Source organism: Erythrolamprus reginae, chromosome 3, assembly GCF_031021105.1.
Source record: "Erythrolamprus reginae isolate rEryReg1 chromosome 3, rEryReg1.hap1, whole genome shotgun sequence".
Classification (NCBI taxonomy): Eukaryota; Metazoa; Chordata; class Lepidosauria; order Squamata; family Dipsadidae; genus Erythrolamprus; species Erythrolamprus reginae.
Window position 1 is genome coordinate 219392692 of NC_091952.1, and position 144179 is coordinate 219536870.

General features: G+C 38.0%; 1 protein-coding gene and 1 long non-coding RNA gene across 6 annotated transcripts; one reads left to right on the top strand and one right to left on the bottom strand.

Moving 5' to 3' along the window:
- Window positions 1-2563: 2563 nt before the first annotated feature.
- Window positions 2564-19751, bottom strand: PEX2 (peroxisomal biogenesis factor 2). Of its 5 annotated transcripts, XM_070749201.1 has the most exons (4): window positions 19343-19460; window positions 12188-12397; window positions 7907-8019; window positions 2564-3684 (listed from the first exon to the last, which is right to left on the bottom strand). In XM_070749201.1, the coding sequence occupies exon 4, from the start codon at window positions 3664-3666 to the stop codon at window positions 2758-2760; it is 909 nt and encodes a 302-aa protein (XP_070605302.1). In that variant the 5' UTR covers window positions 3667-3684; window positions 7907-8019; window positions 12188-12397; window positions 19343-19460; the 3' UTR covers window positions 2564-2757. The 5 variants fall into 5 exon arrangements, with proteins under 5 accessions (XP_070605302.1, XP_070605303.1, XP_070605301.1 ...); XM_070749202.1 differs by lacking the exon at window positions 12188-12397 and having other exon boundaries at window positions 7895-8019; window positions 19343-19414; XM_070749200.1 differs by lacking the exons at window positions 7907-8019; window positions 12188-12397 and having other exon boundaries at window positions 19343-19751.
- A 1002-nt stretch (window positions 19752-20753) lies between these two features.
- On the top strand, window positions 20754-55025 carry LOC139165954 (uncharacterized). Its single transcript, XR_011558852.1, has 6 exons — window positions 20754-20847; window positions 25735-25854; window positions 26187-26370; window positions 36261-36438; window positions 39048-39307; window positions 54590-55025. It is a non-coding gene; the product is annotated as an uncharacterized lncRNA (long non-coding RNA).
- Window positions 55026-144179: the final 89154 nt, after the last annotated feature.

Sequence of the window (144179 nt, forward strand, 5' to 3'; positions counted from 1 at the left end):
GATCTTTTCAATCAATAAATTTGAATTAAATTTTATTTTCTATCCTTTACTGCACATATTCTCCCACTCATCCAATATTATATTCCAATCACAACGCTTCACTCATTTAATCCTACAACATTGGACATGTTCACCTTCAGTATTCATTTTCAACATCACATTGTACACTTTACAAGTCACATGTTCATAATTAGTACATACTTATCTCCAACCCAGTTAATTTTCTCATTGGTAAACATATAACTTCTTAATCCAGTTTAAATCTTCTATTAACTGGACATAAGTCAGACATTAGCAAACATGGCCAAGGCAGACCATTCTCTTTAAAGGTGTTCATGCTGTTAAAAGTTAATGTAGTGCAATCATTTTTCCAGATTCACTGACCCTTCAGAAATGGTTTTCTCCATTATTACGCCTATCCTACTGGTAAAAAAGGCTAGGATCACTACAGGTACAGCAGAAAAAAGTAGCTCTAATGTATGCCATTGGGGTTACTTGATGAGGGTCAGTAACATTTCTATCTGTCTCTATTTCTGCAACAAAACCAGGGCAGTTAATAACTAAATTAAACCAATTTCTGTCTCACAAGCTGTGACTAAGATCCTGGTTACACAGAATTGTGAGATGCCACATATTGAAAATCAAATTATGATCTATATAAAAAAGAGGTATTTTTAGAAAATAAGGTAGATTATTTGCTTCCTGGGAGTTCTTCAATCTTATAGGAGCAAAACCAAATAATAAACTCATAAAAACTTCCTTTTGAATTGGGCTATGGTGAAGTAGAAATGGACTAAAGAAACAAGCCAACCAGAATGAACAGGCCATTGACACTCCTTCTGTGCCAATTGTCCATATTTTATCAAAAAAGAGCACTTAAAGTAGCATTAATTGTGAAAATCAATCCAGAATATTCACACATTTTCATGTCAATTTATAATCTGTCAACTGAAATTTAATTGCAAGCTAAATTTAAATATAGAGATAAAATCTTCTTTTAGTTGCCACATTCTTGATGACTTTACAAATATGCCTATGAAATCTGCAATAGTAATACAGTGGGATTAACATTATCAACAGGTGTTGCCAATATCTTTAGGAAAGACACTGAACAGGTGACTTTATAATCCAGCCACATAGGGATAAAATGTTTTAATGTTTCTACTTTTGTTGCCTGGCTGAAAGGAAAAACCTGATGAAATTTCTCAACCAACTAAGGGACAACACCAAATCCTAATATTTACAAGAGAAATTGGGGAACAATAGTAGTTTGCTATTTTGGAAAGTTCTAATGAAAAGAAATATTATGAGCTTCTTAGACTCTGGGGAAAGGGTTAGCAGTTTTCAAAATTATATTAGCTCAAAACATTTATACATTATGTCAGGCAAATGGTTAACCAAGCAGCCTATCCATTGCATGGGTACTAGCAAAAGAATTAAGAAATCCAAACCCCAGTGAACTTAACAAATAAATTGGGTGCTAAAATGGAAGTAGCCAGTTGTTGATATTTGTGTAATCTAATCCCTTTTCTCTTTCAATAAATCTACTTAAAGAAGATTTTGTGAGGATCCTGCTTTCTGTTTCCAAGAGCTTGCCAAGAGATAATGATATAAATCTAAACTACAAAGACTATAGAAAAAGAGACATAGACCATTAGCTCAATACTGCAAAATACCAGGACCCCAAATAAAAGACCAGTTAATAGGTCACTGATAAGGAGGGCTGACAAAATAAGTGATGCCACTAGCAAACCAAAGGAAATTCAAAGCTCTTCTAAATAATGGGTTCACTATACCAGCTAAAACTAAAGCAAGAAAAATATCAAAATAAACCCCAAACAGGATTATGAACAGCATGCAAGGAAGTGCCAGATAAAAGAGATAAAAGATCAGTAATGATAGAACTGTTACCCTTCAATAAAGATGAATTCCCCAAAGTAAAAAACAGGAAAGTGTAAAAAATTAATAGCTATACAAAGACAGTTACATTGGATAAACAAGATATTTTACAGTTAAAGGACATGAAAAGAACATTTAGCTTAAAAACATAGGACAGTTAATATTCTCTAAAACCAGTCCGAATGACCAAAAAATAGGTTTAGAAATGTCAGTTTCCTGGCACAATGTAACATATATTTCCTCTTAATAATTATAGAAGAAATAGAAATGTATATTCATCCAAAAGGATGCTCTATTGTAATCTAAATGGAAGGTAGTATTTGGTGTAGGCATTTTGTTTTATGATACAATGAAACATGAAACATATACATGAAAACAACAGATAATGATTTTATTTAACTTAATTTTAATAGTACTAGGAACCTCAGATTTAATATTTCCACTTTTTACACGTTTCTTTAAAAAAAATCCTGAATTGAAAAGTTGCAAATGAAAATACAGTACTGTATTGTCATTTTTCCACAACTCTTCAGATTAGTCCATGGTTTTTCTCTTCCACTGATCTAGAATAGGATATGTATAAAAAAGTTAGTTTTCAGATCTTCTGAATCTTATCTATGTTTTGAGAAAAAATGCAAAAAAAAGTAAAAAGCATCAAATATAATTTCATCTTTCAGAAAGCAGTTTATTGGTTTCAAGTACATGGAAGTATTAGAGAACTTGTTTATCATAAATAAAACATATATAGGAATGAATTATAGAAAGACAATTGTATGTGGGGGGTAGGAAACCAACTAAAATGTACAGTATTTCTGTCAGTCTTACGGATTATATTCTATTATAGGTTATCATCGTCAGTTATATCTCTTTCATTTCTACCTTATATTTTAATGGCTGAAGATCTTGCACCTCAGTGCCACATTTAGGACAGGTAAAATATATATCTGATAAGAAGGAACTTTTAATACAATAGTAACAAAAAACATGTGAGCAACCGATAATATGAGGCATAGTAGGCCATTCCCCGCACACAGAACACACCTTGTGATTTATTTCTGACATATTTTCATTACTGAAGTTTTTCTTAACAGGTGAAGACCAAGAAGAAATCTTGAGTTTGAGTTTCTGCATGTTAATAAGTGGCAAAAGGAACACCAGAAACTCAGCAAATCCATACCACAAGAGTTCTCGGTTCATGTATTCAAATGCAATTGGACGGACACCCTGTGGCTGGCAGAATACTGATCTGATTCCTAAAATACGTTCAGTAAGTGTAGCAAATTTTCCCTTCTGAAGAAAAGTTAGGAAGTTTAGCAACTCACAGAGTCTGAGAAGCCTGACTATTAAGTTAATAAAATATTTTGTCCTTTGGAATGACTCCAATGGACGTTTGCTAAATAAATCATAACACCTTTCTTCCAGCCATTTCCCGCCAACAGTACAAATAAGATACCATAATTTCTGTTGCTTGCTCAATGTCTGGTATTTCTGTATCTGTGATAAATCATTTGTGTATTGAATGTTCAGTAGAGCCTGTCCCACTGTTGCATTCCTGGAGCAGATGGTGAATCTCCACAAAAAAAGCCACAGAGATGCTTTAATTTCTGGTTCAAAGCGAGTCAAGAGTCCAGGTTTAAATCCATGAAAACAGCAAGTGAACTGGGACCAAACTAGTTGCTCCAAGGCTTTGTTCAGTTCAAGGGCATCCAGCTGACTAATTCTGAGGACAGGAATCACTTTGTTGACTTTGTTGTCCTTCGATGCCATGGTCAACACAGAAGCCCTCTATAACAAAAATAAAATAAAATAAATTCATCAACGTATTTTCATTTGTTCATTTACATTTTGTAGTCCTTCAGAATAGATATTCTTTTCATTTTGATAACAGTTTCACCAGCTAGACCAGTCAAGAGCAATTTGGGCATAAAATGTGACTATCTCAATTGCACTGAATGGAAAGAAAATATTTTAAATCTAGATCTTCAATTGTCATGTTAGACCAGTGTTTTTCAACCAGTGTGCCGTGGCACACTAGTGTGCCGCGAGACATGGTCAGGTGTGCCGCGAAGCTCATAGAGAAAGAAAGCAAGAGAGAAAGAAAGCAAGAAAGAAAAAAGCAAGAGAGAGAGAGAGAGAAAGAGAGAAAGAAAGCAAGAGAGAGAAAGAGTGAGAGAAAGAAAGAGAGAAAGAGAGAAAGAAAGCAAGAGAGAAAGAGAACAAGAGAAAGCAAGAGAGAGAGAGAGAGAGAGAGAAAGAAAGCAAGAGATAGAGAGATGGAGGGAAGGAGAGAGAGAGAAAGACATGGAGGGAGGGAGGGAGAGAGAAAGAGAGCAAAAAAGAGAGGAAGGAAGGAAGAGAAAGAAAAAGGGATGGAGAGAAAAAGGGGAAGGGAGAGAAAGAGGGAGGGAGAAAGAAATAGAGCAAAGGGGAGGAAGAGAGAGAGAATTTTTTTGTCCAACCTTTTTTTTAGCCCCCCCACCCTCCACTCAATGTGCCCCAGGGTTTCATAAATGTAAAAAATGTGCCGCGGCTCAAAAAAGGTTGAAAATCACTGTGTTAGACATTAAAATAGAAATACTGTAGTCCACAAATGTCCACTCAGGTTATTTCCTCTGTTGCTAGTTTTTCACCAGCACATACAGTGTATGTTCAACTGCACACATGTTGATTTTCACATGAACCGGGTCCTGGTGGCACATGTTACTTACACAGTACATACACTGGCTTCTACTTCATAATATAAATGTTCAGATTAAAACAAATTTACTAATCAGGGCAAGCTTCCCTTAGGGATAACATGCTCTTAATTACTATTCCTCCATCCCAGGTATTTGAGGTCAGAGGTCCATAACATTTGTTAAGGCCAAAGGCCGAGTGTGGCCTTTGAAAAATATGCTGAAGGCTATACTCCAAAAAAAGGTAACACGATAAAATTAAATTTTATTTCATTCCATTTGTACCTAGATTTAAATAAAATTAAATATAGTTAATATATTTGCCCTCTAGACAGGCATTTAATCATTTCTCCCTTCTATAAATTAATTACAACTTTCAAAAATCATTTGGTCCTAAAATCTGTACTTTAGGTGCACCTTTAATTCATGTGATTAAAGAGTTAATATCCAACCATGTTTGGTACTACATCAACTATTTTTATACTTAATTTTAAAATATATTTTGAGACTTATGTTCACCTGTCATTATATTAACATAGTTAAACCAGAAGGTGTTACTTATCATTTTTATTCATTCCCCTCCATTTATTTGAGTCTAGGTTTCTAATATTTTGTTATCAGGCTGAAGGGACGACAATGTACAAAAGTGAATTATAAATCTAATAAATAGCCATTTTGTTAAGATACAGCTAATAGAGAGCTTTGAATCTCACCCTTCTTCTCACATTCCATTCCCATGGGCTGCCCCAAAATTTCCACCAAAATGTCAATGTCAAGGACTGCAACATTAGTGAACTAATAATTGTCCAAATTTTCTCTTCCTCTCTTTGCCCTTGTGTCTGACTATCTGAGTACAGGAAGTGCCATTTTTTAATTGACATGCAATTTATTCCAGATAAGAATTCTCATTTTTAAAATTTCTTTACATTTAAGAGACTTTAGCTTGTTTATATCCCTTTTTAAATGCTAGGTTTTTATGCTTTAGACTTTCATGATATTGAAGTTCAGAATCTTTATGAAGTATTTTCTTTTGATTTAGTGTGAAAATCTAGCATTCTAGAGCTACCTCTGGGCTCCGGTGGCCAGATAGATCTCATTAATATTGTACCTACTACACCATATTTATATAGGCTTTCCTTGTTTGGTGATTGTTTGGAGATAGGACAGTGATTAAAATGTATCTTTTTGATCAATCTTTGTATTTACAACCTTCATAGCTGTAAAAATAAGAGAAGCTTTGAAATAAGATACAGTAATAGATTTTCTCTTAGTGGCCATTCTGCTTAACAACCAAGTTGCCGGTCCTAACTGTAGTCGCTAAACGAGAGAATACTAGTACTACTACTTGTATCTTCTATGATCCTTCCTGTTTCCCATATTGTAAGATACATTTACATGATCAACACTGTTTCTGAGTAGATTTTCTCACTTCCAGTTTTGAACAGATGGCTATCATCTTAAATGCCTCCAATGCGGCATCAGCAGGGACTTTCACTCAAATTTGCATTTCTATGTTCTGTGAAATGTTGTCATATTAACTGCCAGACAGTTGAGGTTATACAGTGATATTCCTCTTCAGAATATATTAGATATATAACTAGAGAGTTTCTAGGCTATGCAGTCCTACTGAGGTCATAACTTTATACAAGTTGTGCCTGACATCTTCACTGCTCTATTAATTACCAGGTACTTTGTACTTAATTTGTTTAAAAATGTTATTATTACTAGTATTTTAATTTTTATTAAACTAAACGTTTCTATTAACTAATAACACATTCTAAGACAAAAAATTGTTGAGTGTTATTAATTAAATAGGTATATTTTTCTGATATGTGTTAACATTGCTTACTGTGTATTATACAAATTATGAATGAACGTATTTTATTTAGAAATGCATTATTGACAGAAATCTATCAATACTAAAGTGAGTATTGTCAAGGGCCTGTCGATATTAATGTAATTATGATTAAGGGGATAACATGGATTTTAGCTTTAATACCAAATAACATCTCCTACATTGCTGCTATCAATATAAGCATTATTATTGACCTGTTCTGAGGCACAGAACTAGATGTATTTCCATTAAGCATATCTGTCAATGCATCCTGCCTACAAAAATTCTACATTTAAATTTACAGGCCTGTAAACTTTGGCAGCAAAAATGTATGAGTTTAAGCAATCTCCAGTGTCATTCCTCCCACCCCTCCCAGTAATTCTGCTGTAATCAACTAATTTATGCCAATCCAATGACATTGCTATCTCACGCCTACTCTTTAAAGGATAATTAGCAGAAAACAAACAGCGTTTTCATACCAGAGGGGCAATGCCTACGTAGGCAAGCCTTAAAGATTTTTGGAATGTAAAACTTAAACAACATACCAAGCTGTCCATTTTAGTGTTCTAAATTTGACTGAAATATTCTAATTGTATTTGTGATGCACAGAGCAATTTATAAGTTAATGTTCTAGAAATAATACACCAGTGAATTCAAATATATTTTCCAAGAGTTTTAGTTCCAAGGATCACTTATATCAATAAGGTAGTATTGGAATATGCTGCCAATAATAATCACAGAGTAAAATGTGTCTTCAGCTGCCAATCAATGTCACATCTCATTGATAGTACTGTCTTACAAAAATGTACCATAAGGTATGGGTCCCAAAACCTGGAAGTGTTAGGAATACTGTTTTCATTTACATATATCACGATCTATTCCCAGGTCACCTTAGATTATGAGAGCGTGACAGCAATTGCAGGTTTTTTTAAAGCTTTTTCTAGTGTAATTAATGTATTAGATACGGAATTTCAAAAGGAAACTCAGCCCGTGTGATCCATTCATCTGGATGTCATCTAGTTCCCATCCTTACCCCAATAAAATGGGAAGAAAGAGTTAAAAGAATTCCTATTAAATGAAGCTGCACACACACTGGAGTGGAGAACCAGAGGCTGCTGTGCTATAACTTTCAATATCCCTCATGCTGGGACTGCTGGGCATTTTAGTCTAACAATATCTGCATAGTGAGAGTTTCTTATCCCTAACATAATGAATGCGTGGGGACAAAGGGAATATATATGTAATAATTGCTATTTATAAATATATTTTCTTAGAGAATGAGCTGTTAATTCTTAAATATATTTGCTTCATTTCAAAAAAAATCCAAGGAATTCAGAATATTCTTTTCAAATTCAGATGCTAGTTAAGAATGATCAAAGCTACACAAACAAATGTACCCTTATCTGTCTATCTATTGCACACTGTATGAGTTGGTTGTAGGCTATCTCAGATCTATGGATTTTCAAGCCAATTCATCATAAACAACCTTCTTAAAGACCTGTGAGAGCTGAAGCTAGGAAAGTGGAAAGCTAGAAGGCTCAGACATAATAAGCATCACGGCAGGAGCCGTTGACTTCCCAGTCTGGAAGCAGAGCAGCAAAAGGTCCATTTCTAGGAAAAAGCAGGAGAAACAAACTGACACTGAGGCTCATACGTATTGCACATACGGTGACATACAGACAGGCGCACACACACAAGCCTGCACCATGCATTCATACATATATTCACATGGCTGGATTCCTGGTTTCCATAGCAGCTGATATTCTGCATAAATATGGTTTCCTCCATTTTCAATAAAAGTTTATATTTAATGCTTAATTAAACCACATAGGGTTTTGCTGTTAAGCTAACTACTGAATGCAGGGAACTGAATAGTGGAGTGAAGAATCCTGTGCCTGCATGTAGCCTGACAAGACTGTCCTTTGTATGTACTTTTATACATTCAAGAAAGACAGGTAGTAGTATCCCTCCACAAAAGCTTCACCAGAATTACATATTACCTTAGTAGTTTGTCATTACTATGCCATCGCTTAAATAACCTTCAAAAAGATAAATTTCATGTTTTATTTTGAATTTCTGTATGTTTCAATGAAATGCCTTGTATCATTTGGAAGTATACTAGACTTAGATTTGCTAAGCGATCTGTACAGAAAATACCTAACATTTATAAGCTTAACTTGAACATTACTCAGATGTTAATAATAATAATAATAATATTAATAATAATATTAATAATAATAATAATAATAATATATTAGACTTGTATGCCGCCCCTCTCCAAAGACTTGGGGCAGCTCACAACAATAAAATGAGTCTTCGGAGAGGGGCGGCATTCAAATCCAATAAATAAATAAATAAAATAAATAAATAAATATAGGTACAAAGCTAATAATTAAAACTATGACTAAAACCCATTATCTTAAAAAACAATCAATATTATACAATCATAACCACACATAACTTTTAATAGTCGGGAAGGGGCATGTACTAGTTGCCCCATGCCTGGCAACATAGATAGGTCTTAAGGCTCTTGCAGAAGGCGAGAAGGGTGGGGGCAGTTTGAATCTCTGGAGGGAGCTGATTCCAGAGGGCTGGGGCCGCCACAGGCTCTTCCCCTAGGGCCCACCAGACGACACTGTCTGGTCGACAAGACCTGGAGAAGGCCAACTATATGGGACCTGATCGACCGCTTGGAGTTATGTTATGTTATGTTGTGATGTTATGTAAATTTCTGGAAAAAAGTTGTATGATTATTTTTATATGTGGCCCATGTAGCCTTTTTACTATAACTAAAGGGAAAAAACAATGATTTATACCAGTGATGGCGAACCTATGGCACAGGTGCCACAGGGGACACGCGGAGCCATATCTGCAGACATGCGAGCTGTTGCTCTAGCTCAGCTCCAACGTGAATGTGTGTGCCGGCCAGCTGATTTCTGACTCACACAGAGGCTTCCAGAGAGCCTCCAGGGGGATGGGAGAGGGCCTTTTTACCCTCCCCCAGCTCCAGGGAAGCCTTTGGAGCCTGGGGAGGGTGAAGCATGAGCCTACTGGGCCCACCAGAAGTTGGGAAACAGGCCATTTCTGGCCTCCAGAGGCGTTGAATATGGGTGTGGGCACTCGCGCATGTGCGATAGCGTGCACATGCACTCTTTCGGCACCCGACAAAAAAAAAGGTTTGCCATCACTGCTTTTATATTTTGGGGGTCGAATGACCGTTTCATAGAGGTTGCCTAAGATCATGGGAAAAGACAAAGCCCTCCCTTCCATATGGACAGCCTGGAATCAAGGGAGCGTTTTGCGTTCTCTGGGCGCTGGGGGAAGGGATAAGCCTGTCCCAGCGCCCAGACAAATGGGAGGAACAGACTCATGGAGTTCAAGAGATGGGGAAAATTAGCACAGTGGGGTGGACAGAAACGGGAGGCAGGGACTCATGGAGCTCAAGAGAGGAGAAAGGTGTAGGGCAAATGAGCACAGTGGGGTAGACGGAAATGGGAGGCAGGGACTCATGGAGCTCAAGAGAGGAGAAAGGTGTGGGGGAAATGAGCACAGTGGAGTGGACACAAATGGGAGGCAAAGACTCATGGAGCTCAAGAGAGACTCTTTTCACCTTGCTTCGTTGGGACTGCCACCTCTTGCTGTCCCTCCCCCCACTCCGTTCGCCTCAGCTTCGTCCACCTGCCCGTTTTTTGTTTTTTTTAAAAGAAGCCTTAATGTTTTGGATTTTCCTAATGGGCTGGCAAGCATTATTCGCTTTTACATTGATTCCTATGGGAAACATTGTTTCATCTTACGAACTTTTCGTCATGGAATGAATTAAGTTCGTAAGACGAGGTACCACTGTATATCTACCACAATATGTAAGGAGGTTCTCGTATACGTCACTGTGACATTTAGCATTGCATGTTGATTTATGAACATATAGTGGTTTCACATACTTCACTGAATCTCCAGCAGCACTACCTATTATAGACACATTACATTTCTCTATAAATATTCTCAGTTTAGAATTTCAGGCATTAAAAGTTAATTTTTAGCCTTCTACTAATAAAATGCACATAATTTCTGTAACATTTAATAAGAATCGACCCCACTTTTGATGAATTTATAAAAATGAATCACTTATCAAAACCTCGTCCCTTTTAATATTTGACATAAACAATTTCATAAAACTGTTTTCTGTAGCAGCAGAATATCTAAATGTTTTAACAATTTTTACTTATACATAGAGAAATGCAGAAAAGAATTTATATGACATTTTGGATAAGGATGATGACATAAAGCAACTCACAATGTCTTCTAAAAGCTCATTTACATTTTTTATCTTAAAATCTTATTTTAAGGGAAGTATCATGGACTTTGAAAGGAAATTAAATGTGCTTCCTAATATAGCATTAATATCCTTATAGCAATTTCTCTTGAATCAAGGTTGAGCATTATTCATTGGCCATACCTTGAATATGTGATTTTAAACTAGAATCTGCTTTCTTGCATATGTCATCAATTTAAGAAGTTTAAGATATTTCTGGCATATAATGAATGAAATGGGTAGAAACACACATATATAAAGAATGACTCTGGATTTAACAAAATAAATTTTAGTGGACATACTAAGTGAAATGTCATGGGAACTTGAACAAACCCTTCTGTATAGATACTAGGATCCCTTCCTTTTCACTTATCAGCAAAAAAATGTAACCATGTATTACATGGTCTGCATGATCTGAAGTTTCCGAACACTATAATTTTACATGGCATGTAAAATTATAGTGTTCGGAAACTTCAGATCATGCAGAATGCAGCTGCGAGAGCAATCATGGGCTTCCCCAGGTATGCCCATGTTACATCAACACTCCAGTGTTTGCATTGGTTGCCAATCAGTTTCTGGTCACAATTCAAAGTGTTGGTTATGACCTGTAAAGCCCTTCATGGCATTGGACCAGAATATCTTCGGGACCGCTTTCTGCCGCACAAATCCCAGCGACCGGTTAGGTCCGAGAGAGTTAGCCTTCTCCGGGTCCCGTCGATGAAACAATGTCGTCTGGCAGGACCCAGGGGAAGAACCTTCTCTGTGGCAGCCCCGACCCTCTGGAATCAACTCCCCCTGGAGATTAGGATTGCCCCCACCTTCCTTCCCTTTCGTAAACTTCTTAAAACCCACCTCTGTTGTCAGGTAGGGGGAAACTGATTCCCCTGGGCCATTTCTGTTTTATGTATGGTTTGTATGAGATGTATGATTTTTATATATTAAGGGTTTTAAACTGTTTTAATTATTGGATTTGTACTGTTTTTGTTGTTGTGAACCTCCCCCAGTCTTCGGAAAGGGCGGCATACGAATCTAATAAATAATAATAATAATAAATAATAATAATAGTTGTTTACTATAAAAAAATTATCTGCCTTCGAATGGCCCCTGCGTGGGGACTAGAGGTAAAAGGAAAACAAAGTTGCTTCCTCCCACATTTGGGAATACCAAGGAGATTTCGACAGAAATCAGCCTTAAGCTACTATATTAAAGCTACTGCCTTACAGGCAGACTGCCAAGTTCAAATCCCAGTAGGGGTATGGCTAGCTGATGAGAGCAAAATAGCTTGAAATAGATCTATAGTAGTCTCCCTTTCTTTTCATTATCAGCAAAAATATGTTACATGCACACACACCCATACACACACACACAAACACATTTGGTAAAGTTGTGTAACATTGTGAAACTCTATCTGAAAGCCTCACTTCAAAAAGATAAAAGAGACCGTTCTTTGGTTCAGAAAATAAAAAACACCTTGCATCAACTAAAAGCACTGAGAGGGTCAACTTGATTTAGCCAGTAACTTCATTCTAGTAGGAAGGGCTTTTGTGTATGAGCAGCAGCTCTTTATAATGGCGAGACTGAAGCAGTATAGCCTTTCTGATGTAGTAGTTCGGAGGGAACCTCTGCTTCAAGTTGTGGCATCCCTTTCAAGTTGCACACAGCCTTAGTAATCAGCAAACCCTGTGCAGAATGATAGGACTGTATCATATTAAAAAAACCAGGAACCTAAGAATCCTTTAAAAATATATTTTAATTACTCACCACAGTTCTAAATCACCCTAACCCAGGGGTCGACAAAGTTGTTCAGAATCTAGGAGCCAGCCAAAAAAATTTAGGAGCCAGAATTTTTTTTAAGCAAACTTGGTTTTTTGCCGAGTCTCCACCTGACATCGCTTTCACCCCCTCCCCCCCGGCGCAGGCCTGGCTCCGCCGAGCCGGCTCTGCTGTACTCCCGTCGGGATCAGAAACCGAAACAGAGAAGAAGGAAAGGGAGACCGGGCCGGGTACGCGGGGGAGGGGGGGAGGGGGGAGGAGGGGTTACTGGTCGGAAGTCACCGCACACGCGGCCGGAGGAGGAATGAACAAAACCTCACGCCGGGAGGGGAGGGGCTTCCGCTTCTCTCCGAAGGCGGGTGAGCGGCCAAGATCAGAGCGTCTGTGTGCGGTGGGGGGAGTGAAGGGGTTCGAGTAGGAGGCGGAATGGAGGCAAGGGGGGGAGGGAGAGACGCACGCAAGCGCAGGGGACGCTGGGAAAGCAGCTCGCTCCGAGGTTGATGGGCGGAGCTACGGAAGCCAAGATGTACCATTTCTGGGCGTAAACACAAGGCGGGAAAAATATACTGTATACCAGTGATTTTCAACCTTTTTTGAGCCGCGGCACATTTTTTACATTTACAAAATCCTGGGGCACACCACCAACCAAAATGACACAAATCTAATAAATAAATAAATAAATAATAAATAAATACATACATACATACATACATACATACATACATACATACATACATACATACATAAATAACCCCCTCATATATACAATCCCATGTAACATCCCCTTATAAATACAGTCAATCATCAATCATCCCTCCTGAAATTTATACCACTGTCTCATTTCTGGGTACTTCTCCTGTCTTTCCCCCTTTTCTCTCTCGTGTTTCTCATTTCTCTCTCTTCCTCCCTTTTTCCCTCATTCCTTCTCCCTCTCACTTCTCCTCTTTTTCCATCCCTGTCTCTCTCCCCCCCTTATGTGTGTGTATGTATACACACTCCAACCATTTCCAAAACCAGTTGAGGGCTGGGGTTTTTTTCTCTTTTATCCTTTTCAAAAACAGGTGTGGGCTGGGGGGGTTTTCTTATTATTTGGGTGCTTTTTACCATATGCTTCAAGAATCACCTCTCTCTCTCTTTTGTTTCACTCTCCTCTCATTCTCTGCCTCAATCATTTTCTCATTTCTCCTTTTTTCTCCCCTTTTTGTTCTCATTTCTCTCACTCTCCTTTCCTCTCCCTATCTGTCTTGCTTTCTCTCTCTCTTGCTATCTTTTTCTCTCTCTTGTTCTCTTATTTTCTCTCTCTCTCTTGTTCTTTCTCTCTCTCATGCTTTCTCTCTCTTGTTCTTTCTCTCTCTGTTGCTCTCTCTCTCTTATTTTCTCTCTCTCTCTCTCTTTCCTTTCTCTCATTCCCTCTTTCTCTCTATCCTTTCTATCTCTCACTCTTTCCTTCTCTCCCTCCCTTTCTCTCTCTTTCCATTCCCTCTTTCTCTCTATCCTTTCTATCTCTCACTCTTTCCTTCTCCCCCTCTCTTTCTCTCTCTTTCCTTTCTCTCATTCCCTTTCTCTCTATCCTTTCTATCTCTCACTTTTTCTTTCTCTCCCTCCCTTTCTCTCTCTTTCCTTTCTCTCATTCCATCTTTGTCTCCTGGGGCTGACTGCGCCTGCCCTGCACCCCCCACCGCGGAGGGAAAGCATTTGGCATCGGCACCGCCAACCCCCCCCCCCCTCCACAAGCAGCAAAAGCCTCTGCGACTGAGCCGGAAGGCAAACGGCGCACCCCACCGCTTAGGCTTTTGCTGCTCCTGGGGGGGGGAGGATTTTCTCCTCCCCGCCCCCCCGGCAGCCAAACGTCGCTGGTGCAGGAAAGCAGCGTGTTAAAAGGCGCGCTGCTTTCACGGAAAACAAACCCGGCTTTCCTGGCAACGGAGGATGACAAGCAGGATGAAGCGGGGTGGAGCAACGCGAGGCTCAAGCAGGCAGCTTCCGCGCGTTTCTTTCAGCGGAAGAGGAGGAGAGGGAGCGGATCGGGCGGGCGGGGGCTGCGCCTTCTACTGCCGGCGCCTCCCCGCCCCGCCCCCCCCCCCCCCAGGCAGGCAGGGGAATGGGGACTGCGCGCCCATGGAAAAGGGCACGCAGGGGGGGTATTTTGGGGTGCGCGGGTAGCGGCGGCGGCGGGCAATAGCCGGGGGGCGGCTTCTGCAAGTGGGAGCTCCAGGGCTGAAGCCTCAGCCCTGGAGCTCCCACTTGCAGGAGCCACCTCGCGGCACACCTGGCCATGTCTCGCGGCACACCGGTTGAAAAACACTGCTGTATACATACAGTACAGCAGGCAACATTTTCTAGGCGCCAGACAACATTTTCTAGGCGCCACTGGCGACCAGGCGCCTGGGTTTGTCGATCCTTGCCCTAACCAATTAGACACATCACAATTAGGCACTATAAACAATGAAAAACCATTATTGTTGTTGTTGCTGTTGCTGTTGCTGTTGCTGTTGCTGTTGTTGTTATTATTATTATTATTATTATTATTATTATTATTATTATTATTATTATTATTATTATTAGGATTTGTATGCCGCCCCTTTCCAAGGACTCAACAGCTAAATGGCAACAGCTACAACACTTATCACTGGCATATGCCTCTGCTGGAATTTGAGGAGTGGGGGCTGCTCAATAGGTGCTTTTGCTATTCACAGCAGCCAGGCTGATTCTATCTTGGAAAAGGCATTTCCTGATATTTTACTTTCTATTTTATTTTACTCTCCTAATCAAGGTTTTCAAGCTTAAGAGTGGTTTAGCTTTAAGGAACTAGGACTCCTTTCCCATGAACAATAATCCATTCATATGTTCTCCCATTTTAGGGGTTGCTGTTTGAAGAAGATAGGCTGAGCAGGCACTTCTCAGTCTTGGGGATAGTTTTTGAGATATCCTCAAGCTTGGCTTGACCTAACAAGTAGTCTTTACACACGGATTATTTCCTATGATCAAATTCAAATGTAGAGCCAAGAACACTGGAGAGCTGATTATGTGGGCTGTGAAATTCTAAATAGCCCTGAGCAAGGCCACCAATAACATTTTATAATCATGGGGAATTAACATCTTTAGCACATCTTTAGCACCATAGCACAATCCTATATAGGATTTGAGGGAGATGGGCAGTTAAGTGTGAAAATAAATAGTTCAACAGTATGCCAACATTGGCAACTTTTAAAATGTGCGGACTCCAACTCCCTTCCCCTCCCAACATTTTGTGAACTAAAGCCGGCACATCTTAAAATTTCCAGCACTGAGAAACAATGCTTTTTCAATGACTATTGGAAGTGAAGACAACATTGAAAAAGGACATTTACAACTGATCTTTGAACTTGCAGCTGTCCAGCATCCCCGCATAAACATGACTGTAATTCATGTTTGGCAACCAGATCACATTTATGATGACCACAGCATCCTCACCCATATGATCACCATTTGCAAACTTCATAGCTGGCTTCCAACAAGCTAAGTCAATGGGAAGCTGGCAGGAAATAGCAAGTTGCAATTACTTGATGTTGTATTTAACAAATGGGGGTGATCTGCTTAAAGACCACAGTGACAGTTGACCTAATTCAAGCATGGTCATGTAAAGTTTCCTTTTATGACAGCATTGCTTAGGGCTGGAATGGCTAACTCCAATTGCTGTCAGTAAGTGAAGACTACCTGTACAAGTATGCTGAGAAGTAACTACCCTAAAATCATTTCTTGCTAAGGAAGAAGGAACTGTATAAGATTGCTATCTAAATGGAAAGTTTTCAACTACTTTATAAATTTTTTGAACCAGCAATGTGAAGCACTATAATTTTCAAGCATTTTTAATTACAGTAGTTAAGGCAATAACACAAGTAATAAAGCACGATAAAGTAGACTTTAGGAGAAATCCTCCCATCCTTCCACCTGTCACAATACTAGACAACACAGTATCAACAGTAGAGACCTTCAAATTTCTAGGTTATACTGTATTATATCTCAAGACGTAAAATGGTCACCTAGCATCAAAAACATCATAAAAAAAGCACAACAAAGAATGTTCTTTCTGCGCCAACTCAGGAAACTCAAACTGCCCAAGGAACTGCTGATACAGTTCTACAGAGGAATCATTGAGTCTGTCATCTGCACCTCTATAACTGTCTGGTTTGGTTCTACAACCCAACAAGACCGACACAGACTTCAGAAGATAATCAGAACTGCAGAAAAAAAACATTACTGCCAATCTGCCTTCTATTGAGGGCCTGTATATTGCAGAAAGAGTCAAAAAGAGGGCAGTGAAAATATTTACTGACCCCTTGCATCCTGGACATAAACTATTTCAACTCCTACCCTCAAAATGTCGCTACAGAGCACTGCACACCAAGACAATTAGAAACAAGAACAGTTTTCCTCCGAACGCCATCACTCTTCTAAACTATCTATCTATTTTATTGGGCTTATATGCCGTCCCTCTGTGGACTCGGGGCGGCTCACAACAATTCAATAAAAATACAATATATAAAATATTTCTTAATCCAATTAACAGAATACTCAATTTAAAATATTTTAAAAACTAAACATTTAAAAATCAAACATTCAAAACACACCATAACATTCTATACATTACCATTCTGTCAACACTGTCAAACTATTTACTAAGCATACATACTATTACTAGGTTTTTTTTCTCATTCCTATCATCCATTTCCTCCCACTTATGACTGTTAGACTGTAACTTGTTGCTTGTATCCTAAGATTTTTATTAATATTGTTTCTTCATTGCTTATTTGATCCCCATGACAATCATTAAGTGTTGTACCACATGATTCTTGACAAATGTATCTTTTATTTTATGTACACTGAGAGCATATGCACCAAAGACAAATTCTTTGTGTGCCCAATCACCCTTGGCCAATAAAATTCTATTCTATTCTAAAGCTAATGAACCAAGGAGTTTGGTGGGTTGCTGTTGTTGTCATTTTGCCAATCAAAGTAAAGTTCCAGTTTAAGAACAACCATGGAGGCGGCCCTCCCAATGTTTCTAACACATGTAACGCACTGGGCAGAACATGCTCTCATCCCTAATTCTGTTTTTTTGTTTAGATGATGATGATATGATTTTGTCTTTTATTCATTAAACATGAAACTCAGTCAACTGAACATTTACAAATGTGTCACAAATACCACTAATTGGTGCTAATGGTTGATATGGGTTGCTGCCAGCCTCCTAGGTATGAACCAAGTATCTTCTTAAAATATATGATGCTCCCTATAGCACAGGTTTTTTGCAGTTCTGCTGCTGTTATTGCAGGAAGCTGCAATTTCTTGATGTGTTTTGTGAAATTCTTGGACGTGGTACCAAGTGACCGGATGACCATGGGTATCCTTGTTACATGTTTCATCCATAGTTGTGTTAATGAAACATCATCATCATTATTATTTTCACAAAAAACAGTAATACACAGCAAACAAGATTTATATATACTGGATTTCTTATCCAAGTGTCTAGGACTGTGTGATGTATACTGCTCCAAAAAATAAAGGGAACACTCAAAGAACACGTCCTAGATCTGAATGAATGAAATATTCTCATTGAATACTTTGTTCTGTACAAAGTTGAATGTGCACAACAGCATGTGAAATTGATTGTCAATCAGTGTTGGTTTCTAAGTGGACAGTTTGATTTCACAGAAGTTTGATTTACTTCGAGTTATATTGTGTTGTTTAAGTGTTCTCTCTATTTTAGTTTTTGAGCAGGGTGTTTTCATATGATGCATGCAGATCCAGGTACGGCGTCCTTTTGCAAATTATATTATTATTATTACTATTATTATTATTATCATTACTACTACTACTATTATTATTACTATTACAGTGTTCCCTCGATTTGCGTTCTGAGACCGCCCGCGAAAGTCGAATTTCCACGAAGTAGAGATGCGGAAGTAAATACACTATTTTTGTCTATGAACACTATCACAAGCCTTCCCTTAACACTTTAAACCCTAAATTACAATTTCCCATTCCCTTAGCAACCATTTAGATTATTACTCACCATGTTTATTTATTAAAATTTATTAAAAAAATATTTATTAAAGGTGGACGAAAGTTTGGCGATGACATATGACGTAATCGGGCAGGAAAAACTGTAGTATAGGGAAAAAACCAGCGAATTATTTTTTAATGAATATTTTTGAAAAAAACCATGGTATAGACTTTTCGCGAAGTTCGAAACCGCAAAAATCGAGGGAACACTGTACTATTATTAAAAACAGTAATAACACAGCATGAGATTTAAATGCTGGATTTTGTATCATCATCATCAATAATAATAATATTAATAATATTAATAATAATAATAATAATAATAGGAAGGGACCTTGGAGGTCTTCTAGTCCAACCCCCCTGCTTAGGCAGGAAATCCTACACTCCTAGATAGATGGTTATCCAACATCTTTAAAACTTCCAGTGTTTGCTATTGTCCCTCTCCCGGTTTCTCTCTCCACCCCTCCCAACGACGAAGGCCTTATCTGGATTTCGGGTCAAACATTCGCAGGGCTGTCCAAGGATAACACTGACCATAGCCAGTTCACCCGGAAAAGAAAAATGTTCTCCGACAAGCAGAAATCCAACTGGGTTTGGCTCTTCGGCGCCGGAAAAGGGGAGGGGGGGGGGCAGAGAAAGCCGTTTGTTGTGTTTATGCTTTGGGGGGAGGGGGGGTATACGACGGACTAATGTCCCTCACGCTTCTGCGCCGATCTGCCCGGTGGAAGCAATTCCCCCCTCCCCCCGCTCTCCCTCCAGCCTCATCAGCCCCGGCTGGCTCGCTCTCTCCCTCCCTCCCTGACTGACCTCCGCTTTCCTCCTGAGGGAGGGGCTTCTGAGGGAAGCGCCACCGCCGCCTCGGCCTCCGCTGCCGGCGGCTCCAGGGGAGGGGGGAGGGGGGAAGAGAATGACCCGGATTTCACACACCGAGCAACGAGGCCCTTCAGCTTAGGGTGCCTAGAGCGGCCGCCGCAGTCCTTCTTTCTTTCCCTTTCTTTCCGCTTTCGTCATCTCCACGGCCCTCGGCGGCGGCGCTCTCTCCAGCGCAGCTCCGGATGGGAGCCGACAATTGGGGGTGGGGAAAAAAAGAAACAGGAAACTCGTTCCCATCTCCTAGAGGGGTTGCTTCCTGGCCGCTTTGTCAGTCGCGAGCCTCCATTTTGTTCATAGAGATAGGGAAAAAAAGGCAAAACAAAACTTCTCCATTCTCGCCGTCGAGAAAGACGCTTCATTTTTTTCTTTTAAGGGAAGCGGCGCCGATAATTTGTTTTTAAAAGAGGCGGGCTGGAGCTCGCGGTCTGCCTTCATTGGGAGTCATTTATTTATTCATTTATTTATTGCTGGCTGGATAATCTGAGATCTTGGAATTGCGGACCATCGAAGGCTTTCGTTTTGCTCTTGAGGGGAATCATCTTTAGAAAACAGTTATTATTGGGTGGGAGAATGGAAATGTTGAATCTCTCCTAAGCAAGTCACTCTGTTTGGGGGTGGGTCTACAAGCGCTGAATCGTTCTATAACCCAACCTGCGATAATGAAAATAATAATAATGCAGCATTGACGTTCGTTCTGCAAGACCCTCACAACATTTGAGGACTCTTGTAAATCACTCGCCCCATCCTACACACGCCCACAGACACCCTCAAAACGAGTTAATTGGTCGGTTATTGTAACCAAGCTCTTTTAAAATCAGCTAAAGTAAGATCTGACTATGAAAGATAATCCAGGCTTCATGCTCTGGGGAATTCAGAGCATGATACCATGGTCTTTCCAGACTGAAGGATGCCAGGGCAAATGAAAGAGCGTAAGCTTTATTTGTTGCGGGATGGTAGTGGTGGTGGGCTACGGCGATAACAATATTTCACCGGCTTTTTTTTTTTTTTTGCAACTCTCGTTTCCGCCCGGGGCGGGGAAGGGGAGAATGAAACATGTTTTACTAAAAGGGACCCGGAACCTCGCTTATCCATATCGGGAACTCAACTCTATATAAGCTCACGATCTTTCCAAAGGCTGTTAATAGGGGGGGAGGGGGGGGAGAACTGAGATCCGAAGCCGCTAGACGGGAATCGGCTATTTGAGGAGCAGTATCCACGCCCAATCACAGCTGAAGGGCAGCACTAAATGGTAACCAATGAGCTACCGCTTAAGGAAAAAAAATAAAACTCGGAACGACGGAAGGGCGGGACGATTCCAAATACGTCACCAGGAAAAGACCCTTTGGATCCCAGTGGAGGTTGATACAGCTGGGCTGCTGCATTTTCGGCTGGGTCGTAGAAGCTCCCTGAAGACTTCCGGGAGGAGAAAACACTCACGTGTTGAGTTTTTATTTATCCAGCAGCAAATCTTTCATCTTTTTAAAATTTCTTTTATCAAACCTCTTTTATTATTACTTTATGTTATGTTATGTTAGGCAGCCTAGCTACTACTACTATCCTATGCATGTTTGACAAATAAATAAAATTAAAAAATCATATTTGAAGGTCGACTGCCAGTGAACCCTGAGGCTCCTTTTAGTTATACAGTAATTAGTTATAATTTAGTTATAATTAGTTATAATTATTAATACTGTAATTATAATCCGTTTCCAGAATAGGATAGGATTCTTTATTGGCCAAGTGTGATTGGATACACAAGGAATTTGTCTTTGGTGCATATGATTTCTGTACATAAAAACATTTGTCAAGAATCATGAGGTACAACACAATGATCGTCATAGGGTACAAATAAGCAATCAGAAAACAATCAATATAAATTGTATAGATACAAGCAACAAGTTACGGGTTATACAGTCATTTTATTTTTCCCAAAGTTTTTTTTTTTTACAATGCCTCATTTTTTTCTTTTTAAAGGCTTGAGAATTGCTTAGCAATGACAATAGTGCAAAATGTTTGGGAGTTGAGCAGGATGTAAGTTTAATATTTTTATTAAAATTTTGAATATATACTGTATTTGAGTAAACAATAATTCAGAGACTAACTCCTCCCATCCCCAGTGTAAGAAATTTGGAGTTCAGATCCTTTCCGGAGTTTGAAAGAGTTTATTACATGATTTATCTTTGGTGTTTTAAAAAATTAGTTCATGTATACAAATAGTCCTTGGTTAATTATAGTAATTGGGATTGCTATGGCAAAGTGATACAGTTAGGTGGTTTGTGCTTTACAGCATCACAAGCAGAGGTGGGTTCTAACTTACCTTCCCGCCGTTTCACTTGCTCCTGTGCCACATGGCTGCATGCACATTGCGCACTGCATGTCCATGCCTTGCACATACTTTGTGTGTGTATGCACACATGCAGTACTTAAAATTCGGCTGCTGTGCATGCGCAGAAGCAAAAACAGCTTCTGCCCATATGCAGAAGGAAAAAACAAGATGGAGGCGCCTATGGCGCTGCTGAGAGAGCCGTTTTGGAGGCATGGCCAGCCAGCAATCACTCCTGATTCAATGTGCAGGGGAAAATTCCCACTACTGGTTCTATAGAACTGGTCTGAACCGGGAGCAACCCATCTCTGATCACAAGTTATGCTGCATCACTTGGCAATAATATCCTGATACTCCCCATTGCTGTAATTAAATGACCATTGCAGGTTAAATCTCTAGTGGCTTGCAAGCAAAGTGGCAGGCAGCTAAGGCTACATGAGTGTAGCAGGTCCAGGAATATTTGGCAGTTAGGGACGGTGTGTGTGTGGCCCATGAGATGCAGCTTTAGTGGGGCTAGGGGTGACCACTGTCAGGTGGGAAAGTTTTGTAAGTATTTCCTGCAGTGCAAGAATAGCTGGAGGTGATTGCTGCTAGGAATGGAAAAGTGCACTGGTGACAAGCAATAACCAGGCAGGTGTATGAATGATTAGTGTATTAGTGATTTTAAATTATTAGATTTGTTATACATTGTTTCATTGTTGTTGTGAGCCGCCCCAAGTCTACGGAGAGGGGCGGCATACAAATCTAATTAATAATAATAATAATAATAATAATAATAATAATAATAATAATGAATGCAATAGAGGTCAGGTGAGTGCTGCAGGCACATACATGCTATAAAATATGAGATCGCTGGGATCTTATACTCCATAACTGGGTTTTCTTTAGGATAAAATGCTGTGGGACTAGGCATGAGTTGCTGGAGCAGCTTGTGACTTCCCTTTCTAGCTTTCCCTTTGATTTTGCTTCTGGGAAGCATGCAAGGAAAGATACAAATGGTGGCTATGGGACACCACTGTGTAAATACAAGCCAAAGATTCACCTTGCAGTCACATGACCATGGGAGTGCTAGACTAGCCAAAATTTAAGACTCCATCGTCCCAAAGACGTTTCGCTTCTTATCCAAGAAACTGAAGAAGCTTCTTGGATGAGAAGGGAAACAACTTCAAAGAAAAACGACAAAGTCCAGTTGCCTCTTGAAAAAGCATCTTTGGGACAACCATGACCAGGATAACTGAGAATCTCCATACACATTAAGACTCCGTCGTAAATATCACTCACTTAGAATAATTTTGAACCACAACAGAATAATGAGTAGTCATTAATGGAAGACTACTTATCCTGTTTTCCCCAAAATAAGTCACCCCTGATAGTAAGACATAGGAGAAGTTTCATAGAATTGCCTAATATAAGACATCCCCCGAATGTAAGACGTAGGAGATGTTTCATTTCGCAGCATTCCCGAACAGAACACATATAACACTGCTGTTCACAAATTGCATCCCCAAACGCTGCATCAATCAGATTTAAAACACTTCCAACATGCATCCAACATGCGGCTGCATGTTTGGATGCGTTTTTGCTGCAGCAGGATCGCACCCTTCTGTATACCATAGTTTTAAATACGGTAGGGGGTCTGCTGTGTCTTTCGGATCAGGAATTGACATGTCAGTTCTTGGAACGGATCAGAAAGATGTATATGGTATAAAACACACATCGCCTACACTGTTTCCTCTAAGCTGCATTTTTTGTTCATTGAAAAAAAATAAGACATCCCCTGAAAATAAGATGTAGCACATCTTTGGGAGCAAAAATTAATATAAGACACTGTCTTGTTTTCAGGGTATGTATAGCATCTTGTCAACAGTTGCTTCTCTTTCAAATGCCTTGCATTTTTTCTTACCATGGAATATACAGTACAGCATGGACTTACGTACCTGGATGTTTACTACAGTGAACCTCAACATACCTTTCAGGTTAAAATAATATACCTTTGTAACCATTGCATTAATAGCAACAGGAATTGAACAGTCAATTTTTGAATTATGTTCTGTGGTAGCATAGAATTCATATTCCTATGCATGTTTTGAAATAACCTTGAATATGACTTTCATGATGGGTTCAATACCTTGTACTAACTCTAATTGGCCCATTTTCTTCTTGATATGTGCACATGATTCTCATTAAAACTAATGGAGCTATATGGATTCCTAAAGGTAAAGAAACAACTTTGAAGGTTCTGTTATATTATGGATATTAATGATCTCATAATTGCAGACATGCTGCAATTTTAAAATGGGGCAAGAAGGAATTAAAAATTGTATGTATTTAGCAATTTATTTACAATAAACATCTGTGCAGTTGAAGTTATTGTTGAAAGTTCATGGAAGAAGTATTTTCTAATGACCCTAGATGACTCCACTTTAAATTAATTTTTCCTAATGAATTAGACAAATGAAGTTTGCAGCAATAATGTTATATCAAATCTGAATTCTAAGGGCTGTACATTCTGTTGGTGGGTCAAGGCGCCAAAGCAGATCCTAATGGGTACTCTTTTTGGTTTTTGTTTTAATCCAAAGGGAGAGGAGAAATATTTCACCATAGATATAACATATTTGTTATTGACTACAGCTTATATAGACAGTGGAATGTTAAAACAAAGAAGCATTCAAAATTTGTTTTGGATTTTTTTACATGTCAGCGTATTGTTTTAATTTGTAAGTTAAACGGAATTTTCAAGGGTTTTTTAAACATTTAATTTGAAATAGGTGTTCCTTCAATATTTGCTCCTTCAACATTTGCTTTCCCCTAGTCTGTTGGTCATAGCTTTGTATCATCCTCTACAAGAATTTCAGTGGGAAAAGAGCCTTTGTCTGTATTTTACATTGGAGATGGCAATTGTATTAGAGATATATGTTTTCTCTGCTTATTGGACTTTACTAATCAGGAATCCAGGTACTTATCTTCTAATTAAAAAAAAAAATAACATGTGAGTATTGTATTATGATTACACAAAATCCTATACCCAGATTTGAAAATAACAATTCAGTGGCCTGGGGCCCAATGGGGACATTCTACACTGGAGAAGGTTGGAGGACGTTGGGGGGGGGGGGGCGTTTGCCCAGGTTTGCCTGGTGCACCAGTTGCGGCCCTATCTGGACGTGGACTCACTGCTCACAGTCACTCATGCCCTCATCACCTCGAGGTTCGACTACTGTAATGCTCTCTACATGGGGCTACCTTTGAAAAGTGTTCGGAAACTCCAGATCGTGCACAATGCAGCTGCGTGAGCAGTCATGGGCTTACCTAGGTATGCCCATGTTTCACCAACACTCCGCAGTCTGCATTGGTTGCCGATCAATTTCCGGTCACAATTCAAAGTGTTGGTTATGACCTTTAAAGCCCTTCATGGCACTAGAGCAGAATATCTCCGAGACCGCCTGCTGCCGCACGAATTCCAGCGACCGATTAGGTCCCACAGAGTGGGCCTTCTCCGGGTCCCGCCAACTAAACAATGTCGGTTGGCGGGCCCCAGGGGAAGAGCCTTCTCTGTGGCGGCCCCGGCCCTCTGGAACCAACTCCCCCCGGAGATTAGAACTGCCCCTACTCTCCTTGCCTTTCGTAAGCTCCTTAAGACCCACCTTTGTCGTCAGGCATGGGGGAACTGAGACATCTCCCCCGGGCATATACAATTTATGAATGGTATGTCTGTATGTATGTTTGTTTAGAAAATGGGGTTTTTAAAATATTTTTAAACAGTAATTTAGATTTGTTGTAAATTGTTTTCACTTTGTTGTGAGCCGCCCCGAGTCTGCGGAGAGGGGTGGCATACAAATCTAAATAATAAATAAATAAATAAATAAGGACTAAAAAAGAAGATTCCACCTCTGTAGTATCCGTGTATCTTGTTCCTAGTTTTGTCCAAATCTTATTTATGTTTCTAATGCCATTTACATTTCAAATATTTAATGTTCTTGTTTTTATTGTGTTTTAATATGTTCAGAATCACTTTGATAGTGAGATGGATGTCATATCAATTTAACAACAACAACAACAACAACAAAAATGAGGTCACTCCCCACGTCTGTTCTTCAGTTCCAACGTCTGATAATCCAATAGCTATGTACGGTATATATGTGTGTGTGTGTTTGTGTGTGTGTGTGTACTAAACAAAAAATCACACATAACCCCTGGTGCAATCTATTTGCTAAGGTTGACCCAGGTTCAAATCCTAGTAAGGGTGTGGCTACCTGATAAAGGCAAATAAGCCAAAAGAGACCTATAGTAGTCTCCCTTCCTTTTCATTATCAGCAAAATATGTTACATATATATATACCGAAAGAGATCTATCCTAGTCACCCTTAATTTTCAAATTCAGCAAAAACGTGTGACATATTATGTGTGTGTGTGTGTGTGTGTGTGATGGTATTTATTTTTCTATTTTATCTGATACAGGCTCAAGACAGTAGTTGTGATGAAGAAAATTGGAAAATTGGAGTCAAAATATACCATATTTTTCACACTATAAGTCACGTTGGAGTATAAGATGCACCTTAGTTTTTGAGGAAGAAAATAAGAAAAAAGCTAATTGGCAGGTGGATCAACCTTCCGGAATACCCCCAATCAGCTATTCCCAGAGGTGAATTTTATCAACAGATTCATTGATTGTGAGTTCTGTGCCTTGCTTTTTTTTCTGCCTCAACCTCCATTTCAGAGGCGTTATTTCTGAAAGTCTGTTTCAGAGGATTTTTTTTCTGAAACTTTGTTTCAGAGGATTTTTTCAGCCTCTGAAATCTCCATTTGTGAGGCTGGGCGGGGCTACATTCACAGCATAAGAATCATCCGGATTTTGACTCCCTTTTGCTGTTTTATACCATACTGTATATCCATATGGCATATTATTATGTTGCTCCAATGCTGTGACTCAGGTGCACGGGACAGTGGGGCAGCATTTGCTGGCTGGGCGGCCACCCGCCCATCTGCTGCTCTTATCATTGTGAGACGAAGGGGCGGCGACAGTTCTCATGCTGCTGCTTCTGGCTGGGATGCTGGAGCACCCAGGATGAAAAGTAGGAGGAGCCACTGTAGGGGAGGCGAGCTACCCCGGAGGGGGGGAGCAGAGGAGAGTGCAGCTCCTCACATATGTAAATGCCACCAAGGGGGTTGAGACATGTAGGCTGGAAAGTGGGGGTTGTTTTGGCTTGTTCTCAGGGGCAGACTGAGGGGCCACTTCATCCCAGCCAGAGTTGGGGCAAAGCTTTTCCACCAGTTGACCCTCCCAACCCAAGCCCCGGAAACATCGATGCCCCATACCTCTGAGGCCGGGAAGGGACTCCAGCTTTCCATGGAGGGAGAAAGCATTTCCCACCCAACTCTCTCCCTTATTGGGGCTGCAGAACTGGGTCATTGGTGTAGATGTCCTGCCCACCTGACAGGGACCAGGGGGTCAGGTAAGGGGTCAGGGAGAGAGGCACTAACCCCCCCGAAGGCCAGGCCGAGCTGGTGCATGTGTACTGGACAGCTGGTTATGCCTGCATGCACCCCCAAAATTGGAAGACCAAGTGGCCGGCAAAAATATTCACCAAACAGTGCTCTATATGGTAAGCCAAAACCAAGCCAACCTTATTTTGCTTAATGCCTCCAATCATATTGCGACCACCTAGGAAAATTTTGGATCTCCTTAGGTATTACTTATAAGATGTTTTACATTATCGTATACTTATTATACCCCTGTGTACTATTCTCGTCTACTAAGATGCTGCTCTGTGAAGGTTTCATGGTTTTTCTGGACAACAAAAGACTTGGATAATAACTGATCAATTTTAAAAAGTAGTAGAAACAAGTATGCATTTTATAGAGCTTTCTGGTCATTTACCATTTGCAGGCAAACATAGGTAGTTATCAGATAAGCTCAGCTTCCTCTCCACCTTCTTTGAGCTAAACTCTGCTTCCATTATCCATCATTTTTGGCTAGTGGGAGAGCTTTGAAGCCTATCTCTTTTTTTCGAACTTCTATGTAAAAAAATTACTCTTGTCTTTGTGCAGTTCAAATCCTTTTGTTAATTATACTGAACCCAGGTTTCCACTGAAACTCCAACTGTAGTGTTATCAGCATGTGCTCTATCAAGGCCCCATGATTTCTTCTTCAATGGCTTTTGTAAGTTTAGTGCTTTTTCTGTAGACTTCGTTATACAAAGGCGTGCTACTGTGCGCTGTTTTGATCAAAGTTATAGTCATATGAGTGTTATTTTTAAATTTTAATCTAGTTTCTAGTTGTTGTTTTAATTTTAGCAAGTTGGCTTCCATCTTTGCCCTTGCATCCCAATCTGCACTGGATATTAGAATTCCATGTTAATCAGAAATTAAAATGTTAATCAGTTTTGTTTAATGTAACACATATTAAGTGATACAGATGCTTAATAGTGCCCATTAAATGGCTATCTTAAAGTATGATTATACTGAACATTAGAATAAAACAGGCAGATGTTGGAGAAAAACCAACAACACAAACTTAAACTGAGAAATTGGCAGTTAAAAACTGCTACAAACTGCATGACATATCCTTTTCAGAAGGCTAGCAGAAAATAGTCTGCTAAGGATGGATGCTGGCCAGAGAGATTGACTCATTCATATTTTGTCTTTTGTTCATTTTCAACACTTGAAAGAACATCAACCCGTAGTAATGGTTGATGTTCCTTGTCTTTCCATCTGTATGCCCCTACTTTTAATTTAAACCATACTTTGGCCAAGGTGACTTTAAGCTTAATTGTTGTTTAATTAATATATTAATTAATGGAGTGAAAGCAAAATAAATGTTTTATGGCCAACCAAGAGGAGGGAGGAAAAAAAGAAAAAGTATAGTTTACCAATGATGATTCACATTCATCAAATATCTGTATTTATATTGGGTTTTGTCATTTTACTTTGATTCTGTAAATTTTATTGGGCTAGGGGTGGGTTATAAAGTCTGTAGTCCTTTTTCTTTTTGTTATGCAAAGATCAGTGCAGACCACTACATTTGGAGACCTTCAGCTTGGGATATTTTCTAGCTGATATTTTCTAGCTTTCAACTCAAAGCTGAAAGCCAACAGATGCCCTAGCCCCATGATGGTGAATCTATGGCAAAGCCAATGGGGAAACTGGAAGGGAAGGTTGCAAGTTGTTCTGGTAAGTACTGCCTGCAATAAACATCCTTGCCCACCTGCAGTGGCCCTTCTATGCTCTCCTCTGGCCTTTCATGACTCATAGCGTGTGCTGGCCTCCTCTCCAGGCTCCTGGCATCCCTGGGTCATTCCCAGTGGCATCCCTAGACTCCTTACTTGGGACTTCTGCCTCTTCTTGCTTAACAATCCATATTCCTTGCGCTTGGGGTCATGCATGATGGCAGGATTGCCATCCCTAAATAATGAAATAGAAGAGAAGAGAAGAGAATTATTTATTGGCCAAGTATGATTGGACACACAAGGAATTTGTCTTGGTGCATATGTTCTCAGTGTACATAAAAGAAAATATAGATTTGTCAAGAATCATGTGGTACAATACTTAATGATTGTCATGGGGTCAAATAAGCAATGAAGAAACAAGCAATATTAATAAAAAAATCTTAGGATACAAACAACAAGTTACAGTCATACAGTCCTAAGTGGGAATGATGTTATGATGTTTAACTTTACAGATGTGAATCTTGGCCCCAATCTTCATAACCTGAGGACTACCTGTCCACTTATTCCTCATTAATTGTGGACTTTGGGGATGGGCTTTTTTTTCTTTGCTGATGTTAATAATTAATAACCTCTTTCTTCTTTTAATTGCTGTTTTGAATAGTGACCCAATTATCTTCAAATGACATAGGACATTTCTGATAATTAATTATTTAATCTGATTATTTTGGCACATGGAATTGAATACTGATAAATGGTTGGGGATATATAGAGTATATGTGAGGAGAAGCTCTCTTTTTTTGGTTCTTTTTGACTTTAGTCCCATCTTGGATCGGATTGTTCTGATGCAGAACCAATGTTTTATAGCCTGTCACAATTTAATAATTGAATTTGATGTCAGATCTGTGCAGAAACAATGTGATTGACAGAAAATGCTGTTATGTATGAATAGGAGGCTCTGCTCTGTTATAACAACATCTTTGAATGGCAGCTTAACAATGGTACAATTGCCACTGTACATGCAGTAAATGATTCTGATTGTGGTACCAGCAGTACTGCATCATCTGTATTTGGTGTAGAATATTCTTAAGGTGCGCTTTAAAAATAACTTCATAGGTTGTGACAATCATACATTGTGAAGCAATGCAAAATATCACTGCTTTGGAAAACAATACCAAAGTTCAAAGTTGTGGCGTACAGTATTGAAATATGTTGGCCTCTAAATCTAATATTCCAGAGCAACTGTTTTCAGTTTGCATTCATTAATATTAACTTTAGTCTGTTTTTAATATGAGAAAAATGAGATTCCAAATCTGATTTTGATGTATCTTCAGGTGTTTGCAATGAGCATCTTTTCAGGCTGCTAGCAAGGAACAGGATATCTTGCAAGAAATTAAAAATATGAGCTGGAAAAGAATTGCTGGCTTCCTCATTCGCTTTATATTTTCCCTACTGAATGGAATGAACGAGTACTGGTCTACTGTTAAATGAGACAAAAAAGGCTGCAGGGGAAAAAAAAGAGTATAAACAATTTCCCTGTGGATGATCTACAGGCCATTGCATCTCTCTCCCTCCCACCACCACTTTTTGCCTCTGTAATATCAAGGACAAGACTGCTTAATATAATAGAGCTGCCTTAATTAATGAAATTCAGTAGAAGAAAATCAGGAGCTTTAGGGGATAAAATAAAAGAGAAGATCCCATTTACCATGCATACAACCTAGAGAGGATGCCCCTATTAAATGTGGTCGGTAATTCCCCAGTGTTTATTGTAATGGAGTGACAGTGATTCAATATATTCAATAGGTGAAAATAAAAATTTACAGGAACAAAAACTGAGGGCATTGATGAGGAACTGATTTTCCTTGGGCTTACCTGCTCTTTCCAATTATCCAAGCAACGACAAAAGTGGGCAGATAAGTATTCCTCACACTGCCTTGAACTCTTTCTTTTGTGTGATTGCGCAAACTAGAAGAAGAGAGAAATGTCAAGGAGGAGCCTGGGATGTAACTAAATAAAACTTTTACTGAATGTTTAATACTTCAAAGGTGATTATTACAGTGAAAATCTGACCCAGTTTTTATACATGGAATATAGTTTAACATAGAAGGAAAATAATTTTCCTTGAATACTCTTGGTTAGAAAATTTGAATGCCTTATTAGAAAACCATTTCATTTATTTATAGACGTTGCCTCCCCACCTCCATATTTTTCAGTGCCTTGAGTAGCTTACAAAATGTCTACACAGAAATGCCAAGCAAATTTTGAAGAATATGAAAACTAAATCAGAGGCTGGGTAACTAATAGAAATTGGCTCTGAGGGACATGCTTTAACTTTACCATATTAAAAAGGACAAGTAGCGTTAACTGAATGTTCTTGATGGGGACATGCTAAAAGCAGAACCAAAATGTTCTTCTCAGCACTTTGGAATAAGACATCAGTTCAGCTTCTTCAAACCTTCAATATGTTACTCATGGAAAAGCAAACAATAGATAAGCCTTGTGCTTTTTCAGACTGGTTTTTTAGAACACAATTTTTCAACCTCATCAATTTTAACATGCCTTCACACATCTTAAAATTGCAGAGGTTGAGAAACACTGTTCTAGGACAAAGGCAGGGATTCTCCAGATGTTTGGGAAGAAATGTTTATTTCAAGGTGAAACTTACAATATCTGAAAGGAGCCACATTTTCTATTCTAACTTACACTGGGAAAGCGCAGACTAATTTATTGACATTTAATAATTAATAATAATAATTTATTGGATTTGTATGCCGCCCCTCTCCGTAGACTCGGGGCGGCTAACAACAATAATAAAAACAACATGTACAATCCAATAATAAAAAACAACTTTAACCCCTATTATAAAACCAAACATACACACAAACATACCATGCATAACTTGTAATGGCCTGGGGGAAGGGCTATCTCAACTCCCCCATGCCTGGCGGTATAAATGAGTCTTGAGTAGTTTACGAAAGACAGGGAGGGTGGGGCAGTTCTAATCTCCGGGGGGAGTTGGTTCTAGAGGGCCGGGGCCACCACAGAGAAGGCTCTTCCCCTGGGGCCCACCAAATGACATTGTTTAGTCGACGGGACCCGGAGAAGGCCAACTCTGTGAGACCTTATCGGTCGCTGGGATTCATGCGGTAGCAGGCGGTTCTGGAGGTAATCTGGTCCAATGCCATTTAAATACCTAGAGTTCATAGCTATGTATTTTTTTTTTAAAAGCAAATTACATTGTTGCGGTTTGTAGATGTTTAGTTACAATACTGTGCAGTACATGTAATACATGTTTAGTTTAATTCTGACACCTAATCTTCACAATTTATTTAGCAGGGCAGCATATTGTTGGGCACCAAACCTTTCAGGCAACAAATTATTTTCCCCTTGTATTGCTAATAAAAATGCTGTTAAATGTTAAACATACTATGCAAAGTAGTCAGTGACCCATATTACAAAAGAACTCAACATGATCAATCACATGCATCCTTTAAAAATATTGAATATCATCACAGTCATTTGTTCTCATAGTAGACTTTGCTTTCTTGCTCCAGTCATCATTAACAATGTTGATTCCACCCAAAAGCCAAAAGTTCTGTTTTGGATAGATTTGGAGGATTATTTTTAAAATATTTATTGTGATATTTATATATGGCTCACCACATTCAAATATAATGAAACAAATACTTAAAACAACAAAAATATCCATCAACCCTTGTTTAGCACCTGGAAAACAGCATCTAAACAACATTTACAGATTAAAAGATTCTATAACACCCATAGTTCCCTCTAAGCTGAGCAGTGAGCAATTGCTCACTTAAAAATCATCATCAACTCAGAGTTTTCCAAACCTGCCCAGAAGCCGAGAGGGAAAGAGTGAGAGGGAAGGAGAGAGAGAGGAAGAGTGGAAGAGAGATAAACAGATAGAAAAAAGAGAGGAAGGAAAAGAGAAAGAAAAAGAATGGGAGTAAGGAAGAGAGAAAGAAAATCAAAATCTAGTTTGAAACTAGCTCAACTATTTAAGTGGCATTTTGATATTGATAGAGTTGCCCTATTATGAGCTCACTGTTATAGACACACAGTACAGTATTTTATTTTGAAATTCTTTGAGGCAAAACAGGGTGGGTTTTTTGTTTGTTTGTTTGTTTGTTTGTTTATTATTTCTGTGCCGCCCAGTCCTGAAGGGACTGCCACTCAGACACTATACTTTTCCGCCCCCCCAAAAAAAAATTAGAGGGAACACTGATAACACCTCTTTCCCTCCATTTTTTGCTTTGGAGGCACAACCGAGTTATCCAGGCTGTTCCAAATAGATGGTGATGATGGAAACAGATGAAACAATCAATCACATACTCAGCTGCTGCAAAAAGATCGCACAGACTGACTACAAGCATAGACATGTTGCTGTGGCACAGATGATCCACTGGAGGTTGTGCCGGAACTACCATTTACCAGTGCCAAAGAACTGGTGGGATCATAAGCCCGAAAAAGTGGTCGAAAAATGAGCAAGCAAAACTACTGTGGGACTTCCGACTTCCGACTGACTGAATTCTGAAGCATAACACACTAGACATCCTGATTGTGGAGAAAAAGAAAGTATGGATCATCGACATCACAATCCCAGGGGACAGCAGAATTGAGGAGAAGCAGCTAGAGAAATTAGTGAAATACAAAGATCTAAAAATTGGGCTGCAACGACTCTGGCATAAGCCAGTGAAAGTGGTCCCAGTGGTACTTGGCACGCTGGGCGCAGTGCCAAAGGATCTCTGGACATTTGAAAACCATTGGAATTGACAAAATCTCCATCTGTCAATTGCAAAAGGCCGCTTTACTGGGATCGGCAAACATAATTCGCCACTACATCATGCAGTCCTAGGTGTTTGGGAAGCACCCGACTGGTGATGAAATACGAAATCCAGCATAGTGATCTCGTTTGCTGAATTGTATTGAAATAATAATAATAATAATAATAATAATAATAATAATAATAATAATAATAATAATAATAAAAAATCACCACCAATGCCCTTTATGCCCTAGCAAGGAGAACTTTCAGGAGTTGCAGTGTTCATTTAAAAATCTGCTTCCAAAGAAGGAAGTTACTGGATACATAGTGTTTCTATTCAATAAATCCAATTTACTGCAGACATAGGAAACTTCTAACTTTCTTGAATGAGAACTCTATTCGGCGTTTGGTCAGTTTGCCAAGTGTTGTAAAAAAGTAGGACAGAATCTGAATTGTATTTAATTTAAATGTAATAATAATTAAGTGTGATTATTTTTCAGTCATTTATTTTACTAATTTTTCTTTGTATCACATTACAAATTAGCAGCAGCTGTTGAAATTCTCTAAGTTAGGTATTAAAAACTAGGACCTTGTATTCTTCAACTCTGATTTAAATTGCAAATATAAGTTCAGGGCTCACTGTATTAACATATGCCAACTTCCTGTTTCTGTTTCACATAGGAATCCTGCAGCTAATTCCATCCCTTCCCTATAGCATTCCAATTTTATTTGCTTTTCAGGCCTTCGTTGAAACATATCACCCAACCATTACTATCAGCTTTCATTCATCAAGAAGCCTCACTAATTTTATGGCTCTACTCAAATAATATACTCAAGAATTACAGACGGGGAAAGACTTGTCTCTACCAGCTTTCTAAAATAATCAATGATTTGTCTAAGATTGCATTCATGGCTGAAAACAGAAATGTTTCAAGTTCTCTTAAATTTAAGATAGTCACTTGTAGAGTGCAGACTATTTTTGTTTGCTTGTTTGCTTGTTTGTGTTTGTTTGTTTGATTTCTATGCTACCCAATCCCGAAGGACTCAGGGCAGCTTACAATAATAATATGAATACAAATAAATACAGAAACAATACAAAGTTGAATATAATATCTAAAACTATAAAACCCACAATAAAAGAACACATTAATTAAAACAGTCATGATCACATACATACCCTTCCTACAATTTTGCCATGTCAGTTGTTAGTTTGTGGTCCCCAAGGCCTGCCGACAAAGCCTGCTCTTTGAGATTCGAGGCCAGTAGGGTGGAAGCAGTATGGACATCAGGGGGTAGTTGGTTTCATAGAGCCGTTACGGCTACAGAGAAGGCCCTCCCCTGAGATCCCACCAACCTGCATTACTTAGTCAACAGGACCTGGAGTAGGCCAACTCTGTGTGCTCTTATTAGTCTCTGGGAGGTATGTGGCAAGAGGTGGTCCCGTAAATAGTCTGGCCCTGAGCCATGTAGGGTTTTATAGGTAATAACCAACACCTTGAATTGTGCCCAGAGACTAAGAGGAAGGCAGTGCAGCTCACAGAGCATAGGTGGTATATGGGTAAACTGAGGTATACCCATGACAGCTCTTGTGGCTGCATTCTGAACTATTTGCAGTCTCCGAACACTCTTCAAGGGTAACCCAATGAAGAATGTGTTGCAATAATCAAGACAGGAGGTGATGGGAGCCGGAGTGACTGCATAGAGCCTCCTGGTCCAGATAGGGCCACAACTGGTAAACCAGGCAAACCTGGGCAAAGGTCCCCCTGGCCACAGCTGAGAGATGGTGGTCAATGCTCAGTTGTGGATCCAGGAGGACAACCAAGTTGCGGACCCTATCTGAGTGAGTCAGTGTCCCTCACTCCCCAGAGCAATGGACAGGCAGATCGAAGAGTCCTTGGGAGGACATGCCCACAGCAACTTGGTCTTGTCTGGGTTGAGCTTGAGCCTGTTGGCCTCCATCCAGATCCTTACAGCTTCTTTTTGATACTAGGAGGAAAGGATTTATTTAAAAAAACAAATTCCATCAGTCAAGCTTATAAATTCCCCTTCTTTCCAGAAAATTCTGGATTTTTTATAAGTGTAGCAAATAATTACATAGATGATATATACAATTTATACCACAGGTGTCAAACTCATGGCCCGTGGGCTGGATGTGTCATGTGCAGGCCATGCCCAACCCACTTTAGCAAAGAGAAAAAAGTCACAATATGTCATATGCGAGTTTGATACCCCTGATTTATACTATGGGAACGGATATTCCAAGCCAGTCCTTAATAAGATATTTAAACAATTTTCCTTATGGCTTGTGTCATACTCCCAGCATCTTTGTCTCTAATGATAGAATTCTGTGGCATCTTCTAATTGTTTATTTGGATGTTGCTTTCAGCCTGCCTTCAATAATGCATTCCTTTGATTATTATTTCCCGATTTTTTAAAATCACAGAATACTGGTGGCAAAAAGCTTATACTCTTGGAAATTTTAGAAAGTATTAATATTATTTTTAAATATATAGAGTTAACAATTTTGGAACTTCATTAGACTTTGTTACATGAATCTTTTTCTTGCTCTTCTATCTGTAGACTGGAATTGGTATGAAAACACAAGACCACCTTCATATTGTGTATATTTGATTTCTGTGAGAATTGCAACTCTTCTCCATGCTATGGAATCTGAAGACAAAAAACATACTTCATCAGTGTGAGAAGTTTAATGGAGTTTAATGGTGGGAATGAGATGGAGCTTTTCATCTTACTCAAGGTGGCGAAGGAATACAACAACATTACTGCAGATAATTATTAATGGCTTTAAACTGTTGTTTAAAGCCATTATTGTTGTTTTATCATTAGTTTTACCAGCTAATTCTTTTATTGTAGAATGGATGATTTCTTTTTGTCCCTTTATGTTTCACTGCAGCATTTCTCATTGTTACCTTGTTCTTTGTTTAGGGACATGGATAGTTAATTTGTTCTAATTTCTGTTTTATTTTCAATATTTGGTTGCTTTTAAGCTGCAAAGTTTTCTATTGATTTTAAGGCGTATGTACAATGAATATTGGAACAATAACTTTAGAAATGTGACTATGGTTTCTCACTAAACCAAGAAACAAATCCTCAAGGATACAAAAGCTAAAGAGAATATTAAACATATATATTAAAACAACTCACAATAACTGTAAATATTTAAAGCTTTCAAAATACACGAACAAGACTCAGAATGGAAGTGTGAAATTAACATCTGAAAACTATGCACAGAAGCCAAGCTCCTTCCTTTAAAAGATTGGTTATGAAACCGTGCAAGTTGCTTGTTCTGAATCACCCGCCATAAATTACTATTATAGATGACTAGTTTATTGATTAGGCCCCCAGTTATTGTTACACATTAAAATGTGTGGCAGGGGAAAGATCACGTCGCAGCTCTATTAGTATAGATGACCAAGCACCATATGTAGAAAAAAACCCTACAACTTGGTAAATTGGCTATTTGCATTTGATTCCGATGTCCAGTCACTCGAATTGATTGTTCTTCAGTTTTGAGCTGCCTCATGTTTATTCTTGGACTAAAGATGCTGATCATGTATTCAGTGATATAATTATATTTATATTTTCCTTAATGGTGGTTCTTTTAATATTCATTTTTCATAGAAGTGTTAAGTACTAGTCCATAATTAATTCTGGAGGCAGTTGATTTGGCCCTACTAAAACATTTCCCCGTCTTGTTTGCAGTGTGCAGTTTGTAGAGGTGTTTTGGAACTGCAGTGCCTAGAAAAGTGTGGCATTATTATTATTATTATTATTATTATTATTATTATTATTATTTAGATTTGTATGCCACTTCTCTACGAAGACTAACCCATAATAACTAGTCAGCATAGTATGAACACAGGTGGACCTTATTTAACAACTGCTATTTACTGTAGCTACTGTTATCAAAGTCATGTTGGTCCTGAAAAGTAACTTTACAACCCAACCCCACATTTATGACTATTGTGGTCAAGTTTGACACCCATGTTATAGAGTTTCTGGTTCCAATTGCAAGCAGTAAATGACACCTACCTGTAATATTGGGTCTGGGAATCAATTGGAATTCAGAACGATCAAGAATCTTGATGGATTCCTAGTTGCCATTTTCCATAAAGTTTCCAATCTAACATTGTCCAGGATCCTGTGGGAAATTAGAGATTCCCTTATGGAATTGTCCTTTGTTATCCCAAGATTGAGAGCTGTGATAGCCATTAGAGTGAAATTCATTAGACAGCATTTTGATATATCAAGAGCTATTTTCACACTCTGGCCATGCATAGCAAATCAATCCTTGATGAGCTCTTTGTCAGATGAGATCTTGGAGATACAGATGAGATTTAGAAGACAGTCTTGCATTTCAAAATATTTGGTGAAGAGCATTCCTTTAAAAAAGAGTAAAGAGTAACAGAGAAAATTGAAGACTATATTATATTAATATTATATTATAATTATATTTATTTGTAAAAGGGGAAGATAATTTAAGCTTTTCCTTTTCTTTTAGTATCCAGGCAGGGTGGATCCTACATGTTAAATATTACATTTAATTTATCACTTTTCCTCTTTTTTGTACACTTTTTTTTTTAAAAAAAAATTGTTGTTAGGGAGTGTATGCTTTTATTTTGTTTAATTTTGTTTTACTGTTTATATTTATTTTCTGTAATAAAACAATATATAATACAGTAATACCTTGTCTTACAAACTTAATTGGTTCTGGGACGAGGTTCTGAAGGTGAAAACTTTGTAAGACGAAACAATGTTTCCCATAGCAATCAATGGAAAAGCAATTAATGCGTGCAAGCCCAAAATTCACCCCTTTTGCCAGCCAAAGTGCCCATTTTTGTGCTGCTGGGATTCCCCTGAGGCTCCCCTCCATGGGAAACCCCGCCTCTGGACTTCTGTGTTTTTGCAATGCTGCAGGGGAATCCCAGCATCGCAAAAACACTGAAGTCCTCGAAACCCCACCTCTGGACCTGTGTTTTTGCGATGCTGGGATTCCTGAGGCTCCCCTCACTGGGAAACCCCCCACCTCCGGACTTCTGTTGCAGCATCACAAAAACACGGAACACGGAAGTCCCAAGGTGGGGTTTCCCATGGAGGAGAGCCTCAGGAGAATCCCAGCAGCGCAAAAACAGGTGCTTCGTTGGCAACGGGAGTCCAGAGGCAGGACATCCCAGCTGCGGCGGTGGGTTTGTAAGATGAAAATAGTTTGTAAGAGGAGGCAAAAAAATCTTAAACCCCGGGTTTGTATCTCGAAAAGTTTGTATGACGAGGCGTTTGTAAGACGAAGTATCACTGTATTTTAAAATAGAGTAAAGTCAACATTAATTACAACTATTGTTATTTCAGAATTGTTCTTTGAATATACCGGTGTCCACTGTGCTCATATAGTTGGGCTGCTGAGTCAGAAGGCCATTAAGAGATCAACAGCTTGATAGTTCAAAACACGGGAGTACAAGCCATGTGATGGAATGAGCTGTCAATTTTTACCAGTTCCTGCAAATCTAGCAGTTCCAAAGCAAGTAGATAAATAGGAACCACTTCAATGGGAAAATACGCCCTTGGGTATATCCTGCACAATGATGATGTCACTGGGTAATCATTTCAAGGTAATCCTTTCTCTTACCTCCTTGGTAGGTGCTTCCGACATGAATGTAGTTGAATATATGTAATATTAATAACATAGTGCATATTATCCAGAACTAACTATGTAGTCCAATAAATTACAGTATATTATAAGTAAGATACATTATATTCTATGTAAGTCCCCTACAATCTTTTGGTTGCATCAGGATAGAAGCATGTTTAATAAATAAAGTAAGTGACACACACCCTGTTTTTTTTCTTATTCATCTTGTCTAAGTTATCATTGTTACTTTGCTCAGTGCTGATTTCAAGTCATTCTTGATGCACAAAATGATACATGCTTTTAAAAAGCAATATATAATCTTTGGTCTCTTGTTTTTCTGTTCATAAATGGTAATAAGAACAAAAGTAAATTCAGTCAAATCCTGGGAAATTTACAATATATTCATTAATAGTTCAAATGATGTTTCATAAATGCTACTTCTATTTTGCATTTTAATAGAGTATGACTTTTTTCATATTATGAAAGCTTTGTAAAACTATGCGATGGGCATTTTCCTGTAAGAGAAGCTAGACTTTTGTTTAATATATTTTTTATTTCAACAAGACTATACTGGAAAATATATTCCTCACATTACTTTGTGTGTTCATAATAAACCACTTTCTAAGCTAACTTAAGACCCAGTGTTGTGCTTAAGGTGTACTTTCTTACTGTTTCATACGTTTCACTAAGCAGAGAAAGCAGGGCTAATTCAGCTTTTGTGGACAATGTAACACTCAAAATAGATAGTGTCAATGTATAAGTCTGTTTACAAATCTCTAGGTCAAGGAGGTATTAAAGTTTTATCAAAAAGCAAAAGGGATACCTTTTCTAAAGCAAGCTCATTTCAGACACTTCTGAACAATTCTTAACAAGTAAAAGCCAAGGGGTTCACATGGGAAATCTTTATGGTCAGATAAATACACATATGTTTGCAGCTCCGAAGGAGATACCATACTCTCCAGGTATATGACTAGCGACTAAATTGGTTGAAGGATTTCTATTAAAAGATAGTTTGCAATTCCTTATACTATGCACTAAAATTTGAAAACTATAGCAAACTTCTTTCCAAAATAAGGCAGCCTATTTTCTGCATTCTGCTTTTTCCACTGATATAACTACATTAGTCAAAAACCAATACTGTGTACAAAAAGATGAAATATTAAAACTGCATACATATTGTGGTGGCGCAGTAGTTAGAATTCAGTACTGCAGGCTACTTCTGCTGACTACCGGCTGCCTGCCATTTGACAGTTCAAATCTCACCAGGTTCAAGGTTGACTTGGCTTTCCATCCTTCTAAGGTAGGTAAAAAAAACCCCCAAATTGTTGGGGGCAATATGCTGACTTTAAACTGCTTAGCGGGCTGTAAAGCATCACAAAGCAGTATATAAGTCTAAGTGCTATTGCTATTCATTCTAATACGTTTACACATCACAATAAACCATAGTTTGATCAAGTCAAAAAGAAGCTACGTTCTGCAGATAATAGTCTGTTACTAAAGTCTGGTTACAACGTTTAAATTTAAATCATTCTTGAGAGAACAATTGAACAGTTACTTTATTTTTCTAAATCTGCTATGAAATAAGAGTACCCGAGTAAGTTCAGGTGGTACTGCAGATTTTATGTCAAACTAGAATCATGATAAAACAGAATTACAAAATGGAACTACAGCATTATTTGACTTACAACCGTAATTGAACCTAGAATTTTGGTTGTGTCGTTGCATTATAAGAGGAGTCACCAAATGATCGGACTTGATTTTACAATTATTTTTATGACAGTCTCTAAGTGAACCAGGTGGCTGTAAATCTGACTCCAGCTTACTGAATGGGACACCCCCCCCCCCCCGGGCAGAAAATAGCAAAAAGCATCACAAATGAAATCATGTGACTGACTGTTGGACAATAAAATCTGTCATAAATGCAAGCTGGTTCCCAAGGGTCTTGAAATGCAATCACATGACTGCAAAGATAGTATGGTAGTCATAATTTTGTGGACATATTTATTTATTTATTTATTAGATTTGTATGCCGTCCCTTTCCGTAAACTGTTATTGTAAGTAACCTTTTTGTCATAATTTCAAATGGTTAACAGTCATAAATTAAGTACTGCCTCTATGTCCTGCTTGGTATAAAGAAATAGGAGTAGAACAAACACTATTCTATTGCATATTTTGGGATTCCTTGCAAATGACCTTTATCTTCAATTTTCTAATCTTGATAGACACTTCCCTAGCAGCAAGATGGACGGAGGCACTCTGAAAAGTGCCAAGCTACCTTTCCACAATAGCAACAGCAGTAGAAATTGCACTTATATTTAGATACCTTTACAGCACACTCTGGGCAGCTTACAATGTCAGCATGTTGCCCTAACAATCTGGGTCCTTCTTTACTGACCTTGGAAAGATGGAAGGCTGAATCAATCTTGAGTCCCATCAGTACTGAACTCTAAACTGTTGGCAGAGTTCGCCCACAGTGGAACATTCTAGCCACTGTGCCACCAGGGCTCTAGAGCTAAACAATTTAATTAGCTGGATCACTTCTCTAAAGTTTCAGAGCAATGATACGCTAGGACATTGGGGAAAATTAAAACACTTGTTAAACACAGCTATTGGGATTGTTAAACTAGAACCAAAGGGTAAACCCAAGGCAAAAATTATAGTAGGCATAATAATAGTATGCTTTTAGGGATCCAGGAATCTGGCACATATGCCAGAACTTGCTGATACTTATTATGTAGAGTCATATTTAGTCTGCTGCTTTTCTTCTGCAATTAATTCTGAAATTTCTGCTTTAAAAACTTGTTTTATGTAAAAAAAAACGTATACATATGAAATATAAAAACTGTACATGTGAAATTGCATTCGTTAAGGAGAAGATAGTGGCATGTCTTTCTGCAGGAGGAGATGAGGGCAAAATGTTTACAACAGTGACATAAGAAAATCTTTAATGAGAGGTTTACTTTAAGAATCTCATTAACAGAGTATGCTAAAGGAATGCATCAATAAATGCTGAAGAAGAAAAAGCTAAAAAGAAATAGATAGTCTTGGGATATTTTTAGTAATGCAAAACAAACAACATTCATATTTCTCACACTATATAAACCAATTAATTAAAGTGCTCTTTCCAGCTTTCTAGATTTTTTTAAAATGAGTAGTGTTAGTATTGAGATTAATAAAAATGAAATAGAAATTGTTAGTTTCAAAATTTTCTACAAAAGTTAGAAATGAAAAATATATAGAAGAGGAAGTTTTGAAGTTATTTATTTAGGAAATTTATATTGAAATCTATATGGGAATTTGTTATAGACAACAACTTATAATTAAATACACGGTAGTTTTTTGATAGCACCCAGAAGTTTAAAGTAATTCTGTTGTTATTCATAAAAATAAAAATGTCTAACGTTACAATGCGATTATACTTTTCATATTTAAAAAGGTTTGTGTAATTTTGAGTACTTGCAATCAATACTATCTTATCAGCTGAAAAAAGATGTGTATTGGAAAATGTTTCCATTTTGCTTTTTATGTTTTGGATTTATCTTTATATTCATATCATTTTTTTGAGAAAAAGTGACATTTATATTGAGTTAATGTGTTCTGAGCTCTTTTAAGCTTTGTATTTTTAACATTTGATAGTAGAAATACATCTGTTTTGACTTGCATGTGAATAAAATAGACCAGGACAGTGAAAGGCAGCCACATATATCAAGGACTCTTGTGGCTCTGAGATTTTAGACATCTGTTTTCCTTGTGTGAAACAGGTTGAACAAGCCTACACAAGTCTCATCAAGCTGGAAAAGATGATTGAAGTTGCCTTGATAAGCATTTTTATACCATCTCAAACCCTAGGCGCAAGGAATGGTAGATAGTGTTACTTTATGAAACACTTTCATGTTGTATTCTGCTACAGGAGAGGCAATTTTGTAAAGGTTTACTCAACCTTTGGATTGAGAGCCATTCCTTTAGATCTGTTCTGGTGTGAAAAATCTTTCCTGTAATGGCAGTTTTGGTGAAAACAAATTTACTGTCCTAAAAATGAAACAAATTATGTAAAATGGCATTATTGATAGAGAAAGAAAATTAGATCCTTTAGAGCCTGAATGGCATAACCTACAGTATTGCAATAATGATGATAGGCACGATTAGCAATTTAAATTTACAACGGAGGATAGCCTCAATCACATACGATGCTGCAAGCATAGTCTCATTTGATGACTAGTAAAAGGGAAGTTGTTCTGCTCTGGGCAAAGTGCCACATTAATGCTTGTTAGTTCCTCATTATCTCCCTGCTGCTATGAGACATTCTCTAGTTACTCATAACTCCTAATGAAGTGCTGAAATATTTGCAATGGAGAAATTGTGAAATTGCTGAGCTTCTGAGCATTGGCACAATCTGTGACTCCTCAGAAAGCTAAAAGGGAATGTAGTGCCAAGATTTAGGTTTCCTTATGGAGGACTTACATATATAGCTATGTTAATTTATGTTAATTTTATGCATTTTTTTGCTCCAAAATTTAATTTGCAAGAATACACTCTGGAAAAGAGATAGGGGAACCTGGTACATTCTCAGTGTTTAAGTTTCATGCATGTAGCATATATGAATTATGGGAATTAGCCCAAAACGTCTACAACAGTAGGTAGTCTGTTTGGCCTAGAAGTGCATTTATAAATGGAATAATTATTTTTGGATAATTCAGGGAAAATAAGGTATGTATGCTTCCATTCCCTACATTTTTTTGGATTTTGTGATTTGGGATTTGGACTCATTTCATTAACAGATTAGATTAATGATTAACTTATCCTTTCCACTATTTTGTTACTATAAGAATAGGGATTCTATATAATTAAAAAAAAAAGTTCATTACTGAAGTTGGGGTATAATCCTATGTTTTAGTTAGGATTTGGGAGAAGTAGGGTGAAGATAGCTTCCGATTGGCTCATTCCCGTTTTCTCATTAAGGCAGTGAAAAGCAGAAGAGCAGAATTTAATAAGGAAAAGATGAACGTAGATATCCATAGCAAATAATCTCAGTGCTAAAGCACTCACCGTACAAATGAAGACAGAATGGAGGTGGAAGATAATAGAAAATGTTAGACAAACCCCACCATGGTTTTGTAAGCAGCAAGGTCACAGCATAGGAGAAGGAATATTCAATGGAGGCGCCTGTTTTTTTGTTTCTTTGTTTCTTTGTACATGCCACTAAGAATCAGCACTAAGAACAAGACTTGCATATTTCAGTATAAATGCCCAATCTGCCAAAGATAATGCACTTTGAAAAATAATGGACAGAAAGGATGCATAGTATTGCTGGACTCCCTTTTTTTTTAACGTATCCTTTTAAGGTCATAACAAAGATATATGGAAAACTTCACACAGAAACAAAAATTTTCCATCCTTTATTTTCTGTAAGAATTATTTTAATGCATGGTCCAGGAATCAGTGACTTAATCATTAGATTTATATGTCCTCTCTGTAAAGTGTTAAGAGGTCAGTGAAATCAGAAAACAATGCCTTTGGCCATCCATTATGAGTAAGAGACTTGGCCTACTTTGTTGAAAGCGATTATTGAGCTAACTAAGAGGGATTTCTTTAAAAACTAGGTTCTTACTTTATTTCTCTCATGGTCTATGAAAGAAAATCTCACAAGAAATTGAAGCTTCTTAGCGATTTGCTGAAACAGCAAGTGATCTGACTGTTCTTGCACTATTTTACCAACTTTTTTGAAGAAAATCTCCCCCCCCCCATTCAAACAATGAACAAAATCTTGACTCGTTTTGCTATTGTTTCAGTTTAATAGATGGCAATTATTATTTTTCCATCAGAAGGAATTAATAATTATGTTGGCCAGGAGCTTATTTTATAATACATATCAATGTATGAATTAAATGCTTGTAAAAAGAAAATTAAGCAATTGGGTTACAAGGGACAAATCTTGATGCTGCATTTCCTTAGTTGCATCCTGAAAAGAGTTGCATGTATAGCAGACCTGGGCAAGATGCAGCCGGAGGGCCGGATGCGGCCCACCCGCTGTCTGTGACCGGACCGCGGAGGTCGGTCCAACTTTTCCAGATAAGCACCGGGTGTTTAAGATATAATATATCTTGAATATATAATAATTCAGCCTTCCATCCTTCCGAGGTGGGTAAAATGAGGACCCGGATTGTGGGGGCAATATGCTGGCTCCGTTAAAAAGTGCTATTGCTAACATGTTGTAAGCCGCCCTGAGTCTAAGGAGAAGGGCGGCATAAAAATCGAATAAATAAATACATAAATAAATATAATATATAATATATAATATATAATATATAATATATAATGTATAATGTATAATGTATAATGTATAATGTATAATGTATAATGTATAATGTATAATGTATAATGTATAATGTATAATGTATAATGTATAATGTATAATGTATAATGTATAATGTATAATATATAATATATAATATATAATATATAATATAATTATAATTTATAATTTATAATTATAATATAATTAACTCAGTTCTACCCAATAATATACAGTATTGGATAGAACTGAGTTAATTATATGTCCGGCCCTCTAAAACCATCCCAATTTCTCATGCGGCCGTATGGCGAAATTAATTGCCCATCCCTGCTGTATAGTCTACTATGTCTGTTATGTATGTATGTGTGTGTGTGTGTGTGTGTGTATGTGTATGTGTGTGTGTGTGTGAGAGAGAGAGTGTGTGCGCGTGTGTGTGTGTGTGTGTGTGTGTGTGTGTGTGTGAGAGAGAGGGAGAGTTCAACCATCTACTTCATGTTTTAAATTTCAAATCAAATACAAAGTAAAAGCTGTGTCATATTATTTTTTTTGTATGTGGCCCAGAGTCACTTCTGTGAGGTGGGCAGCCATATAAATTATCTAAAAGAATAAGTTAAACAAATAAATATTTTGCAAACGTTCCTGTTTATTTATTATTTATTAAATATGTTTTTCTTGTATACTTAGCAATTGCATTCGTATTCTATAAATATGTGGTTCTTTGACTAAGAAACCAGGCAATTGCCAGACAATCATGTAAATTTGCTATAGGAAGCTTATTGTCAGTTTAGGACAGTGGTGCCCAATGGGGGGCAACTTGATTCTTAATGGAACCTGTTTTAAACCAAATTAATGGCCTGTTAGGCTTCCTCCACGTGAGTAAGAGTTCACTTTTTGAATTATATGTCACAGGGGTAAGCATAGGGATTTTAGAGATATTTAGGCAAAAAAAAGAAGGGAACCACTGATCTAGGCACAAGTAGGTAAGGTATAAAAATGAAACAGAAAAAAGTGAGGAAGAACAGGAATAGTGTAATTTTGCTGCAAAAAAATCCTATTTTAAATCCATATAATATATAGAATGGAGTGGAGTGAAGTGGAGTGGAGTAGAGTAGAATAGAATAGAATAGAATAGAATAGAATTTTATTGGCCAAGTGTTATTGGACACACAAGGAATTTGTCTTGGTGCAATGCTCTCAGTGTACATAAAAGAAAAGATAAGTTCCTCAACAAACATAATGATAGTCCGGGCACAAATAACTCTTAATGATAATCCAGGTACAAATAACCAATCAAATCATATTCGGAATCAGTCCATATAAATTATAAGGATACAAACAACAAAGTTACAGTCATACAGTCATTTGTGGGAGGAGATGGGTGATGGGAATGATGAGAAGATTAATAGTAGTGCAGACTTAGTAAAAAGTCTGACAGTGTTGAGGAAATTATTTGTTTAGCATAGTGATGGCATTCGGGGAAAAACTCTTCTTGTGTCTAGTTGTTCTGGTGTGCAGTGCTCTATAGCGTTATTTTGAGGATAAGAGTTGAAGCAGTTGGGGCCAGGATGTGAGGTGTCTGTAAATATTTTCACGGCCTTCTTTGACTCGTGCAGTATACAGGTCCTCAATGAAAAGCAGGTGGATAGCAATTGTTTTTTCTGCAGTTCTGATTATCCTCTGAAGTCTGTGTCGGTCTTGTTGGGTTGAAGAACCAAACCAGACAGTTAGAGACAGTTATTGAGTCTGCAGATGACAGACTCGATAATGCCTCTGTAGAACTGAATCATTCATTTTGATGAATCTTGAGCAATTCAGCTTACTTTCACTTGGCCAGATGTTGGTGTATTAGTTATTCTGGTTGTTCTAACAGTAATTACCGTAATGGAACAACCACATTTGGGAAGAGGAATTTTGGAGATATTTTTTCCTTAATTTTTTTCCCTTTGATCTTTTTCTTACTTTCCAAACCTTGGACCTGCGTACATTTTCGTGCTTGTGGGTAATTCTTCTGCTTTTTTGGCAGCAGAAGAACTGGCACGATGGGACTAGCAGTGGTTTTTATTTTAAGGCTTTTGTAATTTAAAAATTCTTTTCAGAGGTTTGAGAATATGTATAAACAAATGACTTTAGAAGACCATTTATTTAGTGCTCTCTCTCTCTCAAACAGACAGACAAACAAACACACACACACACCATAACCCTAACCCTAACCCTAACCACAACCCTTGTCCTTATGGATGGCATATGTTTTCCTCTCTCTCATGTTGTCTATTAGAGATCTGGGAGTTTGAGGGTTCTCCACTTTAACTTAGCTGTCCCTAGGACTGCACTCTTGGATGGAGAGCTCTGATGTTCCTTGGATCTGTTGAAGTCACTCTCTCATCTTAGGAATTAGAGGAGACCAGTGATGGGCTTCTACGGGTACGTTCAGGTACGCAGAACCGTTAGAAAAATGTTGGTCAGGTATGTAGAACTGGTTGAAAAGTTTTGAATTTTTTCTTTTTTCCCCCCTTCTGGGCTCTGGGTATGTTTTCCTATTGCAGCAAATGAGGTCAAACGTGTATAATTTTAGAAGAGCTGTGCGTGCATATGTGTGTGTGTGTGTACATATACATACATATGTGTATGTGTGTGTGTATACACATACAGTTTATATAGTAGATAATGCATATTTCTGTGTGCCTGTGTGTAATATGTATGCACACATATGGCATATATACATAGAATTAATTAGTATATTTTGGATGTTCAGTAATAGTAGATAGGGAAATTGTATCTCTTTAAGGCAAGGAGAGGCCAGGCACCCTAACCCTAACCCAAACCCTTGACATAAATGATGTCAAGTTGGCCATCTTTAAGCCAGTCACATGACCTTTAAGCCACTCCCCCAGTCACATGATCATCAAGCCACTCCCACCTGGTCACATTGCTGCCAAGCCACAGCCACAAAACAAGCCACGCCCGCAGTGTGGTAGTAAAAAAATTTGCAGCCCTTCACTGGAGGAGACCCAAGAGTGTGTACATTTCTGTGTATGCATGTACATATAGAAGCATATATGCATGCATGCTCTGAATCTCAAATGTATAGCATAGGTCACATGTACTTTGTAGGCATTGTAGATACTGTCGAACAAGGCCAAGCTCTGAAGACTATGTAAACATATAGTCTGAATCAGGGGTAGGCAAAGTTGGCTCTTCTATGACTTGTGGATTTCAACTCCCAGAATTCCTATGCTAGCTCAGGAATTCTGGGAGTTGAAGTCCACATGTCATACAAGAACTAAATTTGCCTACCCTGGTGCTCAGAAATACTCCCTGGTGATGGCCTTGGCCCTATCTCAACAACTTACCCTGGTCAGCATTTCTATTCTTTGGAAAGCCACTTTACTTTTGTGATCACTTCCATCACAGGTTCTGCTCCTGAGGTCACACTAGAATCTGAAGCAGGGATCTAACAAAGACATGAGGCTGGACCTGGAAACTAGAAATGCAAAAGGTCAGGAAGGAGGAAGCACCTTAAGAGAAGAAAGGCAAGCTTAATTAACTTGCCAGAAAGGTTTTTAAACAAACACAAACAAGGGAAAAGAATACAAACAATGTTGGAAGGAGAAATCAGAAGGAAGAGGAGGAAAAGAAGAAGAAGGAGAAGAAGGAAGAAGAAAGAAAAAAAGACAGAAAGAAGGTAGAAGGAAAGAAAGAAAGAAAGAAGGAAGGACGGAAGGAAGGAAAGAGAGAGAGAGAGAGAAAGAAAGAAAGAAAGAGAGAGAGAGAGAGAATTGGGCAGCATTGTGTGAAACAATTGGAAGGAGGAAAAAAGGTGTTTTTGGCCCGTATTGAAGTCAAATTCAACAGTGTTCTGTTTAATGAAAAATGCTGCTAAGTGGCCAAAATGAAATTGCTATTTCACAGATGTTTCACTGTATATTTTCATTTAATGGATTTATATTCCAAGACATACCATTTCAATCCAATAGAGATTTTTGACTGCAGTGTTGTGGCTATTGAGCTATTGAGCAGCACTTCTGACTAAATGAATTAGAGCCATTTCCAAAAGTGTCAGAAGGGCTGCAAGAGATACCCTGATTTACATATGGCTAAGCATAACAAGTGGTGCCCAAGGAATTTCAAGGGGTCAAAACTCTCTTAACTAAAAAGCCTTCTCATTTTCCTTGGTCTTCTGTTTCCCCCCCCTGCTCATTGCTTTAAAGAACCTGAAGATTGGGCTGCCTTTTGTTGTTGTGTGTTCCCCTCCCCACCAATCTCTGCTTTTAATATGTGTATTTAAACCTCTGGATTACAGGCAGTGCCACAGGGTTTAAATCCAGGGTTTAACAGCTTTCTTTTTAAATTGGATAATTTTAATGAGTATTAAAGAGAGGGTAGATCTCGGAATAAAATGATCAGGATGTAAAATTAGTATGCTTATGCAAATGGCCAAGCCATGGCTTCATAATTTGCACTGGCATTAGGCTTGGCAGTGTTTACACTTGTTAATGAGTTCTTTTATGAATGATAATTGATCCAACTCATTATCATATGAAACCCTTGATCATATGCCATTAGTTTGGAAGGTAATGAATGGTCTATTTGATTTTTGGTGTAATGAACTAATTAGACTAATTAAAATCAATATGTGTGCCAATATTAGATTTCGCATCCAAACACCAGTGATGTCTGTGCAAGTTAAAAATCAGCAACTCGGTAAAAAAAGGGTCTACTGTTGATTTATGGCCACTTGATGAATGTGAGGTAGAATAAATTGTTTGCAGTAGAGGAGACATTAGAGAGGAACAAGATAGTAAGTGCTTTGTAAGGTCAACAGTAAGGTCATACTTACATATGTAGTTGTGTGGTGCTTTGAACCTTTCTTAATAGATCAGGCTCTTTGGAAGATTTATTTAGATTAAGCCTAAAATTATTATATTTCAAAGTGTACATGCAAATTATTCTGAAAATATCAAATATTTAGCATTTAAAATATGTGACTTTATATCATTTTACAAATTTCCAGCATCTTTTTGTTGCAAATATAACTTGTATAGATACGTACTTTGTCAAATATGCTCATCTATGAAGATGCCAGACTAATCATCTTGGCAATGTGATAGTAATGCCCATCTCATTGAATTGGAATGGGGCCAAGGAGCAAGTGCTTGTTTATATCTCTACGGCTTTCATTCTTTCGCAGATGGCCATAAATGGATGCCAAGTGAATTCTGTTTTAAGACAGTAGTCACTGTAAGGTTTCAACCTTGTTTCTTTGCTTGATTTTAGAACAGAAAGTACAAACCTCAGATTTTGAGGAAATTTAACTCTCCTGAATGAAGTCTGAACCAAAGACCTTTGCTCAATTCAATTACTCTTCAGTTATTCAAAGTTTAGGTGGCTCACCCTAATAAGAAGGGGATTATGATAAATTAAAACCAATGGAATCTTCAAATTTTGTGGATTTTTTATTTCATTTATTTATTTTATTTGTCAAGTACGTATTTTTAATATAAATAGATATAACATTGTTTATATAAATAAGATCGGAACAATTGGACTGGTGCACTTATTTTGTCCCGTCTTAAAAATGTTTTGTATTTGTATAGTCTGTCTTCAGCTTCATTATAATTTTACTGCATGCTTTGTAACCTTTCTTATTTATTCTTGTTTTCAAACTGCTTATTCATCATTTCAGAAATTACTGCAGCAGCTTTCTTGAATTGTTTAACACTTATTTTCCCCATGTTGCTGGAGAAGGAATTGGAGTTGAATTAGAGCTTTCAGTTACTTTGAGAATTTTCACAACAAGTGACTGTTCTAGTTGTACCTTTTATCCAACCTTTAAAAAGTTTTTCCCCCCATAAATAGTTGTTCTCATTATCTATAAATGTGTTACTCTTTGCTACTGAGTCAAACTTTGGTTACTGCATTCAAGTAAAATCATTGGTTTTGAGTGAGTGCACAATTAACTACTTAGTCATGATAATTAATAAGTTACAATTATGAACATGCACATATATTATATTTACAAGGAGTAATTAATTGGGATGGCATGCTTAGTTTTCTGAATGTTGCTGCTAGGAGAATTGCACCATATCTGAATCAGTTTTTGACAGTGCACTAGCTTCTGTATTTGTATATAGCAACCTGTGCTCCCACTGCAAAGTGTGTGCTTTGATCAATGTTCCCTTTTAGAGTCACAGAGACAACTTAGATATAGTGAACATGAATTGCAAAACCAGACTATTCCTCAGAGAGTTTATGTAGATTGACTACTGTCCCAGAGAAAATATTTTTGTGTGTGCCTGAAGCTGTATGCCCTGACAACATAAATGAGGATTTTTTCTCTCTTAGATATATTCAGCATGCGTATAATAAAGTCTGCAATCTAAGGCATATAACCAATGTCCTTGATTCATTTAAATGTATTGAATACCCTAAGGATTAATATGAGTTTGAACAACTACAGTTGTTTGTGAGATGTCATCAGTTCAAGTATCTTAGTTCAGGAGAGGGAAATTATACCTCTTTTCAAAATAAGGAGGAAAAAAGCAGTTTGAAAGCAAATGTTACCTATTTTTTGCTGTGTTTCACTGCTTTCCTCTTAATGATTTGAGTTGGATTTTACAAAGCCGCTGCATGCCTGGAGAAAGATAAAATCTGTTAGATTGCAAGATTTATATACATATTTCAACGTACTTCTTTATGAATGGATCAAATTTTATTACATATAGGAAGCCACAGTGGGTTTTGAGCAGATTGTGTTCTTCAGATGCATAGAATATTGAAGATATGTGTCTTTGACTTAACTTACAAAATGAACCAATCACTTTGCTGTTAAAGGGATGGGGGAAAGGTTGAGAAGAAAAACCATCAGTTGCTCAGCAGTTTTATCAAGTCCATTTAAAGCAGAGGTTCCCAAGGTGAGGCCCACGCACCCCAGGGGGGCAATTTGATTTTTAATAGGGGCAATTAGAAAATGAGCTGTTAACTGAATTTTTGAAAAGCCACTAATTGTTTCTATATATTTGTGAAGAAGCAGCTGTGTTTCATTTATCTATTGTTGTCATTGTTAAAGTGCATTTCCTACCCCCTGGTCTAAAAAGGATATCCCAACTGGGGGAAGAAGGGAGCAACTGCCAGCCAATCAGAAGTGTTCCCACTAAGGATCATGGTACTGGCAGAGTCTTTCTCTTTCTTTCCTGTAGCCTTTGCTGCTGGGTATTGCAGAGAGACAGAGTAGACGGCAGCTGGGGGAAGCCCAGGTACAGTTATTTTTAGTCTGTGTTTCCCCAGGTCATGGTTTGGAGTAGTGTATTCACACTTGGAATACTGTGTTCAGTTCAGTTCTGGAGACCTCACCTACAAAAAGATATTGACAAAATTGAATGAGTCCAAAGACGGGCTACAAAAATGGTGGAAAGTCTTAAGCATAAATCTTATCAGGAAAGACTTAATGAACTCCATCTGTATAGTCTGGAGGACAGAAGGGAAAGGGGGGACATGATTGAAACATTTAAATATGTTAAAGGGTTGAATAAGGTTCAGGAGGGAAGTGTTTTTAATATGAAAGTGAACACAAGAACAAGGGGGCACAATCTGAGGTTAGTTGGGGGAAAGATCAGAAGCAACATGAGAAAATATTATTTTACTGAAAGAGGAGTAGATGCTTGGAACAAACTTCCAGCAGTATCTGAATTTAAACATGCCTGGGATAAACATATATCCATCCTAAGATAAAATACAGGAAATAGTATCAGGGCAGACTAGATGGACCATGGGGTCTTTTTCTGCCGTCAATCTTCTATGTTTCTATGGTTTACAAGACTTTTCCTCTCAGAGGAAACTTCAGATCGTGCAGAATGCAGCTGCGAGAGCAATCATGGGCTTCCCTAGGTATGCCCTTGTTACACCAACACTCTGCAATCTGCATTGGTTGCCGATTAGTTTCCAGTCACAATTCAAAGTGTTGGTTATGACCTATAAAGACCTTCATGGCATCGAATATCTCCGGGACCGCCTTCTGCCACACGAATCCCAGCGACCAGTTAGGTCCCACAGAGTTGGCCTTCTCCGGGTCCCATCAGTTAAACAATGTCGTTTGTCGGGACCCAGAGGAAGAGCCTTCTCTGTGGTGGCCCCAACCCTCTGGAACCAGCTCCCCCCAGAGATCAGAATTGCCCCCACCCTCCTTGCCTTTCATAAGCTTCTTAAAACCCACCTCTGTCATCAGGCATGGGGGAATTGAGATATTTCTTCCCCCCAGGCCTATACAATTTATACATGGTATATTTGTGTGTATGTTTGGTTTTTAATAAGGGTTTTTAGTTATTTTTTGAATATTAGATTTGTTATATGTTGTTTTATTATTGTTGTTAGCCGCCCCGAGTCTATGGAGAAGGGTGGCATACAAATCTAATGAATGAATGAATGAATGAATGAATAAATAAATAAATAAATAAACATAAATAAACATAAATAAACATAAATAAATAAATAAATAAATAAAAGATTACAAACCATTACTGTCAGTCATATTTTTGAGGCTAGTTATGAAATTTCTTTACTCATTACTAAACCTGGAAAAAAATCATACTATAGGAGAGAATTTAATTAAAACATCATTATCAGCATTTCTTAATACAGTTTTTAGAAAAATATGACAAAGATGTGAAAACCATTCCACTCAGTATCAATTTTATTAGCATAAGAATAGATGAAATGAGTGACGATATTGAAACATTACTTGTCGAAAAACTGAAATCAAGAAAATTCTCAGTACAAATGGATGAATCAACTCTGAGAGAGAATGAGGCCACATTGCTAACCTATGCAAGATATATTGATAAAGGTGAATTTACTGAAGACATGTTCTGTAAATTATTAAAAACTATCTCAACCACTACTGATATATATAATAAGCTAAAAGTTACTTAGATGTCAATAATATATCAATGGAAAACCTAACATCTTGTGTTGCAGATGATGCTCCTATTATGATGGGCAAGATCAATGGCTGCTTAAAATTGATGGTGAGAATCCAGAAATACTTCTTGTGCACTGTGTGCATTCATAGAGAGAACTTACTGTCCAAAAATATTTCTCCTGTTCTTGATGAGGTACTAAAATCAGTTATAAAATGTATCAATGCTATCAAGCCTATTGCCAAATGTGAATGTCTGTTCAAGCAATTTTGTGAAGGTAAAAATACAGACTATGCGAGTCTTGTACTTCACATTGAGGGTAAGGTGGCTCTCAAAGGGAAATTATTTGAAAAGATTCATGGAACTATTTAATGTTCTTAGTAACTTTTAAAGTGATAAACCTGAAATGAAGCACCTGCTAACCATTGATGGGAAAGTATTTGTGAGTTATTTAGCAGATATCTTTGAAAAACTGAATATGTTGAATAAACAACTTTAAGGAACAAATAAAATTCTTATGATGTAAAGGCAAAGATATTTCATTTCATTACATTTATAGAGTTATGTCAAAAACTCTATGTCAATTTTCTGACAAAAATTTTGACAGGTTTCATTGGCTAAAAAATGTGAGCTGACTGATGCTGCTGTACTTGTTGTTGTGGATCATTTGAAAATATTAGCCTCTGATTTGAAAGAAAGATTTAAAACAAATTGACTTTCCAATTGGGTAGTGAAGACATTGCTGGTGGGTCTATCTGATGTTTCAATGCAGTACCAGAGAAACTCTTGGAAATGCAAAATGATGCATATTTTCAATATAAAAAGAGCAATGTCATGGCTTTGTAATGAGACAGAAACTAAATACCCAAATTCAACCTGCTTTGCAAGAAAGCTGCTGTTACTGTTCTCAAGTTCATATTTAGCTAAATGTGGCTTTAAATGATTTGCTACTGAAGAAAAGAAATTGACTGTCTTTCACTGAAGGAGGAGACTTGAGAATGAAGCTGACTACATTGGAGCCTAATATAAAATCTCTCTGCAACAGGCATCAACACAAGGATCTCACTAACTTGAGTAGACTAAAACTGAGAGTAAGCCCCATTGAAGACAATGGGGTACTTACTTTGGAGTAGACATGCATAGGATTGCATTGTAAATATGATCTCGAGGTGAGCTCAAATTGTTCTTTAAATTTGTTCGGTACCTTTATTTTAATATGTTTGTAATTAATATCAAAGTATTACAGAAAAAGCTTTTATTAAAATTATTTTATGTTTATGCATTTCAGTTCTCTATTATGTTTTGAAACTTTATTTGCTGTTTTTTTCATATCCCTTCATACTGTTATTTTTTAAGTTTTTTAACTGTCTTTCATTCTTTTATTTTTCCCTTTCGTGGATGCCATGTTCTTTGGAACCTTGTTTAAACCAAGTTAATGGCCTTTTAGGCTTCCTCTGCTTGAGTGACAGTTCACTTTTTAAATAGTAAGAATTATATGTCATGGGTAAAGAGGGCATCAGGATTTTACAGCTTAAGAGGGGCATAGCCAAAAAGAGGATTGGAACCACTGATTTAAAGACAAGAGCGAAATCAATTCTATTTCTGCTCTGCCCTATGCAATATAAATGGAGGAGTTGGAAGGTTGCATGACAAACTACATTTCACCAAAATGATCCTGGTTTAGAAATGCAAACGGAATGTCTTCTGTCCTAAAGGAGTTTAGGTTCAGCGTCTTGTTCCATTGGATATTATTATCACTAGCATGGACCAAATCTCTTCCAGTCTAGAAAGAGGCAACTTATACGTCTCCATGATTTCAACCTGGGTCTAAACTTTGTATTATTTTACATTTTTTTAAAAGGTGGGCTGAACTGAAACTATTATAATTAGATGGGGAGGTTCAAATCTTTGCCATCTTGCCATTATTTTTTATTACAGAATTGGAAGAAGGAAGACAGTTCCTTTTGGTGCCCTTAGAAATGGGATGGCTCCCCTGATTGTAACTTGTATTTGATCAGGGAAATTTTAAGAATAAAGTGGCATATCCTGTTCACGGAAAATAAATAGCAAAGATACAGCTCTATTAGTCTTCTGCAGCAAAAATAAGAGTTGTGGTAATGAAATGATTAAGTTATTGTTGTATAACCTTTTGTGTATCATATATAATGCAGTATGTTTTAAGACGATTGTTGATATACATGAACAGCTTTTATTGAGGTAAAAAGCTAGTGGCCATGCTTGTAAGGAAAGGGCAACAATGAAGTGAGAGATAATAAGGTTAGCAGTACATACTGTGGTAATTAATATTATGTGTACATTGACCCTAGCAGTCTTATTGTCATGCAAATGTTAAAATATTGCATTTCTTCGCCAATTCAACATTCAGAGTTATGAGTTAGATTCTTACAGTCCTATATTCTTTCCTCAATTGTGTCCTGAGAAGTTTTGAATTATGAACCATGTCCTAGAAATGTCATTCATGTTCATTTATTGAGGTCACTTCCAGCCATTAATCTTGTCATGTCAGACATTTCTTGGGAATTTCTGCTGGCATAACAGGTAACCAGATGTTGTTGTGGATGATTATTTTTGCTTGGCTACAAGATGGCTGCAAAGGAATATTGGTATTTTAACACAATTTTGTCTACCAAAGTTTGATATTTTGAAAGTCACATTAATGATAATTTTGTCACAAAATTCTGTATATTTTAGCCCTTCCTACACAATAGTACTGGTATGGAGTCATGAAACAGTGTTTCTGTGTGTGGCATATTGATTTGCTATTTTAGAAGAGAACCTTAAAATAACTTTGCTTGATAAGATGGCTTTTAAAAACCCTGTTGTTTTAATTCTTACCAGCAAGTAACAATACAGTATTTCTTTTTACTTTGAGCAACAATTCTGTTTAGTTTCACAAAAGATTATCGATCTGCCCTTGAGCTTTCTTTTTCAGTAGTCTAAAATTTGATTATTGAATTTTTATGATTCTCTGTGTTACATTTAGACAGCGATGACATATTTTAACTATTCTGATATATCTTGCTAATCTATTTAAGGTAGAACATAATCATTAAAATAATAGTTGCAAACTGAATAGTTTCAAAACTTAGAATAGGAACATCGTATATATTTTTTCTCTCTCCATTTAGAAGGCACTTAACACAATGGGCTTATACTTTATAGAATAGAATAGACAGAATTCTTTATTGGCCAAGTGTGATTGGACACACAAGGAATTTGTTTTTGTTGCATATCCTGTCAGTGTACATAAAAGAAAATATACAAATTTGAAGCCAACAGTCTTTCAATATGAAGAAACAATCGTATTTTTGACCCAAAAATGTATTAATTACTATTGCTTCTTTGGAGACCAACTCAGCTATTTTACAAATTGAAACAATGAGATAATTATTTTTATATCAAAAAGTGTTTAGTTATAAATAAACAGAGAAATGATTCTAGGGCTAGAACAAGATGTTCTTCATGGTCTCAACTTCAGGCTACTCTGATGAACAGAATGAAGCATGGATGTTTGGGCTCTTCGATTTGGTGTTTTTGGAATGGCATGGAATGTAGTTCTACAGCATGTCTAATGGCGAACATAGAGCTGCTTGTTGGCTACAACAAACAATGCTGTAAAAATACACACTAAACTTTAACTAGCAATTCTATGTATATTTACACCAAAGAAATTCTACTTCATTACTCTCAAAGTACTTACAAGATTGCACATTTATCTAATAAATGGAAAAAAGTTTGATTACTTGTTGAACTTGAAATTTTTTCTTTGCAAATGTTGCAGAATTATATGAAAATGTATCATATTGATTATTAGCAATGCTACTAGACTTTAATAGTTTGTATTATACATAGTTTAGAATAGTGATGGTGAAACTTTTTCCCCCCGGGTGCTGAAAGAGCGTGGGCGTGCACTATTGTGCATGCGCAAGAGCCCACACCCATAACTCAATGCCTGGGGAGGGCGAAAACAGCTTCCCTCACCCCCCGGAGGCCCTCTGGAAGCCGGAAATAGCATGTTTCCCAACTTCTAGTGGGCCCAGTAGGCTCGTGTTTCACTCTCCCAAGGCTCCAAAGGCTTTCCTGGAGCCAGAAGAAGGTAAAAATGCCCTCCCCCATCCCCCCAGAGACTTTCTGGAAGCCAAAAACACCCTCCCAGTGCCTCTGTGTGAGCCAAAAATCATCTGGCCGGCATATGCATGCATGTTGGAGCTGAGCTAGAGCAATGGCTTGCGTGCCAGCAGATATGGCTCCCTGTGCCATAGGTTTGCATCACTGGCTTAGAACAATAAAAATATAATGTATATGCACCAGTGAAATGCCATAAATGCTGTTGATTTGGTTGCTTAATCTAAACAATATTTGTTTTCTGGCTTAAATCCAATCTCTATCACCTTGATCTTTGTTTGTATCTGTACATATATAGGATTCACCAGATTCTGCTATATAATTTAGAGAATGTTTGGAAGTCTGTACTCATCTTTGACGGCACGCCTGGGGCCGTTGACCACTGGTGCTTTGCTCCGGCCATACATATATGAATGTAAATGGAATGAATGTGAGTGATTGTTTTTTTAATAATCGGGGTTCTTAGTTAAAATTTAGATTAGTTTTACTAAATTGGGTTTCTCATATGTCTTTTGCATTGCTCCCATTTTGTAAACTGCCCTGAGTCTACGGAGAAGGGCGGCATAGAAATACAAATAATAAACAAACAAACAGGGGAATACACTCCAAGACCAGGGAAGTCTTAATACCACTCTACTATGCCCTGGTCCGACCACACCTGGAGTACTGTATTCAGTTCTGGTCACCACACTTCAAATGAGACATTGAAACTCTGGAGAAGGTGCAAAAAAGAGCAACCAAGTTGATTAAGGGATTGGAAACCAAGACTTACGAAGAGAGACTGAGGGAACTGGGCATGGATAGTCTAGAGAAAAGGAGGGCCAGAGCGGACATAATAGCAGTCTACAAGTATACGAGGGGATGTCACAGAGAGGAGGGGATCACTTTATTCTTCAGGGCACCAGAGGGCCGGACAAGGAACAACGGCTGGAAGCTGACCAAGGAGAGATTCAACATGGAGATAAGGATGGAACAACCTATCAGCGGACGTTGTGAACTCCAACACTCTGGACATTTTAAAGAGAAGATTGAACTGCCACTTGACTGGTGTACTATAGGGTTCCTGCTTGGGCAGGGGGTTGAACTCGATGGCTTTCATGGTCCCTTTCAACTCTAACAATAAATAAAAAATAAATAAACAAACAAACAAATAACAGATTCACAAAAGGACAAGAAATTCCTTTCAAAAATACTGCATGTAAAACTACCAATATTTTTTTTTAGTTCTGTCTTAAAATGTTATTCCAAAATAAAGTTGCTAGAACAATATGAGATTGGGCATATTAGGTCTTTAATTTATATTTAGCTTCATGTTCCTGTAATATTGCTTTTGCGGAATGTTTACTTTCAGCTCTGACGATTAGTGTCATCCTTTTTTTTTTCTTTTTTAATTTGCATCATGCTACTTGTTAAACCTCTGCTTGACTGATACAGTATGACAACAGGTAACAAAAAACAGTGATGATAAAACCATAATAATCACTGCTGGGATTCAGACATTCCCTTTTCTTCTTTCTGCCTCTGTTTTCCACCCCCAACCGCCCACTCACCACCCCCCTTGAAAGCTTTCCTCAGCTGGAAAGTTCTGACATCTGCTGGTTTGGGACATGGCTGAGCAGCTGTCAGCAGTAGGGTAGCTGCTTTAGCAGCAGTTGGCGGGATGGCAGGGTGCCAGCTTGTACCATCTGTGCGCCTGACATTTCATTCTAATTAACAGTAGGGTTAATTGTTCTGGCAGGCTCAAATGTAGTGTCTAACATTACCCAAGGGAAACATGTACAACTGCAGGAGTGGCAGGGAGCTGGAGAGCACTGCGAACAAACCTATTGAGAGAGAATGGTTAACAACAACTAATGATTTTACTAGCTAGCCTTATGCAAGGAAGGCGGAGGTATTCTCCCCCCTACCCCCCCATGCATTTTGCCAAGCCTGTAATGATGTTGAAGGAATCAGGCACAGAAAAGCTGAGACGGCTGCCTTGGGGCAATTGTGAAGGAACAATCTGCATGTTATTACTGCATATTCATACCTAATTGTGTTAGGCTTTGCTAATAGAGTAGAATGGCAGTATGAAAAATCGAGCAGCAGCTTTATAGCCAACAAAGCCGGTGGCTTCTCCCACCCCCTATCCCTTTGTGCTAGGATTGCTGACTGATCATTTAGACATTTAGTTGCTCAATATGACAAGCCTACCATTTGTTAGCTTGACATATTGTAATTTATAAAGATGTGTTCTAATTTTACTTTTAGTTTATTTTCAATTTTTATACAATATTCATGATGGCAAAAGAGGGGGGGGCATTCATGGCCATTGTTAAGAATTATGATTCAAATGAGAGTATTTCAGTCTGAAGCATGGCTATTGTTTTATGATGCATTCATTTTAATGCAGAAATAATTTTCTCATGTGTTAATCCAGAACAAACGAGTTGATGAGAAGTTTTCTTAAAGTGAGACTTGTATGACATTCTTTACTTAATGTTTCTCCTCCTTCATAATACAATTTTAAAAAGCAACAAGAAGTTAGTTGAGCAACTAAGAGGGATAGTCAACAGGAGTTTGCCAGGTAGGTTCAAAAGAGAGCAAGAGTTAGAGAAACTTTATTGTGACTGATTGTGCGCTTAGCTCTGAGGGGTAAAAAGCTAATTTCTGGACAAGCTGCTGATTGCAAGACTATGATGTCTTAAGAACTGGTGATGCCCTGTGCGAGTGATTGCTTCCTACTGCGTAAGCAGAGACTAAAAGCAGCCAAATTTCGTGGAGTAAAGTCACTGGATGAATGAACAGGTACAACTAATAAGAGTTTGTCAAGATAGTTGAATAGAGTTGGGAGAAACTGTCCGCAGAGATTGTAGGGTGCACTATGAGAAAACACCTAACAGGTATTTGTTAGGGAAATACAATAGAAATGTTTAAATCCCTGATCAATCTTCATTAAAGTTAAGCATTTGTGTTTGACTGACAAAAGCAAACAACAGAGTGAAAGAGAAATACAGTGTTCCCTCGATTTTCGCAGGGGTTGCGTTCCAAGACCGCCCGCGAAAGTCGAATTTTCGCGAAAAAGCGGTGCGGAAGTAAAAACACCATTTTTGGCTATGGACAGCCAAAAACTACCCCCACGCACCCTTTTTCAAGGTAGCACAAGGAGCCAGGCTTGAAGTTGGGGGCGGGGAGCGACGAAAGTGCGGAGGCCGGCAAAGATGGTTTTGAATGTCAGCTGCCCTCGCCCCCCAGCGCCTCCAGCCCCCTCACCGCTACCACCCGCCTGCCCTATCCACCCCTCTCACCGGCTTTCTTGGGACACGGGTCCTCCTGCAGCAGCGCTGGCGGCTACGGCTTCTCATCCTCCTCATTCGGCCGGTAGCCGCTCTGAGTGCTTTGAGAATGCCTGCCTCACCCCTCTCACAGTCCCTTAGCTGAGAGCGCTTTTGTCCCAGCTGTCAGCGAGGGGGCTGCAGGAGAGGTGGGGCAGGCGTTCTCACAGAGAGGGAGAGAGAGAGGGAGAAAGAGAGAGAAAGCAAGAGGGGGAGAGTGGAAGGTAGAGAGAGAGAGAAAAATGATAGAAAAAGGGAGAAAAAAAGAGAAATGAGAAAATGGTTGAAGCAGAGAATGACAGGAAAGAAAGAGAAAGAGAGAGAGAAGTGACTCTTGGTGATGACGTATGACGTCATCGGGTGGGAAAAACCGTGGTATAGAAAAAAAACCGTGGAGTATTTTTTAATTAATATTTTTTGAAAAACTGTGGTATAGCCATTTTGCGAAGTTTGAACCCGTGAAAATCGAGGGATCACTGTAAATAAAAGCATTCCTACTAGGGGTAGAACATCACATGATCATGACTGATGGTTTTAGTGTCAGTTTCTCCTATGACTCAGCTTGTTGGAAGCCAGTTTTTATTTATTTATTTATTTATTTTATTTATTCTTTGTCCAATATACAATACATATGGAAGAGAATAGACATTAAGTAATATATATAAAGATAGTTAGTAAAAAAGAAGAGAAGTAGATGAGAGGGAGAGAATATATATGATATATGAGATAAGGAAAGACAATTGGACAGGGGACGTTAGGCATACCAGTGCACTTATGTACGCCCCTTACTGGCCTCTTAGGAACCTGGAGAGGTCAATCGTGGAGAGTCTAAAGAAGAAATGTTGGGGGTTGGGAGTTGACACTATTGAGTCCGGTAATGAGTTCCACGCTTCGACAACTCGATTGTTAAAGTCATGTTTTTTACAGTCAAGTTTAGAGTGGTTAATATTAAGTTTGAATCTGTTGCGTGCTCTTGTGTTGTTGCGGTTGAAGCTGAAGTAGTTGTTGACTGGAAGGACGTTGCAGCATATGATCTTGTGGGCAATACTTAAATCGTGTTTTAGGCGCCGCAGTTCTAAGCTTTCAAGACCCAGGATAGTTAGTCTATTTTCGTAGGGTATTCTGTTTCGAGTGGAGGAGTGAAGGGCTCTTCTGGTGAAATATCTTTGGACGTTTTCGAGAGTGTTGATGTCTGAGATGTGGTGTGGGTTCCAGACAGATTAGCTGTATTCGAGAATGGGTCTGGCATAAGTTTTGTAGGCTCTAGTCAGTAGTGTGAGATTGCCAGAGCAGAAGCTACGTAGGATCAGTTTAACCTGGTTAACAGTTATGGGGATGGTGATAAAAGCCTGCTGATTGCAAAGGGTCTGAATTTTGATTACATGACCATGGGGATGGTGTGACGATTGTAACTTTATACATTGGCCCATTAAATCCATGATCTTCATTGACTATATATGAATATAAGCAGTAAATGAGATGAGGTTGAACATTTACTTCTACTTTAATAGATATCTTTATAATGATTTCAAATTCCTCAAATGTAACAAACTCAAAAATGTAGCTTGCTCAAAGTAGGAGAGAATGCACCATTTTTTTCTTTAAAAAAATCAATTTCTAATCAGAAATCCAAATGAATGAAACTGGCAATGCTACAGAGCACATGGCTTAAATTAGGCAAAGGTACAAATAGGAGAAATACTGTTGTTGATGTTACTGCCCCAAGATGGGTATGGTACCTTGAAAAAGATTGCAAAAGATGTGGGTCAAACTCAAACTATCTTTCAAACAAGCAAGAAGTAATGGGGGACTTGAGATACTCTGACATTTATTGGCAGACAAATTTGGTCTTTCCAGTTAATTTCTGGTAACTTTCTTTTTACACAGAATGGAAGTGTCAACAGGAAGAAGGCAGAAAAGAGACAGTTTTTAAAAATGTATTATTTATTTTTACTAAGCAATAGAAAAGTCATAATCAAAGAACTAGAAATAACAGAAATATTTGGGAGATACTGAATTTAAGGAAAAGTGAAATGCAATCAAAAGTATCTCTTATTTCTAAAGAGCAAACAGATGTAAATAAACTCATACATACATACATACAGCACAGATAGACAGACAGACAGACAGATATACATAGAGAGAAATAGAAAACGAGAAAAGGAACTCAGGATGAATGGGAGTTCTTAAATTAAGAGATATAGAATAGAATATTCTTTATTGGCCAAATGTGATTGTTCACACAAGAAATTTGTGTGCAGTGAACAAGCTGTCAGTATAGAAACATAGAAGACTGACGGCAGAAAAAGACCTCATGATCCATCTAGTCTGCCCTTATACCATTTTTTTGTATTTTATCTTAGGATGGATATATGTTTATCCCAGGCATGTTTAAATTCAGTTACTGTGGATTTACCAACCACGTCTGCTGGAAGTTTGTCCCAAGGATCTACTACACTTTCAGTAAAATAATATTTTCTCATGTTGCTTATGATCTTTCCCCCAACTAACTTCAGATTGTGTCCCCTTGTTCTTGTGTTCACTTTCCTATTAAAAACACTTCCCTCCTGAACCTTATTTAACCCTTTGATATATTTAAATGTTTCGATCATGTCCCCCCTTTTTCTTCTGTCCTCCAGACTATACATGCAAGCAACAAAGGGATAAATTCTAAATCATAAGATACAACCAAAAAGATACCACTAGGAGTAGGTAATAGGAAAGATGAGAAGGATAATAGTAATACTGCCATGCTACATGGTTAGCTATCCTTATGCATAGACAGTGCTGTGGGAATTATGTGTTTAGCAAAATCATGGCATGGAGGAAAAAAATCTGTCTTTGAGTCTGGTTGTTTTGGCTTGCAATGTCCTGTAGTGGCATCCTCAGGCGAGGAGTTGAAAACAGTTTATATCTAGGATATGAGGGAGATATTTTCTCAGTCTTCTTTCTAGCTCATGCAATATACAGGTCCGTGGTAGAAGGCAGGCTAGTTGCAGTTGTTTTTTCTGAAATTCTAACTTGACATCTGTGCCTGTCCTGTTTATTTATTTATTTATTTTTAAAAATTTATTTTACAAATGTGACATACAAGACAAAGGAAAAAAACATACATAAAAACATATATATACAACATTTGGGAAATGAAAGTTTCCCCACTATTTTTGGGGGATATTTGATCAGAGAATTACACTTCTTTTACATAATATTAATTTTTGAATTCTTTTATTTGACGTGTTGCTTTGCATAAATTTTTATTTATTTATTTCTTTTAGTCAATTATAAAATTTTGCCCATGTTTTATAGTAATCTGATTCTTCTTTTCCCTATATTCTTTTGGATAGCCTGTCCATCTCCGCACAGTCTAGTATTTTTTTAATTATTATGTTTTCTTCCGGTATTTTATCTGTTTTCCACTGTTGGGCATATACTATTCTGGCAGCTGTTAGTATATGTATAACTAGGTATCTTACTTCTTTTTCTATTTTTTTATTAAAAATACCCAATAAATATAATTCTGGGGTTTTTTCGATTTCTTCATTTGCTATTTCTTTTAACCAATTTGTTATTTTATTCCAAAACTGTTTTGCCTGTGTGCATGTCCACCATTGGTGGTAGAATGTGCCTCTTTCTTTTTTACACTTCCAACATATTGGAGAGGTTTTTGGGAACATTTTTGCAAGTCTTTCTGGCGATAGGTGCCTGTAGAACATTTTTAATTGGTTTTCCTTGAATGCGGTCCTGTTTAGTTGCTGTACCAAACCAAACAGTTATAGAAATACAAATATTAATATTTATAATATTATGTTTAACAAATATTAAACGCCCAATTGCAAACACTCCCATTTGGGAAAGAAAAATCAAAGACAACAAAAATAATTTGAAGTGGTACCTCAAAAAGCTTGGTGAATATCTAAAAAAAAAACCCAGTAAAAATATTTTGTAAGTAACAGAGTGAAACTTGATAGAGATAAAGCAGTGTTCTTAATCTAGAGAACTAAAATCAAATGTAAAGTGAGTGAGCAATATTTGATCTAGTAATTGTATTTGCAGAAAAGGCAAGTTAAGAGTAAACTGAGCAAAGAATGTGATGTGCCAGTGAAGAAGGCAAATGCTACAGGAGTCCTTGTTTAATGTGTTCCTCATTTAGCAACCATTGCACTTAAGATGGCAATGAAAAAAAGAAACACTTTATCACCAGTCCTTGCATTTATGACCTTCACCAATCTGTAAAGCAAAGGAAAGCTGGAGTAAAATCATAAGCACTCTCATAATATAATACTAAGTGAATTGCTCAGGTTAATGACCATGTTGCTGATCTCAACTGAGATCTCAAATGAGGGCTACCTGTATTTAGACAATATCAAGAGACGCATCATTTCAAAGTCAGGGTAGTAATAATTCTATCTATTTTTCTTTGTAAATCCTTCTTTGAATATTGGTACTTTATTATAAGAAGGACCAAATGAAATTAAAACAGTTTTAGAGAACAGCAACTAAGAAGATCAGGGAATTACAGTCAAGTCTTACAAATAAGAATTGAAGGAAATTGGAATGTTTAGCCTTGAAAAGAGGAGAATGGTGAGGGTAGGCGATAGCACTTTTCAAACCCTTGAAGGAAATTGTGTTGTTAAAGTTCAGGGACTGATCTCTCTTGTTCAAGAGTACAGGGCACAAAAAAAATAACTAAAAGCTACAGAATGGAAGGCGCCAATTAAAATGCTAGAAAAAAGTTCTAATAGTAAGAACAATTCAACAGCGGAACCAATTATCTAGAATGGTAGTATTCCCTCCTTCACTGGATGTGTCCAAGTGTTGGCTATGGAGACATCTGTCATAGATGCTTTTAATTCAATTCCTGAATTAGGCAGGAGGTTAGACTTAGCCTAAATATGTCAGGCTTCACACCAGTGCTTTGCAGTAAATCACACATTTCCAGATACTTAACCCATAGTTTAGCTCTTGGCTGGATGTGATAAAAGACTTCCAGGCATGACTCGGCTAATGTAGAATCGTTATTACAGAAAGTAATGAAGCTTTAAGGTTTTTTTTTTAACCGTAGAGCAAGAATTCATAGTATTGATATAGTAGTGCTCTAGCATTTATACTCTGAAGTTTCTTTCTTCTCCCTAACAAATACTTGGCAGTTTCTTTAATGGTCATGGGTGGCTGAAATGGGTTTCTATAGTATAACAGTTCTCTTTAGCCTGAGTATCACTGGTTCCTGCCTCCAAGCCAGTGGTTCCCAACCTTTTTTTTGCTTATGCTTCACCTACGCATCTTTAAAATCATCATGCCTCCCCCCCCATGACATATAAGTCATACTATTCAAAAAGTGAACTCCTGCTCATGCAGAGGAAGACTTAAAAGGCCATTAACTTGGTTTAAACAAGGTTCCAATTGCCTCTATTAAAAATCTAATTGCCCCCTGTGGGGCGTGGGCCCCACGTTGCGAACCAGGGCTCTAAGCTTTAACCTTTGCAGAATGATAAAGAGGTCCTCCTCCTCTTTCTCCTCCAAAAATAAATATATTTGAAAAAATCTGTATTTAGGATACTTTTATATCAAAGCCTTTTATTAAATTTATTTGCTTATAATTTTCATACATTTATTCACACATATACACATGTAAACATACACATATACATAAATACTGGCATCAGGCTGGAAATAGTCCTGCCTTAGGCAAGAAAGCCAGCTGGGTGACTTTGAGCCGACCACTTTCTCTTAGCCTTAAGAAGTAGGCAATGGATAATGATTTCTGAAAAAAACCAAGAAAACTTCAAGAAAAATCGTATTGATTATTGCAACGCGCTCTACATGGGGCTACCCTTGAAGAGTGTTCAGAGACTCCAAATTGTCCAGAATACAGCCGCGTGAGTTGTTATGAGTTTACCTTGGTATACCCATATAACACCTATACTCTGCGAGCTGCACTGGCTTCCTATTAGTCTCTGGGCACAATTCAAGGCATTGGTTATCACCTATAAAGCCCTATATGGCTTAGGGCCAGACTATTTATGGGACTGTCTCCTGCCACATACCTCCCAGAGACCAATTAGAGCACACAGAGTTGGCCTCTTCTAGGTTCCATCAACTAAGAAATGCAGGTTCACAGGACCATGGGGGAGGGCCTTCTCTATTGCTGCCCCGGCTCTATGGAATCAACTCCCCCTGGACATCCGCACCGCTCCCACCCTGCTGGCTTTTCGTATGGCCATGAAGACCTGGCTATGCCGGCAGGCCTGGGGGCCCTGAATTAACAACTAGCCTAGCCACGTATATGAATGCATATGAATGGTATGTGTGCATGTCGTTGTGTTTATTTTATATAGGTTTTAACCAGAGTTTTAGTGTTTAGATTTTCTGACTTCTTTCTACTGTTTTTATTTTATTGTTTTAATTTTTATTGTTGTAAGCTGCCCTGTGTTCTTTGGAATCGGGCAGCATAGAAGTCAAATTAAACAAACAAACAAACAAACAAACAAACTTCAGGGCCTTATCCAGGCAGTCCTCAAGACTTAACAACTGGCTCACACTTATGACATTTGCAGTATCACAAAGTCATGTAGAACGGTCATGTAATTGCCATTTATAACCTTTCCTGCTGGCTTCCCACAAGCAAAGTCAATGGGAAAGCCATCAGAGAAAGTTGTTCCTGTAAGTTGTTCCTGTAGTATTTATTTTTACTGAGCAATAGAAAAGTCATAATTGAAGAACTACAAATGATTGAAGACCCACCTATGTCATCAGGCATGGTGAAATTAAAATACCCCTGGTTTTATATTGTTTATGTATGGTATGATTGTGTTGCATGGTTTTAATAATGGGTTTTTAGATGTCTTTTAATATATTGGATTTGTCATATTGTTATTTTTGTTGTGAGCCACTCCGAGTCTCCGGAGAGGGCAACATACAAATCTAATAAATGATAATAATAATAATAATAATAATAATAATAATAATAATAATATACTGTTTTTCCCAATGTGTCTGTTCTTGCATCATTGTTGGGCTCTGCACCTTTTTTTAAAAAAAATGTTAAGCTGAACCTGAATCTTTTTCTTGTTTTAAATTTAAAGCTGAAAGCAACAAAACATATAGCTATAGTGGCTGCCTGCACATCATCAGAAAAGGGATGTTTTTGGCATAAAATTTACATATACTAATTTATAAGTGCATTAGAAAATTAGCAATAAATACTATAATTTAAACACATCACACCATAGAGGTCACCAAATGATCTGTTATGCCGGCTACTGAAGATAACTTCAAGCCCCCTGGATTTATTTTTCGGCTTTAGCTTTGAGCCAATTTGGAATAAACAATCGTTCTAATCCTTCACAGCAGTGGATCTGAAAATCTGGATGGTGTTGGTAACAGCTCTCATCAGGTCCACTGAAAAATCAGTGATAAGAATTGGCAAGATCTAGAGAGCCACAGGTACCCCCATCCCCACTACAGAAATTTCAGTAGAAACATGTTTTCTGTATAGCTGAACACATGGCTACCTTTTATTCAACCAACACATCTTTTTCTGTGTAGTGCTACCAGAAGCATATGATTTCACTCAAATTAACTTTGGCTGTCCCAACTGATGATGTATTTCTAATGTGTCCTCCACCCAATTCCAAACACTGTGGTTACCCTTGATTTACAGCACATGACAGGCTCTTCTTTTTATACTGGGATCAGCAAAAAAGTGTTTGTTCATTTATTTTGTTTGTATGCAATTATAGCTAAAAACAAATGTGGTCGCTTTGACATTCCAAGTAGCTATTTTGAAACCAGCATTTAGATGTTCTATCCATTATGCAACTTAATTATGTAGTAAAATAGTGCAGGATTATGGTCAGAGGGCATACGATATGACTGCAATACTCAGTTAATTTATGAGTTCCCTAAAATTGTGGATATTTGTGGATAATTTTAGGACTTCAGACATGAAAACATGGTGCCAAACATAAGTTTTCTTCTTTTGTGGTTGCAAGAAATCAAAGTATGTTTTGCATTTGTGTTAGCATCTGAAGTCACAGCTTGCATCCAAGGATAATATGAATCACTTCTTTCCACATTAATTATAAGTTACTGTGAAAGGGAACATTTTGGCATACAAAGTGAAGAAGCCTGTCAAAGATAAACAATGCATGTTTATATAAAAAATACTCAATAAAATGGTATAAAAGGTAAATACTGTATATACTGAATTGCGGTTTCAAACAGTTTCATACTGGACCTTTCTCTGTTTTTTTAAAAAACAATGCTATAAGGAAAAAAATACTTGAGTTATTTTGGAAACAATACAAACAAGCCTGGAGCTAATATAATTTCTTATGCATGGAAGATGCTAAATACATTGGCCTTAAGGAAAAGTAATAACAAATCATGATTAGCTTTAATGTAATTATTCTAAAAAAGTATTCCTACTTCACATGATTTCTGCTCCTTCGTGCACTTAATTTCAGAATGCTATGTAGCCAGTAAAGAGATTTGCCAGTTAAAAGTACTGTGGTAAAATCAATTTTGTTTTATGCAGTGTTTGATTATGTGCTCCATTTATTTTAGCAATGTTTCTTTTTTTAAAAAAAGAAGGAACTCTTAATGTTTCAAAATTTCTGAATTAAAAAATAAACAGTGACCAAGGTAAATATACTGTTAGTGAATAATACTAATTTTAATTGCCAGGTAACCTAAAACATACTGCAGTTGTTTTGTCTTTACGTTTGAGGAAACAAGACTGATAATTGAGTAGTGGATTTTCTACCATGCAATGAATATATATTCAGGTGTTTAAAATGGAGAATCTATCATTAGTGATGAAAAAGCCTTCACAGATTAAAATGACAATCTGGTCAAACGGCTCTGCACTACATCCTACAACATCTTGAATCTCTAAAGACCTATGTGAGGGTCTTTTTTGTAGATTTTAGTTCAGCATTCAATACTATCATTCCGGACACTCTTCTAACTAAGCTGAACCAGCTAGCAGTACTGGAACAGACTTGTAAGTGGATCATAAACTTCCTAACAAACGGGAAGCTAAGCAGAATCACATTAAATACCTATACAATTAGCACAGGCCCACCAAGGGGCCACTACTTCTCTCTATATACCAATGACTACCTCTCTAACAATCCATCTGTTAAACTACTGAAGTTTGCAAATGACACACCAGTGATCAGACTCAGGAGACAATGAGGACCCACATTCAGATGGGAGGTTAAACAGCTAACCTTGTAGTGCAATTGGAACAGTCTGGAACTGAATACACTCAAAACCATAGAAATGGTGGTAGACTTTAGGAGAAACCTGCCCATACTTCCACTTCTTACAATACTAGACAACACAAGATCAAGAGTAGAGACCTTTAAATTTATAGATTCAACCATATTGCAAGATCTAAAATGGACACCTAATATCAAGAAAGTAATCAAAAAAGCACAACAAAGAATGTTCTTTCTGAATCAACTCAAAAAGCTCAAACATAGAAACATAGAAGACTGACGCCAGAAAAAGACCTCATGGTCCATCTAGTCTGCCCTTATACAATTTTCTGTATTTTATCTTAGGATGGATATATGTTTATCCCAGGCATGTTTAAATTCAGTTACTGTGGATTTACCAACCACGTCTGCTGGAAGTTTGTTCCAAGGATCTACTACTCTTTCAGTAAAATAATATTTTCTCACGTTGCTTTTGATTTTTCTCCCAACTAACTTCAAATTGTGTCCCCTTGTTCTTGTGTTCACTTTCCTATTAAAAACACTTCCCTCCTGGACCTTATTTAACCCTTTAACATATTTAAATGTTTCGATCATGTCCCCCCTTTTCTTTCTGTCCTCCAGACTATACAGATTGAGTTCATGAAGTCTTTCCTGATACGTTTTATGCTTAAGACCTAATGAGCCCAAGGAGTTCTGATACAGTTCTACAGAAGAATTATTGAGTCTGCCATCTGTTCTGATTGGGCTCTGCAACTCAACAATACAGACATAGATTTCAGAGGATAATTAGAACTGCAGAAAAAACAATTGCTACCAACCTGCCTTCCATTGAGGACCTATATACTGCACAAGTCAAATAGAGGGCTATGAAAATATTTACAGACACCTCACATCCTGGACACAAACTGCTTCAACTCATACCCTCAAAATGATGAAATAGAGCACTGCACACCAGAACAATTAGATGCAAGAACATTTCCCCCCAAATGCCAGCATTCTGCTAAACAAATAATTCCCTCAACTTTGTCAAACTATTTACTAAGTCTGCACTACTATTAATCTTCTCATCGTTCCCATCACCCATCTCCACCCACAAATGACTATATGGCTGTAACTTTGTTGTTTGTATCCTTAGAATTTATATTGACTGGTTCCTATATGATTTGGTTGCTTATTTGTACACAGACTATCAAGTTTTTTACCTTATGATTCTTGATGAACTTTTCTTTTATGTACACTGAGAGCATATGCACCAAGACAAATTCCTATCCTATCCCATCCTATCCTATCCTATCCTACCCTCTCCTAATCTGTTTAGAATGAAACGGCAGTATCTTTTTATTTCCTTTTTCTCCAAGTACTAAAGAAACTCACTTGAAAGTCAGTATGGAAATACTGAAATGATTTGTGGTTTCTTTTTGTGTTATGCATCTGCAATACTTTCTTTGTATTTGGCCTGATATACTTAACGGGAAGCAGTAATGCATTCAAACCTAAATCTGAGTCAGGCCTAAGCCCTTATCTGCAATTGTAAGATTCCTATTATTGTTTGCTGATTTTATTTACTGAATATATTTTGTTTAATAGTTCAATGCAGTAGTCTACAATGAATATTGTTTTGCCAGAATTTTGTTGGGTTTAAACTGTTTCGTCACTTGAATTTATGATACGTTCTTGATTTCATGACCGAACCACCACACCCCCATATCCCCTGCCCTTAGTAGCATAACCTAGGAAGCTGTGAGGCTTCTCCCAACTTTTTCCAGTCCTGTTTCCTTCCAAGAGATTCCCAGAAAGGCCCCATGGAGGCTTCTCCCTGCCTTTTATGGTTGCAGTTTCAGAGTTACAGTTTTTGTAAGTGGAAAATGGTTCTTGAGAAGAGGCAAAAAGATCTTAAACACCTGGTTTCTCAACATCTAGAAAACTTTGTAAGTAGAGGCGTTTTTAGGTAGAGGTACCACTGTACTGCTGTCTCAATGCTATGCTATACAATACAAAAATATTTTTAAGACATCAAATATTTGAAATGCAGTAATACTGAATTCATAATATATCCTGCATCAAGGTCAAATCTGGTACAAATGGTGAAATCTTGGATAATTGGTGCATCTAACAGAATGTTTTTTCAACCAGAAGGTTTCCAATTAAATGAAATTTCAACTAATATGATTTCCTTAACTTAATGAGGCTTTTTTGTTGTTGTTGTTGTTGCTGAATATGGCTCCCACTTAGGTTTTCGATTTGGCCAAAGCTATATTTCTTCATTTCTTTCCTAGCAAAAGTCCGTGAAGATATAGATGAGCCTGTATCTAAAAGGAACTTGACACATTGATAAGTTTAATAAATGTTAGAGGCAGATGTGAGAGGATGATTAAATAATAAAAATTATTTCTTCACTTGTAACTTTTTCTTTTAATGAGGAACAGAAATTGTGCATGCCAGTATATATTGGTCTAAAGAAAAAGCTTTTTAATGATAGTAATTTAGAAATAAATATAAGTACATTAGAGCAAGCTAAGGCTCCCATAAATTAGTTTTCTTTCCTTACAGTGACCACAAGCAGGCTATAACCATAAAAACATCCTTTTGGTAGTGTTTTCCAGAAAGATAAAGGGCTATATAGGATATATAAGATCTATAGCAATTACCACTCTTGATAGCTTTATTCACTTGATCTTCCATGAAAACATGGAAGTTAGTGAACATTACTATACTTTGTCATAATATATTCCTCGGTGTTGTGCATCTCTGTCCATTCTTCTTCAATCAATAGTTCCAGTTTCCACTAAGAAAAAGAGAGAAAAATATTTTTATCTACTTTTTCCATTAATCATTATTTTTTCTTCTGCGAAGTGCAGAATCTGGGTTTTTGGCATTGCGTATGCATCACCATTTTGTTTTCAGTGGCTTTTTTTTTTTTAAAAAAATTGCAAATAAGGTGCAAAGCATCTCTCAAAGAGAATGAAGCAGGCATGGCACAACCAGAGCTACCCTTTCTTCCGAACAGCCAAGGACAGAAAAGTTCACTTAGGAGCAACGCCAGTGAGGAAGGCAGCCGGGTTGGAGGGAGGCATAACCTGAGCTCTCTAGGATGGGTAAACAAGTGTGTGGAGGCCAAGGGCAGTGGACTCAGCCTGTCCCGGGTGTTGCATCCCTCTCCCAGCCTTCAACTGTGCCTCTGTGCCACTAGTGTCTGCCAAATCTGCTGCCATTGGAGCCGCAACAGGGATGGGGGCAGCACAGTAAGCTGGGTGCTTGAAAATGGCTCGAACGTTCCCTGGCTCATCTGGGCTGCAGCTGAGCCCATTGCCTTGAGCCAGTGTGGATGGAGGCACCCCTCCCCATCCAGATCTTTCCAGATTTGACATAGAGGAAAGCGCAACTCATGGCTGCTACATTTTGCTGTGCTGCTCCAAATGATTTCCCATAAAGAGCAACAAAGGAGAGAAAAGGCTGATGACCAGTAGAACACATGGACTGGAACAGCTCTACATGCTCTCCACCGGCTGTTCCTTCCAAAGGGTGTTTCACATTGCAAGAGGAGAGTGGCATCTGTTGTATCCCTCTCCCAGCCTTTGCCTGTACCGGCAGTGTCTCCTGAAGCCACTGCCATTGGACCCGCGACAGGCAAGCATGATGGCTATATGTTCAGGCAGGGTGAAGTGGAGGAATGGCTCATCTGGAGCAGCTCCCTTGCACTGAGGGCACCAGGGACAAGCCACAAACTCAGTTCCAGGGCAGCAACTCTAGACAAGCCTGCGTCTACCGAAGATGCCTCTGTTGGAGCCACAACAGATGAGTGTGGCAGCTGTATGTTCAGGTAGGTTGAAGGGAGGGGAATGTCTTGTTTGAGGCAGCTCACCCAGGAGCAGCAGGGACAAGACACAGGTTCAGCTGCAGGGAAGCAGCTCCTGATGAGCCCACATCTGCCAAAGCTGCTGGCTTTGGAGCCATGACAGGCGAGCGTGGGGGCTGTAAATTAAGGCAGGGTGAGGGGGGAATGACTTCATGTTCAACTGCACCAGCAAAAAAGTGCAGAAGTTCCACCCATTCATCCCACCAGCAAAGCAGGCAGCATGAAGGAGATTGCTCGGCAGTAGCACGTTGCAAGGGGCAGTGGGGAACTCACTGCTCTCCCATTGCCTGCCCTCCCTGCTTGAAGACAACTGACACCTTCTCTGAACTCTCCGCTCCCACACTAACACCCCTGCCCTGCTCAACTGTGCTTCTTTGCTGGTCTTGGAGCCGAAGCCAGGAAGGCAAGTGGGGTGGCTGTGGCGGCAACAGCGCTGCAGGACAGCACAGCCCTCCCAGTCCCAGAGCACTTTTTTCCTTCTCCTGCCACCAGGAAGAGAGAACGAGAAAGGAAAGAAGGAAGGAAGGACAGGACAGGATGGAAAAAGGAAAGGAAAGAAGGAGGAGGAAAGGAAAAACCAAAAGGAAAGTAAATAAGGAAAGGAAAGAAGGAAAAGGGAAGGGAAGGAGAGGATATGAAAGGAAAGGAAATAAGGAAAGGAATGGAACAGAGGAAAAGAAAGTTAAGGGAAGGGGGGAGGGGAGGAGAGAAAAGAGAAGGAAAGGAAAGAAGGGAAGGGGAAGGGAAAGGTGGAGAGGAGAGGAGATAAAATGGAAGGAAAGGAAAAGAGGAAAGAAATAGAAGGGGGGAAAGGAAAGGATAGAAGGAAAGGAAAGGGGGAGGGAAGGGAAGGAGAGTCGAGGGACTACAGCTACAGCTCTGGAATATGGGACTGACTTTCCCACCAATATCAGCAAGCCACCGCCAGTCTGCCCATCTTCATTTTCTTTCACTCAGATTGACCAAGCTTCTTGAGAGAAGGAACGAAAAAGTGGTTTCCAGACTGTGTGCCTAGACCAGGCACTTTCTCTCGGGCCTCCCACCCAGAGGCCTTGCAGAAGCAGACAGGTAAGCCTGAAAGGTGGCTGAGCTTCCCTCACTAGTGGTCTATGGGATTACAAATTATGAATTTGGTGGTCCCTGAGGTCCAAAAGGTTGGTGAGCCCTGGTCTATCACTCTCTTGGTCAAAGCATATGACCCATTTCCTCCTTTCAGTAGTCTATGAAAGTACATTTATAGTATGTAGATACTAAAGTTGAAAAAAGGTGAACAACATTTTTACATATCTATAGATACCTTGAGGCTGGGTGTGACAAGGAATGGCTGGGAGGGGAGTGACATTGAGTTGGCCACACCCACCCAGTCACATGTCCATTAAACCACTCCCACCCAGTCACATAACCATCAAGCCTTTAAGCCACATCCACAAAATGGTAGCAAAATATTTTGGAACCCATCCCGTAACAGATGTGTGTACTTTCAGTTTTGTTATTGTATACTCAAGTATATTTATTGATATTGTCTATTTACTAACATAAAATGCTAAAAATTACTGAACTGAAACATCATGAAATCCAAGGTTAAGGCTTATGGAAAAGGGTGACTTCCTTTTCAAACTTATTTTTATTTCATGCTTTTCAGATAGTTTAAGAGCAGACATAGGTTATGCAAAAGAGCAATAATAACTAGGGCTTCCACATACAGTATATTCATTAAGGCAAATGGGAATTAAGAAATGGTTAGAAAGTCTATATTATTTTATCTAAAAGTCAGAACTATTAAAAGTTTATTACTTTGGTTACATACCAAAGAAAATGTTAAGGGACTAGCCTTAAAATTCAGAACATAATGAAAATATAATGGAAAAACCTAGTTTAGTTTATTAGTCAGCTACTCAGAAGAGGAAGCAAAATAACCAAGATATTTTTTCCTAGAGTTTAGTCTATTTAGAATTTTTTTGATATTGAAAATAACCAGTGAATAGATTACTATAGCCCAGTAGTCTATTCTCCATAGTGGGTGGAGTGAACATCCAAGAATGGGATGACACCATCCCTTCAGCCAATGAGGACTGAGTATAATAAATTGATATCTTCATCCTCCTGCCTCCTACGCCTCTTTGACTCAATCCTGAATAGGCCTGAATAGGACATGATTTTTCTGCTCTTATTCTTGTGAGCTGTTTACACCATGTCTGTCACTGAGTTTTCTGCACATGAGTTTTTCCATGTGCCTTTCATTTAGAGTCGCTAGGTTAAGCATGTTGAGGGCTTTGGCTCTCTCCATCAGTTGATCCTTGAGCCGAGGGCCTTGCATTGGTGTGGAGGAGTTGAAGTCAGCCTTAAGAGCTTCTCTCCATCCTTATTTGCTTGGCCCCTGGTGAGGCATTGCAGTCTTTGCCCAATATTGTTAGCTGGAGTTGTCACTGGAGCTGGCACACTTGCATGACCACAAGCCAGGAGAGCTTCCAAGCTCTTACCACTCAGCCAGATTTGGAGTTCCCAATTGTTTGACCATTCTGGCACATAGTCAAGGTCACTCTGTAGGGCAGCAGCATTGTTGGTGGTGTTGAAAAGTTTTATATCATCAGCGAATAGGATGATCAAGCCACACTGTGTCACAGTCGGTGTTAGTGGGGGGTCAGAGGTCAACCGCTAGGTCCCTCCCTTGTGGGGTGCCTCAGGGGTCGGTCCTCTCTCCCCTGCTATTCAATATCTACATGAAACCGCTGGGTGAGATCATCCAAGGGCATGGGGTGAGGTATCATCAATATACCGATGATACCCAGTTATACATCTCCACCCCATGTCCAGTCAACGAAGCAGTGAAAGTGATGTGCCGGTGCCTGGAGGCTGTTGGGGCCTGGATGGGTGTCAACAAACTCAAACTCAACCCAGACAAGACGGAGTGGCTGTGGGTCTTGCCTCCCAAGGACAATTCCATCTGTCCGTCCATTACCCTGGGGGGGGGGAAACTACTGACCCCCTCAGAGAGGGTTTGCAACTTGGGCGTCCTCCTCGATCCACAGCTGACATTGGAACATCATCTTTCGGCTGTGGCGAGGAGGGCATTTACCCAGGTTCGCCTGGTGCACCAGTTGCGGCCCTATTTGGACAGGGAGTCATTGCTCACAGTCACTCATGCCCTCATCACCTCGAGGTTCGATTACTGCAACACTCTCTACATGGGGCTACCTCTGAAAAGTGTTCGGAAACTTCAGATTGTGCAGAACGCAGCCGTGAGAGCCATCGTGGGGCTTCCAAGATTCGCCCACGTTTCTTCAACATTCCGTGGCTTGCATTGGCAATGGACCAGATTACCTCCGGAACCGCCTGCTACCGCACGAATCTCAGCGACCGATAAGGTTCCACAGAGTTGGCCTTCTCCGGGTCCCGTTGACTAAACAATGTCGTTTGGTGGGCCCCAGGGGAAGAACCTTCTCTGTGGTGGCCCCGGCCCTCTGGAACCAACTCCCCCTGGAGATTAGAACTGCCCCACCCTCCCTGTCTTTCGTAAACTACTCAAGACTCATTTATACCGCCAGGCATGGGGGAGTTGAGATAGCTCTTCCCCCTAGGCCATTACAAGTTATGCATGTTATGTTTGTGTGTATTTTTGGTTTTATAATAGGGGTTCTTAGTTGTTTTTATTATTGGATTGTACATGTTGTGTTTATTATTGTTAGCTGCCCCGAGTCTGCGGAGAGGGGCGGCATACAAATCCAATAAATTATTATTATTATTATTATTATTATTATTATTATTATTATTATTATTATTATTAATGTGATATGCAAACCCAGCCAAATTTACTTGTTAAAATTATATCCTATCACAAATGCATACCCCAGTTTTGAAGTATAGTTTAAAAACTCTAAATTTATGAACCATAGGTGATTGCTGCATAACTCCTCAGCTATTTAAATCTCAAAATACATAGTACAATTTAATAATCAAGAAAAAACAACTTTTAGTTTCTGATTGACAGTAACTTGCTAAGTATTTTTTTCTAAAATAAAAACAGACAATTTGATTCAAACCTAAATGCACCTATAGGTATATCTCATTTTAAAGACTTCAGAATATATTTTTCATAGGCACTGGCATTAAAGAAAACTAATTAGACTTCAATATGTATTTTTAACTAAATTCAAGCAGGAAAACAGCTCCAGTATGGTGATATGATACCAAGACAATTGGGTGACTCCATGCACATTTAAAGTAATTTAAGAAATAGAGATTTTTTTGATATTTTGATCTACTTTGAAGAGAGAAAATTAGTACTGGCACCTATAACTGCCATTCTTAATGAACTCCATATGCTATAAATGAGAAAAGTTACCATAAATAGTACTAGCCTGAAGAAACTGTATCGCTGCATAGCAAAATATAGTAAATACTATATATTTTAAATATGCAAAGATGGGAGATAATTTTCACAGTCTTGAAGAAAAGCCTGAAGATTCATGAGTCCTGATGTGTATGATATATAGATTTCAGTGCACGAGATTGTCTCTTTTCTTGCACATCGGAGTAAAATTTCCTCTGGAGGAATGGAAATTTCATGAGTGCTGAATGGAATTGCAAGTTCAAATGATAGTTTTCTGAGGACTTCAATTAATTATTGAATAACCCCAAATATCAGTACCATTCCAGACACTGGATGGTATCATGCATCTTATTACTTCATATAATAAACTTTTGTATTTACCTGGTAGGAAGAAAAGGCCTCCTCCTCCAATGTGTAGTAGTATATAGGGTCTTGTTCAGGATGGGTTCTAACTTACCTCACCACTGATTCGCTTCCTCCTTCACTGTGTGGCTGTGCCACATGGGCATGCACATGCATGCACACACACACAAAACCCCCAGCAAAAAATAGGGGGAGGGAGGAAAGATGACAGTGGCCACAGACCAGCAATGACAGAACCGGCTCCTTGACATCATCACCAGTTTACTATTGGTTCTATATGAACCACCTCTGGTCTTGCTAGATTCACTGATATCACTTATTCATGGATAAGTTGTCAATAACAAAACAATAGGCAGGAGAGATGCAAATAGCTGCAGTTTTCCCTTTTGTTAGCCTGAAAATTGATGCTATTTGGCAGGGATGAGGTGCCAAGAGGATTTTAATACTTAAGAAACTTTTTTTACTATACCTTTCTTTGTACAGCTGCTTTTTCCTGGTCCCTGCATTCATCCACCATTGCCTCCGGCTTTCCTTGTTGGAAAAAGGGAGAGGGGATAGACATGTACGTATTTTTCAGTGTTTCTGTGAGGGAGTAGCTTGTATGAATGCCGATAAGGATCAATTAATTTTGCAAATGGGATACCTTGTTTTATAGGCAATTAATTTAATTACTAGTTATAAATTTCTTTTCGTCCTGGCTTTGTCATTTTTGGAATGTGGCTTTTGAAAGGTTTATATAGAGCCATAACTGTCTGCTTATATATTACAGAAATATATTTTCACACTTGGGGAAAATCTCCAGGATGGGTTTCAATTAAAATTGGTACTCTTAGGTTGACAAAGTTGGGGAGCTCTTAACTATTCAGTGAAAAGGTGTCTTTAATTTAGGGTCATTTTTTCCACTCTGGGTACACATGATATAAATACATGTATAAAACATTGTAACAAACATGGAACTAATGTAGATATACTGTATTTTGGAAAGTCATTGCAAAAATTATTTGAAAGTACAGTGTACTTTCTTAGGAATTATAATCCTTGACTTTAATTTCTTTGGTGTTATTACTGGAGATAAAATGAACGGATTTGGTAAAAAGCAATCTTTTAATGTACTAATGGTCCTCTGTATGCCTTCTCTGTCATTTTTATATATCCAACAAGGATTTGAAAAGGAAGGAAACAAATAAACAAACAAACAAACAAACAAACAAACAAATAAATAAATAAAGTGGTACTTATTTCAAAGAGGTCTCTGTGAAGATTCTAAAAAAGGATATGTATGGCGGTGTCTGGAAATTGAGTATCTCTAGGTAGTATGTGATCAGAGATAATTGTGTATTAGAGCATCTGAAAAATGTAAGTGTTTATTCTTTCTCCCATGATTTTCATGCCTAAGACTGTTACATACAGTTTCATCCATGCTCATACATTACAGAGGTGGTTTAATCATCCGTAAGAAATTACTAGCTTCTCTGTTCGTGAAGCATGACATTTCAATTGCACAGCCAATAAAAGAATTACACAAGGAGAGCTGAAATGATTTACTGTATAGAAAGCCACAAGACCAAGGTTACCATGGTGAACTTACCTTTCTGTGCAAACAAGGTCAAGTGAGGGTGACCCTTCAGTGGACAACCTTCAGTTATAACATAGTAATATATTGCTCCAACAATGGTTTGTTGGTTTCCTTTTTAAATAAGTAAAAACATTTAACCATTTTTGGAAGCACGGGAAGAAATCTCAAGTTTGCATTTTTCAAGGTCTGCCTATCAGCAAATAGAATATCCGTACTCTATACATCATTGCTTATGATGACGTAACTTCCAAGGATTTTTTTATGATAATCAATCAGAATTATTTATGGGCACTTTAATATATGTGTATACATAGGAGAAAGAAGGAGGTTCTAATATATTGTCTTTCATAATACATTATAAAAATTATTTCCATTTTACCTGGGACAAAGAGATCACTGATAATAATTTCTGTGCAGATATGGCTAAAGAATCCGAGAGGAGGAAATAACTACAAATGTGATTAAAATATTTGAATAAAGCAGCAGAGCAGCAATAAAAGATGTTATCTAGTGCTTCTCTGAACAATATTACTGATGCAGAAAATGAAGGCTGTTCTAATGTCTCTTGAATTCCATATACCATAGGAAAACCAAGTCCTTTGGGTTATGAATCTTGGGTTTAAAGAGAAAGTCATCAAATATTTAAGATAAAAATGCAGTAACACATGCTTGCTGTCATGTGTAAATTTAGTGATTGTTATGACAAGGTTTTTAAAACATTCATTGCTGGAATATTTTTATGAAAATATTCATTAATTCAAACTGACATTCATATAGGGAACTGCATTTCATACAGACAAAAATATCTCAATGCATAAGAATCATGGTTATGTCAGGAAGCTAGGGGTGAAATATATAATAATCATTTTTAAATTATACATTATAAGCGATACATATTGGTGTTTTGTTATATTATGTATTAAATGTAGTGGATAAATCAAGTTGTTATAATTCTGACGTGGCCAAAATGCAGAAAAAATGACAAGCTCAAGTAGGCAAGTAGATATTACCATACTGTATAATTCAATGAGTATTTGTTTTATGTATATTACTGTATCTTCCACTAATAAAGATTGCATTCATTTATTATCCCAATTCTAAACGATAAATTATTGAAGGATATTTTTCTGGAAAGACATAGTAAAAATCTGAGTTATCATTTATTTAATATCTTTATAAACAGAATTCCAGTATAGGATTAGCCATGGAACCAAAAGCATTATTGATTTCAGAAATAATTTTATAATATTGCTACATTGCAATGCTGAAATAGCTAATCTAATTCTTTTTTGTCGGAAACTCTATGCATTTAAAACAGTGCATGAAGTTGCAAAAATATTAATGCAAACAATATTTATTGTTTGTTGTTCGTATTGAAACTTTAGAAAATCCTTTTTGTATGGAATTCAAGATAAAGACACAGTAATGTTTTAAAATGGTAATCAATAGATACAGCTAGGTGCTGCAGCAAGAACTAAAGTACAGCATATATTTAAAGCATATAAAACCACTGAGAGTCCCTTGGCTTCTGAATAGAAATGCATGCCGACCATGAAGTTCTGCTCTGTTTATATAGATTCTAATTTATATGTACAAAGGTATTTTAGATATTGTGGTGGCCAGGAGACCCAAAAGGTTTTATTAGGAAAAGACAAAATTAAATAGTTTCCAGTGTGTGTTATCTATCAAAATTAGAGAGTTTATTGTGGCTGGGCTAATGCTAGACTCAACAGAAAAGTAAAGCTAAGTGTGTATAAACTGATATGCCTGGGGGGAAAAATAATAATCCTTGACATGGAAATCCAATGAAAAGATCTCCATAAGATTAAATGGAATAAGAAACAAAAGTGATGCCATTGTGGAAGTTTATTACAGGCATCTTACCATAGTTCCCTCTAAGCTGAGCAGTGAGCAATCGCTCACTTAAAAATCATCATCAACTCAGAGTTTTCCAAACCTGCCCAGAAGCCGAGAGGGAAAGAGAGAGAGGAAGAGAGGAAGAGAGAGAAACAGATAGAAAAAAGAGAGGAAGGAAAAGAGAAAGAAAAAGAATGGGAGTAAGGAAGAGAGAAAGAAAATCAAAATCTAGTTTGAAACTAGCTCAACTATTTAAGTGGCATTTTGATATTGATAGAGTTGCCCTATTATGAGCTCACTGTTATAGACACACAGTACAGCATTTTATTTTGAAATTCTCTGAGGCAAAACAGGGTGGGTTTTTTATTTATTTATTTATTTGTTTGTTTGTTTATTTATTTAATATTTCTGTGCTGCCCAGTCCCGAAGGGACTGCCGCTCAGACACTATAATTTTCCGCCCCCCCCCAAAAAAAAAATTAGAGGGAACACTGCATCTTACCCAGGCAGAAGAAGTGTGAATTATTCCTTTTCAAATCAACCCACAAAGTTCAAGAGGGCAGGCTATAGTAGCCATGGGAGACTTCAATTACCCTGATATCAGCTGGAAAATTAACTTGGTTAGGAGGGAGAGGTAGAACAGATTTCTTATCTCTGCTGCTGACAATTTCATTTTTCAGAGATGGAAGAAGAAACAAGGGAATAGGCTCCTTGGCCTTAGTCCTCACCAACACAGAGGGATTGGTCAATGGACTGTAGGTGTCAGACATCTTGAGGGAAACTGGCTATGTCATGTTGGAATTTAAAATATCTGAGAGAGATAAAACTGATAACCAGTTACATATCCTGCTGATGAGGAAGGTTGAATTTGATGAAATTAGGTGAAAGGTGGGCTTCAAATCTTAAAAAAATTAGTCTTAAGTAGAATGGGCAATTTTGAAGGAAAAAAAGAAATATAGAAAGGAAACATAAATGATCTCATAATAAGGAAAATTGTGAAAAGTCTGAAGACACCTGTATAAAGGTATAAATGAATAATGAGCTAACAGATAGTTGAAGAGAGAGAGGGAGAGCAAGCTTTAGGAAATGGAAGGAGAGGTTGATAATGAGAACTGTAGATTCAAAGCTGTAAGAATGGAGTCACAAGGGCTAACTTTCAGAGTGGAATGAAGCTAGAGAAGAATGCAAAATATAAGAAGAGTTCTTGAGGAGTATGTCCAAAATCTAAAAGGAGTCCAAGTGTTCATTAATTCATGCTGGGGGAAACAGAAGGAAGCAGTAGCAGGAAAAAGTGAACTAGTTTAAATTCTTATTTGCATATCTTATCTCAAAAAAGTGGACCTCTTCCTAACCTGATTGAGAAGAGGAATAACAGAATAGCAGAGTCGGGGGAAACTTTGTTGTAATTTGTATCTCTGCTTGATATGCTTCTTTGGTCTACTTTGTCAAATGCCATACTGAAATACAAGTATACTTTGTCCATAGCATTTAGCTTGTCCACTAATTTAGACTGTCAAAGAATGCATATCTTGCATGGTCTCTTTTTGACAAACACATGTTGTCTTCCAGGAAAAGCTTTGCTGGTTTCTATGCATTTGCAGATCCATTGCTTTATCTTTTCCAGAATATCCCCAGGAATTGATATCAGTATATATAATTTTTTTACCCTTTTTTGAAGACTGAAACCACATCAGCTCTTTTCCAGTCCTCTGGTAGATTTCCTAGTACTGCAGGATTTTTGAAAAAAATGGTTCAGTGGTTCTAAGACTGTATCTGCCAGCTCCTTCAAAACCCTGGGTTATATAATACACCTGATTCTCCTGTGCACTGCTTGGAGAGTCCAAGCATGGGTTAACTTCTGTCTGATTGCTCAGGGAGTGAGTTAAGAAAGATCTGGCCATGCCTCCTCTGCTCCACTGAGTCTAGTTTTTCAACTTAGTCGAAAGAATTTCCTCTGCAAACCAATCCCTTTATAGGGTCAGACCCTGTCAACTTGCAGATTCCCTGCATAGTCAGAAGGGCAGCTCCATCTGCCACTGCCTACAGCAGTGGTTCCCCATTTGGGATTACCAGGAGATGGGCCTTTCGCAGGAAATTTGTGATATTATATCTAATGACATTTCCCAAGGAATAGCAGCAGGCCTTCAGCAAAGAATCTACCCTCTGAGACTCAGGCATAGGCTCAGGATCCCTGGCTGCCATTGCAGGCTTCATACTCTCTACGCAATTCTCTCTGAGGTGAGGAGTTGCTTATGGGAGAGGAGAGTATTGCTGACCAGGACCTGTCATATGATGTTTTTACAGGCCTTTTTTTGGCCATCTCTGTTCAAAGTTTGTGTCCAGGCTAATGTAACACCTTGTCGCCTCTTGTGGCTACGGCATTGGACATGCATTCTAAATGGCTTCTAGCAGCACTTCTTAAGGGGGATAGTCTATATGGCGAAACCCTAGATTCAATTCTTGTCAGGAATAGAGGCAAGAGAAAGGTGCTATCCAATGTGCTGATTGTCATACAACTCTCTATTTTTGCTTGTAGCTCCTTTGGCCAGACTCAGTCTTTGATGCCCCCCAATACCAAAGGTATTATTATGAGGGGGTAGACCACCCACAAGAGAGGCCTACTGGCTGGGATAGAAGTAGGTTAACATTTTGAGGCACCGGCTCTTGGCCCTTTCATAAGTCTAAATGACTCCTGGGCCAAGGCTCCCATTGGAGGTTGGTTACAACAATTCATCCACTAATGGGAGATAACAATCTCAGATGCCTGGGTTGTCCAGACCATGAGGTTAGATCTCATGCTAAAATTTCTTTCCAGGCCCCCGATTTGTTTTATTCACTGCCCTGTTCCCTGGATTTCCAATAAAATTCCATGGAAGCTGAAATCTAACACTTATTAGAGATTTCCACCATCTAGAGGGTTCCCTTGGGACAGGAGAGACTAGGTTTTTATTCCATCCTGTTTCTAGTCCAAAAAGCTCAGGGTGGAGGTTGGGGGTGGAGAGCTATTCTAAATTTTAAAAATCTCAACATCCATTTAGCTTCCAAGCACTTCAAAATGCAATCCCTAAAATCCATCTTGGGCTGCATCAGGCAGAATGATTTACTGGCATTCAAAAGATCTCAAGGAGGCATACCTCCATGTGCCAATATGACTGTCACATAGAAAGTTTCTGATATTTTGCTTTGCTGGGACCATCGCACAGAAGGTTTCTGAGGTTTTGCTTTGCAGTACACAGGAGAAGGAATGTTGGCTTACTGAATGTTCTTTCTATGTGTGCTGCAGGAGAGTCCAAGCACAGCCTGGTGACTGTCTTGGTGCAGGGTTGATGGATTACTGGATTTAGCAACATATTGGATTTATTGGAGGTCTACACCTTTGTAGAAAAACTGGACTTGGTGGGGCAGAGGAGGCATGGCCAGATATTTCTTAATTCAATCCCTGGGCAATCAGACAGAAGTTAACCCTGCTTGGGCTCTTCTGCAGCACACATAGAAAGAACTTTCAGGTAAGCCTATGTTCCTTCTGGTGATCTCATCTAGAGTAGATAGGTCTTATCTTACCATTTTCTTGTCCATTTTAAATTGTATTCCTAATATGTCTTTTCTTGTATTAATCTTGTTATATTGTACTATTTTTTTTCTTCTATAGAAAGATAATGCAAAGAATGAATTAAGCAGTTCCACTTTCTCCCTGTTGCCCTTCACCTCGTTGCCATCTTCTTTTATTAGTAAAATGGTCATTTTCTTGAATTTTTTCTTATCCTTTACATGTTGAAAGTAACTTTTTTTAATTATTATTTTTGACATTTGTTATAAGCCTAAATTCATTCTGAGCCTTAACTTTCCTATTTTATCTTTGCAGATTTGGGCAGTATGCTAGTTTTCTAACTTAATCATGTGCTTCTCTTCCCACCTTTTATATGTATGTATGTATGTATGTATGTATGTATGTATGTATGTATTAGTTTGTCAAACATGTACAATATCACAGATATAATGTAAACATGGAGACAGTAGGACAGGGACAGTAAGCATACTGATGTGCTTATGCTTACCCCTTACAGACATCTTAGGAATGGGGTGAGGTCAACAGTAGACAGTCTAAGTTTAAAGGTATGGGGTTTGGGGATTTAACAACAAAGTCAGGTAGTGCATTCCAGGCGTATTTTCTGCAATTGAGTTTGGAGCAGTTTACCTTCAGTTTGTATCTATTGTGTGCTTGTGTATTATTGTAGTTGAAGCTGAAGTAGTCATTAACAGGTAGCACATTGTAGCAGGTAATTTAGTTTGTTATTATTATTATTAATATTTATTATATTTATATGCCGCCCCTCTCCGTAGACTTGTTACGTTTAGGTCAGACCATATGCGGCATAGTTCTAGGTTGTCCAAGCCCAAAATTTCCAACCTGGTGGCATAAAGTATTTTATTGTGTACCGAGGAGTGGAGTATTCTTCCCATGAAATATCTATGGACTCACTTAATTGTGTTAATGTCTGATATATAATTTGGCATTTCACTAGGCTCAAGGTTTACTCAGCTTTCCATCCTTCTGTGGTTGGTAAAATGAGAACCCAGATTGTTTGGGACAATATGCTGACTCTGTAAAACCACTTAGAGAGGTCTGTAAAGCACTATGAAGCAGTATATAACTTTAAATACTATTTCTATTGCTATTGCTATACAGTGCAGATCCAGGCAGATGGGCTGTATTCAAAACTTGATTTAGTAAACCTAGTTTGCAGTACAATATTACCGGAGAAGAAGCTCTGCAAGAATAGGTTAACAACTCTTAATGCCTTTTTGGCAATGCTGTTACAGTGAGCTTTGGCATTTATATCATTTGAGATGAGAATTCCAAGATCCTTGACAGAATGAGGGTCATCTACAAGGTCATATCCACTCAGCTTGTATTTGGTGTTGCCAACTTTTTGACCATTGGGACACATAGTTAAGGTTGACACATTGTCTTTTTTGTCTTTCAGTTTAATCAGAACTCTCTATGCAGCCATTCAGTTTCTTCTGGGATCTCTTTTTTCCCCTTTTTCTTCAGTGGTATTGGGCTAGACTGGGCTTTTATAATCTCATTTTCAGTTTCCCAAGCTACTTGCATTGTTTTCCCCTTGAGGATTTCTAACCATGGAAACCTTCCCAGCCTCTCTCCAAGTTGCTTGAAATCAGCTTTCTGAAAATTGAAGACACTAGTTTGACTATCTCCTATTGCTTGTGCTTGCATTATGTTGAATTCCAAAATTGCATGATCATGCTCACCCCAAATTCCTGTAACTTCAACCCCTTCTATCATTTCATCACTTTTAATGTTAATTAAGTCTTAAGCGCATTAACCCTCTTGTTCCCGCCTATATTTTTTGAGAGGCAAAAAATGTCTTCTAGGTTTGTTAGGAACCTATTTGATCTTCAATTAGGTGTAGGGTTTGTCTCCTACTTAATTTTACAGTTGTTAAAGATCCCCATTAGTATTATGATATGCTTCCTACACAATTTGTCTAAAATTTGTAAACAATTTTTCAAAAGGACAGCATTTCTTTATCATGGGAATTTGGAAAAGGTAAATTTTTACTTAATTTTTGTATCTTCAGCCTCACTCACTATATCATAGTTTCCACCTGCTATGAAAAAAGAAGTTATAGACTGGCTTTTACTCTTAACATTTTCCACCCAACTTTAAGAAGAAGTATTGTCAGGCATTTCTAAGATCAACACTTTATTTCATTGAACAATAATTTATCTAGATTTTGTTACTCAGTTACAAAAACATTAACACTTCTACAAGTATTGGATTACATATTTCAGAACCAGTTCAGCAAACTAGATAAAATGAGAGTCTGTAGTATGTCTCATAGTTCTATTTGGTATTACAGTGGTCCCTCGATTTTCGCGAGTTCGAACTTCGCGAAACGGCTATACCACAGTTTTTCAAAAATATTAATTAAAAAATACTTTGCTGTTTTTTTCTCTATACCACGGTTTTTCCCGCCCGATGATGTCATATGTCATCGCCAAACTTTCGTCCGCCTTTAATAAATATTTTTTTAAATAAACTTTAATAAATAAACGTGGTGAGTAATAATCTAAATGGTTGCTAAGGGAATGAGAAATTGCAGTTTAGGGGTTTAAAGTGTTATGGAAGGCTTGTGATACTGTTCATAGCCAAAAATAGTGTATTTACTTCCGCATCTCTACTTCGCGGAAATTCGACTTTCGCGGGTGGTCTCGGAACGCATCCCCCGCGAAAATCGAGGGAACACTGTATATAAAAAAGAAACATTTTTAAAAATCAATATTATTAATATTTATGTTCAGAATAAATATAGTATGTCTGATACCAAAACCTGTAGGAATGGTACTTGAAAAAAGATTGTCCAATCATGCAATAAGTCTTTGAATCCTGAATTTTGTATTTCATTGGTCATACTAAGGTTGCATTTAAATACACATATTTTATGTATTTCCTTTATCATTGTAATGGTATGTGGAAATGAAGTTGGAAGAGAAGAACTTTGAGACTTGCAATATTCTGTTAATGTAACCTTATAAGGAGAGGGGCGGCATACAAATCTAATAAATAAATAAATAAATAAAAATAAACAAATAAACAAACAAACAAATAAATAAATAAATTAGAATTACCTCAAACTCAGCATATTTCCTGTATGGTCTACTTCACGAGACCGACATTCCTGTAAGTCTAAAAGTATTTCTCTCTTCTGTCTCCTTTTACAACCTAAGAAACGATGAAGGGTCTTTTCCGTCCCTTTCACTCACCCACATTCCTTCTATGGGCTAAGCTGCTTTTTATCTCATGGTTTCCTTGGCTGCATCTCATTGCCCTGTCTCCCCAGGTCGTTCCCACATACCGTTACAATTGTGGAAAATGTACGTTATTTAAATACAAGTCTTTGACTATTTTTTACATCATTTTGCAATAAATGTTCCATTATTGGGTAAAAGCCAAACACGCTACCTCATTTACCAGGAATCACTTTACTATATAATATTTATACAAATTAAAAACTGTTAATAGTCAAAGATTGTAATTGATTAACCTCTCTGTGTTTACAGCTCACTTTAATTGCTTAAAAATGCCATTTGTCAGTTTCATGTTCTATTGGCAATGTTATTGATTTATCTGATTTGGGCTTTGTCTTGTCTCTCGTACATAAAATTCACATATGCAGTTCAAATGGGAAATGACTCTATTGATTTCCTTAACTTGAGCCCAAATGCTAAAGATTTTTGGATAAGCTTTCTCATTACTTAAGCCAAAATCAATAAGAGAGAGCATCTTTTAATGAAAGAGCAGTTTGAGCAACGTACTTCAGAAATGGGGTCCTGTTCATTCTTTGCTTTACGAATCGATCGTCTCGGTTCCTTAAGTGAGGTCCAATTGGTTGACATTGTGGTTTGTCTTTGTGTGTAAACTTGCAGCTTCAGTAAAATGAAGACAAGCTGCAGAGATGGCAAGAAGGAAGCGTTTTTGCTGCAATAGAAAAATGATGATCTACTTGTCTAGGTACCACATTTTGAACTTCTGGGATTCAGACACTTATAAAATTATTAAACCCAACACTTATTTACTCTTTCTTTTTAACAGCCAGAATTCAGGATATAATTCTTGAAAACTTTTAAGCTTCTTAGTCTTGTTTCTTTGTTAGTCTGCACCTTATAAGCAATGCTAAATGTCTTTGCTACTGCTAATTTATAGCTTTTGCTATAACAAGTTACTGTTTTATTTAGTTTTATGCCTTTTAAAAGTGTCATTATTGTTAGCTTGCTATTTTAATTAAGGCTCCCTTTTACTCTTTATGTCAGGAATTTTGATTTATTTTCAGCATGAACAGATGGACAAGGAATATGCAAAATGAAATAAAAAGAAGAAATTGAAGTCAGAGAGCAACAGAATAGATTTGGAATACTCCGCATGTTATATGGGCAGGCCAAACGTCAGGTATTGTACTAAGATATCATTAACTGCTTTGGAGTACATAAATTAAGCTGATTACGCCTCCACTTAATTAACTGAGAGTGACCTATTGATGTATAGGTAGAGTAAGATAGAGACTACATGCTGCTCTGTTTTAAATTTAGAAGTTTTCAATTAGTTCTACTATTGACAGATGGTAATGAAAGAAAAAGTTTTCTGTGCTCAGTATTCCTGCTTTTGAAGTTAGCAGGGCATTTCTAATGCCATATTCATTTTGGTTTTTGCTTGTTTACTTGTTTTAGATTTTAACAAACAACAAAGTTATAGTACATTTTGGATTATTTTAAAAATGCAAATTAACCTGTATTGGTTGCTTTGAGGGAAGACTTTTTTTCAGCATGGAGTTATGCTTTTTCAGTCATGCTGTCTTTGAGAATTTAAGCAGCCAGCTGTATGCAGGATTGCAGACTGTGCATTTTCAGTTGACATATAATCTTGGTCTAATGGTAGTAACGGTTTCATTAATAGCCCTGATTCATCATGTGGTCAAAATAACACTGCAAATCAGAAAGTATTTGTGAGCAGGAGATAGCATTAAAATGTAAAATGTCTTTTTTTTTAAAGGACTGATTAGCAATATACCTTGCACATAAAACATACTTTTTCCATTGAATAAGACCATCTTGAATTAGGAAAGAAAATATTTAGTCTTCCAAATAATGGGTGAAAATCTGGCAGCTTGAAATATGTTTTATTGTTTGATCCAAATGAATCTTAGATTTCTCTATAATTTATACATCTTAACTGGTAAAGATATCTATTTTCTACCCTGGTATTGAATAAGATGTAAGTTATCTGATCAGTATCTGAAAGTATTATTGAAATGTGGAGCAAATTTACTGAACTTTTAAATTAAATTTCTTAAATAGGAGAAAGTTAAACAGTATCTGTAATAAAGTTAACATGAAATTACTTCTTGTATCAAAGTAGTCATATATTTAACCACTGATGATATATCCCTCCTCACATCACATTGGGTGAGTACAAGAAGACCTTGTACCTTGTATCTTCTCTGATGGTTGCAGCATCCCAAAGTCCTGGTATTATTATTTGCAACCTTCCTAGGGAGTCTCTGACAAGCAAAGTCAATGATGGAGGCCAAGTTAACTTAATGATTGCATGAGTCATTTAACAACTATAGTGATTTGCTTAGCCATCATTGCAAAATGGTCATAAAATGAGGCATGATTCCCTAAAAACTGCCTTATTTAACAACAGAAAATTTAGGTTTAATTGTGTTCATAAATATAACCTGTTTGAAGGTTTGGATTATGGGGACATGGGATGGTTTATGTTTGATATAAGATATCATAGGACATGGGATATTTATTCTGTTTAAAGTTTGTAAAGTGTTCATAATTCAGAATGACTATCTGAAATTTTATTGAAAAATAAGCAATGGAAATTTTCTTTCATTCAAGTGTGATGCCTTCTAAAGGTGGCAGACGTTTGTTAATTGCTGGAATTAAGAATATTTGTTCTGTCTGGAATACTACAGGTTGTGATGCTAAAAATAATACTATTGGCTTCCATTATACAGTACAGGGTGCGTTCCAAAAGTAATGCAATTTGTTTAAAGTTATTTATTGAACAGATTTGCACAAACACTTAAAATTCTTCAAAGTACTGTCCTTGGGCCTCTACACATTTTTTCCAGCGATTCTGCTATGACTGGTACACGCCCCGGAAGGCGTCTTTGGGGACGCCCAAAACAACGCAATCCCCATGAAAAGGAAAAACAGGAAAACCAAAACTAAACCCACATGGCTAAACAAAGCCCTTGCAGACGACATAAAAGGGAAAAAAGCTAAGTACAAACAATGGAAAGAAGGACTCATAACCAAAGCGGAATATCAGCAAACAGACAGTTCCTGCAAACAAAAAATAAAAACAGCAAAGGCACAATATGAACAACACCTTGCAGCGGAAGTCAAAGACAACAAAAAAAGATTCTTCCAACACATCAACAATAAGAAGAAAATCAAAGAAACAATCGTCACACTAAAAAACGAAGAGGGTAGAGAAATCACAGACAGCAATGACCAAGCACAGCTACTCAACGCCTACTTTGCATCAGTCTTCACACAAAAGGGAACCTCCCTCCAACCAATCTGCAATTTAGCTGCAACAAACTGCCCCAGAACCAAACTCAACATAGACAAAAGCACAGTGAGGGACTACCTGAGGGAACTCAACGAATACAAATCACCAGGGCCAGACGGACTTCACCCCAAAGTCCTAAAAGAATTGGCAGACACCATAGCGGAACCACTCTTCCTCATCTACCAAATATCCTGGATCACTGGAGACCTACCGGAAGACTGGAAGCAAGCTGACGTAGTCTCCATCCACAAAAAAGGCAAAAAGACTGACCCAGGCAACTACAGACCAATCAGTCTGACCTCTATACCTGGAAAAATACTGGAGAAAATAATCAATAAACAACTTACCCACTTCCTAGAAACAAACAAGATCATGTCCAATAGCCAGCACGGATTCATCAGAAACAAATCATGCCAAACCAACCTCATATCATTTTTCAACACCATAACCAAGTCAGTTGACCAACGCAACTCAGTGGACCTCATATACTTGGACTTCAGTAAGGCTTTCGATAAAGTCGACCACAATCTCCTAATCCACAAACTAGAAAAAAATGGAGTAGATTACTACACATGTAGATGGATAAACAGTTGGCTGACCAACCGCACCCAACGAGTTGTCCTCAACGGCACCAAATCCACATGGAAAAAAGTAGACAGTGGAGTACCACAGGGCTCTGTCCTGGGTCCTGTACTCTTTAACATCTTCATCAACGACCTGGACGAGGGAATAAAAGGGGAACTAATAAAATTTGCAGATGACACCAAGCTGGCGGGGGTAGCCAACACCCTTGAGGCTGCTCAGAGTACAAGAAGACCTAGACAGACTATCACAGTGGGCCCATACCAACAAAATGAGGTTCAACACCGACAAATGCAGAGTCCTCCACCTCGGCAAAAAGAACCCTAGACATACATACAGCCTGGGAGATACCCCACTCAGCAGTAGTGACTGCGAAAAAGATCTTGGAGTCTTGTTGGACAATCAACTAAACATGAGTCAGCAATGTGCAGCAGCAGCCAAAAAAGCCAACTCAATCCTAAGCTGCATCAACAGAGGAATACGCTCCAAGACCAGGGAAGTACTAATACCACTCTACTATGCCCTGGTCAGACCCCACCTGGAGTACTGCATCCAATTTTGGTCACCTCACTACAAAAAAGACATCGAAACTCTGGAGAAGGTGCAAAAAAGAGCAACCAAAATGATTAGGGGACTCGAAACCAAGACTTACTAAGAGAGATTGAGAGAACTGGGTATGGACAGCCTAGAAAAAAGAAGGTCTAGAGAGGACATGATAGCAGTTTACAGATACTTGAGGGGTTGCCACGATGAGGAGGGGGTATCTTTATTCCCCAGGGCACCAGAGGGCCGGACGAGGAACAATGGTTGGAAGCTGACCAAGGAGAGATTCAACCTGGAAATAAGGAAGAACTTCCTGACGGTCAGAGCGATCAACCAATGGAACTGCCTGCCTGGGGAGGTGGTGAACTCCCCAACTCTGCACACCTTCAAGAGGAGATTGGACTTCCATTTGGCTGGGGTGCTGTAGGGTTTCCTGCTCAGGCAGGGGGTTGGACTCGATGACCTAACGGTCCCTTTCAACTCTATTAATAAATAAATAAATAAATAAACCTCTCGCAAGGTCTTCGTCACGCCTGATTGGATCTCTTCTATGGACAAAAAATAGGTTCCTTTCAGGGCTGGGAACAAAAAGAAGTCTGCTAGGACAATGTCAGGACTATAAGGGGGGGGGCAGCATTGGCACCTGTGTTTGGCCAGGAACTTGTGGACTCATAGCGTGCTGTTTTGTAAGGCGTGTTTTTCATCCATAGAAGAGATCCAATAAGCTGTGACGAAGACCTTGCAAGAGGTTACATAAGACGCCTTCCAGAGTCAAGTCTGGTAGGATGGACATGCTCTGGGTCCCATTAGCCAAGGGACGTAGTTTGGCAGGCACCAGGCGATGTGTCTTCTCAGGCAATTTTCCTCCAGAGATTAGATTGGCCCCAACCTGCTGGTCTTTCAGAACGACTTTAGGACATGATTTAAGGTCCCAAATGGGTGACAGGTCTTCATTTCCTGGTTGTTGTTGTTGTTTAAGCATGTGGCACATGTTAGCCAGGGATCACCGAGATGGCTGGCTGCCTCTTTGAAAGGATTTTTTTTGGGTGGTGTTATCTTTTACCCATGGGATGCCTGAATGCCGGTAGGCAATCAGGAATGACTCTTTTTTGTCCCTACACCCCTGATGGCGAACCTATGCAATGCATGTCACAGGTGGCATGCAGAGCTCTCTTTGCGGGCACACCAGCTGTCACCCCAATCCAGCATTTTGAGGCCTCATTCAGCACCCCCATGCTCTGCTTTGGTTTTCAGGTTGGTGCAGGAAGCTTTCCAAGCCCAAAATGTGGAGTGGGGGCCCCCTGCACACCTTTCCTGAAAGCCTCCTGCACCAACCTGGAAGCCAAAAATGGGTGAGGGTGGGGCAGGGCAGGGCACATGCAGGGGGGTGTTGCACGAACATGCACAAGGCAGGGGGACTGGGCATATAGTGCATGCATGTGCAGGGATCACATGTGCATGCATGAGGGTGGGGTGCATGGGGATTATGTGCATATTGCATTAAGGGTGTGGGCACACGGTCATGCTCTTGCATGCATGTGCACACTTTCAGCACATAATGATACAGTTAGATATCACTGCCTTACATGGTTTATGTGCTCATGGGAATCAAGCCAGCGACTTCAGCGGTGCACAGGCCCAGCATCTTACCACATGAACCACTGTGGCCCCATTTCCTGGTTAAGCTGATACCATGGATTATAATATGACTTGGCTACTATTCATATTTAATTTCCTTTTGTGTGCTAACTTTTGTGTTTTAACTGTTTAAACTGTTTTTAATTATTGTTAACCATCCAATGTCAGTGGTTTGAATGGGTGGCTCTAAACTGAGTAAACAAGCAAATAAATGAGTTATCAGAGCCATAAGTTCAAAATGTTATTTCCCAAATTTTGAAGTGATAAGGGGTGTTATGACACATTTGTGAATGAGGGGATAATTCCTAGCAATTAGATCTTTATATCACAAACAAAGATTTTCATAGACATCCAGAAAAAAGGGAACATGAGTATAAAGTAGAAAAGTCTTGGAGTGGGAACTTTAAAGTTGGAATCATAAACAATATTTACCATATTCCAAGGTAGAAGTTTCCTTGCAGTTGGGTTCTTATTTTCTCCAAATTTCAATTTTCCTAGACTTACCGCGGAGATGTCCATTTCTGTGATAAATGATGTAGTAAAATCTGGGATATTCTAAATTGGTGCGCTACACAACCTTAGCTAGAATACATGAAAGGCATATCATACTCTGGGGATCTGATTACAGTATTTCTTGTGGTCATCTTTATGAGCATTGTAAGAGAAACTTGGGTATGCTGCAAAATTTATCACAGACAGAATAACTTAATTTTTTTAACTATAGTGGCAGGAAGTAGACCTAATTCTATGTGTGTCTCTGCCCACACGCCTCCTGTATCTCTTCTTTGCTCTTTGGTTGTTCTTCTTCTGTTGCTCTGCTCCATTAAAGTGTCATATCATCACATAATTTAAGAAAGATAATAATTAAAACCCAATATTTCCCCTGAGTACTTTCATCCATCTTTCAAAGGTATCAGAGGGAACTTTAAGATGACAAATGACATTGTTCTCCAATCTAGTGCCCTCAGAAGTGGGCATTGGGCATTTTCCCCAGGCAGTACACCTAAAATTGGAAAATAGTTCATATAACTAGGTTACCAGGTTGGCGATGCCCATTAATAGTATCATATTACAGTGGTACCTCGAGATACAAGTTTAATTCGTTCCGGACCTGGGCTCTTAAGTCGAGCAGCTCTTATCTCGAACGACTTTTCCCCATAGGAATTAATGTAAATAATTTTAATTGGTTCCAGCCCTCAAAAAACTCACAAAGTTAGTCTAAATTATGCAGAAAGACATGTTTTTAATGAAGAAATGTACATGTACATATAAATGAATAATGAAGTTTCTTTCACTTAACTTGTAAACTTTCTTAAACTTTTAAATTTACATATGTTCAACTTCTCTGCCACCCAATCCTGTAGGACAGAGGTCCCCAACCCTTTTTGCACCAGGGACCGGCTTTAAGCGATCAAGAGAGGAATGGGTGAATGAATGGACGGAGGGTGGGAAGGAAGGAAGGAAAGAAAGAGGGAAGGGACAGGAACAGAGGAAGGAAGCAAGGAAACTTATGAAAGGGGAGAGTAAGAGAGGAATGAGTGAAGGGAGGGAGGGAGGGAAGAAGGTGGAAAGGAGAAAGAAAAGAAGAAATAGAGGAAGGGAAGGTAAAAGAGAGAAAGAAAAAGAGCAAGAAAGAAAGAAAGAAAGAAAGAAAGAAAGAAAGAAAGAAAGAAAGAAAGGGGGAAGAGACAGGAACAGAGGAAGGAAGCAAGGAAACTTATGAAAGGGGAGAGTAAGAGAGGAATGAGTGAAGGGAGGGAGGGAGGGAAGAAGGTGGGAAGGAGAAAGAAAAGAAGAAATAGAGGAAGGGAAGGTAAAAGAGAGAAAGAAAAAGAGCAAGAAAGAAAGCTGCAAGCACCCCCCGAGCCCCCCAGGCCGGCTGCAACCTTTTAAAACACGCGCGCCGCTTCGCAGCTGTCTCCTGAAGCCGAACGCGGAAGTTAGCGTTTGGCTTCAGGAGACAGCTCCTTGGCGCTTGTATCTCGAATTTGGGCTTGTAAGTAGAACAAAAATATCTCTCCCCTCCCAGCTCTTATCTCGAGTTGCTCTTAAGTAGAGCAGCTCTTATGTCGGGGTTCCACTGTATATCATTACTAAGAACCAAACTGGAATGAAAAGTGATTCACTTTAAGGACTGCAAAGCAATTTTGTCCAGTAATAAAAGACTGGACTGATGTCTGCTTCTCTTGAGTAAGAAAGAGCATATAATATGATTTCAAAATATATAAATGCTTGTATGCATACATACACACACTTTGAAAGAGGTAGATTATATGAGATGAATTATCTGAGTGGGGAAAGTAACTTCTAAGATGTGGCTACCAGAGACGTCCAAACAATTCTGCAATTTCTCTTTCAGACTTTTTGCTCTTATCTTAGACATATTTAGCTAAGTAAGTAATCTGGCTTGATGTAATGCACCTTCTGGTGCTTTGCTGACTTGCATAGCCAACTATCTTTCCTTTTTTCCTATCCGAACTCTTTTACCCTATGCCGTTTAATGTGTTCAGTGTAATTCAGCACTTGAAAAAAAATAACACCCTTGATTTGTATTGTAAGAAATAATTTGTCAGAAATCTATTATTTTGAAACATTAAAGAGCCATGAGAAAAAAAACCTTATAAATTCATGGCTTATAAAATAAGTCTTATTTTCTAAACACTGTTCAAAGTTCAACAATCAGTTGGGTGGGGTTTTTTTTCATATTTATCAGAAATAATATAAAGCCCAAGAATTCTGGAAGATAACTCATTATAGATTTTTCTTAAAAAAATAAAGTTCTCTTTCTGCTAGTTGTCTTTCTGTTAAATCTAACTAATGCCCATATTCCTACAAAGTATACTGAAGTAGGCTTTGTATAATTTAGTACTGTATACATTCAGTGTATAATAATAAATAATTAATGGTTGCCTAGACATTTATGCCTTTCATTGGAAATAAAAAAATAAAAAATAAATCATTTTTTAACGAAGTGGCAAAGAGTTGTTGGAATGTGCATTTATGTCAAAAATAACCTTATGCCTAAAATTTTTTGACAAAGAAATGAATTTATTTTAGAAATCACCAAGCGATTATATTATAATTCTACATATGGACCTATACTAGTGATGACGAATCTATGGTATGGGTGCCACAGATGGCACATGGAGCCATATTTGCTGGCAAACAAGCCATTGTCCTAGCTCAGCTCCAATGTGCATGTGTATAGCAGCCAGCTGATATTTGGCTCACATCGAGGCTCTGGGAGGGCATTTTTGGCTTCCAGAAAGGCTCTCAGGGGGATGGTGGAGGGTGTTTTTAAAGGTTCCACGGTTCCAGGGAAGCCCTTGGAGCCTGGGTAGGTTCCACGGTTCCAGGGAAGCCCTTGGAGCCTGGGTAGGGTGAATACAAGCCTATTGGGACCACCAGAAGTTGGGAAACAGAGGACCTCCTGGGGGGGGAAGCCTGTTTAAATAATTTTTTAATAATATATATATTAAAATATAGTCAACTCTCAACCACAAGTATATTACAGAAAGGATGGCAAGAAGTTGAAAGAAACTAAGAATCAGATACCTATGTAGTATAAAAATGAAAGCAGTAAAAGCAGTTTAATACTTACAGTAATAAATATAATATTCATTATAATAAACTATCAACAAGAATTATAAGATGGTTCAGACTTCAGGAATTTAGTCTGCAATTAAGTTAAGAGTTTCTTGCAGATTTTAATGATTTATTAAATAATGCCATAGTGCAAAGTGTGGGTTAAGAACTGACTCTGAATCACACTGTTGAAAATCCTATCCTAATCATAATATTTCAAAGGAGGCCTAAGAAAATAGAACAAACCAATTCTATTTCTTGATTTTAAAAAATGGCTTGGATTACTGGTATCTATGAAATCACTAACACTTCAGTTTTACTCACAAGCTTTACTTTACTTTAAGAATAGTTGGATAGAAAACTTCTAATAGTAGTAAACCTCTTTTGGGAAACCAAGCCAGTATGTGTGGTTCTTTAGAAAATTCCTTTCATTTTCTTCTGTATCTTTGAAGGGTAGAAAAGGACACAGAAGTATTACCTTCTCTTGACTTGTTGCTAACCAATAAGGCAGTCTTAATTAAGAGATTGGAACTAGCACTTTCAAAAATGCTTGCCACACTATCTATAGAAGACCTGAGGTTTATGGGAACTTTGGAGGGGTGATTTCAGGAGAGAACAGATGCAGCTATAAAGCATTCTATCGAGGGTTTAAGGACATCCTATGCCCACCCACCGGGGTGGAAGCGAAGAAAGGATTGGCCACCCTGGCACAATCTGAGTGGCCAACATGACAAATTTGTGGATGGGGGACAAGGGATGGGAACTTTCAGCTGGGTGGGAAACTCAGGTCCAGGTTTTCCTGTGTAGGTGTCAGGATGGCTTCAGAAATAAATTGGAACTTTGAGGAGTACTTTGACTCAGACCCTGATTTAGTTTGGATGTTACCTGGAATCTTGATATAGGTACTCCTCAATAGATAGATACAAAAACATAATTGCAAATTATTTTGTGGAAAAGAAATACTGGTGGGGCAGCAAAAAGGCAGCAGCAAAGATAACAAATATGGCTTCACATTCACATTCAGATATTAATGAAAACATAGAGTATCCATGTGCAAAAGAGAAAGAGGACATAGAATATAGGCTGGCCAGTCTACCAGAATATAGGCTGGTAGACTGGCTCTGTAGAACTGAAAGGGAGAATTCCAAATGAGATGATGATGATGATGATGATAATAATAATAATAATAATAATAATAATAATAATAATAATAATTTATTAGATTTGTATGCCGCCCCTCTCCGAAGACTCGGGGCGGCTCACAACAATGATAAAAACAATATTATAGTAGCATAAATCTAATATTAAAAGAAATAACTAAAACCCTATCATATTAAAACCAAACAACACATACATACCAAACATAAATTATAAGGAGCTGGGGGGAAAGATGTCTCAAATCCCCCATGCCTGGCAGTATAGGTGGGTCTTGAGTAGTTTACGAAAGACAAGGAGGGTGGGAGCAGTTCTAATCTCCAGGGGGAGTTGATTCCAGAGGGCCGGGGCCACCACAGAGAAACATACTAAAGGTAATAGAAACAGCTTCTTTGGCTGTCTTCAAAATAAAAGAAGAAACGTCGCAGATGTTAAATAAATAAGGTAAATTTTGAAAGAATAATAAAGAAGCATGACCTTCCACAAGAAGGTCAGAATGATGGAATGAAATTGAAGTTTGAATTTCAAGGAAGCATGGTCTTTATTATGAATGAGTTTAAACCTCCAAAACCAAATTGTTATCATCCTAGATTACTATCTCAAATCATGTCCCCCCCTGATAGCCATAATAGGAAATATATTAAAGAATTGAAACTTTTAAAAAGTTTGGTTAAAGATAACAAAGAAGATACATTTTGCCGCAAATCTTAATTAGTAATCTCTCTCCATTGCTGGTTTTATTGTCTAATCCCTGGATTAAACATTACATTAAAGAATGTTTTTTTACTAAGTATCAACAAGGAATGAAAAAAATGGGTCATTTGAGTCTCACCACGTATTGAACTAGTCAGGTACTTCATTAGGGATAAAAAGTTAAAAGAATTTCTCTTGGTAGCATGCTGATAAAATAATTCCTATTTTAAAGAAAATAACGATGGTTTGAAATATTTCAAATGGGGTTTATGCATTGGATTCATGTTAGGTTAAGATCACAAGGAACAATGACACCATTTCAATTTCTTAAACCAAATCGTTATGCTGAGAGTTTTAGCAAGCTAGAAAAACAAATGAGAAGTGAAGGAAAACTAAGTAATTGCCTAGACTAAAAAATGATGATAGGTTTTGCTAGTCTTAATGAGTGTGGACAATATTTGGAATAAAGTGGGGGGAGACATTTCTTGACCAATAAATTGATCTGTCTGCATATCTGCTTAACAGAAGAATCAAATCAGAACTATGCAGGCACTATTTTTAAATTTAATTATTGTATGGCGACTCGCAGACAATAGCAATCAAGCATTTTTGTTTCTGGCAGTTCTTTTACTTTACTCCTAGCTAGATTACTTCTATCTAGAACAAAATGGGAGAAAAAAAGATACATAATGAGCCAAATTCTGGATAATATCAAGTATAATGCACATGTGTAAAGAGGCAGCACATATAATCTATTTCCCAACTATTACAAAGAATAAGTAGTAATCATGCTATTTTAAATGTGTGTGTGTGTGTGTGTGTATGTACACATATATGTGTATATGTATGTATGTATACACACCTACACACACACAAAGACATACTTTCAGCTCCCAATTTGAAATCAAGTTATGAACATTTCCCCTGCTACTTATCTCAAATGTTGAAAATGTCATTAGTCAAACAAATTTTACTTCTGGCTGGCTTATAGATGAGTGCAAATAATGACATTCTGTAGTGCCCCCTGTCTACTTATTATATTATTTTATTTTCTCTGTTAAAATTGTAGTATTTTGGCATTATATTAAGGCAGCTGAAGTTTTGGAAGCCTGAAAACTATGAGTCAAGTAAAAAAATGCTGTGCATATAAACTCTGCGAGCTTCAGCATGGCACATTAAAATATTGCTCTTTCAGCAATTGAAGACACCCAACAGCTGAACAAGAAGTAGAGTGGCTTAACAATGGAATTAAGTTCACATGGGTAAATCAACTTCTGGAGTACCAGAATACTCAATGAGGAAATATTCACAGCTTTCACCTCTGCCAGTTGTCACCCTATAAAAATTTCCCATAACATTTAGGAGCAGCTGGAATTGGGAGTAAAGATGTAAGATAGAAGACACAGCACAACTTTAATAATCCAGAACATATGCAGAAGTAAACCTGGTCCCTCCCCCATTTTTTTTTAAAAAAATACTTTAATATTATCCTTTTTTGGTTGTCTTTACCAATTTATCAATTTACATTCACTTACTAACAAGATGGATGAAATACTCCTTTTAAAAAGATGCAATTCTGATTTTCACAATGCATATGCCCTATGCTTTATTAAATCCTGGCTAAACAAGGAAATAGAATGCATATATCAGGGTTTTAGATACTTAGAGCAGACTGGATTATAAAATTATTAAGGAAAAAATGGGCTGAGGCTTATGCACACACCTAACAATTAAATCAGTAAGGACTTGGACTAAAAAGGCAAAGTTAAAGCTACAGGCTTGCTTTGACTACACGGACTGGAATATTTTTAAAGACACCTCTGCAGACCTGAATACACTCACAGATACTGTAACATCATATGTCAGCTTCTGTGAAGACCTATGTGTACCAACCAGGAACTTGCAAATATACAGTAACAATAAACCTTGGTTCACAGCTAAACTTAAGCAGTTACATCATTCCAAAAGAGGAAGTCTATAGAAAAAGTGGGTAGAATGCTGTACAATCAGGCCAGAAATGTTTTAACAAGGGAGATCATAGCATCAAAAAGAAGCTACTCTGAAAAGCTAAGGAATCCATTCTCAACAAATGAACCAGGAAACATGTGGAAAACTCTTAAACACATCGCAGGTTATAGCAAACCTCCTTCCCAAGATGAAGAAAGTCAGCAACTGGTAGATGACCTGAATGTGTTCTACTGCAGGTTTTAAAGGAAAGTACAGCCACCTATCTCCACAACTTCCATCCCAGACATACTAACAACAGCTAAACCTCCTACAACTGACCGCATTCCATAGGGTTCACAACCCTTGGTAAACATAGAAAAGGAAGTGCAAGATCTATTTCACTGACAGAAGCCAGGAAAAGCACCAGACTCAGACAAGATAATCCATTTTGCTTAAATGTCTATGCTGACCAATTAGCCCCTATCTTCACCCAAATCTTCAAAAAATCACTAGAAATATGCATGTTCCTTCTTGCCTCAAACATTCCAATATCATCCCAGTGCCAAATAAGCTGTCCGTCAGGGACCTGAATGACTACAGACCAGTTGCTCTAACATCTGTAGTTATGAAAACCTTAGAAACGCTAGTGATGTCCCACTTGAAAACCATCATGGATCCACTGTTAAATCCCCTGAAATTTGCATACTGAGAAAATAGTTGATGCTGTTAATATGGCTCTGCACTACATCCTAGAACATATCGAATCTCCAAAGAATTAGAACTCCAAAGAAGCAAGGATCCTCTTTGTAGACTTTAGTTCAGCATTCAATATCACCATACTGGACATTCTTCTAAGCAAACTAAATCAACTAACAGTACCCGAATACATTTGTAAGTGTATCATAAACTTCCTAACAGACAGGAAGCAGCAGATGAAGCTACACAAAATCACATCAGATACCTGTACAATTAGCACAGTGGTCCCCAAGGCTATGTACTCTCACCTCTCCTCTTCTCTCTATATATCAATGGCTGCATCTCAAACGACCCATCTGTTAAAATACTGAAGTTTGCAGATAACACAATAGTGATTGGTCTCATTCGAAACAAAAAATGAAACTGCATACAGACTGGAGGTTGAACAATTAGCCTCATGGTGTGGCTGGAACAATCTGGAACTGAACTCCCACAAAACAGTAGAGATGGCGAGTATTCTGAGCAGAGTCAGGTTACAAGCGGTGTGCCACAAGGGTCTGTTCTGGGTCCTATTCTTTTAATATATTTGTGAGTGACATAGGGGAAGGTTTGGTAGGGAAGGTTTGCCTATTTGCCGATGACTCTAAAGTGTGCAATAGGGTTGATATTCCTGGAGGCGTCTGTAATATGGTAAATGATTTAGCTTTACTAGATAAATGGTCTAAGCAATGGAAACTGCAGTTTAATGTTTCCAAATGTAAAATAATGCACTTGGGGAAAAGGAATCCTCAATCTGAGTATTGTATTGGCAGTTCAGTGTTGGCAAATACTTCAAAAGAAAAGGATTTAGGGGTAGTGATTTCTGACAGTCTCAAAATGGGTGAACAGTGCAGTCAGGCGGTAGGGAAAGCAAGTAGGATGCTTGGCTGCATAGCTAGAGGTATAACAAGCAGGAAGAGGGAGATTATGATTCCACTATATAGAATGCTGGTGAGACCACATTTGGAATACTGTGTTCAGTTCTGGAGACCTCACCTACAAAAAGATATTGACAAAATTGAACGGGTCCAAAGACGGGCTACAAGAATGGTGGAAGGTCTTAAGCATAAAACGTATCAGGAAAGACTTAATGAACTCAATCTGTATAGTCTGGAGGACAGAAGGAAAAGGGGGGACATGATCGAAACATTTAAATATATTAAAGGGTTAAATAAGGTCCAGGAGGGAAGTGTTTTTAATAGGAAAGTGAACACAAGAACAAGGGGACACAATCTGAAGTTAGTTGGGGGAAAGATCAAAAGCAACATGAGAAAATATTATTTTACTGAAAGAGTAGTAGATCCTTGGAACAAACTTCCAGCAGACGTGGTAGATAAATCCACAGTAACTGAATTTAAACATGCCTGGGATAAACATATATCCATCCTAAGATAAAATACAGAAAATAGTATAAGGGCAGACTAGATGGACCATGAGGTCTTTTTCTGCCGTCAGACTTCTATGTTTCTATGTTTCTATGGTGGTCACTCTCCCATTCTACTACCTCTTACATACTAGACAACTACAGTATCAACAGTAGAGACCTTCAAATTTCTAGGTTTTACGAAGACCTAAAATGGTGACTTAACATCAAAAATGTCATCAAAAAAGCACAGCAAAGAATGTTCTTTCTGGGCCAACTCAGGAAGTTTAACAAATTCAAACTTAATATTAACTGCTCCAAACTTGACTGCAAAAAATACGACTTTAGTAATTGAGTTATTGAAGCATGGAACTCATTGCCTGACTCCATAGTGTCATCCCCTAAACCCCAACATTTTACCCTTAGACTATCCACGGTCAACCTCTCCAGATTCCTAAGAGTACCAGCGTGCCTTCCGTACCCTGTCTCCTATATTTCTTTATATATCTTTTCTTCTATTCCTATATCTTTTCTTCTATTCCTTCATGATTTATTTTATTCCTATATCTTTTCTTCTAGTTCTTTCCTTGATATATTCTACTATGAGTATATTCTCTATAACCTTCATTATGTTTTGGACAAAATAAATAAATAAATAAGCTCAAACTGCCCAAGGATTTGCTGATACAGTTCTACAGAAGAATTATTGAGTTTGTCATCTGCACCGCTATAACTGTCTGGTTCAATTCTGCGACCCAACAAGACAGACACAGATTTCAGAGGATAATCAGAACTGCAGAAAAAATAATTACTGCCAACCTGTCTTCCATTGAGGACCTATATTCTGCACAAGTCCAAAAGAGGGCCATGAAATATTTATTGATCACTCCCATCCTGGACATAAATTATTTCAACTCCTACCCTCAAAACGACTCTATAGAGCACTGCACAGCAAGACAACTAGACACAAGAACACTTTTTAATCTGAATGCCATTACTCTGCTAAACAAATAATTCCCCCACCATTGTGAAACTATTCACTAAGGTTTCATTACTATTACTATTCATTTTCTCATTGTTCCTATCACCCATCTTTTCCCACCTATGAGTATATGATTGTAACTTCTTGTTTGTATCCTTATAATTTATATTATATTGATTTTTTCTTGATTGCTATGACAATTATTAAGTGTGCCCCATGATTCTTGACAAATATATCTTTTCTTTTATGTAAACTGACAGCGTATGCACCAAAGACAAATTCCTTGCATGCCCAATCACACTTGGCCAATAAATAATTCTATTTCATTCTATTCTAATTAGATCTTCCATCTTCACTAAAATAACCTGTTCTCCCCAAAATAAGACATCCCCCAACAATAAGCCCAAATGGGCTTTTGAGTTCATGGCAATAAGGCCAAGGGCTTATTTCAGGTCTCAAAAAAATGTAAAACAGGGTCTAATTTTCTGGAAAACATGGTAACAAACTTTCTCAGCCAGATTATAAATTCTTTGATGAGTATTTTGTTATCTGGCTTAATTTCGTATTTGTCCACTCTCTGACACAGGAGACTGGTTTTCCACTGTTGGATTAGGAGATAGAAGTAATACTTTTTAGATTACCTCTTGTGTGCTTTTACAAATGTAAAATCCTGGTAGACAAGGTAAAATCTCTTCCACAAGCAAGTAGCTGTTCTGCCTCAGGAATAGAATTAAACTTTCTTAATGGCTAAACACCTTCAACACAATATTCCAATAGTTTTTTGGAGGCTAGTCCCAGAATGCAAGATTTCAGCATCTCCACTTTAAATTACACATTATTTTGTTACAGGTTTTGCTATAGCAAACAACAATAAAGAAGAGATGTGTAGGAAATTTTGATTTTGCTGATGATTACAGAACAATTTCTGAATTAGATACATAGGAATTAATCAACATCGCAACATCATCCTCTTTCTCTTTCTCTCATCTCTCCTTCCCTCCATGTGTGTGTGTAAACATATGCACTTAAAACAATGAAGTATACTGTATATAGCCTTCTGTTTATTCAGTTATTTTCCTGCAACTATCCACCAACCAAAATGCTAAGGATGATGACTGCTTCTCCAAGCTATCATTATTATCATTGGAATTATTTCTACTGATATTTGATTAGGCCAGCATTTACCCTAGCAACCTTAACTAGGTCTAGAAATAACATGTAATACTTTATTTGCTTCAAGTCAAGTAACTTTATATATATATATATATATATATATATATATATATATATATATATATATATGTGTGTGTGTGTGTGTGTGTGTGTGTGTGTGTGTGTGTGTGTGTGTATGTATCACATGTTTTTTGCTGAATTTTTAAAATTAAGGGAGACTAGGATAGCGCTATTTCGGCCTTGTTCTAGCCTCATCAGTTAGCCATACCCTTAGAAACATAGAAACATAGAAACATAGAAGACTGACGGCAGAAAAAAGACCCCATGGTCCATCTAGTCTGCCCTTTTACTATTTCCTGTATTTTATCTTACAATGGATATATGTTTATCCCAGGCATGTTTAAATTCGGTTACTGTGGATTTACCAACCACGTCTGCTGGAAGTTTGTTCCAAGGATCTACTACTCTTTCAGTAAAATAATACTTTCTTATGTTGCCTTTGATCTTTCCCCCAACTAACTTCAGATTGTGTCCCCTTGTTCTTGTGTTCACTTTCCTGTTAAAAACACTTCCCTCCTGAACCCTATTTAACCCTTTAACATATTTAAATGTTTCGATCATGTCCCCCCTTTTCCTTCTGTCTTCCAGACTATACAGATTGAGTTCATTAAGTCTTTCCTGATACGTTTTATACTTCAGACCTTCCACCATTCTTGTAGCCCGTCTTTGGACCCGTTCAATTTTGTCAATATCTTTTTGTAGGTGAGGTCTCCAGAACTGAACACAGTACTCCAAATGTGGTCTCACCAGCGCTCTATATAAGGGGATCACAATCTCCCTCTTCCTGCTTGTTATACCTCTAGCTATGCAGCCAAGCATCCTACTTGCCTTTCCTACTGCCCGACCACACTGCTCACCCATTTTGAGACTGTCAGAAATCACTACCCCTAAATCCTTCTCTTCTGAAGTTTTTGCTAACACAGAACTGCCAATGCAATACTCAGATTTAGGATTCCTTTTCCCCAAGTGCATTATTTTACATTTGGAAACATTAAACTGCAGTTTCCATTGCTTTGACCATTTATCTAGTAACGCTAAATCATTTACCATATTACAGACCCCTCCAGGAATATCAACCCTATTGCACACTTTAGAGTCATCGGCAAATAGGCAAACCTTCCCTACCAAACCTTCCCCTATGTCACTCACAAACATATTAAAAAGAATAGGACCCAGAACAGACCCTTGTGGCACACCGCTTGTAACCTGTCTCTGCTCAGAATACTCGCCATTAACAATAACTCTCTGATGTCTATGCTTCAGCCAGCTTGAAATCCACTGAACTATCCAGGGATTAAGTCCAATCTTCACTAATTTATCTATCAGCTCTTTATGTGGAACCGTATCAAAGGCTTTGCTGAAGTCCAGATAGGCAATATCCACGGCACCACCTTGATCCAACACCTTTGTGACATAGTCAAAGAACTCAATGAGATTAGTCTGACACGATTTGCCTTCAGTAAAGCCATGCTGATTTGGGTCCAATAAGTTATTGTTTTTTAGATGCTGATTTATCCTCTTTTTGAGTAGAGTCTCCATCATTTTAACTACAACTGATGTCAAGCTAACTGGCCTGTAGTTTCCAGCTTCTTCTCTACTGCCCTTCTTGTGGATAGGCACAACACTGGCCATTCTCCAATCCTCAGGAACATCTCCTGTTAACAGGGATTGGTTAAACAAATCAGTCAGGGGGGTAGCAATGACAGATCTGAGTTCTTTAAGAACTCTGGGATGGATGCCATCTGGACCCATTGCCTTATTTATCTTTAATCTTTCAAGTTCTTCTAAGACATCGGCTTCTAAGATCACTGGAGCTGAATCCGTACAGCTGGAAGCAATGCTATATCCCTCTATAGTATTATTTCGTAAGGTGTCCTTTGAGAAAACTGAACAGAAGTAGCTATTGAAATGGTCAGCGATCTCCTTATTCCCATTAATGCATGTATTATTCCCGGTACTAAGCTTTGTGATGCTGCAGTTTTTCTTCTTCCTATCACTAATATATCTGAAGAAGGTTTTATCCCCCTTCTTTACAGATTTTGCTATTTCTTCCTCTTTTGAGGCTTTAGCAGCATATATTATCTGTTTCGCCTCCTTCTGTCTCATTTTATACACCTCTCTATCAGCTATACTTCCAGACTCTTTATACCTCCTATAGGCAGCCTTTTTTTCATTGACTATAGCCCTTACATCATTGCTAAACCATAGCGGTTTCTTCTTCCTTTTACCTTTAGTTACTTGCTTTACATAAAGTCTTGTGGCTTTTAAGATGGCCTTTTTTAATACAGTCCACTGGGTGCTCGCTCCTGCCATTTTATCCCTCCCCTTTAATTCATTATTTAAATATTCCCCCATTGCATTAAAATTTGTTTTTCTGAAATCCAATACTTTGGTTGCAGTATAGGATTGCTCACAATCAGTTTTTACATCAAACCACAAACATAGATGGTCGCTGCAACCTAAATTTTCTCCCACCTTGACCTCTGAAACCCGATTCCCATTTGTAAAAACTAAATCTAGAATATTCTCCCCTCTAGTTGGTGTCTTAACTAGCTGTGCCATAGCTGCTCCTGTAAAGGCCTCTACTATATTCTTGCTTTTGCATGTAAGGGCACTGGGGATATTCCAGTCAACATCAGGCATGTTGAAATCACCCATAACCACAATATCTCCCTTTACTGCCATTAGGGTAATCTCATCCACCATCTTGTTGTCATGTTCCTCAGATTGCCCTGGAGGCCTATAGATCACCCCAATTCTAATGATAGAACCGTCTTTATTTTGCATGCAAATCCAGAGGGTCTCCAGATCTTTACATGTATTTTGAATTAGTATTGTTTTTAGACTTTCTTTAACATAAATGGCTACTCCACCTCCCCTTCTCTCTATTCTATCCTTCCTATACAGTGTATATCCTGGTATGGATATTTCCCATTCATTGGAATCCTTAAACCATGTCTCAGTTACTTACTGGGATTTGATCCTGGGGCTTCTGCCTTCTAAGGCAGAGAATTAACCTCTGGGCCCCAGGATCTGATCAGTTCAGCTTTCTACCAGGGAGGGGCTATATGTTTTTTCTGTTGGATCATAGAGAATGTGACATTCATTCAATGTACCTGGGTGATCCGACAGAAAAAAAAATCTATCTATCTATCTATCTATCTATCTATCTATCTATCTATCTATCTATCTATCTATCTATCTAAATCTATCTATCTAAATCCGAGTCTACAGAGAGGGGCGGCATACAAATCTAATAAATAAATAAAATCTATCTATCGATCGATCGATCAATAGATAGATGTTATTAATTCATTAAAAACACAAAATGAAATGATAAAAAATGGAAAGAAGAAAAATCTCAGGAAAAAATGAAAGGCAGAAAAGAAAGAATAGGAAAAGAAAAATATAAAATGAATTAGTTTTTAATTCTTTGGTACAAATGTAAGTAAAAAAAATACAGCTGCAAATCAGGTATCTGCAGCCATTATATTGGCATGTGGCTAAGCAGAACAGAGATTATCAGATTTGTTTGGACCTGTTCAGCTTGCTCTGCATTTAGTAATTGCCTGGCTTTGTTTTTGTTTTTAAAAAGTAGATATACCAGTATCAAATTCTTTTAATGTATCTGTCATATTTTCTGGCGTCACATTTTCAATGTCATAGATTATTCATGTTTATAGTCAGACTTAAAACTCTCCACTCTTTCTGCATGAAACTCTAAGAAGCTTATGTCACTCCAATACTTGTTTTTATTCTTATTAAATATTCAGGGAGACGAAGCTCTATTTCATTGGCACAAACCCAAGCTTTGACCATAAAATATCACCTATAAAATGTTTACATTCCACATTCCATTGCTTGTTTTAAGGCCTTCAGTCACTACCAAGGTTAATTTGGGTACCATTCAATCCTTATTCTTCCTGTTCAAGCTAGATGTTTCCAGATGGGAGTCACCCGCCTCAGGAAATCAGATGTGGACCTTTGAATATGTGAAAGAAACACTTTAACCAGCTGCATCTTCTTCACCATACCAGTCTGAGAGGGACGGACCTTTTCAAAGTAGGTTCTCTGAGAAATAATGGATTTATAAACTGCTGGGAAAGGGCCAAAGTGAGGAGAACCAACATCTTCAAAATCACTTATTCCCAGGTTGTACTGATATTGCTCCATCACAAAATATGTTTAAACAGTATTTTGTTCTCTAAAGCACTAACTTTGAAGTTGGAGTAGATAGCCCAACTGATTTATTTTTCTCTGATGTGTGCATGGTGGGGTATTAGCTATTGTGTTTTCTTCTTCTTTTAGCCAAAGCATTTTAAAGTGAGAATTTGAGTAATTATCAGGCAAATGTATTTCCTTTTCTCTAGTTTCCTAAGCTACATAGCATCTTGTTTTTTGTCTTACTGTACCAAATACAAATTTTGTACCCTCCAGATATCTGCAGAAATGAGAATACAGTAGTGCTATATTTAAGACAAGGAAGGAAAAAATATATTTAAGTGTGTGTGTCTGGGTGGGTGGGTGGGTAGGTAGGTAAGTAGGTAGATTGATAGATAGATAGATAGATAGATAGATAGATAGATAGATAGATAGATAGATAGAACAGGTCCAAAGACGGGCTACAAGAATGGTGGAAGGTCTTAAGCATAAAACGTATCAGGAAAGACTTAATGAACTCAATCTGTATAGTCTGGAGGACAGAAGGAAAAGGTGGGACATGATCGAAACATTTAAATATGTTAAAGGGTTAAATAAAGTCCAGGAGGAAAGTGTTTTTAATAGGAAAGTGAACACAAGAACAAGGGGACACAATCTGAAGTTAGTTGGGGGAAAGATCAAACGCAACATGAGAAAATATTATTTTACTGAAAGAGTAGTAGATCCTTGGAACAAACTTCCAGCAGACGTGGTTGATAAATCCACAGTAACTGAATTTAAACATGCCTGGGATAAACATATATCCATCCTAAGATAAAATACAGAAAATAGTATAATGGTATGTCTGTATGTATGTTTGGTTTCTTAAATTAGGGCTTTTAAATTAACTTAAATATTAGATTTGTTTATATTGCCTTATTATTGTTGTTAGCCGCCCCGAGTCTACGGAGAGGGGCAGCATACAAATCTGATAAATAAATAAATAAATAAATAAATAAATAAATAAATAAATAAATAGATGGATCATGAGAGGTCTTTTTCTGCCGTCTGTCTTCTATTTTTCTATGTTTCTATGATAGATAGATAGATAGATAGATAGATAGATAGATAGATAGATAGATAGATAGATAGATAGATAGATAGATGTGTGTGTGTCTGTGAGATGAGGGAGGGAGAGAAAGAGAGAGAGAGAGAGGGAGACAGAGAGAGAGACACAGAGAGAGAGAGAGAGAGAGAGAGAGAGAGAGAGAGAGAGAGAGAGAGAGAGAGAGAGAGAGAGAGAGAGAGAGAGAGAGAGAGAAACACAAATAAAAGGAAGGGTTTTTTTCCAGATTGGGGAAAGAAAATTTAAACTAAAAATACAGTATCATTTCTGAAATATCATGGATGTTGCTTTTGATTTTTCTGTGCCACAGTCTTTTGTCACTTCTACTTTGTGACTGAGCTGCATTAAAGCTTCGGGGCACTTATTTTCAAGTTCTATGAAATGAGATTTAAGAGTCACAAAGGCTTTGCGCCAGTGGGATTCTTCTGCAGGAGGCACTTTTTGATTGTCCACTGAAGACTGCGTAGCCTGCAGAACAATCAACAGAAGGTCTTCCAGCTGAGTATTTAAATCAACACTGAAGTCATACATGAGAAAAAAAGAATGATCTAATACAGGAAAAAAGACATTAACCTTTCAATCAGTCTGCAGAACTCATCACATTTTAGGATATATTGGTGTCTATTGAACTACCAGCAACCTACACAGAAAATACACCTTTGCTCTAATTGGGCCAAAAATAATCTTCCTTAATTAAAACAATCAGTCTGTAATAATTATTTGCACCCTTCCTGGTATTTTCAACATTTATAAAGAGCGATTTGCCTGGCAATCTTGCACATTTCTTAATCAAATAAAATCCCAGTGGGTTAAAAAAGCTTATTCCCAGGTCTAAACTTTATATGCAGACTTCCTTGAAATTAAACGCTACCTAATAATGCGTAGACTTAATAGAATTGAATGTTAATAAGAATACACCAATCAACTTATTTCAGATTTATGTGTTCTATATATTAATCTGTGAATCTGCAATTCTTTATTTAAATCTATGTCCCTCAAGTCATTTCCTGATTTTTAAATATTTTTCAGAAAATACACTTTTCTAAAATAATCACTTACTTATTTCCTTTCTGAAATATGAAGTGTAATTATATCCCAATCTCTGCATTACTTTAAGATATAGATCAAGTGATAAATATACATGTTGAATATCTCTGCTTAATATTTAATTAATTGTCTAAATTTAATTAGGAAATTAAATATTTAAAATGTCTCTTTAAAAAACAAAAAAAATCTTGGAATACTTCTTTTTAAGAAATGATGATAACCAGAAGTACCAGACATGGTCATACAGTATATATTCACCAATGTAGATGATTACACCTTATAATCAGTTTTTGTATATGTTTATATATTAAAAATAATTACTTCATTTATTTTCGAGTATAAAACAACTGAATTTGGAAATGAACTAACTACATTTGTTATTTTGTTCTACTCTATATAGAAGCAATTATTGTCTGTGCTACTTTGTTAATTCACTCAGCTTTGTTAATTTCCCACAAGTTTAATGGTGAATTCTATTTCACTAATGCACTTTTTAATTTTACCTGTTATGAGTATGTGCATTAAATATGCAGATAAGGGTACAATTTTAGCCTTATTCAGACATTGTTGTCAGATAAAACTCTTCTGCAGCTATCTACGTCTGGCATAGACTTCTTCAGGAATGATATATTTGTATTAACAGCCACAGACACAAAGATACTATATTATACCTTGCAAAGATTCACAGACTTTTATGATACACAGGATGTTTTGATGAATTTATGAATTTATGCAAAACAGATTTGATAAATCATGTATGACATTTTTAATTGATCAAGCAGCTTTTAAACTGTTTAACTAACTTACCACATTTTACTACCACAATTCTGTTTTACTAGTATCATGTATATAAATATTATATATTTGTATACCACCAATACGGAGGTGACAAAACAAATAAAATAAATAAATAAAATAAATAAATTAAAAATAGATTTTGCATTTTTGCAATAATATTTTTTTTGCAAAATTATTATTGCTTCTTGTTTATAAACAAAGTTTATTATTTATTGTTTATTCATCATTTCATCATTTCATCATTTTGCTATTTTCACTATGAAAACAGTGCTATATAACTTCTGCACTGTAGGAAAATTCAAAATATTTTTCTAACCAACAATACTTTCAAACATGCTTTGTTTAAATTTTAACATCCTGTTTCTTGATTATTGAATGTGTTTGATATATTTTTCAGACCCATTTCCATTCAGCAACAAAAGTCACTTTTCTTTGTCTGCAAAGGTCATTTACTATCAGGTTTACTGTATACGCCCAATTTCATACTGCATAATAAATCTTCAGCAGCCCTGATAGGTGACAGTGTTGAAGGTTCAGTCAGAGGTTGACTGTATCAATGTTTAATGGATGTCTCACTATAAAAAATTAGCACATGTTTTCAATGAAAATAAATGTCCTTTATGCAATCTATTTTATGAGACATTTGTTAGTGGTGTTGGTTTTCTGTTTTGTAGAATTGTTTTCCTTGTGAAACATTTTCAGAACTGTTATACTATAACATAACTTACTATATTTTAAAAAATAAACTGTAATAATTTTATACAAAACTACTCAGAAATCATTGGTTTCACTTTCTGATGGACTTAAAACTCAAATTCTGAAGAAGAATCTTCATAACTTTTCTTTTGTTTCTTTTCAGAAATCTAAGACTTCAGTGACACTTACAAAACCATCTCAGCCCTCCTCAAATATGGACTTTCAATTTTCTGGAATCCTCATTTTCTTATTTCTGTAATACGGTGATACCTTGTCTTACAAACTTAATTGGTTCCGGGACGAGGTTCTTAAGGTGAAAAGTTTGTAAGACGAAACAATGTTTCCCATAAGAATCAATGGAAAAGTGATTAATGCGTGCAAGCCCAAAATGCACCCCTTTTGCCAGCCGAAGTGCCCATTTTTGCACGGCTGGGATTCCCCTGAGACTCCCCTCCATAGGAAACCCCACCTCCGGACTTCTGTATTTTTGCGATGCTTCAAGGGAATCCCAGCATTGCAAAAACAGGTGCTTCGCTGGCAATGGAAGTCCGGAGGTGGGGTTTCCCAGGGAAGGAAGAATCAGTGAAATCGCAGCATCGCAAAAACATCAAAGTCCTCGAAACCCCACCTCCGGACCGCTGTGTTTTTGTGATGCTGCGATTTCACTGAGGCTCCCCTCACTGGGAAACCCCACCTCCGGACTTCCATTGCCAGCGAAACACCTGTTTTTGCGCTGCTGGGATTCCCCTGCAGCATCACAAAAACATGGAAGTCCAGAGGTGGGGTTTCCCATGGGGGGGAGCCTCAGGGGAATCCTAGCAGCACAAAAACAGGTGTTTCGCTGGCAACGGAAGTCCAGAGGCGGGGCATCCCAGTGGCGGCAGTAGGTTTGTAAGGTGAAAATAGTTTGTAAGAAGAGGCAAAAAAACTTAAACCCCAGGTTTGTATCTCAAAAAGTTTGTATGACGAGGCATTTGTAAGATGAGGTATCACTGTACATCCAAGATCTGTAATGTTCCTGAATTGTCAAGACCAAGGTGTTGTTTGTTACAAAAAGCAGAAACGGCAATTGTTTTTGGTCTCACAAGTACTAGTATTAGTATTATATGATTTGTGATAGTATGACCCACCTTCAGAGGCTCCAGTGAGCAGCAAATGATGAAAGCAGTGTAGTGCTATGGGCCCAAGCATCTTCCCATTTGTGTAAGTGTTCTGAGAGCATGTCATGATGATGAAAGCATTCCGTATAGTTTTGCACACTTAATGTGATGGTAGTCAGCATAGAGAACATATGATTTTTGGACTTAGGAAATTTTGGCAATTTCTGTTGTACCTTTATAGCCTATATGTGGCAAATGTAGCAAGTGCTACAGTCTTATTTATCAAAACAATAACACTGAATGTCTGAAATATAAATAGCATATATATTTATAAAATTAATTACAGATTTATTCAACAGATAACAGGATATGCATTGGTTGCCGATCAGTTTCCGGTCACAATTCAAAGTGTTGGTTATGACCTATAAAGCCCTTCATGGCACCGGACCAGATTACCTCAGGGACCGCCTTCTGCGGCACGAATCCCAGCTACCAGTTAGGTCCCACAGAGTGGATCTTCTCCGGGTCCCGTCAACTAAACAATGCCGCTTGGCGGGACCCAGGGGAAGAGCCTTCTCTGTGGCGGCCCCGGCCCTCTGGAACCAACTCCCCCCAGAGATTAGAATTCCCCCACCCTCCTTGCCTTTCGTAAGCTACTTAAAACCCACCTCTGCCGCCAGGCATGGGGGAATTAAGATTCCTTTTCCCCCTAGGCCTTTACAATTTTATGCATGGTATGTTTGTATGTATGTTTGGTTTTTATATTAAGGGGTTTTTAATTCGTTTTTACTATTGGATTATTATTGTACACTGTTTTATGATTGCTGTTAGCCGCCCTGAGTCTTCAGAGAGGGGCGGCATATAAATCCAATAAATAAATAAATAAATAAATAAATAAATATAGGGAAAACTAGGTTGATCTCAGATGGAAAGCTATTAGGAAATATCAATTCCATAATTTTGATCAGTAGACTGAAAAAAAAAAACCTACTAGAAAACAATAGTAAACAATGTCTTCCAAGAAGTAATCTTGTAAGTAGCAAGAATTTAACTCAGTTCAAGGGAAACTTTACTTAGTAGATGATTAATCAATTGCAAATTAACATTCTTCTGACAGAAAGATGACAGTAAATGGTCCATGTTCCATTAGTGCAGTCACCCCTACACATTTTGATGTAAGATCTTGTGAATGATGTTAGGACACACATGTAGCAAGTGGACAGTAAATGTCTTTAGAATAAAAATGGAGGGACTGTTTGATTAGAATTAAATTTCTAAACTGAAGGATAAAGGAAGCTGCTTTTCCAGCTTGGCATTTGTTAATCTCTTAGGATGGCTAACTTTACATTTTTTAAAAGTATGCAAAACCCTTTATCAGTTTTAAAGCATGTGGCCTCAGATTTGCAGACTTTTTGGAACCTGTTTACTTAGTAGAAGTGTGTACGTTATTCTTTCCAGTCCAACACATGTTGGAAATAAAATAGAACACTATCATTCTCTGTGGAATCATCCTCCGAACAGAAATGCCCAACCGGCGGTTTAAACCGCCGGCCGAAATTGCCGCAGGAGCCGGGGAGACACTGTTGGCAGTTCTTTGGAGCTCCGAACTTCTGGTTTCCTTCGAAAACCGGAAGTTCAGCTTTTGGCAGCGCGCCAGGGTTGCGCGCTGCCTGCTGGTCTAGGGGAGGTCCTAGATCGCCCTATTTAAGGGTGATACAGATAGGACCTCCTCCTTGCTTCCCTGGGACTGAGAAGCGAACACCCGCCCACCGTCCGCTATTAACAGTGTGTCCTAAGGAGGTCGCCTTGGGGCTGAATAGGAATTTTTTGCAGCCTCCCCTTTAGAGGCGGCCATTTTTTCACCTATTCCACACTGATGGTGCGGACTGGATTGGTTAGGGGGTGCGGCGCACTTAGATATTAATAGGCCTCCCTTTGGTTACTAGGGTTTGGCAGGTTAGGGGCGGAAATGGGCAATTAGAAGCGACTGCGCATGGGCATCCTTAAAGGGTGATGGACCGCCTCTCTCCAGGAACTAGAGGTTGGAGCAACGTCAGGGATTGGAGAGAGGATGTCCATGGGAATCACCGGATCCAATTTCCCACGGGGATTGGAGGGTGAACTCCTCCCACATGACGAAGGGGCATGGCTTGGATCCAGGTGAAGGGCGTGGCTTGGATCCTTCACCTGGTTCAGCAAGGAGTTTTTGCCCAATGTTGCCAAGGAATTTTCTGGTAAGAATTTCCGCCCCTTTAGTTTTGGCCTCTGCAGGTCCTTAGTTCATTTTGAATTTAAATATTTAAATTTATGTATTCAAATTTATTTAAATTTATGTTAATTTAATAAATGATCCTTATTTAATCCACAATATGTCTCAGCGTCTTTACTCCGCTTCCGGGGGCAACGAGACAAAATCTGGTGTGGAGAAAGAAAATGCAAGCAAAACTGTTTTCTTACTATGTGTGGAATTTTTATTGCAGCATAATACTATGGTTTTATGTTCAGTCATTTGATTCCATATTACATATAATATTTTCTAAGAGATCTTAAAAGGCATGTAATAATATTACAAAGTATAATTTTATATTTCTTCTGTACATAGACACAGCATTTTGCTGTTGCCTTGCAAATACATGAGAAATACTTAATTGTTTAGATCTTCATTATATATCATATATTTTAAATTTGCCATTCATATTAAAGCTGTCATATTAAAGCTATTTCGGTATACTTTATTGATATACTCTGAATTACATTATACAAAGTTCAATATTTTACAATATGTTTCAAAGTTATGAAATCTATTCAATTTTTAACATCAATGGCAAATATTTATTTAGTTATAGTTTTTTTCCATTTAAAGAAAATTCTATCTAATTCTATAGTTTTAATAAATATTTTATGTTACCCACATAACAGAGATAAATCCCAGAGATAAATGTCATGTTGGCGACACTGTGGTTTATTTTGCAAAGTAACCAGTGAGATTAAAAGTGATGACAGGAAGCAGAATAAAATAAACATAGAACATAAAACAAGAGGATTGGAAGGGATTTGGGAAGTCTTGTAGTCCAACCCCTAGATGAAGCAGGAGACCCCAATCCTGTGATGAGGAACCTATAGCATGTATGCCACAGGTGACACAAGGAGCCATATTTATTTATTTATTTGTTTGTTTGTTTATTTATTTATTTAGTCCAATACATAATACACATTGAAGAGAAAGATATGTAATAATATAAGTAAAGAAAAGAATAGAAGAAAAGATATAAAAGTATAGGTGAACATATTTGGAAGGAAGAAAAGATAAATGAGATAAGGAGAGACAATTGGACAGGGGACGAAAGGCACACTGGTGCAATTATGCACGCCCCTTACTGACCTCTAAGGAACCTGGAGAGGTCAATCGTGGATAGTCTAAGGGGAAAATGTTTGGGGTTAGGGGTTGACACTACTGAGTCAGGTAATGAGTTCCACGCTTCGACAACTCAGTTGCTGACGTCATATTTTTTACAGTCAAGTTTGGAGCGGTTAATATTAAGTTTGAATCTGTTGCGTGCTCTTGTGTTGTTGCGATTGAAGCTGAAGTAGTCATTGACATCTGAGAGTATGTGAGGCATTTTCCTATGTCAGATCCAATGTACATGTGTGTGCTGGCTAGCTGATGTTCGACCTTCCAGAGGTTGGGGGAGGTTGCTTTCACCTTCCCCAGACTTTGGGAAAGCCTCTGGAGCCTGGGTAAAGAATGGTCCAACCGGAAGTTCATTTACAAACTTCCTGTTAGGCTGTTGGGTCTGTTTTTGCTATCCACAGGCTTTACTGAAGTCTGGGGAAGGCGAAAACAACTTTTCCCCACCCGCCCTCCAGAAGGCCAAAAATCAGCTAGAATATGTTTTTCACCATCCACAGGCTCCAGAGGCTTCAGTGAGTCCTACATGTATAAGCGGCAAGGGCAGCAGGGGGTTGTGAACCCATGTGCGGGGAGGAGGGCATTGCATTATGAGTGTAAGTTCATGCACCCTTTTGTGGCACCTGAGCAAAAAAAGGTTCTCTATCACTGCCCTATATCAATCATTTCAGACAAATGGTTGTCCAGCTGTCTCTTTGCAAGCCTCCAGTGACAAAATTTCAGAAGGCAAGCTATTACATCAGTTGATTGCTTCCTTTGAAGAGAAGTACGGTATATACAACAAAGAAATTGTCCTCCTCTCTTTCCCTTTCCTTCATTCACCACTTGTTTTCCTTTAGCTTTGGGGCACAATAATAATAATATTAATTTATTAGATTTGTATGCCGCCCCTCTCCATGGACTCAGAGTGACCCCTTAATTCCTTGGGTATGGCTAAAGACAACCTGCAGTAGTGACAACAGCTATTATTTTACAAAGCAGCAAGTAATGGAATACAAATACCCTGAAACGAAGTGAAAACCTTGCAGGTAAACACAGGTATTTCCGAATGTTTCTTCCAAATAAGTAACTTTCATAGTCCAGTTCTCTGTAGTGGCTGGTAGTGATTTTCTGTTACACCAGAATCATGGTGCTCCAGCTCATGCTTTGCCCCTCTATAAATATAACCCAGTATAGAAACATAGACACATAGAAGACTGACGGCAGAAAGAGACCTCAAGGTCCATCTAGTCTGCCCTTATACTGACCTTATATTTCCTGTATTTTATCTTACAATGGATATATGTTTATCCCAGGCATGTTTAAATTCAGTTACTGTGGATTTACCAACCACGTCTGCTGGAAGTTTGTTCCAAGGATCTACTACTCTTTTGTCAATATCTTTTTGTAGGTGAGGTCTCCAGAACTGAACACAGTATTCCAAATGTGGTCTCACCAGCGCTCTATATAAGGGGATCACAATCTCCCTCTTCCTGCTTGTTATACCTCTAACTATGCAGCCAAGCATCCTACTTGCTTTTCCTACTGCCTGACCACACTGCTCACCCATTTTGAGACTGTCAGAAATCATTACCCCTAAATCCTTCTCTTCTGAAGTTTTTGCTAACACAGAACTGCCAATGCCATACTCAGATTGAGGATTCCTTTTCCCCAAGTGCATTATTTTACATTTGGAAACATTAAACTGAAGTTTACATTGCTTTGACCATTTATCTAGTAAAGCTAAACCATTTACCATATTACAGACCCCTCCAGGAATATCAACCCTATTGCACACTTTAGAGTCATCGGCAAATAGGCAAACCTTCCCTACCAAACCTTCCCCTATGTCACTCACAAACATATTAAAAATTTATTTTACTGATTACGTATTAATTTTACTGATTTACATATTAAAATATATTTTACTGAAATAAAATAAGGGCAAGATTGAGTCTTGTAGGAAAAGCAGAATATAAATTCTAAATACATCTATTCTGAAGGAAACCTCATTGAACTCCTTGGCATTTATTTTTGGGTAAGCATGAATAACATTATAGCCTTAAAGGTTTTGCTAATTTATTGTGACTAGTCCAGAGAAATGTCTATGCTGACAGCCAAGTGACATTTCCTAACATATCTGACAATGTCAAGAGATTGTATCCTCTACTATTTTTCATGAAAGAATAAGTGCCAAATTAGACATGTTAAATCCGGGTTGAGCACTCAGTGCCACATCAAGCCTTAGGGAGCTGCCACTGCCAACTCATGCATGCATTCGCATACTCTCTCCACATATATTCTTATTTGCAACCTTCCACATTGGGACAGCAGCCTTTTTTTTGATTGAACAAGTAGTTTAGTTGCAGCAGAATGTGACAAACCTATTTGTCCTTCATTTACAAAGTCTCCCATTTCATAAGGAGGCAAAGTGAAGGGTGAACTAAGCAGCTGGACTAAGCATCTAAATCATAGCTATCATAACATAGAACATGCTTTCAAACTGCTAGATGGGCAGAAACTGAGGCAAGTGATGAGAGTTCACCCTGCCACACAGTACTAGTGGAGCTCTTCCTTGTCCGAATATATACTGAATGACACAGGAGGACTAGATAAGATACCAGAATATATTGTGGCAATTAATGAACCAGATAAATGAGGAAGACACATTTGTAGAAAACAATAGTTTTACTCTTCAATGCAAAATATCTTCTGCTTCGATCTTCTATATACAGGAACTTTACTTTAGCTATATTCAGATTACAGTACTTACAAGCAGAGATAGGCTGCTGCCCGGATGGGGAGGAATGCAATGGGGCAGTGAAAATGGAGGTCCACTGCAGAGCACCCAATTTGCACTAAAGGATGTTGAAAGAAAATGCAGGGCATCTTGCATAAGCCACGCCCACAGTGTGGTAGTAAAATGTTTGTAGCCCTTCATTGCTTATAAGTAGATACTTTACCAATCCAGGTTACAAGTAGATACTCAACCAATCTAGGTTACAAGTAGATACTCAACCAATCCAGGTTGCAAGTAGATACTCAACCAATCCAGGTTGCAAGTAGATACTCAACCAATCCAGGTTACAAGTAGATACTTAACCAATCCAGGTAACAAGTAGATACTTAACCAATCCAGGTTACAAGTAGATACTCAACCAATCCAGGTTACAAGTAGATACTTAACCAATCCAGGTTACAAGTAGATACTCAACCAATCCAAGTTACAAGTAGATACTCAACCAATCCAGGTTTCTTCGTATCACTATTACTACTCTACTCAATATTTAACTTATTCTCAAACTGCTCCAGCCAGCCAACCAACAACCACCACTAAACAGCAAACAGAAAAATAATGAAGGTGATTTGCATCTTATAATGCTCTGGCCCAAGTAGGTTGCAGTTCACACCCAAAGACTCAGCATTAACATGCTTACAGTCTACCTTTTACCTTATGTGGCAATACAATGAAATATCACCCAGGATTGCTAATCCTGACGTTCCTCCTGTCTTTACCCTCTACATTATTGGAACTCTAGTATTATAGTTTAATAACAAAACCTTGAGTGCCTGATGGGATTTTTCTGTCTCTTAAACAAGGAGAATCTCTTATAATCAAGAAAACTTTGGGTGGAGCAGCTCTAACTTTCTTTCTTACCTATTCCTCTTTTGAGGGCTAAATTGGTATTTATGTGACTGCTCTTATAATTTTTTTTTTCCTTTTTCAGGTTTTCTATGCAGTTTTATACATATAACTATGTGAAACCTTAATGTGTGCATTTATTTACAAACAAGTAAATATACTTTTAACTCATGTTTATAATTTCTTAATTTAGATGATGAAATGATCTAAAATATATCATGACGTCATGCTTCCGGCCCCATCTGTTCATATTGGCATCACATCAGTTCATATCCACATGTAAGGGGTGGAGTTTGTGTTATGGAGTTATGATGCTTCTTCATGTTCAGAATTTTAGTGGGAAATATTCTGAGATAAATATTAAAAGTATAGCCTTATTTCATACAATTACAACTCTGAATATAAACTGAGTACCCCCCCTTGTAATTGGCCAAGTTATAGGTTGTCTGCAACAAAATCGGTATAATTTTGTTAGAGTTTGGGACAGAAAAGTTAACATTGTGGGTGAAGAAACAGGCCTTTTAACTTTCAAGTCTCTGTCCAAATATAATGTGAAATATTTATGAAAGTGATATTTCTCCTTTATTTTCATTTTGTTTTCATTAATGGAAATAGTACCTGTTGTATAAATGATCATTCTTCTCTTACATATTTGAAAGGGGCTTGAACTAGCGCGATGTCATAGTAATGGGATACGAATGGTAACTGTTCTATAAATTATTCAGATTTCCATTTTTCAACAATGACAAATTGCCATTTGTATCAAGATGTGCTTTAATGTATGCTCTGAGTCTATATTTAATCACAAAATGAATAAGTGGCAAAATATTACAAGATACTGCAAAACATCTGAGAACTACTGAGATGAAAGAAGGAGTTGGCCTTCAGTAGATAGCAAAAGATTTGGCCCCCCTGGGTATGGTCTTTTTTTATGTGTGGGGTTTTAAAGCACTTTGATCTTAAGAGATATTCTGAAGGTGGTATTTAGTGAAGTGATTAGAATGTAATATTGTAGGCTAACTCTGCCCATTGCCAGGAATTCGATCCTTACCAGCTCAAGGGTGACTCAACCTTCCATCCTTATGAGATCAGTAAAATGAGGACCCAGATTGTTGGGGGCAATATGCTGACATTGTAAACCACCCAGAGAGTGCTGTAAAGCACTATGAAGTAATATATAATAGAAGTAATATAGAGAGAGGTCTTAATGTTATGGCTAAGTGCTGTTACTAAAACTGATGGTGCCAGGTCTTAGGCTACAGAATACAATAAGAAACTATGTACATAATTATCATAATTATTAACTATAATTTTATAGACTATAAACTGAGATAAAAACTGATATGGCAATTTTTAATAGCAGACTACTGCAACTGAAAGGAGATTGTGCAAGGCAATTAACTAGATACCTTCTGATATGATTTTGTGAATTCAGGTTGCTAATTTCTTAAACTGGATCAGGTCTCTTGATCTTTAAAAAGAAAAGAAAAAAATGCAACTATATTATTAGAGAATACACAAGGAACACTCCATTAAATAGGGCTTTAAAGGGTAATTAGGAAGTGGGAACATCAAAGATTAGTAAAAAATATATAATGGAGAAATTTAATCCTTAACATTTTCTTATCACATTCTTTCCATCCATCTGTTCTGTCTGGGTGCCCCCAGACTTCAACACTGTTCTGTCTGGGTGCCCCCAGACTTCAACACCAACTGGAAAAAGCAGCCAGACACGCTGGTAAAATCAAAAGCACTTTATAGTTTGAAAAATAAACACAGAGAAAAACCTGTTCTTCCCAACAGGCAGGCTATGAGGCTTCACAGCAGAGTCCTGATGGCCAGACAATACAGCAGACTTCTTGCTGGCACACCCACCACTGTAGAGAATAAGACCCATACCTTTCCCCCCCAAGGTTTCAGTATTCAAAGTCACAAACCAGAATTCCAAGACGCCAAAGATCACAGCCAGGTCCCAGGACTCCCAAAGATAATACTCCACAAGCCAGGAAGGGTGGGTCTGCCTTTTCAGCCTTTCCAGAGAGCACCACACCCAAACCCAGCTGTTGCCTCTTTAGTGCTGAAAGTACCTGGCTAATTGTCCCCTTCGTTGTGTTGCTCTTCTCTGCCGGAGTTTGATTATTGCTTGTGCATTTTCATCTAAGGAATCCAGGCTGCTTGCTGGGGAGAGCTCCCTCTCGGGGGACTCTGGCTGTCCTCCCTCTCCCTCAGCCTGAGATTCCTCCTCCCTGTCTGCCTGAACCTCCTGTTCCTCATCCTCCCCCTCTGAGCAGGAAGCCGGCAGAGGATCAGCCGTTCCCTGAGGGGTCTCAGACGGAATCACAACAAACACCAACTGGAAAAAGCAGCCAGACACGCTAGTAAAAGCAAAAGCACTTTATAGTTTGAAAAATAAACACAGAGAAAAACCTATTCTTCCCAACAGGCAGGCTATGAGGCTTCACAGCAAAGTCCTGACGGCCAGACAATACAGCAGACTTCTTGCTGGCACACACACCACTGTAGAGAATAAGGCCCCACGCCTTTCCCCCCAAGGTTTCAGCCTTCAAGGCCACAAGCCAGAATCAGAGACGCCAAAGATCACAGCCAGGTCCCAGGACTCCCAAAGATAATACTCCACAATACAGGAAGGGTGGGTCTGCCTCTTCAGCCTTTCTGGGGAGAACCACACCCAAACCCAGCTGTTACCTATTTAGGACTGGAAGTACCTGGCTACTTGTCCCCTTCGTTGTGCTGCTCTTCTCTGCCTGTGATCGATGATGGCTTGAGCATTTTCATCTAAGGACTCCAGGCTGCTTGCTGGGGAGAGCTCCACCCCGGGGGACTCTGGCTGTTCTCCCTCTCCCTCGGCCTGATATTCCTCCTCCCCTTCTGCCTGGGCCTCCTCCTCCTGTTCCTCCTCCTCCCCCTCTGAGCAGGGAGCCGGCAGAGGTTCAGCCGTTCCCTGAGGAGCCTCAGACGGAATCACAACACCATCTGAATGGCTTCTTTCAACAGCTAGTTCCATTGTAGGACTAAGCTGGAAAACATCTCATTAAAGAATGGCCGAGTACCATTTGTGACCCAAAATTGCCAAATTGGGAAGAGTTAAGCACTGCTTCTCCTTGTCAAGTCCTGGCTTTCCAGCTCTATTATTCCGGAAACATGATGGTACAAAACAATTTAACAGGCATCCTTGGATTTTCATAATGATATTTCACAGTGGAAGATTTATAAACTGGGTCTAAATATGCAAGGATTACATTTCCAGTGCATTTGTAAGAGCTGGGACAGGGGGAAACTACTGTGTAGTGGAATTCCTGAAAAGGGCCATCTAGAGTATAATTTTCTACTATTTTTTTATATAAAGTTTTATTATTTGGCCTGTTGAATGATTATTTAGAATTTGATCTTGATCCTTTTTTCTTTTTGCAATTACAAGCCATTTTCTCATATTTTTCTCTTTCTCTCTTTTCCTCCCCTTTCCTCTCTCTTATCTCTTTTGCATGCACATGTATACACACAAGCAGATACCCTGCTGCACCAGGGTCATGGTGGTGGGGACAGCGGGGATTCAACATGATAATGATAATGATACAGATGACGATGATGATGATGATGATAATAATAATAATAATAATAATAATAATAATAATAATAATAATAATTAGATTTGTATACTGATCCTCTCCAAAGACTCGAAGCGGCTCACAACAATAGTGAACAATGTAATAAAACTGATTTTACTGCATCCCTTTGGCTGATGCCTAGAGAAGGAGAAGTTGTTCAATTTGGGGATATTGACCCCAAAGCCAACTGGCAGAGCTGAATCTTTCTCCCTTGGTGGAGATGTACCTGCTACTATGGGGCTGAGAAGGATGCTGCTGCCACTGCCTCCACTACTCCTTGCCCTTGCTATCTCCTCCTGTTTCTTTGGGTGGGCCCAAAGTCATCCAAGTCAGTGGCTAAGGCCACTAAGGTCATGTCTTCCAAAGCTCTCCGCCTGCTCAGCTGCTTCTCAATAATTCTCCCCTCCAGCCACTCACTCACCCAGCCTCTCATCCACCTCATGAAATGGCAGGCGGGCAGACTTCCTGTGCACTCCTGGGTTGCTGGTATCTCTCTCCCTTGTCTCTCCCCACCTCCTGCTTCTGTCCCTCAAGGAAGGCAAGCAGTAACAGGAAGAGCATGGACCTTCTGATTCAAGACCTTCTTCTGCCAGCAATGCCCTTGGTGAAGGGGGGGGGTCGATTCCCCTTAGGAGCATCAGTTTACTGGTGAGCAGCATTGGCCTTTCCTACCTCTCCCGGCCGATATTGCTCACAAGTAAACTGCAGCTAGGATCTCCCATGTGCTTCCTTTGCAGACCAGATGGCTAGAACAAACACGAAAGGGGAGCTCCAGAGGTCAGCTGACAAGGGGGAGGCCCTTGGAACCATGGGAAAGGGGAGGCTTTCTGGATGGGACTTACACAAAGCAGTGCACTGCAAAAGAGGCAAAATCCCAGGCAAAATCAGCAGGGGGGAGAAGCAGCAGCCGCTGACCTGGAGAGCACATGATGGAGCTCTTCACGTGTTCTCCAGTGACCTATTTTCTCTTTGCCGCTCTTGCTGGGAAAAGAGAGAGATAGACAGTCTTTCACAGCACAGTGCTTTCGGGACCTATCTGGAAAGCCAAGCACAGGGAAGCAATCAGGTTGAAGGCTGGTACCTGTCTATGTGAAACTGACACTTGGAGCAGTTTGGGAGCTTTTTAAGGAGGCAGACTGCTCTTCATCTCAAGCTATGCATTTTCAAGCCTGGGTTGCTTGAAATGAAAAGCTATTGCAATAGCCCAGGCTTGAAAATGCATGGCTGTGATCAAGGAGTTGTCCTTCTTAACAAGCTCCAAACCATGAGGAACCCATCCATACAAGTAGCTAGTTGCTGTCAGTACATTTAAGCAGGGTTATCTTAATTGTCACAAAATGAACCCCTACTCTTTCCTAATTTATTTATGTATTTATTTATTTATTCAACTTCTATGCCGCCCAATCCCGTAGGACTCAGGGTAGCTACTAATTTAAGTTATAGAGTCTTTTTCTTTTAAAGCTTCTTATACAGATTAATATATTGAGCCCAACTACTAGTCTTGAATAAAATTGTAGCGTTGGAATTTTAAACAGAGAAACGTAGAACGTAATCATAAAATGCTTCCATATAGCTTTTTGTTTTTATCAGAAACTAAAATGATGAATAGAAAAGTAAGAGATACTTTATAAAACACAACATTCCTGCAGGATTGCCTGTTTAAAATCATTCGAAATTGAGATTCCTGACGGTGGCAAGACATTCTGCAAGAAGCTTCTCTTGTCATAAAACATCACATTAGAAAGTAAACATCAGACTTGATGATGCTTCTCTTCCAAAGCATAATGCATATTCAGTAAATGTGGTCAGCAGTTTGCTGCAACATACAGATACTCTCCTGGGATAAATATTCTTTCCAGAATTGAAACCATCAGTTGCAGCCTTATCCAAGAGTCATTCAACATCACCCAGCCCTTTTCACTTTTCTTTTCCAACTGACCATCAACATTCTATGGCTATCAAACATGCTCGACTCTCCCTGAGCTGGTGTCCATCTATAAATTACCTTTTTGCAGTTTGCAGTATATAACTCAGAATTTTTTCCCCTACATATCTTAGATAACTGAAATTTCATTCTTGTTTCATGCCAGACTGTTATGACTGCTATGTTACTTCCTTAGTACCATTTATACATGCATCCAATAATTATTTTCAAGGGTTAAATGTGTAGAAAGAATAAAAAATGGATACAATAGAGACATCATCAAATCTGCATTATTACTTTAAAAAACCCCAAACATTTTCATGAGCGTTTCTTCTCAGGGAAAATTTATTTTGCATGAATCGTTAGGAACCTGTTAAATGAAATGGAATACATCAAGAATATTTTTTTTCACAGACACAGTCTATCATTCTCCAAGAGTGTAACATTTAAAGCTTTAATGACTGCAAGATCACCAAGCCTATGTTTGTGAGTTTTAACCGTTCTATGTAAACCATTCCTTATGATCAGAGAGTTATCTTTTGACATTGCAGTGAAATAGAACTATACAGTAAATAATGGATTGTGAAATGCAGCCAGGCTTGCAGAAAATAACTGTTTGAGGGATGGTGCATGAACAGAAAGCTGTAATTTTGACAGGTGGCAAGGTGTCGTGTCACCAAGCCCTTCTAAAGCCTCATATCTCATACCTATTGATTAATGGCTCTAATTAAGGAATGAAATCAAGCATGAGAAGACAGGGGATCGCTTTAGGTCCTTGTTTGGTAATTTTCTCTTCCTGCTATACAACTCATCCATCTAAATATCACTGTACTTTCATTTATTATAGCCGGATGATACCAAAAAGGAAGTTTAGGGGGTCCAATACCGAATTGGAAATTCTAAATCTTGATTTGGTAAGATGGAGATGAACAGGTCATCAGAACAGTAGCAGAACTGCCGATTTGCAAACATCTTTTAAAAAATAAAAATCAAAATCAAATCCATATAGTTTATTATGTGCACAACCTAGAGAATAAATTCATATTTATTAGAGTAATTGGCAGTGACCCTTAAAGATACTGAGGAAGTTTGAGATTTATTCAAATCCATTTCTCTTAAATCTAGTCTTTTCCCCCTTGGGGAAAAGTATGCATTCAATAGTGTATGCACTTTTTAAGAAGAAGAATGGGAAAATGAGGTGAAATAGGAGGGCTTTGTTAGTAAGCCTAACAAATCAAGTTATATTAATGAATCTTGAATACTATCTGCCTTGCTGCTAGGATGTATTCTGCTTACTAACAAGACCCAAAGTCTGACATTACGCTCCACAGCCAAGCAAGTCCCTGGGGGGAAAAACGGCTACTTCCCCATGAATTATAATGTTAAAGCTCAAAATCCTTTGCAAGCATTTGCTACTCTGGCTAGCTGGAGAGAGCCACCACCTGGAATCTCAAATATACAAGGAAGAAATGTGCCTCCCCCCCCCCCCGCTCCCTTGCCACCCCAATAGAGAAAAAAATAATTGGAAACTGGAATATTAGAAAGGCAAAAATATGTGTATGTATGAAGTCCATCGGAATAGGGCAATTATAACAAATTTAAATAAAATAAAAACAAAACAAAGATGAAGATTTTCTGTTATTTAACAGGGACCTGTAAATCTGGAAGTTTCTGTTTAACTTCATAATTGTGGAGATATATTGATTTATTTATTATATAATTCACTAATGTTCCTGGGTCGAAATTCAGAAAATAATATAGCAAAATGCTATTTTAAAATACTCAGCATACGCTTTATAGTCAAGCTAAAAGCCAAAATCTATTCCCCTCGGAATGATTGTAAGTCTTGACAGTTAATTTTCAAAGCAAGCTACGTATGTAAAAGTTTAATATCTTATGGGTTGCATTTAGGGCTTTTTACTGTTTTCAGTGCTTATTGTTTATATGGAGAAATGCGACCTTCTCTGAAGGGATAGATAATGGACTAATAAGTGTATGCTAAAAATAAGATTGTATAGAGAATCAAGGTGAAGGAGTATTTAGATTTATCTGTGAGCAGATGTATTATTTTATCCTACTGTCAAATTCTGCTTGACTTCTGGTGACAGTATGAACAAATAATCTCCATTAGGCCTGTTGCACTTCCTGGAACATCCCAATAATATTCCACCTCTCCATCTCTATTATCCAGCATCTTCCTCCTCTACTTCCCTGAACCTTGTTATATTTTTAAAGCAGTGGCGTAAGTCATTTCTTTTATGAACACTGAACTATAAAACTTATCTTTATTCAAAAGAATATTTAAAAGCAGACTTATGTGTATAGTCTCTACACCACAAAGTTGCTGCTGAATAATAAAATATCTGCACTATAGTAATATGTATTTAATGTAGAGAATCCTTTTCACATTTTCATGTTGTATAAAATGTTGAGCAATAGGTAATCACTGGTGAATTTCCCATTGGTAATCGGTTCTATAGGCAATATGTGTAGAAAAAGCAACACGTGATCAGTTTAAAAAGAACTGATTGTATAACATTTTGGTAACACAAAAGCAGAGTTCCCTTTCATTTATTTGCTCCCCTAAGCTTCTTTTATTTCTTTTCATAAATTAATTTTCCAGATTACCTCATTTTTTAATTTATTTTTAAGGGTTCCTTTTGAAAGATTAGAAATAATGATAAAAGCATTGCTTACTGAAGCAGGACAACTATGAGTCCAGCTATGCACATTAGAAAGATGTTACACACTGCATACTTTTAATAATGATCATTTAGAAGATAATTTTAGCATCCACACAAGAGAAAAATGGATTTTTGATGAGTTCTTATATGACCATATGTGGTATTAGGCCGTGTGAGGTATTGCTAGCGAGCTCATTGCTTTCAAAAATCAAAGTTAAATGGTTCATCTATCATCAGAATTTGTGTCTGGGAGACTTGTCTGAACATCAGTATGATTTATGGTTTGAATTGGAGGAGTCAACCATGCATGTTTCTTAGTTTATCGTTTTATGCTGTCTTCAATTAAATGTCTATAAACACAGTGATGGCTTTATGACACTGTCCATCAATAAATGCTATCAGTTTTTGCATAGAATATGCAATTTTCATGAAAATAATGACCTTTTGACTTCAAGATGTCCTATTGTGCACATGATATATTTTAAAATAAATAGAATTTAATTTTTATTTTGGTTTCTGTTTACACTTCTACTATAGACTAATTAATATAGGAATTGTATTTTGTTTAATCCATTCTGTTAGAATATCTAGATGGTGTTTTTTAATTAAATTATCAGCTAGGAATATGTTATGCTTACATTTCATAAAGGTATTTAATAACTTTTGATATTTTTAATTGAAAGAGAATGAATTATAAGTATTTTCATGAATCTAAGTTTAGGGTTTCATTGTTTCAGTATGCTAAAGCCCTTAGTAAAGGAAAAAGCACCAACATTAAAATTAAATTAAATTATACTGCAAAATGGATGAATGCAAGGAAAATATAAGCTTTCATTTTCTTCAGAGACATTGAATAATGGTGTGTTCACTCTTCATATTTATGAACTACTCTATTGCATTTGCAGGGGCAACATATAGAGGTTGAACCATCTATCTGTGCAGCTGTGTTCTTCTAAAATTGCCGACAGCTATGCATTAAAAATAGCATTCCAGATCTTAAGGCATATATATTATAGAATATTTTAATGACTGTATTATACAACTGTTCTCTTTCTTTCTTTCTTTCTTTCTTTCTTTCTTTCTTTCTTCCTTCTTTCTTTCTTTCCTTCTTTAAATATGTATGTGTATAAATATTCATATAAATAGTTTATTTGCTTTACTCAAATTTATTTGTTTTTTATGTACCTGCTTAAAAGAACTCAGCAGAATTTTAATTAGAATGCCTTATACATTGTGTTGCAAAAATGTATTACTGCCATTTATTTTGGAGGCATCTTAAATACTGTATCTATATATGGTATCTGTTTATATGTGAATGTGTGTATGTGTATTATATACAATATGTGGGTGTGTATATATAATATGCATATATAATATGATATGTATATGTATACATTTTCCTTTTTACCCCTATATATCTTCCTCAATTTCAGGTCTTCTACCAGTAGCCTGGGGGTTTGAGATTCAGAGCAGAATTTTAGCTGATCCTAGCATTGCCCTCTTATGCACAAAGAGCTCTGGTGGTGTTCCTGAGATCTGTTGGAGCCGGTCTTCCAGTTTAGGAATCACAGACCTGTATGATTTTACCACTACTTTGGCCTTTGGCTTTTACTTTCACGTCATTCTCATATTTGTAATGGCCAGGCAAAAAATTAAGATGTTTTTATCCAAGGATTCCTATTGATAAAATTTGATACTGGGATTTGAACACCGCTATCCCACATCTAATAAAGCTTCTAACCAATATGCTATCCAGATGCTCACTGAACACTGCATATGCATTGAACACTGATTTCAATTTTGACTTTCCAGGTTTCTATGTCTTCCTGTGGCACTCTCTTTATCAGGTGATATGCTGAATTACAATGTCTGTTATACACAGCCCACAATGGCTAATAGAAACATTAAAATGAAAATGTCTGATCTGAAAGCCAAAAAGTTTCCATCTTTTGAATCAGCTTTTGTTTTATATTTGGCAAGTGTAAATAATTGAATTGCAAAATTGATAGTCATCGGAGGATTTCCCCCCCAACCAGCCTTTATGTGCAGACTACATCCAAATTCTCCATCCAACTTGGTTATGTTATGTTCAAGGGCCGAGACTAGTCATAAAGCAAAGCCCCAGTGATTAGAATCCTGAAGAAATATCAGAAAAGCCTACTCATTTTGAGTTGAATCACTCCCCTTAGATTACACATCAGGATCACACAGCGAACAAGATACACTACTCCCCTCTGGCTCTGAGGAAAGATCTTTATAGAAAGCAACAGATTCCAAACCTTATCATTTCTCCTGTCCTCATTATCTAAGAGAATAGTTCATGGAGTGCTTAAAGAAAGGGAGTATTGACATTTTTAAAGCCACTACAGCACTTTTGGAGAAGGAGGTTTCCAGCAAATCTAATCTGGCATAGCTATAAATCCTATGAGTTGCTCCCTCCAGATTTGTGTTGGAGTAACGTATCTGCATTCCTAACTTGGAATTGCTCTCCATGGTCCTGAAATCAAAGTCTCTTGCTGACCCTGCTCAGTTCACTGCCTCTTCCTATGTTCCTTTGCCAGATCATAGTAATAGCTTAGATAACAGAGTCCCCAGTGGGCCAAGCAGATTTCCACCATCTTTACAGAAGTATCCTTTTGTATCTCTGGCTTCTGAGTAGTAGCTCTTTAAAGAAAGAAAGACATACAGAAAGGCAGCTTATCCTCTAAGGTAATGGACCAACCAACTGTAACATATATTATTAATTTAGTATCAGATTTATCCTTATAAAGAGTGGTATCCCTGTTAGTAAAAATAGAAAATTCCTCTGTTCACTAATATGTTAAGAGAAGCAACATTATACTTGATTGGTAAAAGGGATAAACACTAGAATTAGAATGATTACATTTATAATAGTTTTAACTAGTATGTGTTCTATTGGTTAGACAGAATGACAGACACAAATATTAATTTGGGTTAGATTTTTTTCTATTGTTATTGAAATTTTGGTGGGGATTTTTGACCACTAAATTTAATCTAGTCACAGGAATATACTTATAGGGAAAAACAGGAGAAACCACAGTGACGCTACCTTTTCTCCATCATGGATGGAGTTAGCTGTCAGGATGGGTTGTCGTCATCCACTCAGAATGAGGACCAAGTCTGTCACTTCTGAAAGGATCCACCTGTCAGGCGCAGCTTCGACCTGATCCTCAGATAGGATAGTTGAGGCTTTGTTTGCTGTCTTCCTGAAGACTAGTTCCACTTAATTCTTGTCATCGAATCAGTTCCATCAGCTTTATTGCTTACAACTGTGAGTTGGCCCCAGTACCTTTAAGTCATCAGCAGAGGATTGTGGGCCTATTCATCATCAGAACTCAGTTCCCAATGCAGCTATGGCTGCTGTGCCTCATGTGGCATTGACCTTAAGGACCCTAGTCTGGTCTGCCATCAGAGTCGTGTGCTCCTGGTTGATTAGAGGCATTATTTTGGCAACTGTGGCCTGAGCCATTTTCAGCTTATTTCTTCTGGCTCCCCTTGTCACCAGGCATAGTCAGAGAAGCTGCCGTTTGGGTGTCAGAAGAGGGTGGCTATCAATCTGAACTGCTCTTCCCACCTGAAACCATTTCCCAAGTCTCACGCTTGGGCACGAGGTCAAAAAGAGGGACTACCATCCTCTCCCCACCTCCTTTCATGCCCACCACTTCAGAAAAGATTAAACATTCACCACCAGGAGGGCAATTCTGGACCTCAAGTGTCTGAATTATTATATTAATTATGGATGGTTCAAGGTGCATTCCCTCCAGTCTATCCTGCAATGTTATCATCAGGGAGATTTCCTTGCCTCTTTGGATCTAACTGAAGCCTACCTGCACATTCTGATTAACTATCTACATTGACAGTACGTCTGGTTCTGTTACACAGGTAGGCACTACCAGTATAGGGCCCTTCCCTTTGGCCTGTCTTCCACTCCCAGGATGTTCACTAAGGCCCTGGCAGCAGTGGCTATCTACTTCAGGTGTGCCCAGTGTTACCTGGATGATATCTTGGTATAGGCTGCTTCTGAGGACCTTGTGGTGCATCATCTCCAGGTAACCATTGTAACACTTCACAAGCATGGATTCTCCATCAATTGGGAGAAGAGTCACCTCTCTCCCTCCACTACCGTGTTTGCCAGTGTGAGGATGTGTGGTCTGTCTCCATTTATCTCTTACTGCATTCAGTGAATGTATAGAAGAAATTAACAAATTAACAAAGCTTGGAGTTAAACTGTTCCCCAATGAGAACAATGCCTCTTTGGTCTATGTATGTTTTTATTTCATGCTGATTTTTTTCCAAAAAAGCTCAAGGAAGAAAAAGATATCCAAACACATTTGCACATTTCCCAAACAATATGTTAAGAGCTGAAACAAATGTATGCTTGTTGATGGGTGGAGGATTGGAATAATGAAGGAAACTGTCCTACTTGTTATGTGCAAAACTTTAGTTTGATAGCACTGTAATTGGAAGCATTTTTAGGCCTATTGCATGCTGTTAAATTTATGGGTGGATTGAAGATTCTAACACATGGAATTTAGACAGTTTATTCTTAATTTTTTAAATGTAAACCTTAATCCAAGTTAGTTAAAAGGAACAGAGCAACAAGTGAAATGGGTCTATGACAGGTCCATATTTATGTATGTCCCTCAACAAGTTTAGTTACTTGTTTGGTTATTAAACTTTTTTTATCTCAACCCAGCAAAATTATTTTATATTGTCATGGGCTTTTTTGTTTTTTATTTTGCATATACCAAAATCAGAGGGAGCAAAGAGAATCAATACAACTGCACAAGCTCTTAGGCAACACACATGAAAGCATTCAAAAGCTAGTACTCACTGTTCGCTACTCCATTCCTTCCCATTTCTACTATACTACTATTGTTGTGTATGTAAATACATTGTAAATACATTTCAATTCAATTTATTAGATTTGTATGCCGCCCCTCTCCGAAGACTCGGGGTGGATCTACATACCAGCTGTGGATTGGCCAAACTGTGGGCAGGAAATTCAAGCAGCTGTCAAAGCCACGCCTCCAAAGAAAACTTTTAAAAATGACAGTGTGGACGTGCCACTTCACTTTTCTTATTGCCGTGCCTTTTTTGTACATTGTTACTAATTTGTTACCATTCCAGCCAATTCCTAATAAACAAGAATCAGGCTACAATGTGTCTCCTCATTTCTTCGAATCTAACAACTATACTATTTATTTATCTATCTATCTATCTATCTATCTATTTATATGCCGTCTCTTTTCGAGGACTCGGTGAGACTTACAACATATAAAAACAATAAAAACATCTTAAATCCAATTTAACTTTAAAATTAACTAATCTAAAACCCAAGTTTATTACAATCAATCACTCCCATTCACACAGCAAATATATATTTCATTCATCAGCCAGGTGGCAGGTAATTAATAACCCAAAGCCTGATGGCACAAATGAGTCTTAAGACTCTTGCGTAAGGCGAGGAGGGTGGGGGCAGTGCAAATGTCTGGAGGGGAGCTGTTTCTAGAGGGCTGGAGCCCCCACAGAGAAGGCTCTTCCCCTGGGTCCCATGGAGCAACATTGTCTTGATGACGGGGCCTGGAGAAGGCCGACTCTGTGGGACCTGACCGGTCGCTGGGATTATACTCATTTTTGCTATCTCCTCTTACAGTTACCACTCCTTGTGAGACCTAGTATTATAAATTAGTATTTTTTTCTATCTGCTTTAGATTGTTTCACAGATGGCCACATTCTTCTCCCTTCCTCTCACATCACCACCACATGTAGCTGCCTCTCTCCTCAGCCTTTATAGTCAGTAATTGATGTGCTGACTAAGGAGAGGGCTTAAAGGACTAGACAACAGCAACACAGGTGTTGGCCAATTTATAGGCAGCCTAACTTCTCACATCTGGATAGCTAATAATGTAGTAATAAAATATAATTTACTATTTAATTAATAGCACCAAAATTTACTGCTACTTGCCTTTCATAAGCTGCTTAAAACCCACCTCTGCCGCCAGGCATGGGGGAATTGAGATACACTTTCCCCCTAGGCCTTTAAAATTTTATGCATGGTATGTCTGTATGTATGATTGGTTTTTATATAATGGGTTTTAACTGTTTTTAGTATTGGATTATACTGTTTTGTTACTGTTGTTAGCCGCCCCGAGTCTGCGGAGAGTGATGGCATACAAATCCAATAAATAATAATAATAATAATAACAACAACAACAACAACAACAACAACAGCAACAACAACAATAATAATAATATTTCTACCTGGTTTTGAGATGCATTTATGACAATTTATGAGATTGTGCCTCCGAGGCCTTTTATTTTTATACTCTTTCCCCTAAACTTTTTTTTAAGTTCTGGAAGAAATATGGTAAAAAGAGAGCATATCAGGTAAAAGTAACAAAAATGCTACCAACGTCCATTGCAAATAATTTTACTGCTGTGCTTAAACCTTGAGTACAAAATTGGATTAATTTAAATCCCAGAATGGCAAATTCTAGTAAATTGGAACTTAATGCTAACTCCAATTAATTGATGTGTATCAGCTGGGAATGAAAAGCTGCAATCTCTATCTTTCCATGCTTGGCTGACCTCTTTAAGTTACTTCTTTTCACTTGAAAATGCCCTTAAAGTCAGTGTTGAAGTAATACAACACTGCCTTAAAAGACATTTTCAAATATGAAAATTAGATTTAATGTTCAGTCAATATTTTTCATTACATCTTCTGATTTCACCTGGATTGAATTCAATGTCTCATTATAAATAGAACTGCTCATTCATGTTGCAGAATGGAGTGAGATCCCATGGAGGTTTCAGCTGTGCAAAACCTCTATTGGGTGGTAATTTTTAGTCTTACCCTAAAAGCCCCTTATTTGGGAAATCCTGGGAAGCAATGAATAAATAATTGTCTTTCTTTAGTTGTGAAAGCTCTTCAGTATAGGTTGTCCTCAGTTTAGGTCCATAATTGAACATGGAATTACAGTTGAAAATCATGGCAGTCATTAAGCAGGTCACATGGCATACCAGATTTTATGATATTTTTGCAGCAGTCACAAAGCAAATGGTGCAATAATTAAGCCAATAGTGCTATTCTTAAGCATCAATTATAAACATTAAATGAGTCTATTCTCCATCGTGGGCGGAGCCAACATTCAGGATGGGTTGTCCTTGTCCACTCAGAATAAGGACTGAGTCTGTTACATTTTGCCAACTTCAACTCAACTCAGACTGGACAAATGGGGCTACCTTTTTCTCGCTTCCTGAATAGTGACTTTCACCTTTATTGATTGCTCGAGTATTGGACATCGTGAGTTTTCTACATTACTAACTGTCAGTGTTGCTCAAGCAGGGCACTTGGCAGTTGAGCTTTGACTCTTGCTGGGGAATGTGACCTTGCCCCCTGAATTGGCATTGACCACCAAGGGCTTGCCATGGTCTGTCTTTGGAGCAGTGAGTCTCTGCTCTCAATGACTGTTAAGGAGCAGTAGGGGGGAAGGTCTGGCACTGGAGGTTCCCAGCTGGGTGACTGTTCTCTGAGCCTATGGCACACTGACTGTTATTCTTGACCCATCTCAGGGATGTCACACCACTCACTATGCACAGGGAAGCATTCCCAGATCCCCCCCACCTACACACCACCTCACTCTGACCAAACTGTTTGGCAGCGAATGGAGTGGATGCCATCTTTCCAACTCATCTTGGTCTGAGAGGTGGTTGGATAGTGCTGGAGCTCACACTCATGTAACTCCCCTAATTTCTTCTCCTCTGACTTCTGGTCATCAGGAGAGTGTCCTGAGCCTGTTATCAGCTCATTTTGTGCCTGCGCTGAGCAGATTTTACACTGGTCAGAACCATCAGCTACTTGGAGTCCCGCCAGCCCACCAAATTCTCCTTGATAGTTGTGGTGGCCATTTTTGTGCAGCTAGTTGGGCTTCAAAATGATGGACAGAACTGCTTTGCATGAGAAGCTGGGGGAAGGGGACAGGGCAACATAAAAGAAATAGCAGCACCCTAGATGAGGAACAACCAGGACTTTCCCATCAAGTCATGGCAAGGCCCCCTTGGAACTCTCAAGATTCCAAGGCCTCAGAGAGGGCAGAGCAAAGTAGGGACAAGATCCTGCAGAAGCTCTGCAATCAAGCCTCAGCTGGTGAATCCTTGCATTCCCATGATCAGAGCATCTCTTGAAAGGATCCAGGAGATAGAGCTGCAACTTCACTATCAATGGAGCAGTTAATACTTAACAATCTTGCCTTCAATAGGGTTATCCTACCTCATCCTACCTCAGGTCATCAGAATGTGCTGGAGGAGCATGCAGAGGTGATACTGCTGGCACCTTATTGGTCAAGGCAGGCTTGGTTCGTGGACCTTAAAGTCCTGTCTGTGTCTCCTCCATGGCAGATTCCATTGAGCAAGTTGTCTCTCAGCCAGGGGGCATTGGTCTCTCCCCCAACATGCTTTCCAGGCAGGTGGTAGTCCTGTCTTTGGTCCTGTCCTGTGTTCTGTTGGGCTCTCTGGTAGACTCCTCCCAAAAATTCACAGGTACAAATTTCAGACACACACACGTTTGAAAATTCAAAACAATGTTCTTTATAATGAAAATTCACTTAAACTAAGCCCTCTTTTGGTATAGCAAAGAGCACTCGTCTCCAAACAAACTGATAATTTGTACAAGTCCCTTATCAGTTCTGTGATACTTAGCTTGCAGCTGTGAGGCAATTCACAGTCCTTCTTCTGTCACAAAGTGAAACACACTTTGTTCTGGTTTAGTTTCAAAGTGGGGAAAAATCAGCACACAAAAGGTCAAAGTCAGTAAAGCAGTCACGAAACACAACGATCAGATAATCCTCCACAATGGCCAAACCCACAGGCTGCTATTTATAGCAGCCTCACTAATTACCACAGCCCCACCCAACCACAGGTGGCCTCATTTTCTTTGATAATAATCTCTCAGTTGTTGTTGCCTATGCATCGCTCTCCGCATGCGTGGCTGTATCATTAACTCTTGTTCTGAATCCAAGGAGGAGCTAGATAATTGATCTCCTTCTGAGCTGTCTGCCACACTCTCCTCCTCCCTGTCACTCATGTCTTCTTGGTCAGAGGAGCCTTCATCAGCAGATTCCACCGGGGGCAAAACAGGCCTGCAGCATGTGGATGTCTCCCCCACATCCACAGTCCTTGGGGCAGGAGCTGGGCCAGAGCTAACCACAACATCCTGTAACCAAATTTCCCAAATGTTTGCCAGTTCTTGCTGAGGGCCTCCAAACTTTGCCCTTTGGTTATCCTCCACTACCCAACTGGCACCTTCCCAAGGTGTTACAGTCTCTGACATGACCTCTTTTTGAACTATTACCATTCTACTCTCACTTTTCTTCCTCTATTTGAGGTTCATGACTCTGGATGATCTTCTTTCATTGATCTATTACAAGCCTAGTTTTCCGCCTGCTACAGCAGGAAGTTGCACCCTTCCACTCCTGAGCAAGTTCTCCTCCAAAGAATTGTATGCCATTCTTGGCAAGCTAGGACATGGAAAATCAGGTGAAGATTGCTGCCAGCTCTCCTGACATCTCACCACCGTGGCACCACCCTGGAAGTCTCATTAATTATACAGTTTAACCTTGAATTACCCATAGTCCCTTCTGTTGAACATAGAATGTTTTGCAGTATTGAAACTGATCTCAAGAATTTAGAAATTTAGAAAATGTGTTTGAAATTTCAACATCATATAGAAAACTGACATTTGGAACCAAAATAGTATAAAGTATCCTAATTTATAACCATATATTTTCAGACACAATAGACCTTAACAAAAGTCATAACAATTAAAAGTTTAGATACTTCCATACATTAACAAAACAGGTAAAAAAATGACCCAATGAAATTGATGATAATATTAAAATAGGACATCTCAATATATCTTTTTGACAAGTCTTAGTAAAAGAATATGATCCTATTTCCAACCATGGTGTTACTCTATATACATCAATAGCAAGTATGTAAATAAAAGGATGTTGAACTGATTTTTCAAAAATCATGAGGATGGGTTAAAATGTTGCTTTTATAAAGCTACTCAACTTCTCATGCTACTTTTCCATTATTTAATAATAATGGAATAATAATAACAACGGAATTGAAAGGGACCCTGGAGGTCTTCTAGTCCAAGCCCCTGCTTAGGCAGGAAACCCTACACTACTTCAGACAGATTGTTATCCAACATCTGCTTAAAAACCTCCAGTGTTGGGGCATTCACAACTTCTGGAGGCAAGATGTTCCACTGATTAACTGTTCTGACTGTCAGGAAATTTTTCCTTATTTCTAAGTTACTTCTCTCTTTGTTTTAGTTTCTACCCATTGCTTCTTGTTCTACCTTTAGGTGTTTTACAAAAAAAATACAAAAAAGTTATTTTTGTATGTCTGGTCTCAGATAAATTATTCAAAATTCTAGTCTGTGATATACACAGAAATCTTGGGAATATGTCATTGGAATAACAAATACATTTTATTCAGCCAGTCTACTGAGCTTCTTTTAAGAAGTTGTCTATGCAAGTGTTCAGATTTGCAGAGCAGGACTGCACTTTATATGGAAGTGTAGCAGACTTTTATCTTACAACAGATTTGCATTTTATTTAAAAAGAAATGAGAAAAGCTTCTGTAAAAAACTTAGTTCCCCCTATAGATTTTCATTAGTATGGGTAGCATTTGAGTATGTTACCTGGAGTAGCAGAACTCATTACTTGTTTGTTAGATATATATCTTGATTTTCCTTTGGGAAGCCAGCATATTGCCTCTAACTTTTTCCCACCAGGATGTAATTGGGTAGGGCTTAGTTTGAACTACTACATCATGTAAGATGCCTTAGGTCGGAATTCCAAATCTCATATCTATGTTATAAATAGTCTTCCTCTTCTGCATAATACCTTTGTCAATCTTTCTCAAAGACTTAAACTCAATGCCTGGGTTTGCTTGTTCATGTACACAAAGCGATGAACACACACGCAAGACTTGTTTCTAGATGTCTGTTGTTTTTGAGCCAACCTATTGAGCTTACAGCTCTATAAAAACTAAAGTATAGTTGAATAATTGTAATTGGTTTGTCTATGAATAAAGCTCGATGTGAAATTTACTGTATGTGCACAACCACACCTTTAGACATAATGTGATTTTACATGTGTGCAGGTAAGGTTTTATAGATAGAACCTGGAGTGAGTGAATCAGTTTTCTTCCAGTGCAAACTGCCAGCATTTCTGGTTGCCATAGTTACTTCACCTTTATGAATCTCTCTAATCTCTGAATTGTAATGATATTTTTTAAAAATCTTTTTTTCAGCTGAACGCTACACAATTTAAAAATAGAGAATTTAGCAATAAGAGATAGTGATAACAATAAGCAATTATTTCCAAAAAAATTGAAGGCAAATCTTGTATTTATTTAGAATTCAAAAATTGTGTTTCCATAGCCACAATAGGACATAGAAATATGGCTAAATCACACAGGAAGTGTGAGTCTCAGATCCCAAAAGACATTGAATATGACTATAATGAATATTTCTCCTCTCCCTTATTTTTAAAGAAATACAAATATATATTTAAAGACTCAATATTTAAAATCTTCAAAAAAAATTACACCAATATTTCTCAACAAATGACAAGAAAAAAGTAAACTAAAACTGATTCCCCCCCCCTTAATAATTACAATTATTTTACTTGAAGACTTTCAGTACTATCACTCCTCTGGAATCTTTTGACCATGGGTCTCAAACTCCCCTTATATAGAGTGCTGGTGAGACCACATTTGGAATACTGTGTTCAGTTTTGGAGACCTCGCCTACAAAAAGATATTGACAAAATTGAACGGGTCCAAAGATGGGCTACAAGAATGATTGAAGGTCTTAAGCATAAAACGTATCAGGAAAGACTTAATGAACTCAATCTGTATAGTCTGGAGGACAGAAGGAAAAGGGGGGACATGATCGAAACATTTAAATATGTTAAAGGGTTAAATAGGGTTCAGGAGGGAAGTGTTTTTAATAGGAAAGTGAACACAAGAACAAGGGGACACAATCTGAAGTTAGTTGGGGGAAAGATCAAAAGCAACATGAGAAAATATTATTTTACTGAAAGAGTAGTAGATCCTTGGAACAAACTTCCAGCAGACCTGGTTGGTAAATCCACAGTTACTGAATTTAAACATGCCTGGGATAAACATATATCCATTGTAAGATAAAATA